This window comes from Anoplopoma fimbria, chromosome 9, assembly GCF_027596085.1.
Source record: "Anoplopoma fimbria isolate UVic2021 breed Golden Eagle Sablefish chromosome 9, Afim_UVic_2022, whole genome shotgun sequence".
In the NCBI taxonomy this organism is placed as follows: Eukaryota; Metazoa; Chordata; class Actinopteri; order Perciformes; family Anoplopomatidae; genus Anoplopoma; species Anoplopoma fimbria.
Genome location: NC_072457.1, coordinates 13523615 through 13667793, shown reverse-complemented (window position 1 = coordinate 13667793; position 144179 = coordinate 13523615). Strand labels below are relative to the sequence as shown.

Below are 144179 nucleotides of genomic sequence, written 5' to 3'. Positions count from 1 at the left end.
TACGTGAAAAATAAACATAATGAAGGGGGGACCTTAAAGGTAGAGTTTTTGACCATTAGTGGAAAAATGTTTTGATGAGCGGATGTTTTGTTTCTATCTTCTGCTAACTAACAAAAGCAAACACTCAAACAAAAACATGTGCATGCACAAACATGCATTTGGCACAATATACATATTCCTGCCATGATTTAATATTTTCCTTTAAAAAATGTAGCAATGTACCAGCTACACAAACAGTGTCTTTATTCAGTACCACAAGATATGACTGACTGAGAGCTGACTCAGAGAGCTAGTACTGTAAGTGGACCTTAGATTGTTTTGGTCACATTTGGGAAATTGGCTTTCTTAATGTTTTTTCTGAGTGAGGAAATAAATTCCACATGTTTCTTAGGCCTCAATGACAGACACAGTGTATATTGGTAAGAGACACTTATTGTAAACATAACTGTATTTGTTCACAAGTTACTCTACAGGGAACCTTTAAGTACGTTCTAGGAAGGTGCATCAGATTTTGAGAACAAACACACTTGACAGGCTTCCTTTCATAATCATCTCCCCTGTCTGCCTGGATAGTGTGTTGACTCAGAGATTAAAAGGCTAATGAAGTGAATTCGCAGCAGGGTTTTAATCCACGGGATACATCTGTCTCCACAATACCTGTCAACAGGATTTAAGGGTCAAAACCCTGATGGAGCAGTTACCACGCGTGATGCATGTCTAAATAAGTTGCACAGCGATCAGCCTGCAGTGGGATCACCGCACACGGCTTCCAACTGATCATTACATATTTGCAGATTGAGTGGAAGTGCTTCACCTACCGCTCAACACACTCTTTGACCACAGCAAAGTTGCCATCGCCGATGACTTTGCCAATCTTGTATTTTTCCAAGATGGTGGAGGCAGGCAGGTAGCGGTTTCCATTAACTGCTGAGGAGAGACAGCAGTTACAACAAGCAACAGACAAGCCTTGCTATTCAATAACACCAAGGGAGCTCTGAGTAGTAACTCAACCAGTTCTCAGACTGAATTAATGAACCACACGCTGTGCAACAAAATAACACACAGGCACAGCAATCTACTTTAGTCTTCCAGTTGTGATTATTGCACTGAGCAGCAATATTATGTCCACACACACTCAGCCCCAAAGTCATTTAGACAAGTATCTGCTCACACAGCACTGGGATGTTCCACTCTCATCCACACAAGGCCTACTCCCTGCCAATTTTGTTGGGTAAGCACATTGTTAAATGTGCCCTGATGGGACAAGTTGAGGTGATTCAATGTCATTTCTACATGCTAGAGGGTGAGGGAGTCCATGTTACAGAGTCTTAGTTAGATCAGGTGAATTGAGAGCAAAGGAGAGGACGTACCCTCTGGACTCAGTCGATCACTTTGCTCCTGTTGGTTGTTCAACGACCCATTTACATTTGAGGATGAGATGCAATTTGACGGAGGGACCTGCAGGATGCAGAAAGAAACAAAAATAGACATGAGCGCCTGGCCTAAAACTAAACCCACAGACAAATCACCATGGTAACCTTAGGCTTCCAAAGCACCCACAGAACTCTCTGTACATGGATAAAACCGTGGTTTATCTTTGGTAGGTCACTTTTTTAGTGGCTTTGACTGATAGCTTTGACTGATAGCATTGTGGCATTAAATGAGAGTAATTATCAAACATTTTTTATGCTCAATTATGGTCTATTCATATAAATAAAAAGCCAATCTTCAACATACTTTGTATTCTTGAACTAGAAAAACTTCATGTGGTTATACAGTATGGCAATATATTCTACAAAGCATTCTGCAACTAAATGTAGACTTTTTTTTACACAGTACAACATGTATATTAATAATATTACTTAAATAGTGAACAAGGTCTAAATTAAGCCTGCCCTTCAAAATGTACAAGGTGCTAGAGCTTCTGGAATATATATCCTCCTCCATTATCCACTTCTCATCACTGCACATAAAACCATTATGGCTCCAAATGAATGATTCATTTCTTAAGAGCGACCTCTCTGCAGAGCACAGCAGTGGCAATTTCAAAATCTTATGGCTATATTTTCGAAATGTCAGCCATAAATGCAGCAATAAAATAAGACCAGTGATCTTTTCCATTATGTACAGTAGTGCTCTGCACCATAATGCACTATACCTTACAGTAAGGATCTATAATTCAGTCTAAAAGGATAGCCCTCTGGACCAAAGTAGAAATGGAACATTGTCAAGGTCGTTTTTAGAACTTGGACAGTAAGCAGCTGTGTCATTGACATCCTTGTGCTTCCTCATTTAAATGATTCTATAAGTGTTACTCTGCTCTACCTCTAGCCAGTAATTTTGAAAGCTGTCAGTAGATCATAAAAATCTAGAGTCCTGGCAAATGAATGTGGATGGATAAGTCTATGTCTAGGCTTAGAGAGGAATGGTGGCACTCTGGAGGAGGTTTGCCAGCTGGCTGCAGCAGTTAGAAACTCTGTAGTTTGGGACTAAACACGCAGTTTATAGAAGAATCCATCAATAAACCAGATTAGTTCTCTAACTCGACCAGAAATACATCACAGAGCTGCAGCATGACATGACTTGACTTTACCAAAACTTATGTCATTACTTTGTGGATACATCCTGCCTCATCGCCCATTAAAGGTTCCCAATTTTGTTCATATCCTGCACCTGCACACAAGTGACACAATACACATTCCTGCCCAGAATTTTCCACTTTTCCACTGGTCGAGAGGTGGCGGTAATGCACCAAAAAGATTAGCAATGAAAGATGACTTCAAGCTAGAAAACATGGAGATAACAGGCAGGGTTAGGCCTTTTGCCAGTCTTAATGTGGGCTTTATGTGGACCCAGGTCAAATAAATAACGGTAAACAATGAAAACATACAACTGGCACCCAAAAAGTTTTTCAGCAGTCCTAAGCAATTTCAAAGTCTCTGTCAGTGTTTGTTAACTATTTCTGTTGCTTTGTTTCCCTTATGCGTGGGAGACTGATTATTAATGTAAATGCACACCAACAATATGCTTTGAAAAACCATTTAGTGTACAGTATAGATAATGTTTTTAAGTGCAGCTGCAAGTTATAGGCGGACACAAATGGCTGTGATATACCGTCTTACCTTAAAACTGGGGATTGTTCTGGGACTGGTGGGAGACGGAGTGGAGGACTTGGTGGATTTAGGAGTTGAGATCTGGCTGCTTGAGACACCGTTTACTATGTAGAGAAAAGCATTTAAGTAATTCACAAGATATTGCGTTGGTGCAGAGGTACCAACAAACAACCCGAAAACATAATGCCCGTGGCCATTGCTGTCCTTGGTGCGGAGGCATGAAAATGTTTAGGACACATAAGATGTGACATTACTGGCTCTAACTTACTCATATTCACATTTAGCAGGTTGCAGCTAGTGCCACCTGCAGGCAACTGGTGTCACAGTTTTTTTTTTTTTAAGTTGCTGGTTTCCTTTTTGTGTTCTTGAGGTTTCACATTTAACATTTATGCCATCTGTTTAACTGCAAAACTACAATGATAACCTCCACAACAAGAAACAACAGACACCTCCACAGAAAAACAAACAGCAGCTACAGACAAGGATAACCCACAGTTCTAACACAACATTACTTACAGTGTCACAACTGCTGAAATTGGCCCACATGGGCAGGCTATTGGTCTACTTTAGTGTGTAACACAAGGAGCAAAGACAAGGATGAGAGCTTTTTATTGTTTGAGTGATTCATCCTCTCAAGAACAGATTATTTCTGCCAACTTCTCTCTTGGTTTCTGGCAAAAATACAGAGACATAATGCGTCAAACTTTAACTCAAAGTCTCTTCATCTGCATAAACCTAGCTGAGCTGAGGATAATCATGTCACACTGCCTACGGGCTGCGTCTTTACACTACCGTTTCAGATTTTGTTTAATTGTATAATCACTTAGGTTTTTTTTTTCACATAACTGTCCTCTAGGTATTTATCCTGTTTTTATAAAGGAACAAAGCATTAGCTTTTCATGTGTCAAAAGTAAAGTTTAACTTTTGAGCACCTCAGCTGCTACAGATTAATAGGCACGTGATCTAACTGTTCAGTCAGAGCAGGATTTAATTAACACAACTGAAGAGAGAGTCTTATCAGTGCATGGCTTTGAATCAGTGGATCTGCAGCAGCTGGCTTTCAAATTAAATAGATCGAAAAGGTAAAACATTATATAACTAGAACCACCCAGAGAATGCAGACCTCCGCCTAGGCAAAATGCAACTATTTTGCAATGTTAATGAAAGTGAAAAATAATTTGTGTATCCGCCCCGTTATTTGGATCAGCACTAACTTTGATGGGTTCTTCCGTGGCTCATGAGACACCCTTTCACCAAGTTTGATGAAAATCGGCTCAATAGTTTTGTGTAATCCTACTGACAAACAGACAAACAAACCGAACCAAAAACATAACCTCCTTGGATGAGGTAATGAAGAAATTTAGATTTTTTTGAGAGATTGTGGTTCCCATGTCACTGAAGGCATTTCACCTACAGCCGGAAGGACAGTCAAGACAGTACTGGTAATAGTACCAAAAAAATTATTAAATCGATGGATTGATTTTGTTATTCTTAGGCTAAACTCCGTTTTGTGAGCCAACTGGGTTAAGAATCTGAGTGTGGCTCCTGAGGAAATGCCGTGTTGTATTCTGAATCAAAGCCTTGATGACATCTCATCAGTTTTTCAGGCTGCTGTTTCATTTTTTCCCCACTGCTAACTATTTAGTTCCAACGTTTAAATAGACTTAATTAGATACTTTTTAGTGTAACAGATTTTTATTACTTTAGCTTATTAATAATTACATAATATTCATATTTTATTTTATTTAAATGTATTGCCAGTAATGGAATATTTGTTTGTGGGCAATTCTGTTTTTCTTCAAAGCAGGTGGCAGATATTTCTGCAGAAGTGACAACTAGAGGGCTGAGGTGAAGGGTTTTTCCTATTTGGCTTCTCATAATTACAGTCTAAGTGATATGTGAACAACTTTGTGCTGTTAACATGCCTTTCATGGATGTAAGCATGTTATCATGCTAATGTTTAGAGTGGAATGATGCACGTTTGTATGTAACTTTCAGTATATGTAATATTCAGAATATCAAATCCATTTGGGGCAGTCCCTCGATCATAGATTTGCTTTGAATTTGGAATTCAACATTTTTAAACCACCAGAGGCAGATATTATTCACATGAGAAGAAGAGAAGACTTAAACTTTGAAGAGCTTGTTTTCTCAGTATCTCAATAACTTTGATTACTAGAGTAAATTACATGGCAGGTGTTTGATAAGGCAAACTGTGCGTCGATATCAAAAGCCTCACCTGGGGATTTGATTGGAGACTGACTGGTGGAGTAGTGGACAGGTTGTCTTGCTGCAGTGTCAAAGGCAGAAATAAAGAATATTCACGGAGATATCATCAGGTATAATCACATTACAACATACATTTAAAGTTTTTGTAAGTTCCAAGGCTCAACTTAGACAGCAGGCTCTCCAAACTGGCAACCGCTCAAATACCTCTTCTTTAAAACTGACGTAATGGCTTTTAGAACAGTCATTACTCAGCAGAATGTCACCATCTCTCAATGCACAACACAAATTGCTGAGTCATTCTGTCACAACTGAAGGTGCTAAATAAAAAGGCTATTACTCAGCATGTCAAACAGAGATGACCTGACAGTGTCGTCAGGGATCAGCTAAAGGGGATTTTTAAAAAGACTTGTTTAACAAATTTTTAAACATATAATGTAAAAAGACTTGAACTTTCAGATTGTCCATTTACAAGTTACTATGTTAAATATGAATGAATATTTCTTAATTTAACAGAGTTAATGCAGACAGCTTTTATGTGTGTACAGTCGTGTGTCTTACCTGCACCAGGGGACTTGCTGCGCCGCGAAGGTCTGGGGCTCTTAGCTGTCCGGTTTGGAGTAGCAGAGCGGCTGTGCGATGTCTTTAGCACTCTGCATTCTGGGGGGACAACATGCTCAGTCGGTCACCATCGTATATATTAACCTTCCCCTCTAAACAAACCTGTTCTTTCCTCTCAGTCAGAGGTAATGTGGCTCAATTATGCCCAGCAAGCTGCTGTCCCAGGGATATGACCCTGGAAGTGTTATTTATGTTGCATGATTTAATGAAAGCTGGTCTCAGTTGATTATGGGGACAAAACAACCCAAAAGGAAACAGTTGCAAATAGTGTTTAGTATAAACAGGTTAAAAAGCACAGAAGAACAAATGAATGAACTGATGGTAGGTATCGTTTTTTATTTTTTTATTTATCGGTACATACTGTATCCTGCTGATACCTGACTTATTTGTACTGATACGAAAACAATAATTGGATAATGTAACCTTCTATGAACTGTTCAAACTTCTCCAATGTGAAATGTTGTCTTAACCACCAGCCGTACAATAAGTAATTCAAATGAATAACAATCTGATTAAAGGATAAGTAAACAAGACTACATATATGACAAGAAAACTTTCAAAATTAAACACTACATGCACATTTCACTGCATGCCGGTACCAAAAACAGAGTTTCGATACAGAGACTCTCACACAAAGATCTGGTACACAAATTAATAACAACAGCTTTTGTTTTCCTTTGGAATACAGCAATTTGGCTTAAACGGTCACTGGATACCATGAACACATAAAAAAAGAAAATACACAAGCTTTAGTTTTTATGATGTTTACTGCATGCCGCTGCTGATTTTGCTTTGTAGCTGTGTGCAGTGAGAGCAGATGTTGTGAAGCTTGTGGTAAACTTGTCAGGTTTGTTTTAATGAGGGTGGGGGCGGTGAGAGGTGTAATGTAATGACAGACACATGAAATAAATAACACGCCGACAGAAGCACACCCACAGTTAATTTATAATGTGCTCCAAGGCTATTTATCACCACATATATATTTCACTGACTGATTAAAAGGGGATCTCAATATAATACGCTTCTTTTTATGTTGTACATACAAATCCCCAACGAACCAAATGTTTTTCTAGGACAACCCCTCTAATCTAAAAGCTCTTTAGCTCAGAAAAAAAGATATATGAATTTTAAGGTAAGTTTTTACGTTGTGAATATTTTCTTATTACACCATCACAACATACATTTTTGGGCCTTAATGCATGATCTATTGCACAGGCTATTTACTGTTTAAACAGTAGAGTGTGTACTGGACCCATTTTGCAAAATGAAGAGCAGCTTCTGTACTTTCAGCAGAGTTACAGTGTCCCTTTTTTGTTCTTTCGAAGACCTAATTCTTAAAAGTGGAGCACAGGAGTGTAAGTGGGACGGAAGCTCAAAACTATCTCTGAACAGGACCAATGCACCATCAATCATGCACTCATCCTAAGAAAACAGTTAAAGGTGCAACGTGTAAGATAGGGCAATAATTTTGGTTAAAAACATCCAAAACATAAACTAACATTATCAACGGAAGCTGAAGAGGTTACAGTGTTGAGGTTATGTGAAAGATGTCTATGTATTGTGTTACAGAGATATTTACTGAAATGAGCATGCTATCCAGCTAGCCCCGGCACATCCTGTCTTGTAATACCACTTGGTCCTTGAGAGGCGATAGAGAGTCACTGTAGCATCCTGTCTGCCCCTGTCCACAGAACAAATAGCTACATGTTGTAGATACGGGGTCTATGTGCTTTTGATTGTTTGTTTATTGGTTTTCGTTTTGTCTCCACCATGAGACCACTTTGCTGGGAGGAGAGCAGGCGGCAGCACGGAGATAAAAAACGCTAGTCGGATAGTAGTTGGCTTTTCTTTTTTTTTTAAGGGATGTAACAGTACATTTAGTTTCTATGGACTCAGTGGTGGAGGAAATGCTGGGGAAATGCTGCCCCCTATTTATTTGGAGCTTGATGCTATATCTTACACACTGCAACTGTAACACGGTTTTTGTTAGGATATTTCTCCCTGTTGTTAGCTAATCTGACACAACAAAATAATGAAACAGGATGTCAATACTATGGACTGTTACTGTAATAAACTTAAAAAAAAAAAAAAAACCTTCTACATAGCTCTGACAGTGAGTCGGTCTGCTGGTTTAAAGAGGTCATATCCTGCCTGTGCTTTAAACAAGATAAAGAGTTGATACCTATCATACGATTTGCAAAATAAAAGATCATTGTCCACACACACACAAACCTATCCTGCTGTCATCTTCCTTCCAAGCACGTTGCAAGCACTAGTGAGGGAAGAATGGTGAGGAGGGACACTGAGGTGATCACACACACACACCAAGTGTTGAGTTAGTGTTAGTCAGGCCTACCAGTCATAAAGGCTGTGGAAGCCTTACCACTGTGATCCAACACAAAGTCGTCCTGAGAATAGCGGTACTTCTCCAGGCCGCACGCTATAAACACATCGTCGTCCCCGAAGAAGTCCTGCAGGCAGATAATCTGGAGGAGGAAGGGTAGGGGGAAATCAAAAAGATAGAGGATATTCAGAAGGGAATAAAACATTTTTACTTGTTTTGATATTCAGAGGCAGCACTGAGTGAAGTAATCACTAACTAAAATTTAACATGTAAAAATTTGCAATACAATACAAAATACTTTGTTTTACCTGGTCCAGGTTGAGCGCATTCTAACTAATTTATACCCTCTAGTTGTTCAAACTATATCAATGGATTATCATGTAAAGTCTTAATCAGCACTATAACTTCAGCCATGGGCTGTACAACTAGACTACTGTACAACTACCTCAAAATTGTAGTACTACAAATTTCCCAAAAACACTTCATTTATTTAACAGTGCTTTATTTGTGAACAGATAGAGCAACAGTTTAATTCGATTTAGATGATGTTGTTTGGTTTAACAGTTTTACTACCATCACATGATTCTGCATTAGTTTATTAGATCATACAGGCTTTAAGTCATTCTATTGTGCTTGTATAAGCTGCATATATGTGACTGCAGTATCTTTAGATGTGAAATAATTGCTTCTTAAGATAAGATTGTGACTCTGTGACTCCGTATGTGCATATAGAGACAGAGTATAACAACAGGACAAGGTCAAAACACCCTGACATCCAGAATACTGCAGAGTTTATGCAGAGTCATAGGAAACCAGTACAGTTAGGGTTTTGGCCGCAGGGTGATTTGTCTTGCTTTTCCTATTCTGTCCCATAGTGTGATCAATTTCTCTGCAGCTCAGCGCACTTTTCCTTTTACACCCACCACCACCCACCCCTGGAGACAGAAACAGGCGTTACTTTCAAACTAAAGCAAGTTGTGCCCACACACACACACACACACAAACACACAAACAAACAAACAAACACACACACACAAATTATCCCTCTTTTGCTGTAGGTGGACAAGTAGGCAGAGACAAAGCAGCAAAAGATCCATTCATTATCCCACTCCCCACCACACACAAGTGCATCCACACATTGCCAGGCGCACACGCACACACACACACACACACACACACACACACACACACACACACACACACACACACACACACACACACACACACACACACACACACACACACACACACACACACACACACACACACACACACACACACACACACACACACACACACCAAAAGTAAGGGGGAGGAGCACAACATGGCATAAGATTGTGGGCAGATGGATCCTCTAGGGGAGATTGGGGGCTTACACAGTGGGGGTAAGTGTGTGTGTGTGTGTGTGTGTGTGTGTGTGTGTGTGTGTGTGTGTGTGTGTGTGTGTGTGTGTGTGTGTGTGTGTGTGTAAGTGTGTGTGTGCGCATGTGTGTAGGTGTGTGTGTCTGTAAGACGGGTATCAGGAGAACTGGTGGTCTGGAAAAGCACAAAAAAATTCCACAGTAAGTAGAAGAGTTTGAGGCTGAGAGAGAAGGAGACAGAAGTAGAGTAGGAGTGAGTATTTAAAACCACAAATTGATATCATTGCTGTAGGCCTTAGTTGATTAATAATAAATAGGACATTTCACATGACACTTCTGCATGTCCTACATTAAGACAGCATCAATTAAAAAATTAAACAGGATGCAGGATCACTAACATGTTTATAAATAATCAATGACAGTATTTCATGGGCTTCATATGCCCCTTTTGTCTAATCTTTGAGGCAAACTGATGTCCTCTTTGCATGGCAACAAATAAGATTCAGTCGAAGTAGAAGAGAAAGTGTGTCTATATCATATGTGTACGTACTGAGCTGTGGCTGATTATCAAAGGTTTTACATAGCTGGAGTGGATGCCATTCTTCAGATGAGCAATCACTCTGGAACTTGGCAGCTGATCGCCACACCACACTGTCCGGGCACAGGTGCAAGAATCACCATAGCAACCGCCCACAGGATAGTGCAATGTTTGTGTCAAAAATGGAGCGAGACACCATTACATGCAGATATAAGATAATATTTCTCACGACCTCTGACCTTTACTCAACTACTGCTTCCTCTGGTGTCCAAACGTTTTCAACATGACTACCTGTTATTTTCAATCCACTCAGCGGGCTGTGCTGATATGAAGGACGCTGTTCATTATTTGTCTCAGGACAATGTGAGACAGCCCCACAGGAGATGGCTGAAGTGAGCAGTGCCCCTGGCAGGGAACCCACAGACCAAGGGACATCGGCAGCCCGAGGTCTTCTTCAAGGGATGAACATGTTGAAAAATACATTTATTTACTTTCTGGCAGAGATTTAGATGTGACGATTTATACCACTCTCGTAATGGTCTGTCAAATACTGCGCTATAGCTGGCAGCCATTTAGCTTAGTTTATCACAAGGGCTGGAAACAAGGGCATACAGGTAGCTGGGCTATGTCCAACTATTACAAAACCTGCCTTGTGAACATATATACATCACTAACATGTTATTAGTTATTTCCTAAATCTAGAAAAAACATGAAGTATAAAAACGAAGATTTGCTGTTTTACGCTTTTTCATGGCACAAACACAGATTGACTAAATTACCCCTCATTCATTTGAATTCCAATTTGAATCCATGCTCTAACAGGTCACGTTATCTTGCTGTTGCCCCAAGACATGCTTGTCCCAGCCCAACCTCAGGCAACAGGCTTATTGTGAAGAAGAAGAAACTCTGGGCTGGAATATTATATCTCATTGTCGTGAAGGCTGCTGGCTGTATTCTCATTTACTTTCACCTCTACAATCACCTCTCTTGCTGCAAGGCTAGCAGTGCTGTGGCTTGTGATAAAGTAGTTTTCAGCTAGCATGTGACACCCAGGGGAATGCAGGGATGGTGCCTGTATAGACACGTTTAAAAAGGCAAGAATTAAAAGAGGTCAATGTTTGAAGTATTGTGTTAAATGACAGTATTGGGTTAAAGTTTGTTAAATGATGGTGTTTTAACAGTGCCATTTTAGATTAACTTTTGTAAAATGGCACTGTTTACAATTCCCTTGTTAAGGTGAGTGCATTTAAGGAATAAATGCTTGAACAAATTTGTTGTTTGTTCTGTAACAATTGAGTATAAAAGGTTTCCTTAAACATAACTAATCTCTGTAAAAGGGTGTATGAAAGTCAGACTGCATTGTCCATTTTTCTCTTTGCTCTTGTAAACCTCTGCCAGCATAAACAGCCATTGGCACTCCATCACCGACCCTGTCCTGCTAGGGCCTGTCTAAGCCAATCAGTGAAGTGAACTGTTCGCCGGGTTCTACATTTGCTGGGTTATGTGTCTTGAGGCTAAACTGAAGTTTGCCCTCCGAGATGCGACAACCCCCCTACTCTCGTATGTGTGACCTTCTCCTGCTCTCACCATTAGTGTATGTACTCCATCTTGCCTGCTGTAGTTCCTTGCCTGCTAAGCTTGGTTACAGAGGAAATACAGGTCAAGGGCTTCAAATGTGTATGGAAGTATCAAAAGGAATCTGTGTGTTGAAGTATAGCAAGTGGGTTTTGATTTTCGAGGCATGAAAACAAAACAAAACAAAACAAAACATCTATATCCAAATTTATTTACAATCTATACTGTATCAATAAACTGCAGTAGATTGTTTGGAGGTAGAAGTACCTTCTCTTCCTCTTAAGTAAGGGCTGCGTTCAAAAAACAAATGTCACACAACAGCAGGTGGTAGGAATTTAGGGCATTAGAAAATTCTGTAAATGGCTGAACAAGCTGCAAGTGCAGGCTCTCGTTATGATAGCGATAGGACAATGGTCACTGTAATCATTCGGTTCCATCAACCCCATTTACCTCCAAAACCATCATTTGTGCTCATCACCCTGAGCCAAATGAGCAGGAGGCAAAGAAGGTAGGTGGAGTCCTGAAGTAAAGATGAAAAAAGGAGACAAAGATTGAGATCTCTGCCTCTTGCCTTTGGGAAGGTCAACCTACACAGCACTCCTACAGTCACAAAAGAAAATAACCTTTTATCGTAAACTTCTTTACACAAGCTTTAACTCTCACTAAAACTGTTACTTACTTGAGAACATGCAGATAGCTAGATGCCAATTAAGTTTGCAAGGGCTCGATTAAGCTAAAGCCAACCAGGTTATTAACTCTGTTTGAACTCTTACTAGCAGAAAGAGGCTACTTCCTGAGACTGTTTAATTCCTTTGGATTAGAGCGGTAAATCTAAGACACGTGTAACAGCAAAGACAAGGCAGCAGCACAAAATTTAGCAATGAGCAAACTCAGCCCATCATTAACTTGCTACTCTTTATTCACTACAATGGCTGCATTAAACATAAGCTATTAATGCTTTGATTTATTGACAAATCCAATTTGCTTTCCATCTCAACAATTCAACAAGCACTTGATACTTATGATCTTCCTCTAAAATCGTCCTCTGTATACTCTCTAATAGACACATTTTGTGGAAAGTTTTTATAGTTTTACTTTTCAGACTTAGTTATAAGGCTGCAGGTCTTGCTCTATCAAATTTACTTTAAAATGAACACTTACAAATCAAAGTTTACTAGATCATGGGTCGATAAATTTGGTCAACAAATGTATCTCACTCGTTTCCTCAGTTTGGTTGTTGTCTGTTGTCACACTCCCTTTCGCACTGGAGAGCATTTATGCTTTTGATCGTTTACAGTTTCTTTGTGGACTTCACAATAGTCGTTCAGAACAAAATAAGCAATAATAAGAAAAGGAAAGACAGGATGCTCGCTAATCACTCCCATAACAGCTTGCTTCCTCTGCATGTTGGCGGTAGTACAATTATAAAATGCAGGCTTTGGTTAAGCCTGTCCACACTAGGAGGTAACAACAGAGTTTTCAAACTTTCCCGGCTTTGGTAGCGTTTCTAAACTCCTCCATTTTCGGAGCTCTAAAAGTTCAGAGCAGTGTGGATGCTCAGTGTAAACGTAGCAAAAGATATGCGCTTTAAAATGGAAATGTAGTCGTGTGGATGTAGCCTAAGTCTCAGCCACTATGGGAGGTAGCTGAGCATGCAGCCATAACTGGGAACCAAAAACCTAATGCAGAATGCTGCAGCAGACTTAACCTCGGACAGACACAGGTGCACACTCACTCACTCACTCACTCACTGAAGGACTCACTTACACATGCGACCGATCATTTAATCTTCCTGGCGGAGATAATAGCAAGCATGGTTCCTTGGGGTTTTCATAAACAGGATTTCATGAATTTATAAGGGGCAGTTTCTGGAGATTTTGAAGCCAAAAGCAATTCAAGACCAAAGAAGCACAACTTTAAATTGGCAGTTTCCCGACATTTGTAAACCAATGTCGGGAAACTCTGTGCAATGCAGTGATCTCTGCCTCACATCAGCCCCTGGCTGGTTGGCCCATCACACATTTCACAGCTGTCTGGCTCTCTCTCTCCTCCAAGTCATATTCACACACAGAAAGAGAGACATTACTGTACATAACCGCAGGCTGTCTGAATTTACATGAGCACTGAGCTCTTTATGCGCAAATAGAGCTGTTCAAGTAGGAATGAGAGTGGGAGTACAAATCAAAACATGCACACACACGATTAGCCCAAAAATGAGCCTCAGTAGATAAGCCTGCTTATTAAGAAAGTGAGGCTTGCAGAATTGCTAAGGAGCTGAGAGATCCACAAGAGATGCATAAAATGTTGTTTTTTGTTGCCAATAAACATAATACTCTCCAATTAAAAACAACAATATTAGTGGCTACTAGGCAATAAATTCTCAAAACATATTTCAGTTCCAGCAGAAGTTTAAAAAGATCCATATTAAAAACTCTTAGAACGCTAACTTCATGTTTCAATTATTTAAAAAAATAAGAAACAGTGAAATGAAAACTGTCCACTAAGATAAACATCAACACTCCTCAGTCAGCATTTACACCTCAAGACAACTGAAAGATTAGACAAGGTTTGATGTGCAAATGAAACTCCAGCATCAGCATCAGAGATGTGCTTCAGTTGTCAAGATCACTTAGACATGCAGCTCCTGATCCGCCCTGTGCAACACAATTCATCACATCAATCTTCCAAAACTTGCTGAGGCTACCTGGGCTTGCTGGAATGATTAAACTGAAGTTGACAAACAATGGGTTGTGGTTTGAATATCATGATGCCAACTCTCTTGTTGGGAGAGTGAAAGGCCTGCTGCAAAGAATGGATGAGGGCCAGGCTTGGACAAACAAAACAAAACAAGTAGTTGAGATCACACACCACACAATGGATGCCCCCCCTCTGTGGTTCCACACAATCCGCACAGCCGACCGCCCCGTGGCCCCGACACCCTGACACCCCCGTTTTCTGTCGTCTGCCGGCTTTTTGTTTTCCTGCTGTTTGTCAATGTAGGGTATCATGCCAGCACTTGTGAAACATGGGAAAGGCACTTTTGCTTTACAAATACAATGAATTGTGTTTGTATTGCACACCAAGAATGGGGGGAAAGCATTAATTGTGTGTGTGTGTGTGTGTGTGTGTGTGTGTGTGTGTGTGTGTGTGTGTGTGTGTGTGTGTGTGTGTGTGTGTGTGTGTGTGTGTGTGTGTGTGTGTGTGCGTGTGTGTGAGCGTGTGTGTGAGCGTGTGAGTGTGTGTGTCTGTTTTTTTTGTGTGTAAGCCATCTGCCAGGACAAGAGACAAGAAAGAAGGGCTTTGGACTGGTAGGATTTTATATCCAAAGGCCAGACAGCAACAATGTTATGCCAAAGCTTCATATTTTTGCACTGATTTAGTCTCCGACTGTAAAGCTTAAAAAGTGAATTAATAAGAGACTCATGTGCACTAACATGTATATGCAACCGGCCCAGCTATGTTAACTAACACAGGGAGAGTGACTTAATTCTCTGCTCAGGTAGACATTACTCAATCAATCATATCAATGCTCTGAATTCCATATAGAAAACCTTTTTATAATAATAATAATAATAATAATAATAATAATAATAATAATAATTTCAAATATTAATGGGCCAGTATTAAACTCTCGTATGAACAGCAAAAGTGAGGTTTGGCAAAGAGCTAGTGTTATTTGTGTAACTACAAACAACAACAACAACAGTACTAAAAAGCTAAAATTCCGAAAACCAGGAACTTTTATTATTTGAGATGCAAGACCAAAATTATTTAAATGAGCTTGACTAGAGATGACATTTTGTTTGCAAGTGGCTATGGAATAACTGAGATTATACTACTACCCCAAATTATTATGCAGTACTTGTAACATCACCAAACCGAACCAGGAATACATAACCTAAAAGCTTGATTCATCAATGTGTCCAGAATAAACAACAGCCTATCACAGATCCTAGCTGAGACTATTCGTGGTTGGATGGTGTCATGTCACTAGTGTCAGATGGTGCTGTATGATAATGACAGCACCGAACAATAGGTGGACATGCAAATGTCATGGCTGTTGACCTAAATGGCTGTGTTTAATCCAGACTTGGCCCTGAAAACAGCTCATGCCTGATAATCAGATGAAGCTCTTGTGTGGCCATGGCCCAAACTAGTCAAAGAGGGAGACAGTTTTACTAATCTGTCTGTAACTGCCAGCATGTTTCACCTTCCTTCAAAAGACAAGACATCATACTCATAAATATGATATAGGGTTGAGCAGAATTTAGACACCTTAATTAATGTGAACCTGTTCAACTGTTGGAATTAGTGCAGCAGCTCCCTGCTAACACATTGACTGTAAGATCAGGGCTGGTTCAGAGTATCGAGGCCAGGAGGACATCATCATTAGAAGCGTGTCATGTGAAATGATGCCACAGTGCGTCAGAGACACGCTAACCAACATCCTCGTCCCTCTCATACTGATGTGTATGCCCTCAAAACCCAGCAATCCACGCACCATGAACTATCTGGCTGTCATCTTTATGACATGTTATCAAAGATTTGAAGTGAGGAAGAAATGGGCATTGAGATCTTGGACACTTTGTGGGAGGAGAGTCTCGAGTACTTCTAGCGATTTTCTAATAATGCAAGCCACTGTTTAATCCAATTTAAAATTATACGCTGTCTCCATTATGTTAAAGAGAGGTTACACAGAATAAACCATGAGATTTCCCTACATGTGACACATGCCTCTCAGCAGATGACACACTTCTCAGAGCTCACTATACAGTATTTCCCAAAGTTGAGATCTTCTGGATGAATATTTTCAGATAACTATCTAAAATGCTTCAAATCTAGCTACAAGTTGATTTTGAGTGAAAGGTTTTTGATAAAAAATCACAATGGATAATGTATGTCGGTCTGTATTTTTACTGTACTGTTGCCTGTAGAAGACGGCATATAGTAAGAAGAAAAAGTGTGTATTGTAAATTTTTAGGTTGAGTTTTGCAACATGATAAACTGCTGAGTGCTGAGACCTGCAAGTGACCTTCAGTTCTGTTAAGCACAATGTAAGCATGCAGAAGCACTTATGCCCTTGTCTTTAAGTATTTTAGAGAAAAAGAGATTGAGAGATAAAGAAAGAAAAAAGGAAAAATCTAATTAAAGTCAGTTTGTATAAAGTAATTGAAACAGCGTGAATTTCTTTCATAAACTAAAATTGCTTATGTAGATTTTTCAAAAATCGTTACTGTCTCCAACTTCTCATGCAAGGTACAGTACACCCCCTAAACTACTGCAAATATGTAAACAGACAAAGACATTACATCCGAGCTGACTGTCCAATTATCCTTATTTATTTCCATTTCCTCTGTCATTCCTCAGCTCGCTGAACTGAAATGCCCTTCATAGATTTCAGAGAAATGACCATTTCAGCCCTTACAGCTCAGCAGCCACAACGGTCCAGGTTTGTTTCCATCCCTTGGTTAATGGGCAGACTGACTGTCATCCTCATAATATCACTGATGTGAAAAGGCTTCTGAAAAGCAGACATATCTCGGGATCTTTTGGCAGATGCTTTTGAGAGAGAAAAACTATGTTAAACTTTTAGCCTGTACACAGCAAAACTCTTGCTACCTCTCCAATGCAAATGTAAATATGAAAATCTACTGTAATGTATCCATTGCATTGATGATTCAATTCAGTGCTCGTATTCAATCACAGGATGAATGTTGGCCAAAAGCAACAGACCTTCTGACCAAGTAATAAGAAACAGACATTTTTAATTTCACCGATTTACATCACTAATGTTTTAATAACAGTACCATACGCTGACTGACCCTCGTTATGTGTCAGGGTCACAGGGGGCTGAATGCTACTTTGGGTAAAAGACAGGACGAACCCTGGAAAGGATTCCAGTTCTCTCAAATAGCACTGGTGTAAAAAGAAAGGTCACTTAATGGACAATGATGCATCCATAAATATTTATTCATAGACTTCCTCTTTATGGAGCAGACATTGGATTAGGATATAATGACTAAGACAGATAGAGGTGTGTGTGAACCTAACTCTGCCTCTCATAAACCAACCAGGAGGTTTTATACAGTATTCAATGTGGCATCTTTTCTGTCCTTGACTATAACATTTTAAAAAAGTGTGTCCAAAAAGGCATTTCCTAAACTTGCACGTGCCATGTAACTGAAGGGTGAATTTAAATTAGATTCTGTTTCATGTAATTATGGCAACAGAAGTTGTTGTCAGCTGCTCTGCACAGTGGGCCTTTGATAACTAGGGGTTGGGAAATGTGGCAACCACCCTCTTCCTCTGTCCTTCCCACCTACACATCTCTCAGTTAACTATTCTGAGCGGATAGCAGTCTTGAAGTGTTGCCAGGTCAGTTGCAGCTTATTCATGATGTTTAGTAATCAGACAGGATAATCTACTGTAGTTGATTGGTTTATGCGCCAGAATACACCGCCAGAACTGCTTGTTGGATGGTTCAATACCCTACACCTTTCTAACATCGGATAAGGGGTGGGGCTGTGTTAAAGCATTACTGTAGCTATCGAAAATCAACAATGTGACATTCAAACCCACCTCACGTTGTGATTGGCTAGCTGGGTGTGGAGGTTTGTCGAGGTTGGGGGAAAAAGAGCCGGGGTTTGAACATCTCTCTCTAGAATTAATTACATACACTCGCTCATTTTGTTTTATCACAGGGACCTTCTCCTCTTTGTCACTTTTTCTACAATCCCCTTGAATCACTTAAAAAAAAGACATTTTGCAAGTTTTGGACTGCAAACTGTTCCCCAAATTAATGACTGCATCGATTAGACAATACTGAAGAGGGAAATCCTATTTTCCGGCTGCCTGGTCAGCTTTGAGATGTAAAACAGGGGTTTCTCTCAAAAGCAGCAGCTGATTCTGCTGGCCCCGATAACCGAAATCTACAATTAACATTCAGTCTGAAGAGCATCTTTAAAACGCGGAGAAGGGTGAGTGGACAGAGAAGTATTGTGAAAGCACGCTGTCTCACACATACACATCCTTGAAACACACACACACACACACACACACACACACACACACACACACACACACACACACACACACACACACACACACACACACACACACACACACACACACACACACACACACACACACACACACACACACACACACCTGACAGCTGCACTTTAACCCTCCCTTTCAGCTTATAGGTCTAATTATCTGGTGGTGGCCAGGGCCCCAGTGGGGGCCTCTGAGTGTGTGTGCATATGTGTGTGTGTGTGTGTGTGTGTGTGTGTGTGTGTGACACTGTGCCTATGTGTGTGCGTGTTTTTGCCTGTGTGTGTGTGTGTGTGTGTGTGTGTGTGTGTGTTTGTGTGTGTGTGTGTGTGTGTGTGTGTGTGTGTGTGTGTGTGTGTGTGCATCAGCGGGTGGGGGCTGCAACGCCTGCAGACCTGGTGGCTGGGACCTGGGATTTGATTTTGGAGGAGCAGATGGCAGGCTGCTGCTGGAAGGCATTTGGAGTGTGTGCGTGGGTGTGTTTGTGTGTTTGTGTGTTTATGGGTGTATGTGTGACTAAGTGTAGAGAGAAAAGTAAAGCTTTTTATAGAATTTTAGTTGACATTAGCATGTTAAAATGTCTAAAAGACTTTCAACAATAACTGAACTTCATGAAGGTAGGGTTCATTGCAGGGCTTTTGTATTAGATTACATTCATTTTAGCTAAGTTGACCAGATAAACTGGCAACTTAATGTACAAAAATGTTGCAGAGGGATCAGAAATCAAAACTATCGATAATACAGATGTGACAATTAAAGCTATGTGTATGAGCTATATGCTAATTCTACTATTGACTTTTGAAAATTGATATCGATCTCCTGGTCTGACTTATTGGTTTGAAGACAATCAAACTTCCCAAAACGTCTGTGTTCTTTTAGTAGGACCGTTTTCTTAGTGTTAAGATCATAATGTGGGAATCAGCCTTCTAGCCACCAGTATGGGACCAGTATGGCACCACTCAGAATGTGAAAAGAGGCTTAATAATGTAGTGAGGCCCCCTGTCAGAGGGATCTAAACCAGTAAAGCTGTCAGGTTATTGATATGTTTGGTCTAGCGGAGTGTTACCTTCACTTGAAGCAGAGGGAAGCAGAAGACAGGAAGAAGTGAAAAGATTAAGCCAATGCTTTTCAATTTATTTCTCTATGTAGCCAGTATTAACAAATAAAGATTATGCTGTCATATATAACAATTTAATATTCACAGGGAATTTAAAAGCTTCAGCCCGTGTTACAGAAAGCACTTACTGACTTGGATATTTAAACTGAATTGACCTCTGTTATCATGGACAGGATATTGTCAGGTGTCCAGATCTGGTCTCAGGATCACGTTACAGGCTTAATGGGCTAAACCCTTTGACTCAGACTCTTAATTCAATTCTGAGACAGTCCTGTTGAGGCCAAAAGACTAAGATGGTTCTAAAGTCTTCGTGAATCAGACATTATGGCAAAAAAAAACCACACTTCTTCAAATGGCTGGCTAGATTCTGAATATTTTCGACATTATATCGCTTTATATTTTTCTGGGTTTACTCAGCAAACCTGATTCAGGTTGAATGACAACTGGACAACTAGAACATGATTTGATTTCTCAATTGTAGATCAAACAAAAACATACTGGCATTGTCTATAAAGACATCGATACAAGAGAAGCTTCATGCTTCAAACCTGATACATTAAAAACAGATCTTGTCTGACTTCCTAAATTTACAGAACAACCCAGACAGTTTTGTTCCGACATGATGTGAGAATGGCTTCATCTATTGTGTTCTCTATATCGATTTAATGTTATAACAGGCCACACCTTATCATCTTTGCTGACAAAGTGCCTAAAACATATGAACATGAACCTGTAGACACATTCTAATATACAACTTAAATAAGCAGCTCTTCTCCCCTTTAGCATCCATCTGGATGGTGAAGAACTTTACAGTGATGAACAGATGGATTTCTGCTCCAGCAGAGGGAAGAAATCATCTGTCAAAGATGATGTAACTCATGGCTCATGTGCTTATCATTACAAAAAATTAAGGAAGCTAGCTGACACACTTGTCTGCATGACAGATGTATTGTGTCATCTGTAATCAACATCTCTGTATGGAACATGTCCTTAATCACTCCTAAAATGACTGATTAATGATTTTTTTAAAAATGAGCTACAAAAAAAATAAATTACAGAATGCATTTTATCATAGATGTTAGTGTTAAATTGATCCAATCCAATAACAGAACTAACTGGACTGAAAATGTCCTGAAAGACACTGCATCGTATCAGATCTGGAGCTCTCAGTTTTTGGTTTAACAACTAAAAAGAAGTTAAATCTCCAGAGACTTTACAACCTTTAACAAACCGCCACCGTCTGGCAGATTTTGGCTGTTTAGCTACGAAAAAAGAACTCAAAAGGAGGTTAAAGGCAGGGTGTTCCCTCTCAATCTGTCCAATATGCCAGCTTCCTCTTCCTCCAAACTTTTTTTCAAAATGGCAAATCAACATATGTCAAAATTAGATTGCTAGTAAGGCATCACAAATAGGTCATGTGCACAAAAGTTGCTGTACTTAAATGCACTCCATAAAGTCCAATGCAACATTCCTCATGACAATACAGAGCATGAAATGTCTGGATAGAACAGCCGGTCTGCATAGCTGATCGAGTAGGAATTTACTAAGAGATGGAAATAGAGACACGTGAATGGTTTACGTGGCAAATATGGGACTGAACTAATCCCAGTGGAGAATCCAACATGATTCTTACAAGAAGAATTAATGTGTGCAGCTGTGGGTGGTGCATTTATTAGGCAATATTTTATTTTAGTACCATGTTTTGGTACACATAACTCCCTGACATTCTTCACTATCTTAGGTATAGTCCATCCAACCCTGTTTACCATAAACGAAGAAAACTTAGCCCTCCTCTACATTAATTCTGATTGGCTTTTGACTAAAAGCTTATAGAACTCATCTGATCTTTACTTGACAATCACACTCCGTGATCATACATTAAGATCTAGACCATGACCATGTAAGCAAAGATGATATACTGCAAATGATTACATAATAATCCTAACAAGTCATGAGACACTGTGTTCCTGTACAGTGCTGGCTTGACAGAAAAGGTGCTTGGCTGGCCCAGACAGAGGGGAAAGGGATCACTGCTGTCTGGACTGTTGGGTAAACATAAGCTGGCTTAGTCGTCAGACATTTGAATACAGGAGATTTTTACCAACTGTAATTTTAAGTAAGTTCAGTTTTTAGTTATTTGAACTATACTGATTTCATTCCCTAACTGTGATTATAAAAATGAAATCAGGGTAGTTTATCAATAATCGACACACAAGTAACAAAAACAGACACAAGTCCACTGACATGAACACAATCAAGAAATGTTCCAATGATGTGAAATGTTTCACAGTTTGCTGCATCTAAAGTAAAACTAATTCTTAAAGTCTTTTAACTTGAAGCCAGCTGCCTGAAACATTAGAGCAATCTTTTATTTTGACTGAGTAGCACAAAAAAAGACCCAAACAATTGTATTATTCACTAATCAAGTCATTTGATACATTTATTTATATAATCATTTATATGTTAAGAGTACCTTTTATAGCTTTTTAAATGTAATTCTGTCTGACCCAAAGATATGACGCCGACATCTTAACTGCATTTCAGTCCCGCACAAGCCTTTTTTGTAGACTTGCTTTTTCTGAGATGGTTTTATCCCCTTCTTCCTCACTCCATATCTTTACTTCTAATATATTAAGAGCCTGTACTTTTATTTTGTTACTTCCTTTGAAGTTAAATAATTTGGTGAGATGAGTGTTAAAACTATTTATTGAATCAGAATTATCTAAGACTCCTCGCACACGAGGCAACGTCATATAAATCTTTTTGATTAGGGGCACCATGTGTCCAAGCTCACCTCGTCTCATAACACCAGGGACCCTAAATGAGAATTTCAGATGAAAATATTACTATATATGCGTCCCAGGTGGATAGGATTATAGCAAAAACAGTCTCACAGGGCCTAATAGAGGGGGGTGAGGTAGGGATAAAACTACACTGATGGATATGGCAAAAGGCCTGAACTCTTAAGTGTATTCATTAATGCCTTGTTGAAATAACCATGGCGTGTAATTATGTATGGATGATTAAATGGGGTGTAATTACCTAGACTGCTGACACAGCTGAAGCCTATAAATCACAGCGTTTTTTGGGAGATAAAACCTTTGGCTAAAGCGCTCAGCCTAGTAGCTCCATCTGGTTTTCATATGCACATCGTTGAATCTCATCTCGCTGAAAACAATACAGTTCCAACTGTAATTTTAGTCAGTGAGTTCATGGATTTCGGCCTTGTTTCCCAAGTATTGCACGAGTTTGCTTGGTGATTACCAGAGCTGCAATTATCATCACTTCCTTTAAACTTCAACAAGCAATGCATTATAACAGACTCACCTGCTTGCCCTCCAAAGTGTACAGTCTCCTCACGGCTCCGGAGTCCAACTTTATTGCGTCCGTGATGTCAGTGAGCACCTGATCGAAGGAGTGTGCCGTCTTCTTATTGAGCAGAATGCGTACAGCCTTGCGGGGTTTGACGCCGCTGCGGATGACTGTGACTAGTTTGGGTTTGATGAAGTCCTTGGTCTCACGCTGCAGCTCGTTCTTCAGCGGGAAGAGAGAGGAGAGGGAGCGTGATGTGCCGGTCTTGCACCCAACTGCCCAGTTGGGGTTGACGTTCTTGGTGTAGTCTACACGTCGGAAGGGTTCATTTGAGGCACACACGTAACTCTCACCTGGAGAGAGAAATAAGTTGGGAGAACTGCCAGTCAATGCAAGTCCATGCAAACTGTTTCCACATCTAAAAACAGAAAAATATATATATGTTTAAATAAAATATTATCAAACACACACGTAATACATCAGAATTCCCCGGACATGTACGGCATGTACCATAAAATACTGAGTCCACATGGCATTAGGTGAATCAGTGGAACAACAAAGAGTTAACATTCCTCCGTTGAAACAAAAAGGCACATTGAGAGGCAAGGCCAGTGTAACGCCGTCCTCTCTCTCCCTTTCAGCTGTTGAGCTGCTGCATTGGCCTTCCTCCAAAGCAAAGCATTTTGTTTTATCTGACAGCATTCCATTCCAACAGTTAACACGCAAATGTTTCCCCTAAAGAACACAGTCATGTGACAAGTACAGGGGCTTGGCACATTAATGAAAACCACAGCAAGAATGTCTGGAGATTGTTGTTGTGAGTGTTGGTAGAGAAACTCAATGCCGTTCTGTTCCACTCAGAGAGAGAGAGAGAGAAAGTGACAGATACTTTCTGTTCATGCTACATTCTTAGTGACATTTTTGTAGCCAGGAACACATGGCTGTCTCTCAGAATCAACTTGTGCTGAACAGACACTTCACGGAACATATTGGATACTTTACTTTCTGTAAATGTTGCTCTAGCAATTCGTCTTTCTTTCAGTGAAGATATTTATAGAATTTTTCATCACAGCTGTGATGAATGGCATGCAAATATTGCCGTGTTTGTATCCCTGGGTGATTAGTAGAACTGTATAGCATTGAAGCTGGCCAGTGAGCCAAAACCCATGCTAGTTCATAAGATGCATTAAGTATAATCCTATAACTGGACATAACTCAGAAATATATGAGTTGTAAAAAAGTTTCTGTTTGTGGCACTGTGATCAGTATTTTTTTAGTAAAGTTTCAGTATATTTTGGTAAACAATCAATTTTACAGACAGAATCAAATCCAATCCCTGAAATTGTAGCTATTTGATGTGTGTCAAGAGAAATTAATTGTGCTGCAGCGAAAGAAGGCCATATGAGACGTGCGTCCCACGACACCTGGTTTTATTAAGCTTGCAATTAACCAAAGGCTAATTAAAAGGCTGGGCCACATCTGGGGGGCCGGTGCTATGGCTGAAAACTAAAACAAAATATAACTGGGGCTGTCATTCATCTGGGGGGCAATGACAGAATAGGTAAATGTCCTCAGATGGTGACTGGTGACAAGTCTATTCCCAGAGGGGCATGGATCTCAGGTGCAACATCCCTCGGTGATGTGAGGGGAGCCCCAACCAGCCACCACCGGCTGCTGTCCTCATCTGGACGAGAGATGAGGTCAGCCTTAACAGAGCTGTCTAACCAGTCTAGCAGCTTTTACTGCAGGGGTCACACATCTGTCATCAATCCAAAACACATGTGATGAATCATAAAACAGTGTTAATATTAAAGCAATACAAAACTTTTCATCGCCAAAGCAATGAGTTTATACAGAAATGTAAAATAAGTCACTGTGGTCAGTTTTATATGGGTGAATATTTGTCTGCTTTCAACCTTAATTTTACCAGTTGATGCTAATACACCCTTTATCTGGCACACTTGCTATTGTCCAACTGGAAACACTATGTCAGCATGTTATGTAATCCCAGGTATCCACATGATAAACTACAAAGCTCTTTCTCAACCCACTTCAGTATCTGCTACCCATCTGTGTGGTTTTCCACTAGTACAGCAGTTCAATTCTTCCATGGGCCCAGGTCAGTCTGCTTTCGCCCCACCAAACCGTGATGACATGCATTTCCAACACTGCCCCACACTAGGGATAGCCTCGTTTACCCGGGCTACTGTGGTCCTGATAGGAAGACCTTTAAGTGTCCCCTCAGTGGCTGAACTCAATTGTGTCCATGCTGACTAGGGAGAAAGTTGTTTTTTTTAAAGTCGCTGTGTTCAGCTCTTTGTACTTTGGAGCGTTGACCTGAATCTCTGTGGTTTGAACTTAAGTTTCACTTGTGTGTTCCCATTTTTATTTTCAGATATCAGCCTATCTTACAGTTGAAAGATTATTATTTTTGGAGGGCATTTCCCCCTTGTTGGACAGAGGACAGCTTAGAAATGGGGGAGAGAGAAAGATAGGTATGACATGCAACAAAGGTCCCACAGCTGGAATCGACCCAGTTCCATTAAGGTTGGCCAGAGCCCTGGTGTTGTGCATAATGGTTAACTGGAATGGCTGTGTCACACTAAATAGAATGGGACCATAATTAATTGTATCAATTACAGCTCTGTTTACCCTGCTATGAAATGCCAAAATGGCTACTGTGAATATGGCCTATCCTTCAATGAAAACAGGTCTAATCAACCCCATATGGACCTTTTCAACACTATTCGGTCAGCAGGTCAGTTTTAAATATTCCAGGGAGGAATAGTACAAACAGAAACAGCAACAATGAGCTGAAAGGGCTTCAGGTGACAGATTCTAACTGTAGTTTGTGACAACCAAACTTGTCTCGTACCTTGTAAGCTCGGCTGGACTGCTCGTGGCCACTCTCAGCTCGGCTTGACTACCTCCCCTACTATTGAAAAACCCTACAAGTTGACTGGTTGGCGAAGTAATCCAATCCAACCATAAGGGACACACATGTGAGGGGTGCTTATTGGGTATCCACACAAAAGACCCCCAGCAGGCCTCAATCAATGGAGACAGACTGCTGAGCTGTGCAGTAATGTTCCCCCTCTCTGTCAATTAGACGGGTGAGTAAACCAGGACAAGACACTGGTGCTCGGCCCACCTGCAGTGCATCTCACATCTGAGTTTACCCAAATCACAAAAAACACATTCCTCACTTACTCTCGTCATCATCTTATCAAGGCATGCAGATAGTTTGGATACATTGCTGAGGTTCTTAAGATATCTGCCCTTGAAAATTCTGCCACTATCACAATAAATTTGGATTGAATGGAATTTCAATTGAGGTTCTCAGAGTATTTAAAAAAATATATATATATTTCTAAATGTTATAACATAAAATATGAATGTGACCTTCCAGAAACAATTACTTGGTTACTCAGGATTATCAACACCCGGAGTTTGTAATGATAATGAATTTATAAAGGAAATATCTCCTTTAAGCATCATTTGACAATTTAAAAACAAAGACATTGCTATCAGAAGTACTCTGGACACGACTAGAAATGTATGCCCCATATCCTCATTTAGCAACAGTTCCCTGTAAATGTAAAGAGCAGAGGTTCAGTGGCAGAACACTCTGCATCACATCCAATGCACCAAAACAACTTTTGCTCAAATTGCCAAACTTGTGATGCTACAGAATTCAGATCAGGCGCTGGCCTAAATCCTCCCCGGTCACTCAGGGGACGGGACATAGGAAATGAGTGTAGCACAGATTCCAAAGTTTTAGGCGGATGTGAGATGAAAATAGACCAGTATACTAGTATAATGACTGCAGTAAGAGGTCGGGGATCCTGAGTGTGTGTGTGTGTGTGTGTGTGTGTGTGTGTGTGTGTGTGTGTGTGTGTGTGTGTGTGTGTGGCGGAGACGTAACCTGTCGTGTTAAAAGAGGATTGCAGGCAGGTCATGGAGCAGACAGACACGCACCAGGGCTGAACATGAAGATAAACCTATTACAGAGAGGTCACCGTCTAGGGTGAACAACAGTGCAGAAAGTGAAAGGGTAAGACAGGACTTTGCTACATTTGTGTCTGCAGTGTGTGACTGACTTTTAACACAATGTTTTAAAATTCAGTATAGATTTCCAGAATTAAACTTCACTATTTCACTACTACACTACAAGCAATGGGCAGATACCGGATGGGGGAGGGAAACCTCCATCTTTCGAGCCCCAAGGGTGAGATCAATTTCAAAGAGCAGCCATTGGACCCTACAACAACATACACGTTCATCGCACATTCATTCTCAGGCAGGATTGCACTTAGAGATACACGATTCTCTTCCAAGCCCGCACAAACTCAGCCCATGAATACACACTAAAGAGGAGGGAAATGAGTTCAGCTGAGATCAATGGACACTGATGTGCATTAGCAGCAGCCTGTGCAGAGCCAAAGCTGCACTGAGGAGTGGTCTGCCTGTCTGCATTCATGGCACTGGGTCAAACATGTCAGAACAGTTATGTCAATGATGCAAGGGTAGCTCTGCATTGCATCCATTGTACTGTTATGACCCGAAGAGATGATTTGATTTAAGTACAGTGGATGATCCACAAATGGAGCACTGATCTCAAACATTTTGTCTGGCAGAAAATAACTTAAACTTCAACAGTACACAGCATCAAACATAGACATTAGGCGCCAGAACTCAGAACATGTTCAACAATATGAACATGTTCTGAGTGACTTCTGGCATAACTTGCCTGAGGTTATTAATGTGTATTTGTGTGGGCCATTTAGCCAGTACTCAGGGAAAAATCTAGCTTTTATAAAAAATCAATTGCATACTGAATCAATGCACTTTATGTATAATCAATATACTAATGATTCGTGGTCACATGAGGGGAGTGTTACATCCATGATCACCCTTACCCTCCACTAACTCATCCAGACTGGTGATCCTCTTGCCTCCATCCATCGCGTATAACGTCCGGACTCCTTGGGGAAGGTTGACGTTGTCCGACAGGGACCTTGTGAGCTCCATGAGCAGAGCATCCAGAGACCTGAACCGGTCATGAGACACGGCATACACCAACCCTTTAAAATATCTGTCTCCGTTGCGATAAAAACGCACTTTTTTGGCTTTTTTCTCGGACGTGAGGGACTGCAGGGTGCGTGTGCGGTAGAAACTACAGTGCGCACTGTGCGCCGGGCTGGGGACCAGACCGTTGCCTCTGGAGCCAGACTGGGACCCGGAGCCAGAGTTGGTTTTCGGTGTCCGGTGGGGCTTCTCTCGTTCCTCAAAGTGTTCAAATTCAATACTTCTGCTTAGCGACATGTTGTTTTGCTCCTTCCCCTCCTACTTTAAACAAAAATCCCAAACAAAAACAACAACTTTTATCCAGAGTGCTGCAGGGTCGGTGCGTCTGGAGCTGGATACATGTGCGTCTCCAGTCTCCACTTTAAGTCCACACTTGCTGCGCCGGTTGCTCGTGACAAGTCCAGACGCACAGATCCCAAAACAAGAAGAAAAATAATCTTGAGGTCGACAGAAAATCAATCCAGCCTTGACTGATCGGATGAATTGATTTGTCTCCCTACAATAATGCAGCAGGAGCAATTATACGGTTGTAATGGTTTCGAATAAAGATCATCTGTGTTTGAAAGGCATCGCATTGGACCAACCGGGTGGATTTCAAACAACGAAGCAATTTTTTTTTACAAAACTTCGGCGCACCGCACCAAATACCGCAAAGCCTCCTCCTTCTCCACCTCACATCCTTCCTCTGACTGGTCGGTCCCTCAGACTGTCAAATCAGTGTACAATGAGAGAGGGGGAAGTCCTCCTCCGCCTCAGGGTCCTAATGCTCTTTATTGTTCTGCTAATATATTCAGTATGGAAACAATGAAGTTTACACTCATCCTCGGTGACCTAAATGTGTTAAAATTGTCAAAAAATTGCATAAAGTTTTTCTTTGAATTTATATATACCTCTATTGTCCATAGGCTAAATACTGAGGTTAGAATTAACACAGGTGGACTAAGTTACAACAAATAATATTGTAGGAATATCAATATTAGACCTATGGTGAATGGACATTTGGCAGATGCTTCAATCCAAAGCGATGTAAAAATGAAATGTGTCTTATTTATATTTTGTATGTATAAAAAATATTATATCAATGTGATAATGATGGCGATGAGGCACACACCTTAACAGCGTGATAAACACAGTTACACACGATCAAATAAATGTTCAAAAGAACCAGTTTCCTTGAAGGGATTTACTGGAAAACAATTGAAACAATGATTTTAGTAATTACAAATGATAAAAACACGATAGGCTAAATAACCATGAACAGTAAATTGACCAAATGTTTTGTAAAATTCTTTAGTAAATTAACAATGAAGGTTAGTTGCAGTTAGCTCCATTGTCCATCATCAAGCCAGGACGAAACAAAGTTATCATCCTTGAAAGGTCAACATACATTAGGCCCAAAGTACAAAGTGATGAATCTACAACACAGTAACTTAATTAACAAGTAAACCTGAACAGATGCCACAAGCAAAACTAAAAATACTAAAATAGATAGCAATTAGCCAAATACCAAATAAAAAATGGAGGCTAACTTTTGTATTAGTAATTAGCTTGAGACAGTTATTTGAAATGGCTAACGTTAGCTTGGTTAACAGTTGACTGATTAAGAGTTATTCAATTAACCAATCACAAATCAATTCTTTACAAAGCAGCTTTAATAACAAATACTTACAGATAATCTAAGTAAGTAAGTAAGTAAGTAAGTAAGTAAGTTAAACATTTCAAATGGCATTTAGGGAGTAGATAGAAGATGTCGGTCAATATTTGTTTAGAGAAAATGTTGGATGGAAATAACGATGTCTTTAACTGGAACAGCCTACACAACTTTGCCAGCAGGGGCTGCTATAGCAGCAGAATGTTCAACTGTTATATTCCTTATACAAACCCATTTAGATAAATATTTTAAGGAACAGTGTGTAGCATTTAGAGGGATCTATTGGCAGAAATTTAGTATGATATTAATAAGCATGTTTTCTTTAGTTCTGTTTGTGTATAATCACCTGAAAATAGAAATATATGTGTTTTCGTCACCTTAGAATGACACAATGTTATTAATTATTTATTTATTACTTTTAATTTTTTTGTTTCCTGTTTCAAGCTAAATAAAACTGTACACTAATGCTAAGTATAGGTTTTAGAGCTGATAATCTGGTAGATTTAGTGATTTATTGACCTATACATAGGCTGCAGGCAAAAAATAGTCTCACACTATATGAATACAACGTACAAAAAAAATATATATACCGTATTTTCCGCACTATAGGGCGCACTGGATTATAAGGCGCACTGTCAATGAATGGTCTATTTTCGATCTTTTTTCATATATAAGGCGCACCGGACTATAAGGCGCATTAAGCGAAACAAAACAGTCAGTCAGTCAAACTTCCTCCACTTCCGTACCATTGATTCATTAACGTTGAATTCTCCCGCAGCTGCTCTATTCCCATGTTCTACTGCGTGACTGATAGCCTTGAGTTTGAACGGGAGCTAGAGGGAGCTAGAGGAGCCGTCCCGGTAGAATCCCGGTGACCGGAGCACCCGGATGGAAATAGGTTCGTTCACCGGCGATCACCGCGCATTGCATGCCGGGTAGATTATTATTATTTTTTTTAAATTCAATAACTTTATTGAGACATTTGTTCATACATATAAAACACATTCTCTCGCAGCTGCTCTATTCCCATGTTCTACTGCGTGACTGACAGCCTTGAGTTTGAAGTCCGCGTCGTAAGCGTGTCTCTTGACAGGAGCCATGTTGGTCCTTATCCACACACACTGTAATGTGATGGTGAAGCACAGTATGTATTACTCCGCGACGCTCCTGACTACGGTGGCCGTGATGCTGCTGCGGTGCGGCTTTGTAGTTTACTAAGTCTACTAAAACATGTTGACAGAGCGCCGTGTACCACACAAAACCGCTTCGAGGTCAGTAAGCACAACCAGAATTAATCCATATATAAAGCGCTCCGGATTATAAGGCGCACTGTCGTTTTTTGAGAAAATTAAAGGCTTTTAAGTGCGCCTTATAGTGCGGAAAATACGGTACATACACAGTTATGTTTCTGAATAAGGAAATTAATACAGTTTGGTTGTGAAGCAGAGTGCAGCAAATACTTAGCCTGACTCTCTATGACTGCCAAATAGTGAGGCTGGATTAAACAGGGCAATGCCAGCTTCACTCACCACCTGGTGGGTTCCTGGTTGAGATTCACCACCATTCCCTGCCAGGCTCGTAAACAGGCTACCTGCGTCACCACCTGGTGCAGCACAGCACAGTACCGACCTGAGCCATACTGTCACTGCAGCTCGTCAAAAAGCAGGTCAAAGAGTAATAACGGGCAGACTGGGGATGAGTTAACCCACTTTTCAACGACAGTAGCCTAATTCCTGCAGCCAGTGCAACAGAAACTAATAAGTCTATCTTTGCCAAATCTTATAAGAGCTCATCGGGGAGAGCAAGACAGCTTAATAGGTGAATTAGTAACTTTCTGACCATAAAACGAATATGTAAATTCACATCGAAGAGTTTCCTAATAGATTAAGAAACCAGCGTTTTGTATAACTGAACTGAGCAAAACTTAAACAGAAGCCACTTTTACCCTGTTTTTACAAACATGTCTAACGCAAACCAACATTTAACAACATCAGAAAAATAAAACAACAGTAACTTTTCAGAAAGTGACCGCTGTTCTTTCTGGTGTCCATACAAACTAGCAATAATAAAAATAACCATGTAAAATAGCTCAGCACCAATAGAACAAGAAAAGTCAAGACAAGTCTAGCATTAAGATCAGTAAATGAGAAAAACAATTGTTTCTAAACATTAAAAAATATGAGATCAATGTAGGTGAGACACCAGAATTCATTCTTGTATTTTGTTTGTGGGTTGACCCTAGTTATCACAGTCACATTATCACATATTGTGTATTTGAGGAAGGAAATTAGGTTTCCCACTGAACAGAAAGTTCAAAACTTAAGTGACCTCATCTGTCTATTGTCCACGGTTTTATTAATGTATTCATTATTGTTTTGATTCGCCCATTACATTCATATATGTATAAATATCACCAAAGGGGACCAGCAACATCTGAGGACTTTTTCAAACTGAAAGCCAGCTGTGTTGGATGTATTGTTTGAGCAGCTTTTGAGGGAGGAAGTTGCTGAGCACAAAGCAAATAGGAAATACTCTTCCCCCGGCAGAAGGAAATCCTGTACAGAATGACAAAGCAGAAAATCCCTCAATGCTAAGAATCCCTCTCTCTAAATTAAGAATAACAATCAGCTTGGCGATAAGGCTTAAGCCTCCTCTGACTGTTTCTACTGGTAATTCGGTAAGCTACTAATAAAGTGCAGTTTATGAGGGATTTAGGGAATAAGACTCCTGAGGCATTTGTATGAAAATCACTTAGCAAAACAATCCACTCTTGAGGAAACAATGCAAAGTGTGTTCAGTTTCAAAGCCATTTTCAAAGCCCTGCTGGTTTCAGGGAGAAAAATCACATGCCTTATGAATATACTTCAGGCTACTTAGTGTTGTTTAACTCTGGTACTTAACATCTATTTAAATCAAATATTATCTGATCCTTATGTCTTATAATGTGAACATATTGCTGTGATATATGCATTTTACAATGTATGTATCAATATATATTTGCAAAGGAAACAAAACAATTGTATATTCACAATAAAACAAGTCTACTACATTTAACAGTAGTCTTTTTGAATTTAGTAAAGAGGCATTTCTGAAGAGCCACATGTATCCTCATAACTCAGAATCAAAGACCATCTTGTGACAGAAAGTAGATAAAAAGCATCTGGAGATTTGAAGAGAACAATTTGTCTCTAAACCCACCGACAGGCAGCAAGCGTGGGTGAGTGCATTACTTTCATGGCAGGCACCAGGTGCCACAACATGCACATCATTTCCGATTTATGTGTCAGTAAAGATGAGGATATGGCTTTGGGGTCAAAGGCCAAGAGAGAGAAAAGACAGCAGTTGAAGAGAGGTCAGTGTGTTGCTAACACATCCCACAGGCATCACAGCCATAGCTGTAGCCAGAGCATGTCTAAAGATACAATCTGATAAGAAAGCTATGGTAAATATGAAACCATAATCAGTGTAGTCATTCAACTAATTAATAAGTATGTTTGTACATTATTGAGCATTTCAATCCAAAAACGGTTGTTTTGTATTCATGACGCCAAGGTCAAAGTAATGTATTTACTCCTCTTTCCAGCCACGCCCTGAGGAAGACCCAGTGTGGGTCGAAATTGGTCAGCATTCTCCTGTTGTACTTTTTACATTTGTTTATGCCCCTAAAATAATAAAGGCATTTTAACTTCTTCCTTGGCATGGTACGAGTGTTTCCCTGAAGAAATCCCAGAGGCTTCCCTCCGTCTACCGTTGACTTATTTTGGCTTTAAAAGCACCTTGTACTCACTCAGGATTTACCTACTTCACAACAGAGAGCACTTTTTTCTGTGACAGTAATTTCTGTCTGAGCTGGTGAAGAGAAAAAAGATACTCCAACGCCCTCTGGTGTTCACCAACACTAAAAGAAAGGGATTCTCTATTTTTCTTTTGCTATGATGAACTCAAATTACTTCTTACTGTATATCAAATGATGGCTGTGTGAATATACTCAACTAAAAGGTGAAGTTTTAAAGATGATGTTCACTTGAACAAAACTTCAACAAATCAGGCTGTGTTTAAGAAAGACCAGATGTGGTTTGTGAGGAATGATGTACCAGTGCAGAGATTCAGAGGCAATGAAAGGCCTGATCCTGGTTACTTTACAGTAGCTGAATTTTGGTGATGGAGCATTACTGATATGGTCAATATACATTGCTTCCTCTTCATTAGGTGTCAATCTTACACTCAAGACCCTGAAAGACCTCCATCACTTGGGGCGTGAGCTCGCACCCAACACACAAAACTGCTTTGTGTATAAAGGCAATATAACTACATCATTTGCAGAAAGCAAACATGCAATCCTGAGGTCGCCCAACCAGTCACTCTCCACTCTTTGGCTGCACCCATGAAAATCACAAACAGAATCTGTGAAAAATCCCAACGATGGGCTCCATTGAGTCCAATGCCAATGACACAGGTATTACTTTAGTTATAAAAGGCTGGATGGCTTGTATCAACAACCAAGGAATCCCATATTCCAGCAGCATCCTGCATAAAACACCTTGAAGGATACAGCAAAAAGCATCTGGGGTATGACAACAGCTTCCTTTTCAGAACCCTAGTATAAAGCTGAGGCCATAGGCTTACTGACTTCAACTACCAACTAATCATAATTTTTTTGTGTTCTGGTACAATTACAATGAAACTCTTTTTTTTGTCAACAGCTCATGACTAGCACAGAAGTCCTAAAATAAAACATCAGGCTATTCCTCCCAATCATCCTAATCTAAGTTTCTTCATCAACTCGTCACCAACATGAATGCTGAAGTCCACAAGTGGTACCCTCCGACCTTTACCTGCCTTGGCCTGGCTCTGTGACGAGGGCCCGGTATGCTTAGTCAAAGCAAGGTTACTTTGATTCAAAGACACTGTTCTTGTAGTGTGGCCCTCACCTGGGACCAATTTGCCTTCAGAGATGCCACCAAGAGCTGTTGCCTCTGACAACACAGTTCCTACAATCACAGGGGCATGAAAAGCCATCACTATAATAAGGGTGGGATTCTTAGAGAGGTGCAGGAGAACAGGACACACAGGACAAAAGTAAATTGGCAGCATTTCCCTGTTTTTTTACACGACTTAGGCAATTTATACTTCTGTTTTATATCAATGTATAAGAGGAAAACTAAAAATCTTGAAATCATCAAAGCATGAAATGCAATTAAACTAGCAAAATCATGCTTTAGGTTTGACTTCAGAGTTGTCAGTCTCCCATACTACTAAAGGTCAATTTCTATCAAAGTCTCATGTTTGTCATAATTTTGAAAATGTGGATACTTTCTACACAAATCCTACTATTTCTGTGAATGTTGGGCCATTATGTCTGAGAATATTTATGATTCATCGGAGGTTAAGGTGGAAAAAATATGAACAATATCTATGTAACAATATCATGTGCCATTACATGTTACAACAACAACAAAAAACAATCAACCTCAGCCATGAGGCATGCCAACTTTTATGAGGATAATAAAAATGAGTCACACACTGCCAATGTAATTTCATCAAGTTAATCTCTCACCATAGGAAAGTAAAGTGTTACAGCACCGAAATGAGTTCAACCTTTATAATTTACCAGGTAGTTTGCCCACAGCAAAAAAAAAAAAAAAAAAAAGCACACAGAAGGGATTCATAAGCCTGACATGATCAAAGACAAGGGTATTACAGGTGCCAGACAATGTGGGCCAGCCGCAGTTAGAAACCTCATGGAACGAGCCTAGCACTCCTTTCCAGACAAATTGAATTACAGCAGGCCACTTCAGGTTTACACCATTTGGCAGCAGTGACTCTGAGGGGCCATGTTTTTCCACAATGACCCAGTTCTCTCACATTTTGTTAAAGGTAGAGTAGCTGTTATTGCTGCCAGGTCAGCTAGCATGATGCTGCAAGTGAGCAGAGGCTGCAATACCTTGTCTGGCCTGAGTAGTATCATTTAGTTATTTAGTTTTATAGTATTAATATTAATCCTTCATTCCATTTCCCATACCTTGTAGTTTTAGAGACATGCATACATTGTAATGTGACTAATGTAATGTATTGGCCATAACTGGAAATGTGTAGCATACAGTAGTGTTGGCACTATCAGGCTGCTTAATGCTAGAATGAAATTTTACGCCAGCCATGCAGACAAACCTGCAGACAAACCTGCAGATAAACGGCTTAAGGATGTGTATCAGTCTCCCCACTTTAGGTCAAAATTTAAGTATGCAAGTTAAGTCTTTATATTTTTTGTGATATTTTCATATATAAGCTTTGAATCAAAATAAACTGCATGGAGCTTATATTTTACCAGGTTCATTTATTTTCTTTCTTTATTTATTTATCTTTATAATGGCATAATTTGTATTTATACAAACCAACACCGTACAGCACTAATTCACACTCCCTTGAAATGTTAAAAGTTACTTAGTAAGTCAATGAACCAATACAAGCCCAAAAAGGTTCCAACAGTTCTTCTTAAAATCTTCAGATTGACAGTGTCTGGTATACTTGTTGTTGACAATAAAATTAATGAATGTATAAAAAAGACGCAATATAATATCATATTAAGTATTATATTTGTACAGTAGTGCTTTTAAACACCACTATGCATGTTTGACAGCTAGATGGGGCTCTTACACCTACTGTTCCCTGAAGCTGTACTGCTCACATGAAATGAAAAGGTAAAGAGACATTTGCTCATCTTGTGGTTTAATTGATTTTAAAGGGGTGCATGATTATAATGAATTCCAAACCCTAAACCACCTTCAGAGCCATACTTCCCTCACATTGACCTCACAATAATATACATGTGGGCAAGAAGCAACGGGAATAGAAAAAGATATATCAGCAATGGAGAAGAGGAAGCGATTTTGTTTTGAGAAACGGACTGGAGTTTACGGGAGGAAGACGATAAAGTGTGGAGAAATGATTCAGTGAGGCGAGGATGACATGAGGTATTTCATGAAGAGATGAGTTTTCAGACTCCAAAGGAAAGTGGGGAATAACTGGAGGGGGAAAATAATCTCACTACCATCAGGGGAAAGAACAAAATGGAGCACGGCCGAACCTGAACGGAGCAAAGAGCCGACTGCAATGAAGAGAGAGCTGAATGCATGTTCAAAAAAGAAAAACAATTAAAATTACATCAAAGCATGTATTGCATATGTTTCCAACAAATCATCACAGTGGTCGTATGTGTCAGTGCACCTTTTGGCCTTGAAACATACCTCTCTCATTGAGATGTTCAGAGAGCAGAGAGACACATCTCGGATTAATAACATAATCTGCGAGTCATGTCTAGAGGCAAACGCCCCCTTTAAAAAAAAAAAAAACATCCAGACATTAATAGCACTGTTAATCTGTCAGAGCTGGTATTGGTAGATTACAGTTGAAGAGGTCATCGCATTGAAAAGTCAAAACTAATGGAGGCTGACACGTGTCAGAGCGAGGCATCGCTCGGGTCTGATCTCATCCAAGACATCCTGCTCCTCCCCAGAGAAATCACTAACCCTGTGGCCTCATCATTTAAAGGAGCTGCATGTACCAACCCATCAAAGGCATAAGCACTGTACATGCTGTATTGCTGTAATAAGGTACTGGTTTATCAGATATGGAGCGCCCATGATGTATCTAAAGGAGAGATGAGGGGTGAAAATATTTGATGCTAAACATGTGATATCTTGTGCTTTAGATCAAAAGATGGAAGAGAAAAGATGAGAAAATAAATGTTGGTACCAGTTCATACTGGTTTTTATAAGAAGTAACGAAGGAGCTTATTGCCTTAAATTGAAGTTATAAGCCATTAATAAGAGCAAGTTTTGGTTTACCCTGTGCCTCATTTTTATCTTTTCTATTTAGCAATAATGTGGTAACAAATGTTACATTGCTTTGCTCCTGTGTTGGTACCCCTGTCTGTTTCACCAAACAGGGGGCGTGCGGTAGGTCAGGGGTTCTCAACCTTTTTGTAACTTCTGATTATTAAAAGAATTCTGAGGATGACCCTCCCAAATAAAAAGGAAAATAAGATTTGCATAACAAACAAAAGGAGAAACCATAAACTGTGCTGTGTTATCCGACTGTCAGCTGCAAAATAAATATTCTGCTTGCCCTAACCCATCACTGCATGCCATTATGAATCCAAAGTTAATGTATTCAGGGTCTTACTTCCTCACCACACACTTTTAGGCTTTTACTGGCACAGGGTTTAATCCCACATCACTTTTTTATTTAAAAAAGGATCCACTTTGTACCACTGCATCTGTGGGAACATTATCTAGCCAACAGTAGCAAAACATGTTTGTCTTCCTGATGATGTTTCATAATTGGAGCAGTGATAATCAAACTTAAGTGATTTAAATTATGCTTTGTTTGAATAACTATGGTTTTAATTTAAGTGAATTCTTGGGCAAATTTAGATAACACATACCTTAAATATGGCTTTGTAAATTACCAAAAATATTTTAATAATTTAATCTTAACATTTAGCAGTCTGTCCCAATGATACGCTGCTGTAGGTAACTTACTATTGATAGGTAGCTCATTTTACCCCACTTCAAATATTCCAAACTATCCCATGTTCCTTGAGGTGGTTGACAAGCTCCTCCTACTTCTCAAACTAAATAAACCTTTTGAGAACCTATTTCATTAAGCTGAAAATGCATTGCCATAAAGCTCAAGACATGGTTTCAAAGCATATCAATGTAAGTAAAATAAATGGTTTTCACAAGATAAGGGAGAAACGAACCAGCATTATGAACTAGTAGTCTATATTTGACTGTGGAAAGGACTGCGTTTTTACATGCTGATGACTCAAGTATTAACTGCGCTATTACCACCTTCTATACAACTATTACCCAATGTGAACTATGATGCACTGCTACACTGGTCACTGCATGTCACCACAGATCTGGCATACAAATTCACAGAGATGTGTCAGAAATTAGCATTGTGAGCAGTTGGGCATTGACGGTTGTCCTTCACTGTGAATATCAAGCACAGCGCTGGTGAATACGTCCCCTCTCATCTCATCTTGACACAAACTCCTACAGACCACTGTGATGTCAGAGCCACTCTGTAAATTCATGCTCCCGTATGAGCGTGTCTGCTATTGAATTTACAGCGACGTCGGACTTGAAAGGCTGCCTGTAAACCTTGTGATACAGTAGTGGCTGTTGATGAGTGAATCGTCACGGTGATAATTCTCAAGGACCAGTCACTGTGTGGTGTGTGTGCTTCGATGACACATTTCATGTTGTTTAAGGTTTTAAAAGGGAGAAGCTGATCTGCTGAAATGTACACATGTCCATCAACTTTTTAATTCCAATGTAAAATAGGCAAATAACAATATCAATGCTCATTTGGTCATAACAGACTTAAAATCTGATAACAAATCAGTTGTTGTCAATCAGGTTCCAGGTTTTTGGAAATGTTCCAAAAGCCAGTTCTGTTGTAGACTTGGAAAAAGAAACAGTTGACCATGAAATAAATACATAAACAAAATAGGTTACCCTTTACTTTAACCCGATTTAGCATTTATACGTCACAATTATAACACACCAATGCGGTTGTTAGCAGATGTAATAATGTTTGAATGTATTTGTTAACAACAATAACTCAAGGGGCTCAACTAAGTGGAGGCTGGTGTAAAATGAGATGATGGATGACAAAATAGTAATACATTGCTGTAATAATACAAGAATATGTCTCATATCTCTTCATAGGGGACATTTTTTATGAATACTGTGCACAGGAAACATTTCAAAATATCTTTATACTGGCACACATCTACATTATAGTATATATATATATATATATATATATATATATATATATATATATATATATATATATTACTATGGAATAAAGATAATGAAGGAAGAAAACCTGTCAAATGTGACAACAAGCTGAACATATAGTAAAAAAACATGCATGAAATAGCAATAATCTAAACTAAACTATGAATATGATAACCTTGAGCTATTCATCAATATTCACCAGTGTTCAGCAAACCTGCATTTCAGTATTTGCAGTAAGTTTCTGAATATTGAGCCAAGCGTGTGTCTGGGAGGAATAACACGCAGGGAAAAGCACATACATGTTGGCTGGGAAAAAAAGTTGGCCCTTTGCTCACTGTAGTATGTGTGTTAAATCCTACAAGCATGCAGGAAGTAGAATCAATAGATGGCACTGTTTCCCAGGCCTTGGCCCTCAACTTCAGTTAGTACCCCTTAAAATCACCCACTCTCTCCCTTTGCTTTCTCTCCTGGGAGCCTATAGTTGTTCTGTCTAAAACCCACTTCAGTAAAATGTTGAACTAACTCTTGGTCAAAGTATACCTGGAGCCATTGGAAGCAGAATCATCCAGGGAATCAAACACCGTTGCACTTATTGTATCAAAATATAGCTGAAGATGGGAGAATTGTTTGGATGGGAAAGATGGTTATGGTCACAATACAAGAACTCAATATAAGGTAAGAGGCAGAATATGTATTTTGATATTGTAGACTGTTATTTTTACAGTTATTAATTGGTGTTTCTGATAGTCAGTTTCAGAACTTGTTTGCATCATTATTCTCACTTTCATGTTTTTTAAGTGTTTAGTGGGCAGTCCTTTCATGCCATGTGACACCAGTCACATGACCCATTCAAGAATTCAAGGATAATTTATTGTCATTATGCAACACGGATGCACAAAGAAATGCAGTTGTAGCCCATTTTCAACACAATAAACAGACATACAAAACCAAATCAACCAGTAGTGCATTCATAAACGCAGCAACTAAAACAATTTTCTGGGCAGATAATATAGCTGACATCTTAACATTAAAAACCTGAAATCAGGACCCTGATGAAGACTTGTAACGTCGAAAGATGTTGGTTTTCTATAATTTAATAAAGGATTTTTAAATCACAATGCCTAAAATGTTTCTCAGACTGCCAACTTATACAAAGGACTTCTTTCAAAACGTAAGCTGGACAGTCATTGTTTTTTTTATAAAATAATTAAAAAACTGAAGACAGTGGGGGGTTGTCTGTTTGTATTGGGAGGCCGCTGTCAATCAAAGCTAATCAAACAACACCCACAACTTCCTGACGAAACAGATCTTTTCAAATAAATAACTTGCAAGGTTGTTTTTTCAAAATTGTAACTTTGATTTTAACAGAGGTTACAGAAAAATACCACATTTTCAGGGGCTTTAACTGCTTTAAAAGCCTGTGTTTGCACTAACAACAGATCTTTTACCATTCATAAACTAACAAAGGTGAATTTATTCTCAAGTGTGATTATGAATGTGAAATTGGTACAGAGGGCAATAAACATAGCCTATTCAATTGATCATTTTGAAAACCATTTTTCCTGTCTAAATGAGCAATTTGCATTTTCTTGATGTTTGTTGTTGTTAAAGTTAATGACGGTGTGCAAGACTAGGGTTGTGTGCTTGGATAAAATATTTTATGCTGGTAGGATTGTTGTCCCTGCCTTTCTACAAAGTTGATCTACCTGCATTTGATTGACTATTGCTTTTCTCCAAAGATGCCTGGCTTGAAACTTACAGTAAGCAATACGATTGATTAGGCATCTGTGTGGTTCCGTTTGATTAATTATAACACTGATCACAGAATGTGAAAGTGTGGAGAGAGAGACAAAGTGATGCTTGATTGATGAGTCATTATGATACCGGGGAAAACGGCTTGAACTTGATATTCTCTCTGAAACCTTGAAGCTCACCAGCTGCTTTTTATTTTTTTGCTTTAAGTGCACAAACACAGTTTGTTCAGCATCCTTTTGTTCCTCTCTGTTTTCTTGAAATACGAGAATAACAGGGTTTCAAATAGCGTAGCGCCTTCCTAGTTCACATGGGGCTACCTTTTTCGCTGAAGTTACACCTGGAGCATGAGACAATCACAGGAGTTGCTAGGTAACGAGTCTCCTCATAGTCTCTGCTGTGAGCTTCCAGAGAACCAAGCTTTGCTCAGTGAATCATTCCCTACACTCAATACAGGAGTGAGTATGACAATGAGATAAACACATATAGTAGGAATCGTGTGTGTGTGTGTGTGTGTGTGTGTGTGTGTGTGTGTGTGTGTGTGTGTGTGTGTGTGTGTGTGTGTGTGTGTGTGTGTGTGTGTGTGTGTGTTCTCGGGTTTTTACTATGAGAAATAAAATGAATGGCTAAATTCAATTTAGCTGCTTTCCTTTCAGGGTTCTGGTATTGTGCATGCTGGCTCACTGTCACAGCTCACTATAAGTAACATCTGTACTTTTTCCTACTTACAAGATAAAGTTATCTTCTTTGAAAAAGCCCCACTGCAAAAAATCCCCAAAACAGTTGCCTATTTAAATATCCAGCAGACACAGATAAATAGCAATCATTTGAAATGTATGTCAGGCAACCTGGTGAACTCAAGTCCAAAAGTCACATCTTTTTTATGCCTGTTTTGGTCTCCACCAACTCCCAATAGAAATACCTGGGCCAGTTGAACAGAACGACAAAACTTAAATTAACATTTTTCTTAAAGTTGGAGTTAAGGTTATCTTTCAAAAAAAAATTGGTTGCTCAAAAGACCCTTAATAAAGTTTCCTTAAAATGTTCACTGACGTATTCAAGGTTTTTTTCTTATCTTGGTCTTATACTTAAGGTATCCCTTAAAGTTAATTAAACCAAAAGACCTTAACAACCAAAATAAGAAAAAGAAAAAAACTACTGTTAATTCATCTTGGTTGGATCCCTCTCCTTTCCGCAGCTGTGCTCTTTCAGCCCCTTTGGATTTAATAATTGCTCTACAGATTTATCCTACAGGATCTTTCTAGTCAGAGATAGGCGTCGTATTTCATGTCCACAGGTCAACGGTTCACCAAGTTTCAAACGCCCTAACCCGTCTGCTAATCGTGATGAAGTTCCTGTCAAAACAAGAGGAGGAGGAGATGAGAGATGGAAGCTGGAAGAGACACCTTTCACATTAGACATAGTCATCTTACCCACTGTTCAAAATATAGGTTGATACAGCTTTCGAATTTGGTTTTATGAAAGATACAATAGAGAGCAGTTAAGGCCTGGTACTGGAAAATTGATTTAATCTTTTAGGGAATTTATTCAATCAATAGAAGTTCTCATGTCTGTGAAGTGTACATGTAAATATGTTTCTGTCAAAGGATATATATTCTGCAGTAAATCTCTCTGCGATCAGAAGGTATTGGCTCTTGTTTTTAAGAAGTGCTCTCCTCTGACTAGTGAAATGAATGGTTTATTATGATGGAGACATGAAGACTGAAATCAGCCCAAACGCCTCTTCGGCTCTGCTCAATAGTGTCGTTTCCCTCTCCTCATCAATTCCAGCCATCTGTTGCTCATTTCATATCTGTCCATCTGAGTTTGGCCCTGGAACCTTGCTGGAAGCTTCGGGGTTAGTGTTAGAAATATTAATTTATCCATTTCAAATGTGGTATTCCATAATCACAAGCAATGCCACCATTTTAGGGAACAATGCCACTGAATTTAATATTGCACAAACGACACAGGTTTTGGAACACTACAATTTCAAAGTCTAAGGTTCATTTTATCCCTTTCCTCCAGTGGTATAGACATGATATTTTCCCCAAGTTGCGAGATATCTTTCTAAGAAACTGGAAACATTGCATGCAGCAATGAATTCAACAGCAGCATCTCTTTCTATGCGGTTTAAGACTCTCTGAATTGTTCACAGTGAGATCTATGGATTATCCACAGTAATCACAACATTGTTCCTGGAAAGCCATGTATCTGTTGGAGCTTTTGGTTGCAAATGATCAAAGCAGGATGCCTTGAGGATCTCTCTCTCTCTCTTGGCCTCACCCCTGGTCTCTCTCTCTCCCTTTGCATGTATGGATTTCCTTGTCCCTTCTCCTTCTGTGTGAATGGTGTTCTTGAGTTTTGCCTCTTATGTGCATGTGTTGTTTCTCCTCCTTCCAGGTCTTCATGGTGGAGTGGATGTTGTGTGGTTTAGGTCCTATGTGCTGCACATACTCCTGGATCAATATTCTTAATATACATGGGTAGTATTTCCTGATCCAATTGAGAGTCTAAGGATAGAGAGTGTCACTTGCTGAACAGAGTGTAGGTTTGTGATTGGGGCTTTAACTAACATTGACCTGAATGAGGAAATCTTATTTTGTAATTCAGGTGAAGCGAACATTTAATTATTTACCCATAGGGTCCTATGCTGTAACTGCTTCCTTGCAAAACATCCCTTGCCAGTTGCACAGTGGTTGGGGTTTAAATGAGGCACATAAGGTGATCTGGAGGACTACTGCTGATTTATCCTGGACTGGGACACTGTTGTGGTGCTACAGTTTGGCACAGCTGCTCTCATAAAAAATTTTGATACCCCCAATAAGAGTTCAGTGTTTTACTGTGATTAAATCCCCTAGGCCTGTTTGCAGTAAAAAAAAAAATCTCTCTCTCTCTGTCTGTGTCTGGTCTCTTTCTCTCTCCCCTCCCACACCATCACTGTTTGCCTCTCTGCCTCCATAGTAATTCTCATTCTCTCCCACTCCCCACCTCTAGTGACCTACACACAGGGAAACATGGGTCACTGAGTTCGAGTCTGTGTAGTCAGTCTGGTTAAAACCCTCGTAACTGTCTTGAACTGAAGTCACACTAAAATAATTGTTAACAGTTTTTTTTAATGTCAAATGGCATTTCTGCATTATTGGATTTATTCATCACTTCTGCCAGGGAGCAGCGGCGATGATATCGCCTCTGTCCGTCTGTGTTTTATTTGACTGTGACGAGGATATTTCCACCACTTACTGCCGGATTGGTCTAAAATTTGCCATGTACATTCAATCCAACAAAAGAAACATGATGATTTTCGGTGACCTTTCCACCAGTCCAACATTTCAATTTTCAAATTAGTGCATCTCCTGAACCCTCAGTCATAAGCACATGCTTTTTTGTTGTAGACCTTTGTGTTCCCAGCAGGAAGAAACTGGATGATTTTGGTGGCCTCACGACCTTTCCCCTAACACAACCATCAGGGTACATTTTAGCTACTTTTTGGTATGGTACAATGTTGACTCTGAAAGTATTTGCTAACTTGGAAGATTGGCATTGATGGATATCTGCTCTCTGAGTGCTTTCTTGCCCATTTCAAATATATTTAAAATGTGGTTTAAAAATGTTTATATAGGAGATGTACAAACCCGAGCAGAAATCTGCCGTCCCTCATTTCCTTATTCATGGTTTCAGATTGCCGATGGTGGGCAAATAGTTTACTACAGACGTGACAATGCTTGTATACTGATCAATATCTCAGCCATTAGGGGTTTTCTCTGCAGAACCATCACTGTCAACGAATATTCTCAAAAACACATACATATAAATTGAAAAGTAGAAAAAACAGATAATTCAATAACAACCTTAATAATGGCAGAGAAGTTGGCCGCAAAGAAAGTGACACCATCTCCTAACAGGAAGTGTCACGTTATGTCATGTTCACAAATCAGCATCCATCAGCCATGTGCTCAAGATCAGACTGGAGACGTAGACCTTTTGGCCAATTTGACAGCCCTACTGTCAGATAGTCAGATTGTAAAAAAAAAAAAAAGAAAAGAAACACATTTCTCTTGGATTCATATCATCTGAGCCCATTTTCTTTTCACTCTCTGCAGCATCATATGAATGACTCCGTTTAGCCCACATTTGTCCTTTGACGGTGACTGATTGTTAACCAAATGCCCTAATTGTTTAATTAGGTTGGGGCCAGGGAGCTGTGACAGCTGCAGCGTGATTCATGTATGCTGCATTTCCAGCAGCCGTAATGGGTGGTTGGCGGAGGGGGGGAGAAGGGGGGGTGCAAGGAGTGATGCGGCCTTTGGCAGGAGAGCTGGCATCTGTCACCCATGTCAGCATAATGGGAGTGAGAAAGGCAGTCCAAAAATGCTGCCAGGTGACCCATAGCCTCCGTTTTCATAGTGGCTGAGTTACTAGAGCTCAAAACTTAATTCTTACGATGTTCAAGTCAATACTGTATTTGTAACTTTCCCAAAGTCGGAATCCATTCGGTCTCTGGCTTCCAAAATGTCTGTTCTTATTGAGACACCATGCTGTTCATCAATGCAGATTAAGGTGGAATATCCCTTTAATCTTTCAAGTTCTACTTCTATTTCTCTTGCATTACTGATCACATAACGTAAGATGCAATTATGCAAAGACTGTAGTGAAGATCATTTAACATCTACTCTATCTCATTTTACAGTATGGACTACAAATATTGTACTTTTTATTTTTGTGGCCATCTTGAGTCTAAATGAGCCAACAGCAGTAAAAGTCACATGCATCCCCAGAGCACCATGAGCTTTGGTTGAAGTATATATTAATAGACAGGCAAGAGCAGTGGCTTGAATATTTCAAATCAACGTGACTGTACAGTGTGATTGAGTCCAAGCCTGTGTGTGCTGCGATCCGTTAATGGTGTGTCCTCCACTACAACCATCCCCAGGGCTGCAGCACTAAGCGGAGTACAGTTCTTTCTTGGCAATCTGCCGACAGTGTTTCCTAGCTGACAGCTGACTTTCCAAGGGTCATATAACTGTTGGCAGAATTAAACCAAATTTTAAAAAGCTTGGTATCAATAGTTTCTGTGTTATTCTTTGACTGATGTAAATCCCCCCACTCCGCTCTATCGTAGGCAGGAAGACAGACACACATTGTCTTCAAGGAATGTCCACATTGGGATAGGTGGTTTTTAAACGAAAGGAAACATTGTGGCGTGAGTTCTCCAGGAAAAGTTGGCTTCTAGATCAGAGTCACTGTAGTTTCTGAAAGTGGTTTCTTTGTCTGACATCTTGTTATCTAATGAAGTCAGCATTAGCTGTTGGAATAGTCAGAGTGAATCAGCCATTTAGTGAAAGCAATACATCCATATATTACAAAGTCACACATGAAATTCAGAAGAAATGACAGCATTTATAGTTTGCCGAAACAGCTTAGAATTACCCATGATGACGATGGTTTAGGCTCTGGCTTCAACCAGAATGTTTAAAGTCCAACTGAAATTAGATTTGTTTTTGCCTGCTACAGCAAACCTCTCTGCTTTGAAATCTCTTGTCCTGTGTTTTCCTTTGAGAAATAAATCCCAAACCAAATGGGAGAAATTTAGATTGTATATTTTTTGGTTTCATGATGGCGCCGCCTAGTTTTGCCTTAATTTGACGACAACCTATCAAATCTTGCTTGAAGCAGCAAGGTCAGCATCCTTTCATTAGCAGAGCAGGCAGTCGCACTGAGCCAGACGGCAGCCTGCTACACAACACTAGAGCCACAGACTTTGAACAACAACAAACAGCTTCCCTGCTAAAGTCTCTTTATTTATCTAACTCACAAACATGAACCCACATCTTGTCGTACATTTTACTGTAACTAGTTGAATGAGTCACCAAATAAACATTCACCGGTGAAAAATGCACTAACGTCAGTTGGCAGGCTAGCTTGCTAATTAGCTGCTCAGTTGCAGCCTATTAAACAGAATGTAAACGCACCAGGAAATGTCACTTTGGTCCGGTTACATGTGTTCTTAACTCTTCAGTACCACTATCACATTATTACATTTCATGTCATTTTTCATACTCTGTTCTATTCTATTCCATTATTTTAACTTTTGCACTATTTTGTGGTTTTTCTGTTGGATTCTTTTTTTTACTTTTCCTTGCATATTTTTCTTTTGTAGTGGCATTGCTTGAAGGAGCCTTCGAGAATGTTATTGCAACTGCTCCACTGCAATGGTTGTGCATATGACAAATAAAGACTTCAAATGTTAAACTGAACGCTCCTCTTTGGTCTGTCTTGGTTTTTACCATCTCATTACAATAGACTCCATCTTTCACTTTCTAATTGCTTCCCTTTGTTCACCAGCAGGTCACTGACTGTCAGTTGATAACTCGTATTCAGTGCTTTTCCCCAAAACGTATCCGTAAGAGCTAACATGCTGTACATACTGAATGCATCTCCAACACCATAACATATCTGGAAAGCCTTCTGTGATTGTTTAAAACAGGAAATGTTTAGATCATCTGCCATTCTTTTTAATCTTTAATTAGTAATACTACCTTTTATGGTATATAAATGTCAATCACTGTTGATTTCAAGTGCTACAGTGGGCAGAAATATGTATGATTGCCATCCCTATACATATAGCATGTTTATGCATCTTTATGTGTGTGCAGGTAGTCTAAAACATAAGTTACAACCAATACACAGATAACTCAGCATTGGCAGTCCAAATGCCACAGAGAAATACTTATCTAGGATTTGTTATTCTAAGATTTCAAGCTATATTTTAATGTAGTTGTAAATACAATTTGTTTGTTTTATAATTTTGTGTCTGATTCCACAGTTTAACACTAAGTTATTGAATTTGTGCTAGAGAGTTATTGTCTTAGCATCTGATGTCAGAATTATTTGTGAGATGCAAGGTAGATTGAGTTAAAGAGTTTTTATTGGGAGATGGGGTGTTGCTGAATAAAGCTTTGTGTTTGACAGACTTATGGTCGGCTTTGTAAAGGTGCTACCAGTGTTTATGGCTCTTGTTTTAGAGTGTAAGGGAAAGATTTCCATGTCTTGCTTGGAGCATTTACACCGAGGACTAATTTGCAGCAACCTTGCAAAGCCAGCCTACAACTCATCACTGAAGCTGAGCTCTGAAGATTTAGGTTTGCCTCAGTGAGGCTGGATTTGTAGACCTTCATCTTAAACTAAATGTTTGTCCCATTTATCAATGAATGTTTGCATGAATGATAGCCACCCATACTTCACTGTCATACAGCTGTATGGACAGCAGGATGAATCTAGTTAGCTAGTAGTAGAAAAAACAGTGTTTTAGCCAATAAATGCTTAAAATATCTGTAGGTTCTTTTACAAAAATTTTGGTAGTTATTTTACTCAGACAAAAATTAGCTCATAGTAAAATAAAGCCAAAAGTTGAGTCAAATGCAGAACATCAATGTTCGGGTATTGGACTGCACCGACTAATGCATGTGAGTATGTACACATCATTGTTAAATTTTGTGGATTTACTTCAATCCTCAGAGTACTTGCTCTTCCATAGAGTTTGGAGCCTTAATTCAAATATTTAAAAAATTTGATGCAGCAGAAGCTGTGACATCCTGACTCGCGTCACGTTCCTCAAACTGGATACTACACTTCCCAAAATGCAACCTTTCATACAATCTTCCTTGACTCAGAAACTATGTCTTTTAAACTCCATGGCTTCAGTGATATCACCCTGGTGACACCAGGGTATAAAAGATGGAGTTTTTGTGTTTTTTACTTTGACGAATAATATCAGTGAGCCAAAATCGAATAGCTTTAAATTTGAATATTGATGTGAACATTTCAACTGCACACCAACCAATTTCAACCAGAACTTTCACCATCAATGTGTCTGAATGTCTTGCCGTGCAGTTGGCCGAGGAGGTGACAGATTGAGTCAACACTAAGCTGAGGATTGATTGTATAGTCAGAGTGCTCTATGATTTATAGGGCCAACTGCATATTAGCACTGTAACTCCCTCGGGGCAGTAAAGCTCTTATTCTTGTACCTGGATATACATGTTCTGTAAATTTACAGCCATGCTCTGAGACAACTCGGATATTAGAGAGAAACTGTAGTTGTACTGTTCGTGTGTGCTTTTAGCTCAGATAGGAAGAACAAATGAATACAGCAGTATTAGTGTCATTGTGAGTTTCTGCAAGCGTGATATGAGGCTAATATGAAACGTATTTATGAAACCTTTTTTTGGTTTCAGAAACATCAACATTCAACGTATCCTGTTGTCTGCAAAAAACATACAACGCCAAAGTTGTTTCTGGTGACTGGGTTGCTCATTTAGAAAGTGTCAGGCAATGTCAAGTAAAAATGTCTTCTGAAAAAAAGATCAAGAAATGAGGGGAAAGTACAGGTAAGCATTTTTCTCTCTATGATATGGTTCATTACCTATGATGTGGTTTCTTTATCAGAGTAGACAGATGCAGACAGTGGCATAATCAAAATACACAGGGCAGAGATTCCTAATGGTAACAGCATCATTAATAGGGGACTTAAATTAGGGTTTTCAAGAAGCACAGTGTGTTTAATAGTATTTCTAACATTATATGACAGGAATATACATCACAAATATTGCTATTCGATGTCTGCATGTTGTGCAGAAGCACATTTGCTCTTACAGTTTTACTTATTTTTCCACTTTTCCACCATTTTCCATCGAGCATATGCTGTATTTGAAGGCGTATAGCACCTAGGAATACAACATAATGCATGTTGAACGCACATTGACATCAAAATGACTGATTACTTCTGCTTAAACTGTGCTGTGCTTATAATAGACCATCTATTCCCCTCAGAGCCGATGCTTCCAAACACAGGAGATGAGGCAGTAGTCAGCCACGACCACGTCTCTCCAGAAATGAAAAGTTTTGCTCCAACAGACGGGTCGTTGAATGTGGGAGACGGAAAAGGCTCCTGTGGTATCCAAAGTATGACTTGGGTTCACGGGAAGCTCATTAACACTGCAAATCCCCTTGATCTTTTCCAATTAACTGTCCCAGCCAGGACGATGTGAGACATGCAATTAACAAAGGCCAGTGGCTGACTCACCCCTCATCCCCCTGTTTCATTACCGGGGAGCCTTGGATTTGGGTCAAATTCAACAGCTGACATACAGTATGTGCTTTAACAATCTGAGGGCTGTGAGTTTGATGCATGGCACATTGTCTCCCTCTGTATTGTAATTATGGAGATGGCCTCCTGTTATTGGGAGAGAAGGTTCAAGGTCTCACTCAGACAGCAAGGGGTAACATTTGAGAGTCGGTAATGAGCCGAGGTGGGTGATTAGAGATGCGTGTGACAGTTACAACCTAGACTTTGGATCTACATGTTAATCTACACTGCTTGTTAGAGTTTGATCTAACTGAGTAATGGAATAAATCATTATTTATTTCATCACTCTTTGATGATAGGCTACTGTATGTGTGTCCATCAAATAGACAGTGTGGTTTCTTAATGATTTCATATATTTTTATTCTGTAAAGCAAAACACAATAATTTAATTACAAACTTTTATTTAGGAACAGTAGGTGAACCACTGTATCCATCGATGTCACCAGTTTACAGATGTTACTCATACAACCCCAAGTAGCTGCTTGTCAGATAAATGACAACATAGATCATAGTAAAGTTTACCAACTGTGGACCGTATCAATAATTTAATTGTTACTAATTACTTTAACTAACCTGTAGAAATGACTGTTTGCTAAGCCCTGTTTTGCTAAATTCATGGGGATTGAATCGCTGTTGGAGCCAGCCTCAGGTTGCCATTTGAGGGACTGCATTTTTGGCACTTCAACATTGACTTAATTTCTCACCATTGGAGGTTGTTGCTTGCATCTGACCCATCCTAAGCATTTAGGAGCAATGGACTGCTGTGAAGCGCTCAGGGCACAACTTGGGGTTCAGTGTCCCGCTCAAGGACACTTCGACATGTGGATTGAACTGCCAACCTTGTGATTAAAGGATGACCCTATCTATCCCCTGAGCCACAGCTGCCCCACGGCTATTAGGGAAAGGTCGGTTGGAAAATATGTAATTTCCTCCTCAAGAGGAGCTGTTACTGATCCCACTATATCCATGAATTCACCTATGCTAGGCTAAACTCACTGCTTAACACACCTACAAGAAGAGAGCATAAGACATCATACTTACATTTGCCTTAATTGGGAAGCCTTTTACTAAAGAAGGAAAAAAATGAAGGAAGAGATGAAGGAACATCGGAAGTATGTAGATAAATATGTAAGTGTAATTAACTATATTACCATATGTAAATAACATTATAAATCCACACATAGTCTACTATTTTGATGAAAAGTTTGTGGTGTTGCAAAAACCTTTTTCTCAGTCCAATCTTTAAGGAGTCAGATTTAACATGTGATTTCACCATATTGGCGCTGATGACATAATTAGTGGGGAAAAACGCGACTTCATGGAGATTCGGAGGATCTTAAAACCTCTTTGAAGATAGAATTGCATGTCCTGTCAAGTGATCATGTTAGTGGGCGCACAGACTCTCTGGCTTCGAATGCAGAATTTGCCACCCACCAGCATGGACGCGTACAGTACACACACCAGCCAGCATATAAAGCACAGTATTCACATCCACACACACAAAAAAACCCACAAAACCTGTACTTTAGTATACTTGTGAGGACATCTTATTACACCCAATCCGTCCAGGGTCATTTTATTTGACCCTAGACGTAAACTGTAACCTTAACCTTTAGAAAAAGTCTTTGGGGACGTGATTTTTGATTCCATATTAGAAAAACAATATCTCTAAAAGGAAAAAAAAAAAAAAAAACGTATTTTAAATTTGTTGGAAGTTTTTGTTACAAAATAAGATTTACACCACGTCTGCTTTCTTTCACATAGTGCCCATGTCTGTCTGTCTGTGTGTCCATCTATTGTCTCTAATAGGTAGGTATTTTGCTATCTGTATCTGTGTGTGGTTGTGCAAGTGTGTGTTTGTGTGCTATGTGCATGTCTATGCACGTGTGGGCTGCTGGGCTGTTTTCTGACATTACTAACATCTTTGCATTTTCATTTGGATTAAGACGAAAAATACAATGTTCATTATTGCTTTACATTTGCATTAATGTTAATTCTCTTAAGGGTATAGCAGCATCACAATGTGTGTCTCTTGAAAAGAAAATCTGACTATTTTGGTGATCCAGATAATGTAAGTAGTACAATAACTATGCAGAATATGCACTCCCTTGTCACTCCTCCACCCATTACAGTGACATACTAATGAAGAATCTGTGCAGCCCACAACAAAAATAAGCTGTATTTGTGAAAATATCATAATTTTAAATTCAAAGCATTTTTTTTTCGAAAACATGTATGGAGTCAAACTAAAACTGTGTTAGAGCATGAAGCATTTTACGTTAAAGTTCATAATATTCTTACTTTTGTCATTAAAAATATATATATACAGTGACACATTCAAATATTCACCTGCTGATTACACAAAAGTTCTTAGCCTTGTTTGTTCACAGGATTTCTGGGATAATGTTCTTGACATATTCTTTTAAACAGCTTCTGTAAGGTGTAACCATTCACACTGGTTACAGAAAAAGCCAAGAACATATGCAGCTGTAAGCAGTACCTCAGGACTCAGCAAAGTGCAGAATATCAAACTGAAATGATCTAAGCCTCTTCAGTCAGTCTAAATAACATCATGACATAGATTAGTCTCCTTTAAGTGAATATGAAAATCTTGTTTGGCATAAATTACATCTTATTTATTTACTGTGCATCTTAATTTCAGGGCTTATCATGAAATATTCTTGATGGATCAATTTAATGTAGTGGACAAAATATTTAAAGCAGCAAATATAAAAGGACGCAATTAAATTCTCATCATTAAGTCAGCTATACCGTTCAGTCATTGAACCATGAAAGTCAATTAGCACTATTCGTATAAGAGGCCGGACAATTGCCACTTTGACTTTGCAAAGTAAGTTCTGAGGTGGTCAAAGAGTTGTCATGTCCATGTGCCTTAATTACAGGCACATGATTTACAGGAACTGCAAGGGTACAGTATTTAAATTAGAAAAGATTCTCAAAGAAACGACAAACAGTAACGTCAAAGTGAATACATGTAACGGTTCACAGCCAAGAGTTCAGTCATAATATTTTAATTGTGCAGAGCCCAATTTGTAGTTGGGTCATTTCTTAACTGCTTGTAAATATGTTAAAACACATTTCCCAGAACTTTGTTCAAGCAGCAAGATATTGAGTCTTTCTGTTCTAAACTTAAGTATTAGACAAGTTAAATTCTTGGGGTTGGCTGTAAAGTTAAGGAAATCTATTTTCATCTTGTTGGGAACATGCATAGCTCTACCAAATATCACAGCAATACATACAATATATTATTTCACTCAAAACCACAAATGTCAACCTCGTGGTGGAGGAAAAATAAGATCATCAAAGACAATGGAATTAATCCTCTTGGAAACATCTTAACAAGTTGTGCCATTCAATATAATAAATGTAGAGATACTCTACTGGATAGGTGAAAAGTCAGGGAATCACTAGGTCAGTAGGATTCATCCTCTGGGTATCATGAATGTCCGTACACATTTCAAAGATCACCCATCCAGTTGTTATTTTAATGTGATCCAAGGTGTTGGATGAAAAGACAGACCAGCGATCTCTAGCCACTATAGCATGGCTAAGAAAAGAGTGCTAACTAAGAAGAGGATGTTTGGAATTACAGCAAATCAGAAATGGGCTCAAACCAAGGATCTCATATTGATATGTAACACAACTGCTAATTAAATGAATTAACTGTATAATCATCATAGATGTCCATAAATAACCATTTTATGTTGCAACAAGACAAACTTTCTATAATTAAAAAAATCAGTTTGATGAAGGGAATGAATATTAACAGCTAGTCTCAGTCGCCTTTAAGTTTTACACTACTGTGGGCTTGGCAGCCTGAAAAGTCTTATTAACCTAGGTGCCATTCATTAACATCACATTATTCATATGCATTTACATATTGGACTCCCTGCATTTCCAATCCTGCAACAATTACACAGCTACCAAGGATTAAGGGATGCTATATTTAGGAGCGGTAAAAGAGATAAGGATTGAACAAATTCAAATTAGAGTTACTCAAGTTTCTCTCCTAATGACCATTTAATTCTACTGTATCAGACAGGCAGCACTTGCATAAGCGTACCTTGTGATGAATAAAAATGACGGCGAACCAGAGCTTGATAATGTTGATATTACAAAATCTGTTTTTTATATTATATTTCATATATTAGCTATAAGTTATGCATGTTTTAGGGTTCTTTGTCATTAGAGTACAGCCTTGAGCTCAGTTCAAGGCAACAGTGGGTCACCTATGTTATGTTTAAAGGGTAACTTCTGTATTTTTCATCCTGGACCCCTAAGTGACTAATGGGGACAACATGTTTTTTATTTATTTTATTTTTTTATTTTTAAATTGGTCCAGTATTGAGTGAGAACGCTGCAGACAGCAGCCGCTAAACGGGCTGTAATGTAATTCCTCGGGGCCATTCCTCACGGTCAATGTACGTTTACTGAAAATGTTTGTTATTGCCACTGACAGGCTCAGATTGTTATCATAAGTGTCTGACAACCTTGCCAAAAGGACCCTACAGAGAAATACAACATGTTTCGTTACCTGTTGCTAGATACCGTCCTTTTGATGTTGTGTTTAACCAAGTCCCGCTCTAAGTAAAGTGGCATCCACATTGTCTAAATCAGCTAAATATTCAGCCATGACATTGACATTTTTTCTCGGTAACACGTAGCTATGCCTTCTGTACTCCAACACATCAAACTCACAACACCAGCACTCCTCTTTACAACTATCCCTCACATTTACTCTGTTGTCTTGCGGCAACAAGTCACATGACACAATAATAAACTCTTATAATAACAATCAGAGCCTGTCAGTGGCAAAAACAAGCAGCTTTTAGTGGCTGATGTGTTTATGCTCAATACTGGACGGATGTTGTCCCCATTAGTCACTTAGACACACAAACATGGGGAAATAGGCTCCAGGTTGGAAAATACCAAAGTTACCCTTCAAACTGAACTGGACTGTTGCCATAACAGCGCTGAGAGGCATGGCTAGTGAGTTCCCTCCTCTTGAAATAGCCTGTAAAATGGTTTAAACAGATAACAGGGAATCTGGCTTCTGGCCAGGAGCATGCCCCAGTGCCTCATGGGATATTAATGGCAGCCCAAGCTGAGGCAGGTCTATAGTGAGGGAATAGATCCCAGAACGAGCACGGCACATCTCCCTTAATCAGTGCTTTAAAATCAGCTGTGCCTTCGCTAATCTGCTTCATTTCAATCTCATGATGTCTCCATTTGCTATTGAATTAGAGCAGCGAGGGGCTTCTGGGAGGCATGCTGTACGAAATACATGTTTCTGAGCTGAAATTGCACTTAAAATTAGATCTCCTTTCCACGTTGCATTTGCCAGTATTCCCAAATGTGTACAATGCAGGCAGGAGTTGTTCAATTATAGCTTTTAATACTAATACAGAAGTGACCACTCTTCTGTGGCTTTCCTCGCTGAACCCTCCATCTTTGCCTCGCTCTTCCTGCGTCGTGGCTAGAGGGGCTGCTGGTAGATAAATATCAGCTCCTTTGGCAGCGGCCTCCATGTACATTTCCCCAGTGAGCCCAGGGGCCCCTTGATGAAAGCCATCCGTCACCACTGTGGGATGACCTGTCTGCGCTGACCACCACACACCTCCACCCTGACCACTAGACTGTGAAGGGGATGTCTCCATGAGCGCCCTCATGCACCACCAAATCAAGATTTAATGCCTTTAATTTACACTGTCTCCAGGGCTTATCAAAAGGTTAGCGCAGGAGCATTGAGACAAGTCTATAAAGGCCTAGCTGGGACACTGCAATATTGAGTTTGGTGTATACTGTGAAGCTCCTAAATTTGGAACACTGATACCATTTGTGAGTGATTCCAAATTTTGATTGCTGCTATAAGTTCCCATTTTGCGTTTAGCGCCACAGCCACAGCGCATTTTGGCAAGCAGAGCAAGTTTTTGTGTCGTTGTTTCCCAACGGACAAGTGAAAAGAGAATGATGTGAAGCTGAGTGAGATTAATGCGTGGTAAATGGAACATGTGCCATGATGACAGTGTAGATGAGGACTGATGCCTCTACAGGAGATGGAGAGTGACAGGCCGAAAACAACTTAGTAGAGTGGGGGATATTCCCATGAATACTCCTCCCAAAAGACAACATTCAACGTTGACAGTGGATGAAGGCATTTGACGCAATTTGCTGTAATACTTTATCACAGAAGTCACATTGCAATGGTCTAATTGAAAGTGATGAAATGGTTTATCAAGCAACCCTTGGTGGGCCAGCAGTGTGCAAAACAAATCCAATGCAGGTTTTATCTTTTTGCGGGCCATCAGGACCAATTTATGAGTGTCATCATCATCACTTCAAGTAATGTCATTGGAGGGCATAAGGAACAGTAAATCCTGTTCCCAGGTTCCTCGTTACTGTAAATGTCCCTCCTACACAGGCAATCAGAGATAATTCATGTAGCAATATGCTCCTGTAGGTCAGAATGGGACTGAGGATGCACAAAACATGGCAGAAGAGCGGGTGTTAATGAAGAAGAAGGTATTGGTTATTAAAATGCAGATAGTTTACTGCACCTTCGAAATCTCTGAACATCATGGATTATAAAAAGATAAAAGCTCAGCATCCACATATATTTGGATTTATAAAGCTGAAAAGTTGAATGAAATTTGTTTGCGGTGCTCGTGACATTGAAGAACTACATTATAAAAAGTCAAGAGCTTCATCGTTTCCAGGAAAGGAACTATTTCTGTGGTAGAAAATAGTTAGAACGAAAACTGTTGACATTGAGGTCTGTGGATTATCAAAAATAATTGGGACACTTCTATAACTACTAATACACCTGCTACCGACCAGCAAATTCACAATGAAAGGATTCTGTTCGCTGATAGCAGCATGACTTGTGTGTCACTTGCAACCGCTATCTGCCTCATCTCAAGGCCTGATTCACAAAAGATATTGAACTACTGAAATTACAGCGCAAACAGGCCCATGATGTTGTGCAGCTGACTGCAATTTGCCCTTTTTTCGCATCTGATTGCAATGATCCATGTGGAAAAGTATAAATGTTGGCTTTGCACCAAGAACTCAACTGAGAACGTGACAGTGAGAAACCGTGTTTGGGATTTAATATCCCAGTCTGTCAGTGCTGTTGGTGTTTTTAAATGCACGCCTTCTGACTGTAAATGAAGATGGCATGGCATGGAGGACAAAAGATATATGATTCAATGCTGCCATGATCACTGGAAAGTCTGGGTGTGACTGTCCCTTATGAAAGAGTTTAATTTACCACCAACTGCTAATAATTTGGCTATTTGCACTGAGGCTCTTTTAATCCATTGTTAACCATATACTGTATCTGCATGTTGAAAAATTAGGAGAAGCACTGAAAAAGTGCTTGACAGATAATGTAGATCTTGGAGCTGCGTGGATATAATACTGTCACTGCCAGTTATGGCTATATGAACTTTTAATGGTTAAATAATATATCTACTCCCCCTGCTTCTGCTCTTCTGCTGCATATTTTAAACCAAATTTAAAGTAGGTTTTTAATGTCCAATAAACAATGCATAAGCAAAATAAAACTCCTCATTCATCCAATGGAAAAAATATAAAATTCCCAAACAGAGTTATGTCTCTCAACAATAATAAATAAACACAAACAATAAGATGCAACTGTACAAAAACTACCCTCTCACTTTTAGTTGGGATATAATTGTATAAATCCCAATGATGTCGGTAACTTTTAGATTTTTTTCTTGGCATTCTGAATCAGAAGAGTGATGTTATTGTATATAGATGATTGGGTGACCCACATAGACCTATTCTGTTTTGAAAGTATCACACACATCACGGGAACAAAAACAACAAAAAAATAAGTTTTCTTTTTCTTTTTCGGGATGAACTGAACCTTTAACAAGCCAATTACAATACAACTCATACTCTTGAATTAGACGGAGACCAGTATTTCTGTTATGCTCTCACTCCACAAATCACAACAAGTGTTCCCTGCTGGGAGGACTTTGGGCCCGGCCCTGTGAATTATGTTTGTTAACAGACACCAAAGGTGCAGTTTTCCTTTTTCCTCTCAGAGTTCCATCCTTCTTTAATCCGAAGTGCCTTCCAGCATGATAACTGAGCTACGGCTGCTACCAAAGGAGAAAGTCTAGTTTACTTTTAAAACTTTTTCACACAAGTATTCCTCAATGTATGAAAAACTTGTTCACTGCACACAACAGCATCGACACCCATACCAAGTCCTCTGCGGATTTCACCCACCAAACAATCCACATGAAAGTATTCATCCTCTCCCGTCTGTAAACTCCACCAGTGCAGAGTTGGTACAGTAGAGAGAATGAAAGGGTAAATGCTTTTCAAAGGGACCTTCTTGCTTTGTTCTTTATGGCAAACAACCCCAGCAGATTGTTCCGGGGGCTTTAAGAAAATACTAAATAATAAAAGTAGAGATGCCAGGGTTTTCTAATCCTCAGATAACATGATTTTAAAGCATGTTGCTCTCTCAATATGCACAGTAGCCACTTGGAAGAAATAAAGTCTATGTTTAAAGGAAGAAAGAGGATTTGTTAAGTCAACATTAAGTCTCATATGGTAATGAAAAATCTATTCAATGAAGAAAACAGAAATATTAGTAACTTTCTATAGTTAGCTTAACTCACAACAATACAACAGCCAATAGTTCTTATTTAGGGAAATATGCCTATATTCTCAATATGAAACTACAGCCGTCAGCCAGTTAGCTTAGTATAAATACTTAAAACAGGGAGAAACGACAATCCTCAGGCGCTGTTCAAAAGTAACAATATCAATTTTATACCTAGAAACTTTGTGGTGATCAAAAGACTCTGAGAAGTCAATGCTCACATCCAAGACATAGTTCTGCACATACCCTCAACCCACACAAAATAATAAACAAACAAGATATTATGTGTTAGTTTGTGAATTTTAGACGTAAACACATTTTTTTGTTACCTAAAGACGGAGTCATGCTAGCTACGTCCCCCTGCTTCCAGTCTTTATGCTAAGCTAGGCTAACATCTGAAGGCCGTTGCGTCATATTTACTGTACAGACATGAGAGTGGTTGATCTTTCCATCCAACCCCTTGGCAAGAAAAAAATCCCAAAATGCATCATCAAGATAACATTGGAGCGCAACTCAAGGTCCACCGACTTACAATGTAAAGTTGTAAATCTGTGAGACATGCAAAGTTGTTCTTTAACATACAGCGCAAACGGGGACAATCATGCAATGTGTATAATATATATATATATATAATATAAATACAGTACGCAAAAATAACTTCGACGGAAAGTCCTCCTTAAGATAATGTTTAAGCTTCAGATGCCACAAGAGGGTCTCTGGTCGTAATCAGTCGCAAGTCCGTCCCTGACCAATCAGCATTCATTAGCAGAATGCTGGCGTACTGGCCAACAAACGGCTCAAACTGTAAGAAATCGAAAGGACATAAGTACTCACTCATTTGACTTTTGAACCATAATCTATATTGAACTTGTGGAATCTACAATAATGCGATATTTCAACGACAAGCGAAGATCACCCCCAGTGGATGTCTCATGAACTACAACCAAAATCGGTACAATGGGGGCGTATAGGAGTGCCCAGGCTCTTCGTAGACGGGCTCTGGCGCAACTCAAGGGACTTACAATGTAAAGTTGTAAATCTGTGAGACATGCAAAGTTGTTCTTTAACATACAGCGCAAACGGGGACAATCATGCAATGTGGTCAGCTAATTAACTGTTTTATAATGAACAGTTTTATATCCTTCATTTTACAGGAAACACCAAAACAACCGGCTACAGCTTTGCTAAGTATAGTGTTCAGGGGAAATGTGTTTACTCATTACAGATAACCCAATTCAATCGTGTTTGATTTTCACAGTGTCAGAACACAACATATGTTCCTAATTTATCCTCTACATCACCGTTTCATTTGCCTCAAAAACAAAAAGACATTCTTCATAAGAGCCTGGTTTTGTTCCTTTGTACTGGAGAACTTTCCTTTTTACTTTGTCTTAATTTTAATCTTAAAAATAAGCAAAATTCCTCTGAGACGCTGGAAGCACATCTGCAGCCCTCAACACACAGAGATAATTAGGTTGCTAAAGAATAGAAAAATAAAAATAAAAGTTAGTTTGTAAGAGGAGATTCCTCTCAGGCAGTAGAGGCTGCTGTGTATATTTAGCAGAGCAGCCTTGCTTGTGTAAGAGGGTGTGCATGCTGATGGCCATCGATCGAAACAGAAGGTGTTGTCTGGCACTTCAGGCCATTCACACAGACTCCTGGCTTTGAGTGCAGAGTTATATTAACAACTTTGCCAGTTTGTAATTAATGTGAATCTGCTGTTAAGCTTGATGTGCCCTGTTCTTTGGTTATTGAGCCATTTTGACATGTTTTAGAAATATTCTCTATGGAAAACAAAAGGACCTAATGGAGGACAGGATTTTAATATACTGTAGGATTAAGATTTCTACCCCTAAAAAGGCCTTAAACGTAGTCATTCCTTAGATTTATCAATATAATCCTATAGGAGCAGTTTCCATATATTGTCACTATATGGATTAATTGTGCCCACTACTTGTTTTCATGTCTTTTTTCTGTTTACTTCATGCCAAAATGTTTTAATTTCATTCTTAAGTCACCTGTGTTTTTACCAGTGTATGCTTTAAGAATATATAAGAGCATAAAAGTGCAGCTTTTCTCTGCTTTATATCAGTGTTAACTATATATATTTTGATTTGAGTCTGTTGTCTCGACAAAATAAAGCAAATTGATGGATTTTGGAAATGGAAATTGATCATTATGGACTCTAGGAATTAGGGATCTGCATTTTATTCTGACATCATAATGGATTAATGAAGAAAATAATCAGCACTATTATTAATAACGAGAAGATTTGTTATTCCTGTCCTCTCCTGTTAAACAAAAAACTATACTAGTTTGACTTTCTGCTGTCAAACATCCAGGAAAGATGTTGAGGAAATTGAAATCCACTCATGGCTGCTTTTGGTGAAATCATTTAATCTGATATCAGAAGATGAGTGATGCTCAAACAGTCCAAATCAGTACATTTGTCCAGTGCAGTCTGCAGTTTGCACGGCAAGTATGATATTACTTCTCCTAATCTTACCTTCCTCTCTGTGCTCACTCTTTTTTACAATCACTTGCTGAAGACTCGTGTTCACAACCTGAAAAGTTTTCTAAGTCTTGTGACAACTTTAACCCTTTCCCGTTGGCAATAGCGAGGCTGTGAAGAAAATGATCATCAAAGCCAGACAAATTTACACCTTAGCAAAAGTATCAGGAGTCCTGCAATTTCACACAGACCCAGTTTTCCTCCACAGCAACACCAGGAAAACAGCCAAGTTTGCCACTTTCCAGATGGAGCCTCGGCTTTTGAATAATGACTAGCTCTAAAAGTTGCATTTGAATATCTGCGCTACAGTGTGTAGGAAAGTGCTGATCTCTACACCGGTGCTGTACATTGATGCATACAGTATACTGTCTCACACATCAACTTCATGCGTGTATATTTTGGTCTATATATCAGGATTCTATCTGCTATTTTTGCATAATTTGGTGTTACACTTCACAAAAGTATTTCTATTATTTATCCCCCTCAGTTATATGAATAATGTTGACTTCTCCAAGCATCACTCTTCCAGAATCTACAATGATGTGTGCACATACTGTAGGTGGACAGGAGAAAAATTCAGAATGGAATTTATTTTTTCCACAAGCTTGTTTACAGAGCTCTAAGATGAGTCTCCTTCTCCTTTATTTCTATCAAGGCATTCCTCCTCTTACAGTCACTGCACACACACGCGCACACACACAGCCTGCACATCTCTCTATGTAGCGGCTTCTTCCTCAAATAGAAAATGTGCACTAAAACATGACAGCACTGGCGGCTAGTCTCCGAGAGAGCAGCCCCACTCTCTCTGGCCTAGATTCTTTCAAATCCGCTCTGGAAGTGCCTTCGTCCTCAGCTGCACTGCCAGCCCGCCAGAGAGTGAGTGAGCAAGCCATCTGGCTACACGGCACATCAAATCCCAATCTGTGTTAATTTGAGTGTTAAGGGCCATTGTTTACTTTTGGAAAAAAAAAAGAGGAAGGGGGAAAAAAAGCCTCACTCACAGGATTAATAAACCCTTTTGTAGTTAATTCTGAGCAAAGTTTGCACTAAAGTTTTTGCAGACATGCAGCATGCCAGGCACACTGCAGGTCACTGCTGAAAATTACATGTGTGTAACCTGGAAAAAAATAAAGATTTAATATAGCTACGAGACACTAATGCTCCATGGATTCAGTCAGAATGAGGTAGATGCATATTAAAACATTTTAATAAATAAAACAGAATAGTATGTAGGTCAGTGATCATGCTGTGCAGATAAAAGTAACTGTGCAACGTTTGATTTTCCCACCTGTTGAAAAACATTTGGACCACCATATAGGATTCCATTGATGTGTGTTTTTTTATTCAGACCTCCATTAACTGTATTCACAGCTACTCTTGCACAGGTTTAATAAAAATGCCGTAAAAAATATAAATATCCAGCCAGATAGGTACTAACCTACATAGATAGACAAACATACAAGTACTACATTTTATATATATATATAATCTACACTTTATTTATTCATTATATTTTAATATAACAACAGCACAAGTATCAGCTATATTGAAAACTTCCTATTGGTTTATTGGAGCTACGGAAATTGAATTCGTATTTCTTTGTCCCTCTACCCCTCCCTCTCTTTCTCTCCCTCTCTCACACACGTCACACACACACACACACACACACACACACACACACACACACACACACACACACACACACACACACACACACACACACACACACACACACACACACACACACACACACACACACACACACACACACACACACACACACACACACACACACACACACACACACCACCCACCCTGACACATGGTGTGTTATGCAATGGGTGATGCCTAATTACCACTGACATCGCGGAGACTGTTCACTGTGAAATTAATCATGACACAGGCGTCAGCTTTTGATATTTTTCACCAAGTGCTCCGAGTTCGTACCAGCTGATGTAATTAATAAACCGAATGCACACAAATACTGATTAGAAACTGACACTGATGTCTCAATAATAACCAGCTAACCTAAAGCCAACACCAGGTGCCACACAGTCGAGAAAAGAGGAGGAAAGTAAGTGGCAAAAGAAGAAGTAGTAAGGCAGCAGAAGGAAAACGGAAATTGGAACAGATTATTTTTTAACGATTAGAATGAGGTTGTTCATGGCTCTGACTTTGAGGAGCCGTTTGCTAGCAAGGATAGAAATAATGAAATGAGTTCATCTGTAACAAGGATGTATGGCTGCATAATTCTAAACAGCTGTGGGTCCACAGTAGCTCCCAGAAGGCTACAGTGCTATTTATAAATCATAGCATTGTACTGGAAAGCGCTTACAGTATATCCAGTCATGCATAACATAAACATTTGCTTTTCAGTTAGCAGAAAAACCTCACTGTTACTTTCTTATTACAAATACATGAACTGAGACTCCAGAAACACAGCCCGCCCATATCTGGCATAAATAATGTGACATGCAGCTCATCAGTGCACAAACCTCGATGAGAGCTGGTTGCTCATTTCTTGAGGTTTTTACTGCCTCGGTTGCAAATGATCACAAGCCAAGCAGTTCGTGACAAGACGCAGGGAAACCGATTTGACGTCTCATTTTTTTTGTTGTTAAAATCAGCTTGCGATATTGTTCACCTCTCATAAAGCCATTTTTTCCACAACACAGTCGTGATTAGCTTTGATCTTCCACATGCTTCAAAGAAATGTATCAGAATTGTTCATTTGGAAAACACAGGGAAAACTTGTTTCCCATTAGAGAAGAACTATAAATAGTGTGCAGGGTTCCTGTATTTTTAATTGGCATTGACGTGTTATGCTTTTGCTTGTGTACTATCATGCTATTTTAGGGTACTATGAGCTCACTGAACAGTATGTATATCCTTTCAGACCACTTCAACTTTTGCACCCTGGCTTCAGCTGTTCTCCAAAGCAAGTCCTCCCAACTACTGTCAGGCTGTGGTGGGTCACTGAGTTCACCTGGAGAGGGAGACTGCAGAGGGCTTACTATGGCCGAGACTGAGAATAATGAGTCGAGGTTGTTTTCTTTTTTTCTATTTTAACATTTCCACTTACTCAATGTATTTATTCAGGCATGTTGCCTTTATTATGATATCAGAGAGCAGCAAGATAACAGGAAATGAGGCTAGAGAGGAGGGATGACATGCAGCAAAAAAGGCCACAGTCTAACTCGAACTGGCAACGTTGTGATCACATGGTCAGCATCTTAACCGCCTCTTTTCTTTCCTTTGATTGATTTATTTGTATTTTCTTTTTGATAAACATCATATCATTATACATGCTTCTGACCTTGTCATTTCAAGCCATGATAATACATTTTGATTACAATTATTAGTGATTATTGTTATTTTCTTGATACATTTTCTGTATTGGTTGTGAGTTAATTATTGTAACTACACTGACAATACTGTACCTGTATCCTAAAGGAAAACGAGCACAGACATAAGAAGAGTCTTTTGAAAGATCCAGATAATCATATATGTACTGTAAACACTTTTATCAGTCTGTCCGACCAAAGGTCACATGGAAAAAAAGTAGTGCAAAAAAGGGTCAGAGTATGGCCAGAGTACGTTTTACCCATTATCAGCACAGACCCATATGTTCAAACACTGTACACACACAGCGCTATAAGTCACCAGAGACACACTGTTATACACCACAGTTGTTCTCATATGTAGAGCCCAGACTAGTTTAAACTCTCTACTGTATTTGTAAAACAGAAATCCATTTTATCCACAAAGACGTAGATGTGTGAATTGTATGTGAGAAACAGAGGAGCAGAAGGTAACCTTTATAAATGACACACAAACAGTCAGACAGAGAGAGTATCAGTGTAAAGGTGGCTTTCCTAATCCCCTCCCCTCCTGTTGTCTAGCCTCTCTTTTCTACTGTATTGCTACATGACAGCCCAGGCAGAGTGACGCATTGAGCTTGGCTGTTTCTCTGGCTACTGTTCTGTCGTTCTGTTTCTCTCCGGGCTTAACCTTCCTCCATCCCTCAGCTCAAGGCAGAAGAACTGAAGGGTACTTCAAGAAAAAGGGCCACTACTGTAATTTGGTGAATCAGTAGTGTTTAAACCTTTATCTGCTCCAGTCAATATCTTTACATAAATAATGGATAACACCACTATGTGTAGCGTCAAAGCGGTCGCTTATACTGACAAATCCCTAAACAATTATCACTCGACTCTGCAGTTCCTCTTAACTCTATCAAATGTTTGTGTCTTTCAACTCAACTTTGGGGATTTTCGGCCTGCAACTTATCGGTTTTGGTTCCCGCTTACCGCTCTCATGAACATAGTTTCCAGCAGTAGCTATTATCTGCTCAGCATCAAACTGCACACAGACAAAGTCAGCAATGAGCTAGTGAACAAAGTAAAGCATTTAGCAGATAAAAGCCCAGATATTACTGTTGCTTTAGAGTTGGTGGAGACCAGAGTTAAAAGGAGAGTGAATATCCCTTTAACACTACTAATGAGACATTTGTAAACGACCCAAATCTTTTTGTTCTTAGGTACGAATTAAGGGAACTGAGTCGTACTTGAGAGCATTTATTTTTATCCTAGCGCCCAGATTTCACTCCCTTCACTAGATACACAGTAACGGAAGACAGGGGGAAGTGCCACGAAGCACCCCAAAGTGCCGCCAGACACATACGCAGACAGACAGACAAAGAGAGAGAGAGACAGAGGGGGGGGAGCAGAGTTTGTTGTTGACCTGCATGGAGAAATGAGCTTGAGCTAGAGTACACAGCCAGGCGACTGCTGTCGCAAAAAAAATGACAAACAACGCAACCTACGCATAATTAACATCCAGCTCCCTTCAAAGAGCCAGAATTCCCATCACTACTTTAAACTTGTCAAGTGGCCAGAAACACGACTTTATTGAATACTAATGATCCTCTGTGTCACGATCTGTAAATAGGGAACTGTTTGGACACGTGATAAATATTGGTGTCAAAAGCTTATTCACTGCACTAAAGCGTAAATCAATTAATGCAGGTTTGAGTATCAATATCATTATTGGTTAATTTCTACTGATGCATTGGATGATGTAGTTTTATCTCTAAGAATACATCACATTTTCTAAAGGGATCAACTGTTTTGAAAATCTATTGTTACCTGAAACGTGGCAGTGGAGAAAATGCAAAATATTTCCCAGCAGGTGCAAACAGACAAAATTATGGAAGACGCTAAAAGAAGTTGTGTGCATTCAAATCAATTCCTCAGTGGGACGACGACTCTTCTCAAACATCTGCAATGGTTTTACAGTTTTAATCAATCTAACTAAGCTTAGCCAAACAAACTCAAGCCCAGTGAAGACTAACACACTTTCGTTGCTATATTTTTCATACTATCTCTTAATCATAGGATGCAAGCTGCCAATAACGCCACCGTAAGCAGGTTGGAATGACAAAAGTTATTTTATACATTTATATTTAAATGAATAACCTGAAATTCATAAACAAAATCTAAGGCAGTCATATTTCAACACCAAAACATACTATACATTAATGCATTCTGAATGCTTTTTAGCTCACACTACCTTTTGGTGCTGCAGGTTGAGGAAAATATTTGCAAGTAGACACCAGGAATATCAATTCATAATGTACTTGACACAGTTTTGTTGAACAACACATTATTTAGTGATAATTCTCTGCATGTTAATAATCTGATCTGAGGCCAGGCTGTAGCCTATACGCAGTGTTCCCACTGAATATGCATTTCTGACTACACGGAGGATAAACATGTTATTTAATCATCAATGTGTTTTCAATCGTCATTGCTTAAGTAGGATGAACAAACCCCAGGTGGTGTACACATAGTACGAGAGGCTTTCTGCAGGGAGGCAGGCTGAATGCATATCATTCAGCGTTTAAACAATACGTGCCAATCGTGTAGTAAGGCTACTTAAGGTGAAATGCAATCTGTGTCAAAAGTGGGACTGGAAGATGGTCTATTCATGTTGTCGGAGTCTCACGAGAGACACATGAAGACTTTTGCATAACATGCTGTTTATTTTCAATCACACTTTCACGTTTCAATGAAACACAAATGATACATGAATATCTAAAAGATCTATTTACCAATGATGATAGAGTGCTTCCCTAAAATATTTTCTTCCTGATCTGGAATCAGTCAAATATGCCTATATTTGAAATGTTGTAAAGTGTGCATTTTCATACCGACACAGTCACACAGAATGATTCTGTTGGAAATTATACCCCCGAGTGAATTCATTAAAATATTACAAATTGGTTGTGTAACTCTGCAACTTTGCATATATTTTACCAGTTATACATCTATTGTATTCAGCGTTGCATTAACTGCTTAAATTGGATGAACAGGTGTAATCTGATGTGTTGTGTCTGTAAATATTTAATCAAGCATGGAAATCAGAGGCTTAAATGTTAGTGTTTGAAAATGATATCACGATTTCAAAAGTGATTTTGTTCCTTTTTGAATTTTCTTCATACTAGATTGTGCCAATGAATTATAAATGTAGGGGAGTTGATCACTCATTAACCGTTTTCTTAACACTTGCTAAACCAGTTCAGATGTCAAAGCATGCAAGTTCCCATAGCAACGCTAGTTGAAATTCAATATATTTCGATGTCTGACTTTCATAGGCAAGTCTGCGTGCAAGATACATAAACATATACCGGCCATACTAAGTTCCTCGGACAAACAGAATGAGACCAGGTTTCTTATCATATAACACTGATGATCACACAGATGGGCCCAAAGTTGTCACGTTTAGGCATGAAATGTACCACAAGCAGCATGAGTGATCAACAACAAAAAGTATTGGCCAGAGTGTTGTGGGGGGACGGTGATGACGTGTGTGTCTTGATCTCACTCCAGCAATCTATGTCTTACATGTTACTAGACAGTTGAACAAGCAGTTATTCAATTTTATTGTTACGTAACTGATGTACTTCACTAACCCCACGTATGTCAGTTTTGCAATGTTGGTAGTTTATTTAGAAAAGACAAGGTACGCGTGGAACAAGTGGGGAAAAAATAAGATTCCTCTGAGATCAAAAGTTTAAAAAGGCACAGGAGTTAGGAGTACAGCGTTCTTTAGGTGGCCACAATCCAGCCTTCCCATAACTGCTAATGTTGCTGAGAATCTGCTGGATTGTGTAAGGTTTACTAAAAAAAAAAAAATCACAATATCAACTTAGAAGTTGATAAATGTCGTGTTTACAGCTTCCTCATGCTCCCTTAGCAGATTAAAAATCTGATATCGCAGGTTTAATGTTTTAGCAGCATATGTTGCTAATAATTACTTTTGGATGTAAAGTCAATGCTAAACCATTTGAGTCAATTCAAAGCTGTGAGAAAGAAGAGGGAAGTGTAACCAAGTGGCTGCCTTCTGGGACGGCTACATGATCACTTCAGATGTGAGTGAACCTCATGAATAACAGCTAAACTGGAACAATAAGCAGCTGAGGGAGGATGATGGTGACGGACTTCTTCCCTGATTAAAACTACCTCTGTAATTACCACACACGATGGGGACAGGGTCTTCTGCTGAGTTGACGAGTGTTTTGTTTCAGAGTTAACATGCTCCAATTCACCGGTCCCCACGAGGCGCAGCATGCACCTCTCTGTTTTTTTTTTGCCTTTGGCCTTCCCAGCTACTGGAGTTGTCTGCTGTGTCTCTAAACTGGAGTGGAAGCCTGCTCCTAATCATTGCAATCACTCATCCAAAAGGACCCCCCCCAAAAAAAAAAAAACAAAGCTATTTATAGCGCCTATGCTTATACAATGTTTTCAGGCTAGTGTGATTATCATTGATTTGACTAAAACGATGGCGCTTGAAAGCTCAGTGCGACTCAGTGGAGCTCAATTTTTTTACCAAGGAGGGAGGCAATTATTACTGATTTCATATCAGCCGTGTTCTGCTGTCAGTCTGCAATTTCTTGTGACTCTGTCACTGTGGAAAAATCTGTGATGCAAGGGCTAAATTAGATTTGCTCATGATGTGTTTGACTGGCACCCATTATGTGCAATGGACGAATGGGAGCGGCATGAATGGGGGTGGGAAACATTGGTTATACCTCAATTCTCCTGCTTTTTCTGAAAGCAGGTCCCCATTCATGGGTGATTAACAGGCAGATCAGGGAGGTGGGCAGTGCTGCTTGGATGGCTTTGACTAATCTAACTACTGCTGCTGCCTCGCTTGGTTAATGGCTGCTACAGGCTGGCTTGGAGAACCCAGACATGCAGTAAAGAGAAACATTCAAACTACTATAAGGAGCTCTACTGTCAAAAGCCTTAATCCTACATGCACACCTTTATGCCACCACAAGAAACACTACAGAAATGTTTGGACTGACTGACAACTCCAGAGATTAAACTGGTTATTGGATGTTGCTGGAGTGAAACCAGTGTCCCCCCTCAAATAAATGCCATAACGTTTTGGTAAAGTAAAATGTAAATAATAGCTCAGTCCATATGATAGTGTTGTTGTTGGTGTCACAGATAAACAAGGGCACACTGTACTTTCTAAAGAAAGGCATCAAAGCCATACTAATCTCTACTTTATCATTTTCATTTAAGTGGTTTCTGACTTTTACATTTTAAATATTCCATTGGATGCATGCTTGAATATTTAAATAACACACTATATTATATGTCTTTTGCTTCAGTTTTAAAAACTGAATATAAAAAACCTGTACTACAAATAGTGTAACCACATCATCCTAATGTTGTTGTTTCTTTTACACATTTGTCTACATGCCAATTTGTTCATGATGGTGGTTGATCGTTCATGAGCCATGACAACTGCAGTTTTAAGTTCGGCAGACCAAAAGCAAAACAAAAAAAGGAGAAAAAACATTTAACTAAATGTCAAATCCGTTTTAAGCACATGCAATCTGTTTCATTAGAGGTGTGAAATAAAGAATTGCATCATAGTTTGACAAACAGAGTGAATTAAGTGACATCTTGACCACTCATAGACTTGTTCTTCCAACAGCAATAGAAATATTGCTCCACCTAGTGGAGGCAGCCGTTGTGTTGTTAAAGGGAAACATCCTGAACGCTCTGACTTGATTTTTTAAGAATGACACCTCACTCAATGTTCACAGGGTTTAAAAAAGAAATCCATGTCAACTTTAAAAGCGAGAGTGAGAGGGGCTGCTGCTCTGTCTCCACTCTCCATTGTCAGTGTGCGTGCACGTGCATGATTGTGCACGAGCTATATGTGGTAAACCATTTCTGAGGTGGCACTAAAAAAAAAAAAAAAAAAAAAAAAAAAGGATGAAACAAGGAAAAGAACAGCATAAAGCGCGGTGAGAGGAAGAGGATGGACTATTTCATATTATCGACACAAATATGGAATTAACTTGCAGAAGAAAAAAATATATAATTAAACAGAATAAGAGTGCTTCTCGCTGTGATCCTGAGACTTTATTTCAGGCAACACTGCGCTGAGCACGGTGCCCTATTTCCAGGCGGCTCTGTCTACCTGCGCGGTGCCCCTCCCCTCTCTCCTCTGCCTCCCCTTCGCCTCCCCTCCTCCGAGTTTGTGTTACACTCGTTGCAGTAGGAGGGTCCATGTGCACAGAATGACGTCGCTCTGACTTGAAGTCCAACCGACTCCTCCGTTTGTTTTTATTACTATTTTTTTTTTTTTGCGTGTGTATGTGCGTGCGCGCGCGTGTGTGTGTGTGTGTGCGTGCGTGTGTGTGTGTGTGTGAAATCTCGGACCCAGCATCGCTAATCTGCAAATGTGCGGCCATAATGTGAGCTCATCCGCTGCTGTCGTCCGACCCCGTCGCTGCCGTTCGTCCTGTCAGGAGCAGCGGTCTCTCGCTGTGGAGGATTACTGGTGATAATACGCAGTAGACTTCTCCAGTGCGTCTAGCTGTCAAACTGAGCATTATGTATTGGAAAGAGTAGTCAGAACACATTTGTTTTATATTTATTGACTTTGCTGTTGCGTTTCTTTTTTTTTTTCTTTTTTATTCTGGTCCTCTGGATTATAGCTGCCCAGCAACACGGCCACCTGACAACTCTGGATGTCGTAATTAAGGTAAGGAAAGGACGGAGCGCAGGGTTTTGACTTGTTCCCATTTAATTCGGCGCTGGGTCCGATGAGATAGTGAAAGCAAACTCCTCACTGCACACCTCGGATGTCTGAATACTTGCATCCCCATGTCCATTTGCTGTGGTGGGAGAGACACCTTAAGAACTTTACACCGGGACCGTTAGCGCTGTGTCTAGTCCATCATTAAAGTCGCCAAGAAGTTTACGCAATGTGTGCGCAAATACAAAATACCCGCAATCATTTGAATAGTAGATTTTTATGTGTTTGAAAGCATCTGTCAAAAAGGTGCTGAGAAATATCTTGTGCCGCCAAATCATTTACAAAAATATAACTTTAATAATTATTATTTCATTCTTTCTGCTCTCAGTCCCTCTTTTCATTCAAAAAGCTGTCAACGAGAGGACTTTAACAATAACTTTCACAGCTCCAATACGGCAAAAACCGTCTCCAAATAAAAGTATTTATTCTGCGCAAACGCAAAATGGAGAGATATGCAGAGAGTTCCATGTCCTACAGAGGCAGGGCAATCACGGCAGAGGCAAGTGGGAGGAAATATCACTCGGACATCTTTTTTCTTTTTTTTTTGTATTCAAGTATCTGCTCACAATGTGCATGGGGCATTTTGCAGGCAAGGTGGACAACTTTAACTCAGATGTCTGGGCTGCTCAGTACGCAGAGAGCCCGTCAAAAGAGTGCACCGTAGCGTTAAAATAAAGAAATATTCAAACATCACCTAAAGCAAGGTCTCATTATTGCAACCTGCTCTGTCAAGTGTCTGATTGTTGACAGTGTCATTGTTACTTTTTGCACATGACGGAGCCTCTCCAGCCGCCGAAGAAACATTTTAAGTTATGTCGCAGCTATGTTGTGGCTGCAGGAGCAGTAACTATTGAGTGACAGCTCTCCGACCAACCCGTGAATGGGCCCGAGAAAGCTGGCGGATTTCTGGCTGAGCTGTCCAATAGAGGCGCAGCAGGGGGGGGGGGGGGACATTTAAACGAAAAGCCCAGACGACGTCACGTAGATACATTAACCCTTACAATGCAGTTCTCTTCAAGTTACCAGACTGTACATCCCCTGTAGTGCAGTGATGAGGAGCTGTATCTATGGGAGGGGAAATATTGTACTGACTTGCTTTGGACTTTTTCAGATTTAACCTATTGGTTACACAGCATCGTTTATGTTTTTAATCTCAGTATTATATTCATATTTAAAAGTCAACTTATCCAAAAAAGTTATATAAAGTGTGCGTAATATGTAGATATTATATTTCCGCATTCTCACACAGACCGTATTCCTTCCCTCTACCCTTTTTTTTTTTTTTTTGCCTCATAAAGGTTTTTTATCCTCTAAAGCAGAACTTACTACTATCCAAAACCAACAAGACTGTTCTATTTGCACTCTCGATAGAAGATTCATTAGCATATTCCTTAATATAAAATTTAGTCTCACATGAGACCTGTAATCTCTGCCTGAAGGTACTTACCCTAAATACAACCTGTTACTGAACAACTATTATTAAACCAATGTGTGCAGCTTTTCTCATTCATTTTTTTTCTGCTCTTCATTCACCAGGTGAATCAATGAGCCAGCAATGGAGACCAAAAGATACCAAAGTTTCTTTGATGGAAGCGATACAGAGAACAGATGGTCTCAGGTCCCCATCGCCATGGAGCACTGCTGCAGCACAGAGGACTCGAGTCTGACTAGCAGCGATATCCTGATGGACATAGTGAACGTCAGCTGCCCTGCTGGAAGCCAAGGCACCGACTGCAAAGACAACAATACAAAGAAGCAGGAGCAGCCCATGCTTCGGCTCGGCCAGAACCAGCCATTTGTTCTCCCGCATTTCAACAACTCCCTCCATGGTCATAAGCAGGACATGGACTCTAAAGAGCTTTCCAAGACCGTGGCTGAGTCTATGGGCCTGTATATGAACGCTGCCAGGGAGGCAGACTTTGCCTTCAGCCAGCATGGGGGCAGTAGCAGCCCTGGGAAGATGTTTCCAGTGTGTGGACGGGCTCTAGAGGAGACCCAGTGCGGATCCAGGAAGAGCCCCAAGTTAAAGCCATTTGGGTTCCAGCAGCCCAGCTCCACTCCCAGAGAATGCACCACTGGGACTCCAGTTAGCTCGGCCTCAATGCTGGCCTCATCTCTGTCCTGCAGCCCACAGACCTCCAGCTCCATCTCCAGCCCGGGGGGCAGCAACAACATGGTGTCGTCAACCACAAGCCCCCCTACGTGTTTTGGACCGTCGTGCTCGTCCGTCAATAGTCCTGTCGGCCAGACGTCTTGTGCTGCAGCTCTGGCCAACATCAAGCGCAGGAATTCAGCCACATGTAGCCCTGTGGAGTCCAGCACGGTGGGCTCACCACCTCTCACCAGCCCGCTCAACGTCATGAGGTCCCCCATGTCCAGCCCCCAGAGTATGAGCAGTGTGAGATCGCCTCCGTCCTGCAGCACTACCTGTAACATTAGGTCATCGGTCTCGAGCCCCACAGGTGGCTGCTGCACCAGCACTGCCAACAACGGCAACGCAGCAAGGCCCTCCATCTCCAGTCCGGCCACAGGGGGCAACATGGCTGTCAGCAGCCCACAGAATCCCTCCTCGGGTGGGTTTCCTGTGTCCAGTCCTGCTGGCGGACTGGGTTTGGTGCAGAATGACACCAACAGCCCAGAATCAGCAGGTCTGACTAGAGACGCAGACTTCAAGAACTTTGAATTCCCTAAAGTAGAGATGGTAGACGGGGAGGTGTTCAACGTGGGCTTAGACCAGATGGGCATGGTTAAGTACATTAAGAACGAGCCGGGAACTGACTTCAGGAGCATGTGTTTAGGCAGCTCCAAATGTAATGTGAGTAGCACACCTTTTATCACGCAGATTAAGAGTGAGCCAAACAAAGATGAAGGATGTATGAACCAACAGCCCTACAGTGAGCAGTCACCATCCCATAGTCTCTATCATGCGTCTGAGACCACCTACTTGTCCCTGAGGAATAACATTGATGAATACAGTCTTTCTGGTATCTTAGGACCCCCTGTACCCTCTATGAATGGGACCTATGAGCCGGATGCGTTCTCCAACAATGTCCTGTCTAAAGGGGTTAAGCAGGAGACCACTGATGGCAGCTATTACCAAGAGAATAACAGCATGCCCACATCGGCCATTGTTGGAGTTAATTCCGGCGGACACTCATTCCATTACCAGATTGGAGCGCAAGGAACAATGTCTTTCACGCGGCACGATGTGAGGGACCAGTCCAACCCTTTGTTGAATCTAATTTCACCCGTAACGGCGTTAATGGAGTCGTGGAAATCTCGGCCGGGCATGTCACAGGGGTCACTGTCAGCCAGAGGTGAGGGATTCCTGGGTCAGAACTGCATCACGGACAGCATGTCGAGGTAAGGAGAATGAAGACCTCTCTGTGTCGTCTGAATGAGTGCATGTCAGTGTAACGCCGCCACGTCTTTGGCTTGAAAGCTGTGATGTTTTCAGAGTTGTGATAAGTATTTAAAAGTTTAGCTTTACAGGGAGAAGCAATATAGTATGCAAGTTTGTTACTGTCAGACTCATATTACACAAGGGATTTAGGGCGTTTGCTTTGAACAGTGCAAAAATAATAACAGCAGGGCTTGGGAAAGGCAGCGGGATGCTGGCTGGGGGAACAGGAATTAAAGGACGGGGTCCAGGTCATTGTTATAGTAGCATGTGATCACAACATCATCCCTGCTAGCACTGCCCTGTGTTCTACTGTAAAACAGAGGCAAAGTTTACCTCTTATCAGGGGCCTGTGTGTATGTACAACAAAAATATTTATTGGTGTGCTATCGGGAGGTCCAGCTAAGACCTTGTGTAATGCAAATATCTGTTTTTATGGGCCCTAAGCCATTGGCTGCATCATAAATTATGAATGATTGATCACATGCTTGTGTTGCCAAACTGATAAAAAAAACAGTTGCTGTTGTGAGGGTGGGGGCTGAACCAAAACAAACAGGCCAAAGGGGGGAAAAAAAATCTATAATAGGCGCCAATCTGGCAAAGTGCAACTTTGACACAGTTGTTGTGCTTCCAGTGTATTGTGGTGGCCTAGTTGCATGTGAAGCCGAAGGAAGTAAATTGTCATCAAGATGATTAATAACAGTTAATATCAAAGCTGTTGTCTTGACGATGAACACATGTTAAGATTGTTGAAAATACAGAAGTATAATCACATTGAGAGGTGCTGGGGTCAATTTGCAGTAAATCAGAAGAAAGGTTTGGGTTCCAGGGAATTTGGTGCTATATACTTTTTGTGTATTTTATCTGGCTATCTAACATGTAGTTATGCATTTGATGTTATAAATTCACACTTTTTTATGAGCTAGTGCAAAGGAGCACTAAACAAAGTTACAAATGACTTCCTGCTAAGTTGCAAAGCTTTGATAAGAGTCAGACACTTGCTGTAAGAGAAGTACAGTATTGGAGCTGCTGCCTGTATTGTGATGTAATTTGCTCCGCTATGTTTGACTGCGACTTGACCATGACAATTCCAGACCAACTTTGGGCAGTGATGTTGCACAGAATCTCCAGATTGAGATTTATTAGATCAAACGCTTTCCTGATTGAATTTGTGGGAACCAACTTTTCAGATCTCACTGATTGCTCTGCTACGTTCAGTTGTCTAGTTTTCATTTTCTTTAGCTTCTGCCGTTCAGATTGCAGTTTCAGTTTGTAGAAGACTGGGAAAAAGTCAGTTTATAGTGTTACATCACTGTCTATTCTCGTAGGTCACCAACTGCACACTGATTTACTGTAGCAAAATGCTAAACACTTCTGATGGTTGTTTTTCGCTTTGCATGTTTCATGCATTATCACATCTGTGGACTGATTCGGTCACACTGAACTATATGTCAAACAAGCGATATTGATCAAGACTAACTGACGACCAGATTCATTTTTACCCAATTCATAGCTCATAAAAACTACATTAGATTGATTGTACTCATTATGTTGTTGTATTTCCTGTAGCAAACATATATTTAGCATGTTGTGTGTCTGTATTTATTCACACTGCCCCTCACCCATAGATCTGACCTGAATAACTTTTTCTGAGGGCTATTTATGTCTTCCCTGTATGACATGTGTATTCAGCTTTATACGTAGAGTACACGCTCGTCTAGAGAGGAGATACTCCGTCTGTGGGTTTGTGTGTGTGTGTGTGTGTGTGTGTGTGTTTGTGTGTGCTATGAGAAGGCTCGCAGCTCTGAGGAGACTGATACAGCCCTGTTACCTTGGAGGCGACCCATATGGCAGGAGCCAAAGCGATGTTGACGGGATCACTGCCACCTTGGTCCTAATGAGATCCAGCTTAGCCCTAATGTCAGACAGGATGACAGTAAGAGTTGGGCCACATGGCAGCCAGCCAGGCAGGCAAGGAAGTAGATAGACACAAACACACATATGCATACATATATACATACAATTAATGCCCAAACAGACATTATATAGATATATAAATGTCTAAGGTAGAATTCAGGAATTTATCTTTTTTTCAGAAGTCTCTGCCTACTTTCAGTGTCCTGTTACACCACTAGTATTGTATTGATTGACAGCTATACTTGGACATAAACATGGGCTTATTGTATCCTGCCTCTGAAAATGCACTGCAGGAAATGTGTGGCACTGCTGAGAGTTTGGCTGACTACATAATACCCAGGCCCAATATTTCATAGGCAAAAATGTTACGTAACCATTAAAAAGCACAACTAAAACTCTTTGATCTGCTGAAGCCTTGGATGACAGAGTGTAAAATCCCTTGGCTCGTTTTTTTTCCCTCACTTTGGTTTCCTCTGTAAATGGTTTTAATTAAAAATGGCTGCTCATCTGAGCGGTCTGGATTACTTTGTGCAAAAAAACCTTTTAACTAAGATTCACAAGAGAGGACAAAGGGGGAAAGAAATAAGTCGCCCTAAGCAGAATTCCTGTATTTATGAAATACTTGATCAAAACTTAATATTAAATAATACTAGGTGTCCAGGAAGGTGCATTATGTGTGATTAGAGGTTTGGATGCAGAGATTTTTCTAATACAAAAAGTTAAATTCCTATATTTATTATCTTAAAGACTATTTAAAAAGCTGTGCACTGTAGTTTGAAGTCCATTATGAAGCAAGTCAGATTTGTGAAAATATGGAAATTGTCATTAGATGACCTACATTTGTGTGCTGGATTATGTTTGTTCGCTGTTTAAATCTCCAAATCTCTTTTCACCCCTATTTAGGGCATTTGTGCTGGTTTTCACAGTAATGTCTCTCCAAATAGAATAACTCTAAAACTTGTCAGCCCCCTGACCTAATAATTTCATAATCCGACAAATGGTTAAGACTCAAAATAGAAGCCAACAATGAATTCTTTTTTTTTCATTTAGATGAGCTCTTATTATTGCCACCAGTAAAAAGCAGCACTCTACTATAGGCCGACATTTCCCCTCGTTTTAAGCTTGCAGCCAGATCAACAGAGTGTCCATCATGAGGAAGCACCAGCTTTGCACTGGACTCTGGCCAACCCTCAATGTTCTGCAGAGGGATGAAAAGGCATACTCCTGAGAGCACACTAATAAGGCTTTAATTGTATGTTCCTCCACTAAATTAATGGATGGAAATGATTTGATTAATTCAGACACTGCTGGATACTAATATCCAATTAAATCCCAACACCAGGCATGCACAGGGGCTCCCAGTGCATTATGGGTTCCTGACTATTAAGCGGGCAGCTGCTTGTATGGGGTGTGAAAAAGATGTTACAGGTGTAAGGTGTTTGGGAATAGCTGTGTGGGTCTCGTCTGTCTACCATACTATGGCAAAGATGTTGTTTTATAGTGCGTGTTGGTGTGTGTATTTATTATGTGAGTACTTTCAAAACTTTGTGTTCATTTAATTATTACTGTATATCATTCATCATATTATCATTTAATTTTGAGTAATATATACTGACAAACTTCAAGTAACAGGCTCATGTTTTTTCTCTGTCAGTCAATCTTTTTCAATTTGCAACTCTCTTGATTCAATGAGATTGAATGAATGCCAGGTAGCTTTAGAAAAATGCACAAGAACCTTCTTTGGCTTACTCTTTTGAATGAGTAGAAACTCTTGGTGATATCTCAAATGCCGGCCTACAAGTCATTAGGTGCCAGTCATTTCAAGAGTGCACTCTTGAATCAATTCCTTTTGTTACTGATGTATGCGACTACCAGCCCCGTATATTGCTAAAAAACTATGCAGGGTGGACAGCAGGAACTCTTCACATTTAATGAATAACTTGGGGTCAACCAGCTATGGAGTAAGGTCGACATGCACTCAGTGTATAGTGTACAGTACATTACTGAAATTCTCACTGCAGAAGTGTAACTTCATATAAAAGAAGACAGAAGTTTTATTTTTTCTCATTTATCAATGCGTCTTAAAAGGCATTTTATGATTTTTCCAGACTCTGTGGTGGTTTGAGAGAACTTCGGGTGAAAGGGTCATGTTTTTAAATGTGAAGATAATTGATTGCCCACTGAAGGATGTTGGGACTTGTTGACCTCAGCCAACAGTTATTTTCACTGGAATGTAGTAAAGCACTCAAACATAATGCAAAAGTATTCTGCACATTAAGCTAAGCCCCGCCCCCTGCCACTACTCAGTCAAGCTGTCAGAGCTTTGAAAAACAAATAGCATTCTCAAAGAGAGGCAGAAAGAAATGTCACATTATTACATTATTCTGAACTGTTGTCATAACACTTTGGGAGTGCATGTATTAAGTCTCAAGTTCATACTTTCATTGCGACAGTCCAACAGTGAGTGATGAAATCAACACGTTCCCCAAAGCAGATAATAGCCATGTTTCGCCATCGAGCACAATAAAGAGTGGAAGACTTTCTTTAGGAATTCAACCTGGGAATCAGTTTACAGAGCGTGAGGAGGGAATAAAACTACTTCTATACTGATTGACCATTGAAAATATATGTATATATAGTATAAGGACAGCCTTGAAGCACCTGAACCACCCTATTGCCTTAAACCATTTCTCTTTAATTCAAATAGACAATAAGTTGAATGAAATTGTTGTATATTTTTAAATGTTTCCCCTCTCTTGTGAATTGGCATCTTTGCATGGCAGGAAAAAAAAAAGATGCACGTCTAATAGAAAAAATCTAAATGAATAAAATACCTTAACGGAAGAATTATTATAATAGATAGAACCCACAAGATCCAGTTCTTTGCCTTTTTCTGGGCAGCCTTTCACTCGTCGGTGTGGGTGGATTGAAGGCTGTGTAGAGTAGAGAGGTGAGGCTGTATTCAAGGTATGAATAGTAAGACCTGGTCCGACTGTCTGCTGTTCTTGAAATATAAGATTTATTCTTGAGAAATGAATGCCCGGTGAAAATAAAAGCTCATTGAGAGGCATTTTGGACCCTGGATGCAAGGTGATTCTAGCAGTGAGGAGGAGTTTTTTTAGGTAAATGGCTGCAGGGAGTTAGTAAACTACTCTAGATTGTATAGAGATTATATTTGTGCTTGATCTTGAGAGATATTTTCACATTTTTCTAACAGAGGAGAAGTTTAGTGCCATCCTGTTGTTAATGCTGTTTCATAGCCTCATATAAGGATGCAGCTTATTGTTAGGCTTTGCTGCCCCAAAAAAACACAATTAATTGATGCTATGGACTTCCTCAATTGAGCCTCCGTCAAGCTGTCAGAGCTACCATGGAGCCCACACTGTCACTAACTGCACTCCCTGAATATATATTATCTAAGTTTTGGAATGAAGCAAAAGGGATTTAAGAGAAGAGCTGAAATGTCTGCAATATGCGTTTGAAGAATATATGCAGGATGTTGGACTGATTCAGTAGCAAAAATATGTTAAAAAGATAAAGATAGAAGCTAAAGCCCACAGATCACATTGTAAAAGTGAATTAACACATAACATGGTGGCCGAGACAGATGAATATGATATAAGGAGCAACACTGTTAATGCAATCACCATCTTTATATTCTGTTAAAATCAATGAAAAGCCAAAGCAGCATGTGCATACATTCAGTATACCTTTTGTAGCTAGCGTAGCACAGAAGTGCTAATTGTCTCTACTAATGTTGGTAGAAATGTAAAATTTAGTTGGATCTGCTTCCACCCTCTGCAGGACAAGAGTTTCACTATTACAAAACGTTTAACTATGACTAGTTAAAATCAATAAAACCAGCATGAAAATAAAGATAATATGAAACAATTGGATTAAAACATGTTTTTTTAATTAATATTATAATAAATGTATTCTCCCTAGGACTTAGTTGGAACTAAAACAGAGCGCTTTGTGTGCTGGATATGTAAATAAGCTTTTGCTGCTATAAAAAAGTTCACCACAAGAACTTTATAAGGTGATAATATGTCAACTTGTTCTCCCAAAAAATCTATTTATGCTGTTTTACAGAAACGGAAAAAGTCACAATCAGCATTTTGGCTCTTTGTTTTGCCAGCAGCTCTGTTAAAATACTGCAATACTAGTGCTTTCTCAGTCAAACGCTCACCAAATAGTCATAGTTGATTCATTATTTAATACAGTAGCTCAAAGTTTTGGCGGATTTTGATGACATGGTTGTGAGATTTTATTTCTTACCCTTTACCAAAAGAGAGAGAATAAAATAAGCTTTTATAAAAAACTTAAACAAGTTTCAGAACAGATCAAAATATCCAACAATGTAATCTCAACAGGTTTAGCCATGAGGGCACCATGAAAGCCAGCTTTATGAATGGATTTTTTTTCTTTTTTACCTTGTGCTATTAAAGTGTAGGAGTAACTGCCTACAGTGAATGTAATCTTTTAAAAAGAACATTGTGTGGCACAATAATCGGATCCTTTTGTTGCACAGAGAAGAAACCATGTTAAAAGTCTCCACTCTGCCACACACACACACACACGCATGCGCACACGCACACGCACGCACGCCGGCGCCAACAACAACAACAACAGCAGCACACATTTAAGGCCGGACTTGACACCCTAATAAAAGCGTGGTTACTGCTGGCCAGGGCTCCTGTGATGTGAATGCTTGTCTTGTCCTCATTTGAACTTCTTCCTGAAACACAGTCTGATGACAGAGGGCCAGATTTCCGCTAGGCCGGTCCTGCAGTTGGAGATCTACTCTCTATTACCTACCGCTGACATTCCCTTCTGTTGTTGAGGTCATTAACTAACTGCATAAAGGAGGCGGAAACTAAATACCGGAGCTGCAACAAAGCATAGTGCATGCCTCTGTTTTTGTGATGAATGCTTTAATTTTTATAGTGCGCTGCTGTGTAAAATAATGTAGCTGAATGGCAGTACTTTGGTTTACTTAGCACCCAAGTAGTCTTCAAGATATCTCACAAATAGTCTTTAAGATCCCTTGAGTCATGAGCTTTGTGTGGAGGAGAAGGCTGAATGTAATGCACAATCATCTGAGATGATATAGCAACATGCTGGTATCAGTAATATAGAGTGACTACAGGGAAATATGTACACATTAAATCAGAAATTACAAAGATTAACTGGTCATAAGAGCCCATCACTACTGTCATAAATAAAAAAATAATTGTTTGTAGAGCTAAATGCAGGCAGATGTCTAATTCATTGGTTGGACATTACTCATTTAGAGCTATAAAAAGCAATGAGATCTATATTTCACTTTTGGTGGAGAGGAAGCAGAGAACCCATCTCGGCTCACTCTTCAAGCGTATTATTGTCTTCCTCTTGTTTCCTGATATACTTGACTGAGCAAACAAGGCAGGCCTTTATCATTCATGTTTAATTAGAGTTTGCCCAAGTATTCATGCCAAAGTGCTTACTTTTAAACCCAGTGTTTGTCTTGTCAGTTCCTCCATGGAAAGGATGCCATAAAGGAAGACGTTTCAAAAAATGTTAATTGTTCAGCTTGAAAAGGTTCCCAAAGTAGGTCATGCATAGTTGGCTCAAATAGAGAGAGTGTGTGTTTGTGCGTGTGTGTGTGTTGTTGGTAGTGGTGGGGGTTATTCCGGGTCTTTTACATAACACTTCTCGCAAGTACACACAACATACGACCACAAACACTTTAACGTCAGCAGATCCCATGATTCAGAAAAGTGGTGCTGTGACTGTGACTTAGAACATGAATAACTTTGTTCGTAACTTAATTCATGACACAGATGCCCACAAGGCAGATTAAACAGTAAGAAACGATCTGAATAAAATAGAAAAAGGAAATTTAACCTCTTTTTAGGTTCCCCAAATGGACTCTGGAGGCTTTTAATGCAGTGACCTTCAGATATTATTTTAACAATTTCTTTCCGCAGGTTTTTTTTTTTTTTTTTAAGTCAATGCATCTATTTGCTCTGCTGCAAAGATATTAATTTAGTGTCGACAATTTTTTTATTATTAACTATAATTAATTATTTGATAGCTTTATCTAAATTGTGTTTGCTTTTAAATGACCACTTGATTTAATAGCTCATGTGGCACTAAAACCAATCATCTTTTAAATATGTCTCACAGATTCTACACCACAATACTAGAAGTAATAAAGTGCATACTAACATGCGCACTGTACTGTATATACTACACTTCTGGAAATTAAAAAACCCAAATTATTCTATATCTGCCAAAATCCCAGAAACGTTCACACGTTTGAGCCTTGAAAACATATCGTGGACTAAAAACTGCACATTCACTGGGCGTCTCTGCTGTGGGGGAAAAACTAAATGATTTGTGTCCTTTGTCAAGCATTTATTTAAGACCATAACAGACCATCCCATGGAATTCCTGTTATTCAGGGTCAGGTCCTCCAGCTGCACAAATCATATATATAGCGAGATTGTTGCCTCTTTGGCACACTGACTCAGCAGGTAAAAGGAAACTTCCAAGAAACAAGCAACAGCTCAAAGAAAAAGATATTATGCCTAACTGAACCTGTTTGGAGAGATCATTTACTTGCCTGACGCATATAAAGGGTAAACATGTTTGGCAGGAATGTTTAATCTGTTTTCAGTAGAAGTGAGAAGAAAAGTCATAATTGAAGGGATATTAAAAGGGTCAGCTTTCTCAAATTACACACACACACACACACACACACACACACACACACACACACACACACACACACACACACACACACACACACACACACACACACACACACACACACACACACACACACACACACACACACACACACACACACACACACACACACACCTTTTTCCATTACCTCAGGTTGTGTAGTTTTGGTTTTCACTTGTCTAGGTATTGAGATGTCATCAGACTACTACCTCCAATACAATGGAGATAAATCACATTTAGCTTGTAGAACTGTTTTCCATTAAGTCCTTTACACACCAGGGGCATGACACAAAAACATAGCCAAAAATGCAAAATGCTCAACTGCAAATATTTCACATCAAAACTATAAATAACTAGCCAGCTGTCTGTTAGTTAGCTAGCAAACTTGCAAATTCCACCATGCTTTATTGATACAGTGGTTACTGAAAATGAGCCAAACAAAGTTGCAATTTATCTGCCAACAGCAATGTGCTTTTCTACGCTGTGACAAAGGTGTGTGTGGATGAAGCTTTACGTTGTTGTATCATACTAATTTACTCTGGCTCTCTATGCATCATAATGTTACTACTCCACCACCCTTTTTTGTTGTTGCAACAAAAACTCACTCAGTGAGTCTGCAAATTGCCGTGAGTTGGTTTAGTTTATACTGAAGTTAGCCCGCTACAAAGGATCGCTATAGAAATGGTACATTTAACTACGTCTGCCGCTCTGACTATCCTGCTTATATGATTTTAATGGGAATGTTTGTGCTACTACTATTTAACTTCTCTGATCAATACTTTTGAAACGATACACAGCTGGAGAGAGATCTGAAAATGGAAATTGAACTAAAGTTATCTTCATAGATAGGTATTACTAGAGATTAGTAAGATTGTCACAGAAATGTGAATTGACCCGTCTATAAAGTAAAAAATAACAGTTTCGTCAGGAAGACACGAGTCAGATTGTTGAATGGACACTACGAGGATATCAACTCAATACTGTCCACGGTTCTGGAAAACACTCAGATCCTTCCTTCTCCCTGTAGAGTTTACTGTACTCTACCTGCCAAAAGCAAACATTCCCCTGTTCAATGTCTTCTTTTTGTTTCAACTGCCTTCCTCTGACTGGTCTACAGCTGCCTGTGTCACTCTGCTCCGAAAGGGAGACGGTATTTTATTAAATTTTCTTTTTTTTTACTGTTAAGCAGGATCTTCTGCTTTTATTCACAATCTCGCTCAGCTGCCGGGACTTGGAGATGGGGAAAGAAGCACGTCCACACCTTGATTGATTTGTTGTTTGTGTAACAACACAGGCGTGCTCACAGGTGCATGCTTTCTTGTTTGTGGTTAAGAATCATTTGAGTGGCTCTAAGTTCATAAAAGAGGAACGTTGAGAAAATGTAATGTAGGTCAAGAATCAGGTATTTAGTCTGGTGACCTTAACACTTAAGTTATTTTTATTTTATAACCTTTATTTATGTAACACAGTCATGTACAGTAGTCATGTTTCTTTACTTTACTCATTCAATACTAGTAGTTTTTCATTTTTAACTTGGAAAATGTCTTTTAAATACACAAGTTACTTTAAGAAAATTAGGGACAGAATCTACCGTCCTTTTTACCTTTGAATTAAATCTCAGCCAAGTGTAGATTTATCATTTTGCCACTCCAACAAACCTACGTACAACTATTAGGATGTATCCCTCTGCCTCGGCTTGGCAAGGAAACACAGTTCATGGGGAGACTTTTAATGTGGAAGGTACCAACTTGATTTGGCTAACTCAAACCGCTAAATCCTCACATTATTTTAATGAACTTTGCTATTTGAAACAGCAATGGCTGACATTTGGAACGGACACACAATGCTGTTGCATTCATGTAGCATGTTGCTTTAACCCACTCTCTCAAGGCCTGTGCTTCTACTGTTGGAATGGTTGCTCTCATTGACCTTGTTTCATACATTAACATCCATGTGGTTGATGGACTCTTGATGTTTTGCATGTGGATCATTTATTATTATTGGCCAAACCAAAATCAATAATCAGTCTTTGTCCGGTAAAAGTTTGTTTCCTTTTGTTGATATTTTTAAAACATAGTTTTGAAAGTTCCTTCTGTGAAACCTGAGAAAAAGCAGCCTTCTGTACCAAGTTTCTATTGGGTTGCTGCTGGAGGAGGATATCCTGCATGTTGTGAATGCAGCTGACGTGCCTTAAGTTCTTCCTTCATTCCAGCATGATTACACCCACTCACTCCAGTGCCAGTGACACATGCGCCTTGTGGCATATCTGGCTCACCAGGAGGGAGCATCTTATTCAGGTGTGATACCACTCCAGCTGCCTCTGCCTGTTTGACAGATTAAGTGGATGGGGTTGATTGCCTCATTGGAATGTGTTTGTTTGACGGCTCCACAGTGACTCAACCGTAGGAGAAGAAAGACAAGAAAATTGAGGATGGTTGCCCTACTTTTACATATGACCTCAAGCATACAGATATTTATCAGATTTACTAGGTCAGTAAGTTAATTTTGCACACAGAGCTCTTTGTCATCACCAATATGTTTCTATAACATGAGACACATGGCTACACATCAATGCATGTATTGAAACATTAAACATTTGAATGGGTTAGTGTTTAAAATGTATATGGAAAACAACTATCAAAGCCATGAGATCAAGATTAAGTGTTGACATCAGTGTGAACGTGAGCTTTTTGTCAGTCAGCTGACACCCTCAATAGAAATAGAAGTCTTCACCAGGAAATAATTCCTGAAATATGTCACACGTTTACTGTTACACCCAGTTATGAATCACAAGTACCCGCAGCAGTCATTTTAAAGCAATGTGATAGATTTACCTAAAAAAACCAACTTTTAAAAGGGTTGTTTCAATACCAGTATAGGTTTCGTTACAGCCCAAAATGCTGGATGGGTATCGGCGAGTATGTGAGTTTATGCACCGATCCATTATCACGTTATCATGTCATTTATCAGACCATTTTCACGACATAAAAACAACAACAACACTTTTCACTCGCTATCCGTACATTCTGCTCGGTCCCACTGCACACGTGCACACTAGTACAACACGCTCTGTGGTTAAACACTTTCGTGCACCCTATTTTTTTCCTGATAATGCTACATTGTGAAGAACAAATCCGTGTTGAAATCCGCAGGGGTAGAGCTAGTTAACTTTAGTGGTTAGCAGCACAGTCCTGCTGAGTTAACAGCTAACTTTAACAGGTTGCATCGAGTTAAATTATAATGCCTACAAGCTCTATTCAGTAAAGAATAAATTGGCCAATAATGCTATTATGTGTTCAAATGTAATATTGCAAATAAATTGGTTTAATGCGAGAAACTTGTTTGAAAGAGATGTTTTAACAATGATATAAACTAGATATTACATGGGGAACTATGACCTGTTTACCTTTCTTTATAGCCAATAACTTGCTCTATAGTACATAATTATAAGTACTCCTGCCAAGATGGTTTTCAAATAATCAAATATAAATATATTCATTTATTTTCTAATCATTTGAATTTAGTTTTTTTGCATATATATATATATATTTTTATATATATATATATATATATATATATATATAAATATATATATATTCTCTTACTTTAAAGCTGAACTAATCAATAAATGACAATGTGTAATGTGAAAGGGATGCGCTTACAGAGAGAATTATCACCAGACTGCAGTTCCTCACAGTCATACAGAGCGTTTATCTAAACCCACTGCACGCTACTCGCTCAGCACCAAACAGCACAGAGACAAAGTTAGCGACAAGCTGGTGAAGAAAGTGGAGCATTTAGAAGATAGAAGAAGAGGCAGATATTTTCTTAGGAGCTGGTGGACATGGGGAATACTGAAAAGGAGAGCAAATATTGGGCTTTGTTCGTCAACTCAAAATGAATGCCAGTGTCGATTTTACATTACATTACAGTCATTTAGCAGACGCTTTTATCCAAAGCGACTTACAATCAGTAGTATATTACATATCATTCACCCATTCACACACTGATGACAGGCTACCATGCAAGGTGCCACCATCAGACTCTAACTAACATTCATGCAACATCCAGTCCACACCGATGGCAAGCCTTCGGGAGCAACTTGGGGTTAAGTGTCTTGCCCAAGGACACATCGACTGCCGAAGCCAGGTATCGAACCACCGACCCTCTGATTGGAGAACTACCTTGCTCTCCACTACGCCGACAGCCGTCGATGATAAAATAGGTGAGGATTATCAGCCGGTGTTGCAGGAAGGCCGTGCTGTTACTGCCTTCTATAATATTACATGTCAGTAGATCACTTGGTGTCTTAATATGATAATAAATATCAGCTCAGGTACATTTTATTGCTGTGGTATTCTCTTGGCTCTGGAATTAGTTATTAGAGCTCCCATCTGTGTGTTGTATTAGACAAGCTCAACTGAAGGCATGGCATTTATTTCCTCTGCGAACAGAGCTGAATGCTCATTTCATGCAGTATGAATTAAGGGCCAAACACAAAGGGTTTCAAGGGTGATTTCCCCTCAGTGATCACCCCTGGAGAGTTGCCAGAAACTGAGCAGGAGAAAATTACCATTCTGTAGACAAACAGAGAGAATATCTGTTAAAAAAGTATGGCGCTCTGTGTTCGTCCGGTAAAATATGTGTGTATTTCTTTACAGAGAGACTGAAGGAGAGAGAGGGAAAGTACAGTAGAAAGTTGCATATTTCACTTCACTTTATCTATTAAAGAGGGTCTTCAGTTCAGTGATGAAAATGTCACATTCTAGAAAACGCCTGTCAGTTAATTTTGTTTTTTGTGTAAATACAACTTGGGATGTTGTGAACGCAGTTATCAGTACTGTTTTCCTTTTGTAGGATTAATGAATATACAAAAAAAATGGATTACATTTTTAAAAAGACGAGCAATATTTAAAAATAGCCAACAGCAATAGATTTATACTTTTAATAGGACTCCAGGATGCACTTTTAGTCACATTTTTAAATACCTGTTACCTGTTGCCAACTTCTTTCTGCCTCATGGCGCACAAGGCTTAATTTTTAGTAACTGGAAAGATGAAAGACTTTTTGTTTGTGTGACTTCGATTGCCAGAAACTAATCCATGTTTTATTTCTCGCCAATCAGGAACCAGTTACCATTGAAAACTGGTCCTTGGTTCATATCCTAAACTAGGAGGTTTTGACACTACAGTTGTGCGTGTTTGGGAACAACCAGTGGCTGATGTTAGCGTACGGAAAATTACTAGAGACTAGAATATTTAGGCCGAAGTTTTAGATTTCACAACAGTAAATAATTGTCAGTAGATGACACATTTGTTGTTTACTTTGGGCCCTACCCAGCTTCTCTAAGATCAGGTCACCTGATTGTGATCGATTATAATGGCTTTATAAAAATTGTAGGGGATTTCCACTCCCATTATGCTTTATTCCACTTTTGGCCACAGAGGACGTTGTTCAGCAAAACTTAGATAGGCCAGCTTGAACAGCAGTACAATTATAAAATTATAAATATTTTCTGTTATGGATGCAATTTTAAAAAATCTAAATAAAAGTGTCCGTGTATGCTCGGCTTCATTGATGGTTTGATGGTGGGGATGAACTGCAACGTCCTGTAACTCTGGCTCCACATTTCTTCACCTGCACATCCAGTTAGGCGATGGCACACACCATTTACACAGCCCCCTAGATGAATGGCAAGATGAAATGCTGAGTCAAATGCTCAGTCTACTGCATCACGTTTCGCCCCCCTCCCGAGATTAATGGTGTCGAAAACGAGGGCACGTCACATGTGTTGACGCGATGGGAGAGGCACTAGCCTCAGCGGTTCTAGCCCGGAGGCTCAGCCACTGTACAAGCTGCTGTACATCTACTCTCTTTATGACGCACCTTCCTGCAGTTAAAACATTTGAATAATTGCGAGTTTACTGGAAGAAACTCACGATGAAAGAGTTTTTTTATGAGGACTGACAGACAGTAGCAGACTTTATCAACAGCATAAGGATTTCTGCAATTGAACGATTTGTTCAATAGCAGAAAATTGTGGGTTTTTTTTAAATGTCACACAGTTTTTCACACATAAAAGCTTCTTAAGTTGAATAAAACTTTAAAAAGAAACTAATTAAAATGTATTTATTTCAGCTTGTAACCCATTATCTCCCAATAAGCTGCTTCTCAATAAACTTTTCTCCACAACTTTGAAGAGAGCAACAGCATGCCAATTGTTTCCTTGTGGTGTTTGTGCAGGACTTACGGTCCTCCTGTTGTCTAGTTTACATTCAGCAGCGCTACAGACATGCTGACAAGGATTGAAAGATTTAGATCGACATTTGTCTCATGCATGCTCACCACTGGTCAGACAGAATACCACAACCACACAACAATCTGACAGTTTTGGGCCCATCTTTTCCGTCCCATTGTGGTATTAAACAAACATCTGTGGGCTGCGTGATTTAGTTATTCCCCCTCAGCGGCTCCTTTTGGTTTTGGTCCCCTTGTGACTCCCTTTGGGGTTTACACACACATACAAACAGACACACAAACATGCACCCTTGTAAACAACCACAGCTGTTTAGTCGAAATGTTGATATTTCAATGTGGTGTCTCATTTTATTTTATTTCTCCATAATACATAAGTCTGAATGATTATTGCACCGATTTTTGTTTTTGGGAGAACTGATGTTTTATTAAGTATTTTTGTAAGTGTATTCATCATGTTATATAATGAATATGGCTGAGAAAATGAAATATGTGCATTAATCACATAGATCTACGTTGTTTGTACTTAGAACAAACACAAGTCTCTGATAACATGTGTTTCAAAATGCAGACTAATTACTATTCAGAAAAGAATTTGTGGTTGTACCTAAATGTAGTAGCCTCTTCACAAACGTGAGAGCAAAACACACAACTTACAGTACTGTTGGACGAGTGCTCAAGGGCTGGAAGCTTCGCCATGCACACTGTGAATGCATGACAACGGATGTCTTTTTTTAGATAGCTTCGATCTATTTTGAGAGATGGGTAATGATACAGGACAGACACTGAAGGACATTCAAACCTGTCAACTCCTCTCTCTTCACACCTCATTGGTCAGAGGGAAGATGGCAGTGATGAAAGGTCGTGGTGACTGATTAAAAGGGAATATATTCATCTAATCCACGGGCAGCGCTGGGTAGTTTCTGCTAACTGCCTATAGATGGATTGGGTAATTGATCCGATCTGTCCTAACTCTGCCTCCAGCAGCTGTTAACCCTGCATTGTATTAGAATCAGATTAGGTTCTCCTACATAAAGGAGCGTGCAATGGGGAGGGTTACATGCTCACATGTGGCAACACACCTCTACACTCCAGTACAACCAGAGTAAAGACAGAGAATCAGGAGAAACTCTTCTTTTGCTTCGGTGTCCATGAAGTAGGACCTTTGAAAATATAGTGTGTACAATAACATACACATCCTGCTTTGATTACCAACGATTTGCTATCATATCACATGGATCAGTAATGCAGCTTAATTGATACTGGAACAAAATGTGATTGAAAACATTATGTTTTTGTCTGTTTCTGATTGCCATAGTAAGTTAAAAAGTTATTTAGTAGCTAAATTAGTTTGTAGATGATCTTGCACTCCTAAACTGTGACTAAACAGTGTGTAATACTGGGGATAGGGAGGTGTAAAGCTAGTAAAAAGTTTTCCATTACATTATAACTACACTTGCAAGCCCATGATGCAATTTATGATCCTGAAATCCCCAATTTTTGTCCACAAAAATACACAAGCATGGTTTATATTTCAACATGTAAGCAATGACGGTTTATATTAACTTTGTATTAAGATGTTTTTTTTAGGTATTGTAATATTTCAAACAAAGGATTTTCCTGTGAGTCAAACGTTCAGACATGATGAAAGACGTTCTTTGTAATTGTTGTGGTCCTGTACTCATTTACATAAAATCACATTCTTCTGTAAAATGTCTTAATGTGTATCTGCTGCTGTGCCAGAATGTATCCCTCCTTTTGTCAGAGCACACCATGTGACAACTTTCAACATACATCAGGGCTATACAATTTCCAGCCTTAAACGATCCAAATACATATTTCGTGGGAATTTCTCAGTTCAACCTGATCGTATTTCATACAGGTGATACGTGAATGAAGATTGTCAACATTAAAATTCGGACGAGAACATGGAATATTTTAAATTAGCCCGATGAAGCCATTTAGTCTTTCAGTAGAAATGGACTTCTTAGTTAAAAGAGCAAGATTAAAGATCTCATAAATAATATATTACTTTCAACATTTCTAACTCATTGTGTGTACAGTAGGCTACACATGCATATATACACAAGCATTACAAACAATTAAACTCACTAAAATGTTAAGTAAGCCTTCATTTGTCACTGAAGCCACTTAAAACTGAAGCAGTGATATAACTGCAACAAAGAGTGTCTCTGTGGGTTTGTGTCAGTTTCCTTCTGAGAATCTGAGATTTACAGTAAAAAGAAAACCAAGAGGAATAGAAACAGAGAAGAGGCTGCATAGGGGGATGGACAGAGAGGGAAAGACGATGATCAGAGATAAGCAGAATGAGGAACAAAAGGGCAGGGAGGGAAAGGGCATGTCTAAGTCCCCTTTCAATTTATTCTATATTGTTCATTGCAGATGACAGATTTGGGAGCGGAAAGTCTCAATAAAGTACCACATGACCATAATTAATCCCAACACATCAACCCACACCTCATTGAATTCATCCTCTTCTTTTTAATTATGGAAAAATGGGGTTTATCCAGCAAATGAATCATGCTCTATTATAATCAAAGCATTGTGTTGGAAAAGATGGAACAAGGACGTTTCTTCGTGCCATCTGTGAGTACAAATGATTGCAGTTGCTTTAATGAAATAAGGGTCAATTCAAGTAGTTTGACTGAATTGTTGGTTTGTTATTTGGGTGCGTTTGTAGCACCAATTAAAAAGCATTAAGTATTTTGCAGTATACTGTTTATTTTAAACAGCAAAGGGGAAATACCCTTTACAGTGGATGCCTGAAGGAGGAATGCAATGCAAACAAAGTCTCTCTTCCTTCCTGTCATCTTCTCCTATTGACTGGTAGCCAGTGACTTTGGAGACATCGATACTAACTGTCTGCATAGGACTGGGATTTTTAAACATGTTTCTGACACTTCAGCTCAAGCACTGCAGGCCAAGATTCAGGTTCCCTTTGCTGAATGTCAAGAGCACGTCAAAACAAATACAAGCAATTGTTAAAATGCTAGATATTTTATCACCAGGAGCTGAGCTCTCCTTATGTCATCAGAGAGAAAGACGAGAAAGAAAGCGCATACACAGAGCGATCGCTGCTCTGTCTGCACGTTGAACACAGCTAAGAGAGGCGACTCTACTGCTTGGAAAGGAAGAGTGAGCAGACAGACCAGACAAACTTGGCAGGAGGACTGAGCTAACACAAGAACGTAGAGGTTTATCCAAAATCAATGCAAGCCTACTAATATTTGATTCTCCCAAAAAAATGTAGGCCTCCATCAGCAGACAAGTTGCACACACACACACACACACACACACACACACACACACACACACACACACACACACACACACACACACACACACACACACACACACACACACACACACACACACACACACACACACACACACACACACACACACACACACACACACACACACACACACACACACACACCACTGGTGTATGCATGAAAGTGCCCTCCATGAATGAATGATGAAATCAGTAACAGGACAAACCACAAGAACTGTAGCAGCTGTTTAGACCGAGGATGTGTAATGCAAAGAGAGACTTTCTTTAGGCATAATGCCACCAAGTCCAAACGAAGCACAAAATCAGCTTTTCCTGGATATTTGGACCGAAACATCATCTAATGGCAGAATGTTGTACAGTATATGATGATGTGTGACTGGTTTGTTACCATTTAATGTGTTAGTAGAGTACTTTGCGTAGACATCTAAGGGTTAGTTTGCTGCAACAATAATACATTGTTGTGAGGGAGTAAGGTCGTTGCTTATTGTATGCAGGAAAGACTGAAGCGGTCCGTCCTTATTCACCAGCATTTTGTATTGTTTTACCATAATAAACATAATACATGCATTGTTTCCTCATCCCAAGTGAAAAGAAAGGACTTAAAGGGATACCTGATAGCTAACAAACATTTTAAATATCCTATAACCACAAAATAATTATTTTTTAAATACAGTCCCCTCATTTATTTGAGTGACACCACCTGGACCAACTTTTACTGCAGTTTATTACAACTTTATTTAGCAATGCACTAAACTGGCCAATCAAATCTGTGCAGGTGCAGGTTCCTGGTAGATAACACTGTAACATGAACAGGAAAATTCCAGTTTACCTTCCTATTGTCAAGAAGAATGATACAACTAGAGACCATCTTACGATAGGATCACTGGGCCGTCCCTACTGTCTGCCAATTTACTTCTGGCTCTCTTGCTCGGACCACCGCCATCTTTCAACATTTTGATCTCAACTACAAATCTGTAAAGTTTTGTGAACGCATTGTGCATGGTTTCAATGACATAGTGGTGGCAAAACCAGTCCACAGACAGAAAGACAGAAAATAATATGAACACCTGGGAAAATGTGTCTCCACATGCACATTTTGCCACGATGACACACCTACCGACTCACAAGATTAAAACAATACCAGTGTTGTTGTCACGGCTGGTAATTACGATGTTTCTGAGATACATTTTTAAAATCCTTCCTCATAACATAATCACCTGTCACGCAACGGTTTGACATCTGATAAGCCAGAACCTGAATCCAAACACGCCAACTATTGCAGTGATTTTCAGTCTGAATTCCTGGGAATGCTCAAGACCTCACATTATAAAGAGCTACATTTACGCCGTAACATGTACTCAAGTAACTTTTTTGGAAGTGGTAACCAATTAACCTGGTAACCAATTAACAACAGTATTAGATGGCTTAAGCTCTGGAATTTATTCTAGTCATATACTATAAACAGAAAAGAGTCTTAAATCTCTATGTGAAGGTAGAATATATTCAGCTGTCTGTGGAGTGTAATATTCAATAAGCCACAGAAAATGATTGGAAGTGATTGCTTTTGAGATTTCTTGAGACTGTATTCATTACGGCTAATTGGATTGAATGGTGCCCACTCATTGGCCTACATTTATACATTTACATCGTATTTAAAGCGCTTAATCTGAATGGCGCGCATATCATAAGACTGACATTTAAGCTCTTAAATCCAGAGGATGTCATAAGGGTTTTAGGGAGGAGGGGGGAGATTGAGGAGGAGGGAGACGGAGAGAGAGAGTGGGGAAGACATAGAGAGGGGGAGGGGGGGAGGAAGCAGAAGAAAGTAAACAGGGAGAGGGTTTCTGTGACTGTGTGCTCAGAGAGACAGTGAAGCAGAATGACAGTGCAGGGCTTTTGTTGGAAAGACTGCCAGCATGTCAATTCCAATGTAACATTTTTATCGACATCCTCCTCGCCACAACCTGACAGGCGCGCAGGAGCTCAACTTTTTACGTTCCACACCAGAAGTTCAGGGTTAGTGAAACAGGTTCCCTTGGCAAACTTTGGAGGAAGTCTTCCCCCCGCAGTCTCCTGCTTAAAGGAAGTATGCAAGACTGGCAATGTTTATTCACTTGACCTAGAAAAAGCTCTTGGTAAAACTTTGCACATATTCTGAATTCAAAAGTAATTTTAGATTTTATAGTGGAGCGGTTTGTGGATGCACAATGTAGTGTGTGAGCTATTTACTGGATGATTTACTGTTGTTTTAGAGGATCTCAGCGGGAAAATAGTTTGTTTTTGGGCTTTAACATCAGGAAATGTACGGAAATGGTTTGAATCAGTGAATTAATCAAAATGCTCACTTTAAGCTCCCATTAATAGCTTCTTCTGACTGGTGAAACTTAATTTTGATCGTCAGAAAATTACCATCAACAATCTTAATAACCATTTATTTATCGTTTTAGTAATGTTTCAAGCAAAGGTGCCAAACATTTTCTCCTTCCATCTTCTCAAATGTGAAGTTATTAGACTTAACACTATTATATCTGTATGTATTATATATGTAAACTGAATAAATTATAACAGAATATTCAGTGTACGATTAATATGAATTGGTTTCACCACAAAACTGACTGGACTTTAAGTGTTCTTGCAGAAAAAAAAAAAATATATATATATATCTTTGGGTTGGAAAAAACAAGACAAGACCTTTAGTGAAAAAGTCACTTTGGGGTCTGGAAAAAACCCCAAGAAAAAAACCTAGTTAAAACCCTACGATAAATGAGAGGAAATGTATTTTTAAATGTAATCATTAAAGCTGTTATATTTAGCCAGCCAATACCTGGCTGTAAACAGGAAGTGCTGCAGATTACAACGCAACTGTCCATCTGGACATTAATACACAAAAGAAACCCAAAGCTATTTCACTGGCCGCAGACAGACTGTGTTGTTCCCTGCACGGTTCAGTTTAAGCCTCATGACATACATTCAGCCAGATTCTCCAGACTGAGCAGGACGGACGAGTGTCTTCACGGAGGACAGATTCCTTTGATGTCTAATAAACAATTATTGATGGCTCACCACAATTTCTTCTTAAACTCACTCTCAAATCCAGACAGCAAACTGTTTGACGGTTTTATTCACTGCTAGTACTTTGATTGCTTTTGACCACCTCAAATGGTCCAAGCGTTCCACATTGATCTTGTGCATGGTGTCTTATGTTTGTTTGCTGATTGCTCGATAATCCAATTATTGCACAGCTCTCTCACCCGAGCACCTGTGATGTGTAAAGAGACACTACCTTAGCGTGCAGAAAAGAGATAAATGAGAGAAGAAAAGGGAATGGGAGTAAAAGTGGGAGCAGTAGAGAAGTGTGTGAGATAACCGGTGAGAGAGGGAGAAGGGGAGAGAGAATGAGTGAAGGAGAAAGAAACCACTGAGGGACTCTGAGGCTGTGTGTGTGTGTGTGTGTGTGTGTTCATGTGAGAGAAAGAAAAAGACAGAAGGGGGGGGAAAAAACAAGAAAAAACTTGAAGTTACCTTTTAAAATGCACTGACCTTGTGCATTTCACATTAACCTCCCTCTCCAAAAGAATTAGTCGCTATCATTCACACTCTGCTGTTCCTAACTGCACCAATTGATTTCAGTGGACCAGAAACGGGGAAATTGAATCTCCCGTTATCCTGGCCAAAGACCAAGGGGAATACATGCTAATGCTGCACAGACAGACCTGAAACAACCAATGCTGACTGTTAGTCCACTGTTGTCTCTCTGGATAGATTTGGTGTGACTAGAATGGCTCCCTAGGGCGCGAGACTGTTGGAACAGCTTCATAAGCGGTGGCTGCAAGGGATGGCTAAACTCTTTCACTGCTTTCTCACTCCTCTTCCATGTTCGTCAGGTTTCAAATGCAGGTGAGGAAAGAGGACAAAAGAATGCAAGAATGGGCCCTGTTAACAAATCGTTTTTAAGTGAATGACATGTGGCATCATAGCATCCTAGGGGAGGTAGAGGAAAAACATAACACATTTTGGTTTTGGCCAATACTTGGTAAACTGACTGGAAACACACCCGGCTCGTCCCTGTGCAACTACGTAAAAGGTCTGTCTCATGTTAAGGAGTTTCCATGCCCACCCTATGGCTACATTCTAGCCCTATTAAATCAGGAGTGAGCATTATACCTCTGATTGATGGCCGAGGGCGAGGAGCTCAGACAGGTTCATTTACGCAGAATTTGCTCCACGTTAATAACATCTGATGCCATCACTACAAAAAGTTTTGAAATTGTCCTCTGTACATTCACTCAGGCACAAAAGGGCTTTGGGCTGCGATGAGTTTAAAGAGACAGTTCAACTAAACATGTATTGATTTTTTTTTTTAAATGCCTCCGTTATACAGTAGAATATGAAGACTTCAGCATGAGGCTAATGTTGATGTTTGGCTCCGCGACGGCACATTTCGCCTTCTGCAACAAATGGGCTTTAATCCTTATAAATTAGGAAAAGTTTCTCAGCAGGAGGCAAAGATTACAGGGATAATGCACGTGAAGGAGCGGAGGAGCTCTGACGAAGCGGCTGACTAAGCAGGCGTGTTGACAGAGACAAGGTGTAAGTGCAGCAGCCGGGGTGAGGACCTTTCAGCGGCGTGCCAAAGTTAGCCCTCAACAAACAAAAGGTGGCACGAGAGGAAGGTTGAATCAAATCAGTGTAGAGTAGAAGGAGGAGCTTAAACACTCTGACAAAGTGGTTACAGAAAACAGCTGGTTTAAATATTGTTGAAAAGAACACAATTTGGTAGATTTTCTGAACAGGACTGCAATTTGCTTTTGCTGAAGAGGATCCTAAATTAGATATTGCAGTGACACAGGGACACAAATAAGATCCAGGCAGGAAGGAAAAAAAAGAAGGCACACAAATCCCTGTTTTTGTTCATCCGACGGAGATAGCCAGTTGCTGATTTATTTAGACGGTAGATAATCCTTGATCTACAGCACAGTAGCAGGGCTTCAGTTTTGGGCCTTTTTGGCTTTTATATTGGGCTGTAAAACATAGAAAAGTATGCTTCTTCTTGACATACTTTACACATGCAAGGCTGTAAACCTTAACTTGTATATCTAGGAGCAGTGGGTGTTAAATGGAAATTATGACCTGTGTGTCCCCCATGGCGTTTTGGTGGTGACAGATCTGTTCAGAGTAGTCTGGCACTTCCTCTGAATTTACAGTAACCAGAGTTTGTGTGCTTTGGCCAGCGATCCAATTGAAATGGGCATGCCTCACACTGCAACATGGCTGTTATGACAGGCCTTCTCATATAAAGCGTCTGTGGACGGACAGCCCCCGGGGGGCGAGTACATAAAGAGGAGTCAGTGCCACATTGAGAGGCTGTCAATGTTCTCCACAGTATACGGTGTCAAGAAATCTGGATGTGCCAGTCAGGTTTTGTAGAAGGTATATATATATGCTTGATATGAGGTGTACGGACATCTTTCCACCATGGCTTTCTTTTGCTCAGAAGAACCAATTACGCTCTATTTCCTCTTATAAAGCTACTCATTAGCGCTGATGGGTTTCGCAACGTGAAGCAGAACAGTGACTAGATAGAAAATGTCGAGCTACAAGCTGCTTCTCTGCGGCACAAAGCCCGTGTTTCAATAGGGAATCCTTTGTTCACTGTGTAAATCCCCATGGCCTCCCATTTAAGAGCTCAGTATGTCACTTGAGACCAAACTCCAGCTCACAAAAAAAGTAATTAAAATATTTTTCTAAAAATCCACTCAGGTTGGACCTCGAGTGCTCTCTTTAAAGAAAGATATAAATCTCTGGAAAAGTTGGAATAAAAATATTTTTTCTTTATTTTTCTTCTCCCTGTTCTCCTCGTTCACCGTTCAAAGAAGATTCTCTTCCTACATGAGATATTTCTCCTCCCCTCTCCACCTGAGACCTGTCTCCCATTCTTAAATATTTATGCCATAAGCTCAAGATGTCATGTATTTACCCTAATCTTCAGAGTTTCATACACCTCAAACAATGAGATGGAGTGTATACACAAGACAGCGAGGGGGAAGAGCAGCAGAGAATGAGAGGAAGGAGAGAAACCTCTGAATCGACAGTATTTCACTCGGATGGAAAATGTGGGAGATATTCTGAGCCCCAGGAGTATTTGGTTGGGCGAATGTTTTATTTGAACGGGGCGTCTTAGTGGCAAAGCCTGATGTTATGATTTATTAAAAGTGCAGCGTGAAGGGAATTATAACGTGGTGGGAAACTGTACGTGCGTGTGTGTGTGTACGTATGTGTGTGTGTGTACGTGTGTGTGTGTTTGGTGCCTGAAACTGTATGTTGATGAATATATTTGTGCGCATGTGACTGCTCCCCGGAGGAAAGAGGGCAAGGACAGTTCAGTCAGATGATAAGCCGAACATAACATTTCATTTCCATGATGCATACCACTGTTCTTCTTCTCTGACATAATGTGAATATGGTAAAGTTAGGCGACGTCTATGGCGACAAATGTAGGGGGATAATTCAATGTAAAGGTTGCAGCTAACAATTATTTTTATGATCTATTAATCTGCTGACCGATCTTTTGTTGAAAACAGAGAAAAATCCCAGAACATGATGTTTTCAAAAGGTCTTGTTTTATCCGACCAACAATCTTAAACCCAGATATTCAATTTAGTTGCACAAACGTTAAAGACAAGCAGCAAATTATCACACTTGAGGGGCAGTGAAAATCACTAAATATGACTTAAATGATTAATTGATGATAAAGAACAATTTATTTTCTGTTGATCAACCAACCCATAAATCGACGAATGGTTTCAGTACTATTCAATATTACCATTTATCTGTTTTCTGTAGAATCATATTGTAACATTTGATCATCAAGGGCTGTAACTGAAATTATTAAAACATTTCAAGATTGACAGTTTAATCTATAAAATACCAAAAAAGGACAGATGCCCATTACATGAGACAAAAGGTGTCATCTTCTTTTTCCTGTTAAAAATTGAAAACACAAATTAACATTAGATTAAAATAGTATAATATAAAGAAAAGTTGCAGATCTCTAAAATGGTTTAAACTGGAGCCTTTTAATATTTGGCTATTTTATTCAAAATATTATTAATAATCTATGAAAAGACCAACAATATAAGCACTGATATGAACACATTGTGCTATTGTGTTACCATGCAGTACACTGTGTTCCCTAATTGAGCATCAGTTGATCATTTCAAATGCATTTGCCATATTGTTCTACTTAAGGAGAATGATTAAAATCACTATATTGGTTTCAACCCTATTTAACCTACATGCAAAAAGAGATAACAAATCATCTGTATCTGACTATTTCACACTGACTCACTTCCACAATACTAGTCAGAATATTTTATTTTAATAAATCTTTTTTTAAATATATACATATTTTGAAGCCTGTCAGATTCAGCCAGGGAATAAGTCAGTATGTGGATGTCAGAATTAAATTTAAATATTCTCCCTTGCTTCCTCTTTAGTCCTGTCTCACTCTGCCCTCTTTCCTCCATCTAACTGTATTCCTCCAGTCTGCCTCACCATTGCTGACATCTCTGGAATTGGCCGCCCTAAAAAATGTGACATGGGCGCCGGCTCTGAAAGGGCAGCCACATGCACCACTGCAAATCTTCTCACCTTATTAAATATACATCAATAGTCAGCCATACCTATGAAGAAGCTCTTACCTGAGCCAAAGTTACAAGGCCTGATGTTTTTTTAGTAACCTCTTGTTTTGAACAGGAAATTATGTGTCAGGCTACAATATGCAATACATAAAAGAACAATGATGGTGAGAGGTGACAACAGTTGGTAAACACAGCCTCTCTCTATTGGTTTTTATGTTCCTGTATTTATCACTCTCCTTCTCTCTGCACATAATACGTGACTCTTTGTTGGACAAAAATAAAAAAAAGTCTGGGCATTGTGTGGTGACGGCCAAACACTGGTGCATGCCTTATGACAGAGATGCAGGAGGCTGATACAGACATGCCTTCCGAGCTGTAGCATTTAAGAGCATTCGTAGAAATATTCAGCTCTCTGAATCCCTTTTCCATGAAAACTGTATTATCTGACATCAGCCCATCATTATGTTTCCTCTTTACTAAAGCCAATCTGGTCATACTTTAAGGCGTGCATGACTTTGTCTTAAATGAGAAAATTGAGACATGTCGATCAGGTCTGTCGAGCTGCACCTGTCGCGATGACGGTGCTGATTTGCGCCGACTTCGTCACTTCAGTAAATGATATACAGTTTTTAATTTCAATTAAAACATCTTAACTGCTTAACAGCAACAACGCAGCTACACGAACACCACAACAGATATTTCATTGATGACGTGAGTGCATGTTGCATGTGCAGAGAGTTACGGGTTACACCTTCTAAGAGTTAGGTTTCTATTCTGAGGACAGACAGTGACTGAAGATATATGGATTAAGTTGTGGTTGTGTTCAGAGTGAATTAGATTCATAAGTACGTACGTATGTGTTCCTTTGATATTTTATTGTGTAGAGGGAGATTTGTCTTTTTGCCGTAGTTTTTTGCAAGAACCTAATTGCCCTATGTCCCTCAGCAGGTGTTGCATTGTTCAGCCAGTGGCCATCTGGGCCTGTAATCCTTTGGAGGTGAACACACTGAATTTGAAAAAGGTCATAGCACAGACACATTAAGTTTGGCCCGATATTGTGTGTGTGTGTGTGTGTGTGTGTGTGTGTGTGTGTGTGTGTGTGTGTGTGTGTGTGTGTGTGTGTGTGTGTGCCCTCTAACCTTCTTTTTCTTTTGCATTTTGTACCGCTTGTTTGGGACCTTTGATAATTTTGAGGTCAGAGTTAAAGTTGACCTTTTATGAAAATAATGTGGGGCTTTACAATGAGAAGACCTGATGGCGGTGGAAAAACTGTAGACATAATCCTGTTGGACCATTTATTGCGTTTGCTCTAGGTTGATAGGTGTTAACCTCCTATTCAGCAGCACTGGCTAACCACAATGGAAGAATATATTATGGAGTTTAATTAAATCAATTTTTAAAATTGTAATCGTGAAACAATACGGAATTTGAGCTTTAACCAATCTCCTCCTTTCTCCCCCTGTGACTACGCCGTATGTTCAGATTTTAACAATAACATTAGCAAAAATACTATGCACAAAGCCTCTAAAAATCCATATTTTTGTAGTTATATAGTTTATGTTTCATCTCTTTCATCCATTTTTGTTGATCACTTTTTAGGCCCCAGCTGTCAGCAGCAGTTCAGACTAAGTGGCCGAACTCAGTGAAGACTTCTAGCTGGCTATATGACGGCTCTTCTGCTGTCAAATCATAGAAAGGCTGACTGGAGAGCAGTTCTCAGCAGTTCTTGAGCTTACATGCAGAATGTGCTGCCGTGGTGCTAACCACCTGGATCCGAGCCAACCATAAACTTGGCTTTGAGTCTCCTGCTAGCCCACTTCTTGAGGTTGTGGTTTCATACCCTGTGAATTTAGGGAGCCACAAGACTTTAAACTATAGATACAATAAACACTACTGGCAGATCCACTTGGCAACCTCATGGCTAACTTTATCTCCTCAGTATGAATGTTAATGTATTATGGTGTGTGCAGCATTTCCTCCGCCGGACTCTCTGCCTTCTCTTCTATGTTTGTCCCGGCAGAATTGTAAATGACTGGTGGGTGTTGAGGATGATCGCATGTGACAGCTAATGCGTAGGGTTGCTGGCAACATGTGTCAGCGCCAGCGTACATTAACCTACATTCAGAGTGAGGCCTTTTTGAATCACAGAGGAAAGGAAAAGGTCACCTTTTGAATAAGATTTTTTTTGTCATGTTTAATTTCTCTGGACCCACAAGCTTAGTTGATTTTTTTAAATATTTTTTGTAGAATTTAAATGCAAGCTCATAGTATACAGTAATCTTATTGAGTTGAACCATATTGTTCTTAACTGGGTGAGGGCAAACAGAACTCGAATGTGTTCTTACTGTTGCTAGAAAGTGGAGAACGGAGGTAAGGAGTGTGTTGCGTGGAGGTGGCTCTGGTCAGCGCTGATCCCTTAAAGATAATCTCCCTCTCTAGGGATTTGTTTTTCTCATTTGTCCCAGGGCCTCTAAGCTGAGTTTGGAGGTCACCTGCTGTACAGGCAACCTGACCCAAACCTGGCTAGAGACACATTTGTAAAGAGCCTGGTATTGCATGGAGTCAGTGGAAGAAAGCAAAGTAAGCAGTAAAAAGAGTTTGAAACATGAACACCTGGGGAGGCCAGGTCTAGAGTTCATCCATGCCACTGAAATCAAAGGATTTGGGTCAATAACAGAACCAGTTTTAGCAGCGGAGCTTTGAAGTGGTCCATTTGTGTTTATGTTCGTGGCAAAGAGATAGATTAGAGTACATTTTGAGCCACGTTTCACAAAGATGGTGAAAACAGGCTTCTTTTTGTGTATTTAGTTAGATTTAAGCCAACTACCATGCTTATTTTTGCTGTTATCATGTAGGTTTATGTTCAGGAGGGAAACTCGGTTTAAGTCACTGAGCTGGTATTTCATGTTTATTCATGTGTCGAACATTTTGTTTATCACTGGCCTCTTGTTTGCATTATTTCTCTATTTCCCATGCCTGTAAATCAACCTGATGCCCAACAATGTATTTCTCAACATGTCAGCTCAATTATGTTCCCAGCTGTTTTGTGGCTGGTTCTGTTTTCAGCAAAGGATCTTGGAAACTTTGTGCTAAAAACAGAAAAAAAATGATCAGGGTGAGGAACCCATGTGAACCTAACTGCTTTAAGGCAGTAAAGACACTTTGTCCCAATTGATCAAAATGTTTTCTATTTCTAGCTCAGAAAATGTCTCTCTCTATGGAGAAAGCTTTTGAAGGTAACCAAGTTAAAGCCTTTACAAGGAACTCTAATTTTGTGTTGCTTTTGGTGGTCCCTTTGGACAAAAGTGATAGTGTTTCCAAGCACCAGAGTCCCTTTAGAAAACCTCTCATTTTACTGCAGTGGGTTTGGAGAGTCCTGGTTCTGGCTCTCCCGTGCCTCTCTTCCATCCAGCAGGCCCAGAAATACGGCCTGGGAGGTGCTGGAGGTCTGACTGTAGGTCAACGACTGAAGCTAAACCCCGCTGGGGTCTGAGCTGAAGAAGTTTCTGATTAACCTGCATGATTTTTGTCTGATTTTGTGAGGAATCTGACCCGGTGGCAAAGATGACGAGCATTAATAATATTTATGTGGAAATAGCCAATCTTCTCGCTGATGGTCTCGTTTACTTATACAAGTCATATAGAGGCATCGGCATTACATTGAGACTGTTTCATAACTAATTAAAAGTTGCTCAAAGTAACTTTAATGTGTGGGATTTACACCCACCTACACCCATCCTCAACCCTTTACATTTCCAAAGCTCAGATGCGAGGTCCGTTTAAATTGAGTTCCTTGCAGTATTGGAGATCTTTGGCCTGGTTCATGCTCTGAGTATAAATGAACCCATATGGTCAGAAATGAACGAGTGGGTGTGTTGACCCCTTACACTGTATAGGAACTGTTTATCTTGTTGTGGCATTATGCATAAAGCTGCATTTTTAATATGGCTGCACTGAAGTTTTAGAGTTTTTGTGTGCCGTTTAAAAAGTATTAAAAAAACGTGCACAAACGGCATTTATTAACAGCACGTTCACACAGAGTTTAAGTATGACACGCTACACAGAAACTATGATCAAATCTTCGGGCGGGCATGCAGTGGCATTCCATGCCTAATTTTATACTGCGTAAATGTGATCGGTCTCCAGCTGCCCTTGACAGGCATGAATTACGGGAGTTTCCATCCACCATACTCCTCCCCAACAGATAATAACACCCTGCCACATCGCCCTGAGATTCATGCCTGCATGCTTTGCGACTTAGCCAAAATATCTCAGGTGATTCATTTAATTCACTATGTGTGACAGTAAGGGATTAAAGTGAAGTAAAGATGGTCAGACAGCTCTGGTTAGTTAAAAGCAGCCGAGTTTCACTACTGCTGCCCTAAAGGGATCCACTGTCTCCATAAGACCCCTAGGCCATTCAGCTGCATCTTCATACTGAAGGAAAGGTGAAAGATCAGGAAGGAGTGGCTGTGAGTTGGTTTATGGAATTTAAAGTCAAAGACAGATACAGCTTCAGACATGTAGAGTACAAACTGGATACTGTGTATAGATCAGAATGATACTGTACTGTTTCTGCCCATTGACCGAGCTTCTATCAACTCCCTAAAGAGTTGTGTGTGTGTGTGTGTGTGTGTGTGTGTGTGTGTGTGTGTGTGTGTGTGTGTGTGTGTGTATTTCTGCGCATTGCCTCATTTCTTTGTTTACACTCAAAACAGTGGATTTATCAGAGATAGATAATCATGATTTGCTGTTGAGGGAAAGGTCACTTAAAGTTTATAGGCACAAGCGTTGGAGAGGAGGCAACACGACAGCTTGGTTTTTAAAATAAGGAATACAATCACAGCCGGGAAAACCAGATTCAATCAAAAAAGCACATTCACAATATCTGTTATTTGATTTGAAATCACCTTATTTGCCAGTCAGAGTAAATTATACTGTGGCCTTAACACAAATGTAACACAAGCCTGACAAAGAGGAAATCTCATATTTCTGTATGCTCAGGTACTCTGCCCAATGCCAGGGTCACCTTCACCAGGAAAAAATAAATCCCTGGTGGCTCTCCAACACTACCCATAAGACCTTTCTCCCTTTGAGAGGCGGTGAGTGGGTGTCAACCTAATGTTTATACTGTCTGCTCACGGTTATGTAAGCCATTTTGTCCTCTTCTTTCGCTCCCTCTCCATCTCCCTCAGCTTGTTTAAACCAATCTACCTTTACCTTTCCAACATGACGAGTTGTGTGTTACATAAATAGTCCTTGAACTGGTCTAGCTTAAGGTTTTCCAGAATGCCAAGGTGTGTATTACATAAATATTGTAGGCCAGACTGTAGAGAAGCACTGTACCATGGAAGTTGTGTGTGTGTGTTTTTTTTCTCGCAGAGTCAAGGATGCTTCTCTTTCATGAGGGGCAGGTTCAGGGAGGCTGTGGTACTTGTCTGATCCCTGTGATAACAGCCTCTAGAATGAGTCCGTGTGTCTGCTCAAACACACACACACACAAACACACACAAATTTAGCTTTACAGTGGGCGGCTGGCTCTACAGCAGTGTAAATACAGTACGGAACAAAAGTGTGTGTGTGTGTGTGTGTGTGTGTGTGTTTGTGATAGACAGCAGTCGTGTTTCCATACAACTGTAAAGCAAATTTCAGACAAGCTTTTGTAATTTCGGAAAAAATAAAAGTATATTAATGTCAGCTAATATTGGCCATGACGAAACCAGCGTAAAAACCTTTTGGGACATACGTCTAGTCTTATGATAGTTACATGCATGAGGTGGACATTTGTTTTTCTATACAACAGACCTCTCTCTGTGGTTGAGCTGCTTGTTTACTGACTGTCATGCTAATGCACTTATGTGGATCACAGGGTTCATTCTCACCACGTGGGTCGTCCATCATACGGCCATCTCACGGCCCATTATTCACCCATAATGATGTTATCTTGATAACCTCAGAACAACTAGAGCCTCCCCTTGACCTCCCTTGTATCTGTAATTTGTCATTTATTTGGCATAGTTAGTTTCTATGGCAACTAATTGTTCTAGTTACGCCACGCTAGGATGTCTGACCTTTTTTATGATCAATATTGACTTGTATACGAGTAATGCATATTCTGAACTGACTGACTGCTGTAATTGTTAAGCGCAATACTGGCTTCTGATAAATCTTTGGCCGTCCTTTCTGGTCTTAGCTCTCTCTGATTTAGCATTCCTTCCGCAGCTGAGAGAGGGTGGAGATATTTGAACCATTTGGAGAATGCTCCCAGTGTGACATCCAAATTACTTGTAAAAAAAAAAACTTGAGGCCAATTTTGAGCCCAAACATCTGTCCTGTGGTTTGGTCCTCACACATTTCAGCGGGCACAGTGGGCTTCTTCTGGTTTCAAAAACTCTCAAATTGAATTTCATTTGTCATTTCATTAAGATCTTTCCTAAGCAGCATGTCGGTAAAGAGAGCAGCAAAGAGGGCAGCAAGCGTTAGTAAGAGATACAAACTTTCTGCTTGTACATTTTGGTGGGAAGAAACAGGCATTGTGTACTCACACTCATTTGTATGCACATGGGAAATAAACAGCAACTAAATCAGTTGTTAGTTTTTGTGTGTTATCTTTTAAGATGAAAGGACACTGAAAACAATGAAACCGCTGCCCTGGGGTTTCTGTAGGAAGAGAAAAAAGCAACAACTGGAGCGAAGAATGAGACCTTTGATCTGTGCAGTCAGTCCCATTGAGTTAGTCTGAGATTGTACCCAGAAATAGAGAAGACAGGGGTTGAGAAATAAAGTCCCAGTTCACTGAAGAAGTCTTCACACATCTGCAGAACTTGTCATCAACATTATTTCAGAGATTTAGTGATAAACTAATTTATTTATTTTTATCAAAAAATTAGAAATGTCTTGTCTTCAAGGTAAAGTTATACTTTTTTTGTGTCTTATACTGTTCAATAACCTAAAATGAACATCTCTACCAAGTTAACATTTTCAATGCAAATGTATTTCTTCTTCAGTGTGGCTTTGTGTTTTTCATTATGTGATGAACAGTGACATAACGTTGTTAACAACATTGTTACTTCCAGTGGTACATCATTATTTAAACCTTAATTGAAACAGACAGAAATTACAACCTCAGAATATTCTAAACTTTCAAAATGACAAGCCAAAAAAAAAGAAAAGGAAATTATTTATTGTGTGCTTGTGCAAAGATGCACACCACTTACCCACAACGTACCAATTTTTGGATTCTGACTGGAGACTTTAGTGGCATGTCATTCCCTTATTCTCTGAAGCGCATTAAAATCGTATTACATTATAATTCGTGCACAAACTGCACGCTGACAAACTGCAGGCCATCATCTCTGCTGAAACAGCCTGATTTGGGAATGTCTGGTAGCTGGTGTTTAGTTTTGGGCCACTGGCAGCCGTTGGTGCACAGTCACTGCAGCCTGCCCTGTCTGCTCTGGTTTCATAAGCAGAGAGAGTGAATGACCTATATACTTCTCTGAGGGAGGGGAAGTCACCTTGTTGGTCCACCAGCAGGCAGGCAGGCTGGCATGCAGTGACAAGGTTTTAATGTGTGGCACTATTAAAAGGGTGGACCACTGACTGCATTTTAGAAGCAGATACTTTAGACCTCTCATTTGCTGCTTGTGTTATTCTTGGCTGTGAACTTTCTTTGCTTTCTTGTTAACACTGCTTTGTAATGGTGTGAAAACTCAGCAGAATATTCAGCAGTTTAACATGCTGAAAAACACACCTTAACATGAATCGGTTTACACACACACACACACACACACACACACACACACACACACACACACGCACACACACACGCACACACGCACACGCTGAAACCATGGGGCCCGGTGCCAGAAAGATCTAGTCAGACAAACACCTCACCAGAGACTCCTCTAAGCGTCCTAACAAATTGAATGTGTGTGTAGATGGACGAGAGGGAATTAGATCAGTGGTCCTGATTGTATCTGAGTGTGCTGTTGCTGTACCCCTTTCCAGCTAGTCCCCTGGAGGAAATGTGTGTGCATGAGAGAGCGTGCGAGGTGGAGAGACAGTGACGGGAGGAGAGAGAGCGAGAGAGAGAGTGCTTGGCAGCTGGTTTGATGAAGGATGTAAGGAGAATGTTAACCAGACAATCACCTTGCATGTTATTGATTGAGATGGGAGCGAGGTAATTAGAACAGAAAAGAAGGGGAAGCTGAGGCCACTTTTAATGTTTTGATACAAGGTGTTCTCTCTTTGTGCCAATCTACGTGTTGTGTTCTTTGTGTGTGTGTGTGTGGTGTGTGCGTGAGTATATGCACATTAAGGGAAATGTCTTATCAAATATTTTGATATTTTGAAGACATATCCTTAAATGCAGGATGCTTTGAATCTACTCAGAATGTAAATGTATGTTGAATTTTTTACAACATGTGAGAGCCAATTGATTCAGTGTTATTCCATTAATAAGCAGACCCAACAAGTAGCATGCCCTAATATTATATAATCATTCAGCCTCATCCATAGGGCATGCTTGCTCTGTAAAACGAGGAAACATATTTAAAAACAGATTGTAGTGGATGGCCTCAAAATGTACCTGCCCCCCTCCCTTTATCTTTTGCCTTACATCTCCATTCAGCAGAGTTTATTTTAAGGAATAGATTAAGTCTTAATGTCCTTGCAAATGCGTTGGATAAAAATGCTTAAAGAGCTTAATATATGGCTAAGCATTGAATCCACATATAGTATACTGAAGGGATACTCAACTTGCTTTACCAGCTCAAGCCACTTTTGCAAAATGACAGGAGACCATGGGTCAGTTAATAAACAAATAATAATAATAATAATAATAATAATAATAATAATAATATGTATAAGACAAAACGAACAAACATTGAAAAGACCCATAACTTGTCTTAATTTGTAATTCTTTAGCTTTAAATGAACTGACATATTATTCGGGGCTTCTCACATTATATATTTTCTAAAAATATAAATGAACAATCTCTATCAGTGTATTTTGAAGTGTATTATATGCACTCTGGTACCTTATTTACATTAAAACTACAAAAAAAAAAAAATCCCATTGTGGATAGATTTATTTTCATTGCGATTAGAAAATGGTTGGCTGGACACCAGGCACCCGATCCAATTCATACTGTATTTTTGAAACCAATACTTATATTTAACATTTTTGATAAGTAACCCTTGAACTCGGTTATCAAAACATTGATATCTTATAGTTAAAAAATAAACGTATTGGTGCTCTCATACAAACAATGTACTACTGACAATGTTTCTGAATCACGTCAAAAGTATATGGCATTTCTGTACTGTTATTTCATGTAATTTATGCGGTATCTTTTGGAAGCAAAATCATCAGACGATATTGGCCCATTGATTTATCGGGTTTAATACCAACACTGTACATTTGCCCTCTCAATCTGTATTGACAATAAACAGAATTCATCAGTGACATTATGAATGTCTTACCAGCTTAAATTTGCTCATATTGCAGTTTTGAGTAAAAGTCTAACTGACAAAGCTACTACAACGAATGACATCTAAGCAGAAGTGTAACTGGCTTATCAGCCAACGGCCCATTTCCTTTAACTGGTCATACACTTATTTATCAGGACAAACCGGTCAAAAGTAAGCCCTAATGAGACCGGATATACATGCACTGATTTTAAAAACAGTAATAACGTTGCATTTATGATCGTCAAGGTGAATCTGATAATTTACTTTGATATAGATTACAGATAAAACTGTCAAGCCCTAATTTTTGTGTCCTCTGCAAGTCCTTTTCAGTTCATTAAACCCGGTAGTAAACTGCTTGGAGCATGCCTCTTTTGTTAATAGATTAACTAGACTGACGTATCACCATTTAGTTTTGACCTTTGACACCCATTACCTTGATCCATATGTTAACATTTGCAGATATAGGTAAACTGTAACCAACTGTAACTAATTCTCCCATTCAGCACTGCATGAGTAGGAACATACTGTAAATCCTGAGCTTTATGGTCGTGTAATTGTAGAAAATCAGTAAGTAGTGAAAGCAGTAAACGATGCCAAAGTAAACAACGCCGTCTGTCGGTTGTTGCTCAGAGTAAATGACGACAACATGACATGCTAGGTACAGCACACATCAGTACTGATTCCTAGCTTTGATCTTTGACCCTGAACTCGTTTACACAATTACACAGTCAAATCTTTGCTCGATTACAGTTTGTATTATTTTTGGCCCCCACTCAATACTTTTTCCAGTGCCTTTCACTTTTTCTGCCACAGAAGGGGACAAGTGTTTTGGATCCTACTTAGATTTGACATCCTGCTCTGTGTCTCTCTGCTTATTGAATTTAAATAATCTCTTCCATAATTCTGTCATTGGCGTCTCTGTAAGCCTGGTGAAGCTATAAATCAGTTGAGTGCGAAGCCCTCCTCTCTCGGTTGGCAGACATCTTTATGGTTAGCCACACAGTGCTGCTACTGTACAGTGGGTCGTAAAAACACAAGAATGTCTCACAATGTGAATCAGGCAATGACACTGTAAGAAAGGGGACAGTCTGCCCTGGCTTTGTTGTCGACTTTTGAAAAATCTGTTGATTAATGTCTAGTCTTAAAACTGTTGTTTGTGTGTGTGTTTGTCCTTTCAGCTCGCCAATGAGACAACCGTCCTCAACGGCCAAAGTGTGCCTGGTTTGTGGAGACGAGGCATCAGGATGCCACTACGGAGTCGTGACATGTGGAAGCTGCAAAGTGTTCTTCAAAAGAGCCGTGGAAGGTATGGCATTAACTTGTATAGAAACAAGATATGTCTTTTCTAGGGTGACTGAGAGAACTCAACACATTGTAACTTGAGAAATCACAAGTAAATAAAAAAAACAAAAACATCAATGCTGACGTAGAACACAAGCAAATTAGGAGCCTCATTTGCCAGTTTGACAACATAAAGGCAGCACAAAGAAACGAACCCCGAATACAGAAAACACAAGCAAATGAAACGCTGCAAGTTGCACACAACAACAAAGTTAAGTAAAAACACAATAGAAGTGCGTTAAAAATGATGAACACGCTCATAATTAGTCAAGAAGAGTGTTAGGATTAAAATAAAATGTGTTTTCTTCTGTAGCAGTGCGTTGAGCACTCTCTTGGCCACCATACTTTTCTCATACTGTAAAAGCATTCCTTATTCCTTATTTTATTGTTTACAAAAGAGTGACGTATGTTGTTTAAATTTTAATCCTAAAACTAGTACATGTATATCTGTAAGAGGAAGAAACTACTACTTATGTTATTCAGCAAGTTTCAGTCATCTTGCAATATAACACATTTGTATTTTTTTCTATTTTTTTAGATAATCACTGTTTTCATGAGCAGACATGAAACAGCCTGTTCTTTCCGTTTAAGCAGCATACAGTGTTGATCATTTTTCAAGAGTTATTAACAATGGTGCTGCTGGATTTATTTGCTCTACACTGTTTTATGCAACTAACAACTGTTAAATCAAAGAAGACCTATTTATTTTTTCTAAAAGATTAGTTAAATGACCAAAAAAAAAAACATTTGGCACGCTATATTTTTAGACTGTGACCAAGTTAAGAAGCACATCAGAAAAAAAGAAAAATCATTCAGTAGGTAATTCTCCTGCAGCAGCCCTTTATGTTATATTTAGCTGAGGGAAAATCACAAGCAGCCATAATGTGTTTTTCATTTTGTGCCTGAGGCGTTGGCCTCACTCATATAAATGAGTGTTTGAATGCAAAACGCACTCTTACAGACCTGCAAGAAAAAACAAGCAAACAAGCCTGTCAGCCAGCCGTCAGGCCCTCTAGCTGTTTTCCTGACCATTGGAAGAATTGCACTTATTCCCAATCAAATCAAGACTTAATTTGATGATATTTACAAACTGTCATTACGTAGACTTGAAAACCAGATTATGTGTCAGGGGGTTATCGAATCAGACATGCCATTGTTCTTGCTTCTAGCTTGGCCAGCAGAGAGCCGGCGGCAGATGCTAAAGATGTGACTTTGTGTGAGCGTGTTAGTCAGGTGAGGCTCTGAAGAGCTCAAACCTCTGCAGGCTTCACGATTGTACTTCTGCAGCCCTATTGTCTCGCATATGAAGTATAATTATAGCGAAATCGACTCATTGATTATGTGATGCCCTTTAAATCTGACGCTGTGCTCTTTACTTTATGAGCGTCACCCTGTTTTTTTTTTTTTTTAAAATGGGAGTTTCCTCCTGATTCTGCACTGGCAAACAACCGCAACTGTGCAAACCATCAAAGCGTAATGAGGGCAACCCAAACCGCGGCGTGATGTCATCAAGGTTGCGTGCGAGTTGCGCGACCTTCCGATGTGCAAAGCGAGCCGTTACCTTACGTGACCCCTCCACAGCTGCTGCTGCTGAGGTGTAAAGAGAGCTGCAAGGTGGAGGGAGGCAAAGGGTGAAAATAGTGAGAGAAGGATTTTGCAAAGTGAAGAGCGATAGAGGACAGTGAAACAGATACAGTGAGGGAGGGGGGGAGGAAGGACAAAGAAAAAGTCAGACGCAGACAGAGAGATAACGAGAGGAGGAGCCGGGAGAGGGGGTAAGACACAGGGAGAGGGATGGAAAACGATGTGTCAGCAGCGAGCGCCGACGAGGTGTAAGTTAGGACGTGAGAAGACGTTTTACTCCACCCCCTCTCCAAGTATTTCTTCCTCCTTCTCCTCCTCCTCCTCCTCCTCCTCTTTTCTCTCAAAGTTAAAAACTTGGCATGTGAGATGTAAAAGACGACTGCAGAGAGCAGGCATCTGTAGAAGGGGAATAATCCAGCCCATGCTTCATTTCCTTTGGCACCGCCTGCCTCGGGGGGACAAAACTTTTCAGTCGGCTGTAGCTCATTAGATGACTAACTGGCTCACAGCCTTTTACTACAGAGCTAGTTAGCATTCCAGAGTCATCAACCAATCAGATGAAATCCTTCCGACTGTGGAGGGTCTGGTTTCCCCTTCATCCAAGTCAGGCCATCCATTGTTAGGTTTTTTTACTTAGCACAGTTATTCTTTGTGTACTATATTTTAGGTTTACATTTAGACCATCTGTACGGAATATCAATTGGCCACATGGGCCTTTCATTGTGCAAATCTGTACCGTCCTCCTCAAGAGAACACATATTCATTCCACTTGTCAGATCTACCAGAAGACAAAGCCGACTGTGCACTATAAGGTTTATAACTGTGGTCCCTGGAAACATGTAGAAATGTTAAATTATGTGCAGAGTACTGACTGTGAGCTTTTCAAATAAAGCCCTCAATTCATTCTTTAAGCTTTCACATCCACATCCACTTATTTCATAAAAGAAACATTCATCCACCTGCTCTCCTATTCACTGCGAGTCATCCTGTTTATCTGATACAGTAGGGCAGCTACTACACTCACACACTTAGTAAACAAATAGAAGAAGTGTAATAACTTTTATGAAGCTTACAAGTTTTGCAGTTGTATTGCTACTGTTGGCTCAACTGTCATATGCAAACGCGCAGCCAATTTATAGGCGCCATTGAAATGAATGGACTCTTCAGTACAAACATTTATCCTGCGCTGCGGGAAAATGCTTTCTGACACAAAACAGTTCTTAAAATGTGTGTCATCACTAATGAAATGTGGAAATAGCTGAATGCATTTATACGTGCTTCTCTCCTCCACCCGCTCCCCTAAAGACTGGTTTGTTGATACAAGACAGCTGCACTCAATAAATGGCTCCATGTGGAGCGCTTTTGAAGAGGTGATCGCTAGCTTATTATTCACATGTCATCAGTGGCTTGGCATGTTTGCTCTTTGCAATAATACTAGGCCCTGCTTTTAGCTCACTAGCTGTTTTTTGTTGTTGTTGTTGTTCTCCTATTGAATTGAGAGGTTCACAAAGACATTCGTCAACCTTGTTATGGCCTCACTGTGTTCTGCAATGTGACTGGTTCCTGGTTTCAAAGGCGCTGGTGTCAATCTAAAAAGCTTATTCCCGACTCCGCCTCTGTGGGAGAGGTCACCCGAGGACACGTCTCGCACCGTTTCTGCTCTGACTGGCAGCTCTGCCGTCCAATCGCATCTTTTTCATCACAGGCCGGGGGAATGAAGGCCTCCCCTCCCGTGCCGGAGTGAATGCTTCAGGTTGTGTGTGAGAGGCTCGTGTAACAACGGCTGGATTGAAGCCATTTAGCAGCTCCGATCCCAGCACCACAACACATGTCTCACACAACAGCTTCTGTGATCAGAAACTGCGTACAACAGACTTAAAAACACAGTTGCAGGCGGGAACAAACCATCCACACATGCATGAACACGCACTGCTTCATAAGAAATATAGGAATTCAGTTGTACAGCATTAAGCAGAAATGAAATCTTCAAAGCTTACTGTAAATATGTGTGTGACCCACATTGCTAATAGGCATTCAGGTTGGAGAATGCAGCCTGGGGAAGGGTCTCTCTAAAGCAACCTAGATACATTTACTGTCACAGTGTGCATTTCTCTCCGCCTTAAAATAGACACACATGTTCATACAAAATATTAAAGCGACAAACAAATGTGTCAGTTGTTTTTTCAAATTCATTGATAAATTGTTCAGTCTGTGAAATATTTTAATGAAAAATAGACAACAAATGCCCCTCACATGTTTTCTTAAGCTGAGTTGGCATCTCCAAATTGCTTGTTTTGTCTGACAAAGAATCCAAAACACAAATTCATTATTTACAATGAAAAAAAACTGAGAAACAGCAAATTCTTACATTGCTTGCAGCTAATTTTGCAAGCAAACTTCTGGATAAAAAACGTAATTATTTAACTTGCTGTTGTTTCTTTTCTTTCTTCTTCAAATGACAAATCAATTAATTGACAAATTATTTCCGCTCTACAATAAACACCATTCACAGTATGTTGCCCAAATATGAAACCTCAGTAACAGGTATGCCGCAGATTTGGTGCACACATGATGACATAACTCGCTCATATATGCACACACACACACACACACTACCTCTAATGTGCCCTGACCTGAAGTGGATATAATCCGACTGCCATCTCTTCCTGCTCCCTCGTTATACCTTTGTTCTTTGACATCAATGCAAAAATAATGCAGTCAGTTGGTTACACCTTTTGTGTTCAACCAAATAAGCAGTGCCAATCTGATGGGCTTTATCAGCGTCTTCACTGATGATTTGTTATTTAAAAGAGACATTACCACAAGTCTCATGTACCACAACCTAGGGTGTAAATGCATGTCCAATGCTCTTGCTCTATACATAAAAAATGAAGTAGAAGCAGAAACAAAATGCTAACTGTAGTTACAAAGTAAAGTGCAGTGAGACAGGAGGTATGTTTCTGTTGTATCCCCATAGTTTGAAAACAGTCAGCAGCAAGCCCTTGATATATATGATACGGATGATAGTCAAATGTGTTTTTAACCTGTAGTTGGAAAGGGATATCATTTTATTTGTACCAATTTATACCTGAGTATCTTGACAAAAGTTATTGCCCTGTGGGTGAGAGTGCTGTAACTGGCCCTGACTGGCTGTTCTTTTACATTAGAAACCTCCAAATACCATATTGAGGCGCATTATGTAAAAAAGGCAGCAGATGGTGAAAATCTTTGTGAAATGGAAATGCACAGGGCAACGCTTACAAGATATATAGCAGATTTGTATGAAAGTAAAGAGATTAGTAAACAAAATAACAGCTTCTATTACATTCTATTTTAACTTCTGCACCCTATATTCTATAACGATCCAGACAAGGATATTTAATTGTGTAGAGCCACATCCAACACAGCTGTTTGTGTGTTGTCCAAAGATCTGCAGTAGCAGTGCTATTGCTGGGCAGTGATTGGCTTACTGCTGGCCCGGTGGTAACGACAATTACATCTCTGAGAGGCCCGTTTTGTTTTTTCTGGGTTGTTTGGCATTTTTTTGGCTATGTAATTTAGGTTGCAATAAATAACCATGAATGACGATCAAAGAATTTGACAAATGCTTTGTGAATGGATGATTAAACTGCAATAATCTATGGTAATTACATAGTTTTGAGCACATCTTATAGTTATATGCATTCTTGTGTCTACAGGACCGGCTTGCAACTAAGAAATCTGCAGCCACTATAAATACTAAATATTAATGTGGGCAGGCTACTGTATTTGAGAGGCTATTTACACAACCGGGGGCCGGACCACTTGTGTCTAGTGGCTATTCAAAAATGTCAGGTTAAAGGCTATATTTTAGCAAAGCCTTTCTGACTTTTGTTTGTAAAGCAGATGCACTGTAGCTGAGCCGGGGGCAGGAGGACTTTGTTTTTAATTTTAGGATTACACTTGTTCAAGTGGGGTCCCAAGAGGAAAGAGTATTTCCCTTTCAGAAGGATGTCCTCATAATTGAGGATGCCGGAGCTGACAGACAACAGACTACTCAGCGGGTTGTTGCCAGATTGTGAGATCATTAGCTAAAAGTAGACGTGAGTGGACTCCATTAAAAAACTCTTAGGGTTGCCATGTAATGGAGAATGCTGACAGAGTGTGCATTGTAGTAGCACACAGGAGTTTTTGAAATGATGTCAAATTGAATACAGTATCTGAGGAATCTTTTATGTTTTTCCTGGAGTATTATAGGAACATATCTTGATAGGATTTTTAGTTATAGATTTTGGGCTATAATGCATATTAAAATACGAGTCAAAAATACATAAATTCACCATTTTAATATATGAGAAATAATTTCATTCAACGATTGTCAAGGTAAGACTGTATAAGTAGCATTCATCAGTAACCCACCATGTGCCAGGTTGATAAGCAAATGCACATATTCAGAGGTAAACATGCTGTGCGAGTGCATGCACACACAGTGCATGAATAAACAACTTCGCTCCCTTTTTAGATACACATACAATCGCGCATACACACACACCATCGGACTACGACTTTGCCTGTCTCATAAAGTGTATTTCACTCTAACAATTATTAACAAGATTCACGGGAATGAGCAAAACAGTTGACAGGGAGGCTTGGGAGTTTTCAGAATTGCCAATTGGTCCGTCCCATCCAACCGAGTGTGTGTGTGTGTGTGTGTGTGTGTGTGTGTGTGTGTGTGTGTGTGTGTGTGTGTGTGTGTGTGTGTGTGTGTGTGTGTGTGTGTGTGTGTGCATGTGTGTGCACGAGGGGGTGGGAAAGGGGGATGGCTGCGTTGTGTTTCCTGTGTCGCAGTTTACTGTTTTTTAGAGCAAGAAAAATGGGCTTATGTAACGGTCATGTGATTTAGCCAGAAATAGTGGTGGGGCTACAGCTGCTGCCTCTCCTCCTGCAGCTCGGTTCCTTGGCTTTTGGCAGCAGCCAGACAGACACACTGTGCACTACTCCTGCTAGCTCAGAAAACAACTTCTGCTCAGTCCTACACACAAATACAAATACCGTACTGTAGATGCAACAAACGCGATGCACAGAATGTACATGTTTGAGCAAACTGCATGTAAACACCGCACGAGCTTTCATGCCAGAAGTCTTTTGTACTTCTGAAGAAATAGCCGATGCGAGACGAACATGCAGGGAAACAGATATATACGTTGACCTGCCAGTATGTGCAGGTACACAACCATATACACCATCTGAGATGAACACACCATTTAGACATCAACACTAATAAGATAGATAAGCCATGTTGTGGAGGTCATTGGGGGTCACTACACCACACTATACCACTCCATCTGGGTTGTGTTGTGAACTCCATGTGTGTGTATTTGTTTGTGAAAGCAGCTACAACATTCGCAGTTCTTTTTTTTTCTAAATTGCCAAGTGGAGCAGCTTTGGCGATGTGTGTGTATGGGCTTGCATGGTGTGTGTCTCTGTGTGTGTGTGTGTGTGTGTGTGTGTGTGTGTGTGTGTGTGTGTGTGTGTGTGTGTGTGTGTGGAAGTGAGCGAGTGAATGACTGTATGTGTGCACGAGCGTGAGCCTGCCTGTGTGTGGGCGTATGGCGCTCTGAGGCTGGCGGACGTGTGGAAAAAGGGAAAAAAAAAAGAAAAAGTGGGATGGAGTCGCAGGCGTAGAGAAGGAGAAGAGTGGAGGAGGAGAGGAGCTGTACAGTGGAGAACTAGTGGAGCGGAAGGAAGCCCTCTGAAATGGGAGATCATTGGGTTTAGCTAAGGGCTAGGCAGGAGGCAGGAGGGATTCTCGCCATGTTAGCATCACTGTCAGGAATAGTCTAGCTGCAGCCAGTGTCCTGGGTCCGGCGAATATTAATACCCTCATGCCATATACTGTAAAATACACCATTAGTCATGCGCTGTAGAATGTGGGAGCGGAATAATCACAATTTCAATCATTTTCACAGTAAAAGTCGTGAAATGTAGATCTCTGATATTGCCAGACATTTCACGGGTTTCTGTGTTGACCTACATTACTAAACAGTCACCGACAGTCTCTACAGTACAAAACAGACAATTACTTCTGTTCATTTAATCACATTCATACAAATATTATTCCATATTCGTAACTTAGCTTTCTTTATCTTCCTCTTTATTGCTCTATTTTTTCATTTTCTTTTCTGCTCATCACTTTAAAATATCACAGCTGCTGTTCTATGTCTGTTAACCATCGTACTGATGCTGTGTCTTGTCTCTCTATAGGTCAGCACAACTACCTGTGTGCCGGGAGAAATGACTGCATCATTGACAAGATCCGAAGGAAAAACTGTCCGGCATGTCGCGTACGGAAGTGTCTCCAGGCCGGGATGAACCTAGGAGGTGAGGAGTTACACCCTCATTGCAGATTTGCCCTGTCACGTGTCTCAGATGTGAGATTTGAGTCAGCCTTGCTCTGCTTATGAGAAATGATAGATATGGAAAAGTAGGTCTGGCTGTAGTCACAGGAGGCCCGAGGATGCTGAGTCACAGGATGTTTGTGTACAGTGTGTGTGCAAATAGTAGCCTATATCTGAGCACAATATGCATAATGCATCTACAGAAGTTGTAGATCTACAGTACTCTATACGATGCCAGCTGACAAAGTTACAGTATTGTATTATGAGGTAAGATGACACTGTAGTTGAGAGGGATGTGGAATGAAACGCATTCATTTATTGCTACAGGCTTATTCCACTTCAGGGTCACAGTGGCATATACAAGGCTAAAAGCATACTTGATAGGTTTTCAGTCCATTAGAGTTATTGAAATTACAAATGTTATGCTCCCCCAGGATGCTAAATTCAAACGAGAATGTAAATGTATAGAAATATGTGGTAGGGCTGTCAAATTACTAACTAAAATAAAGGTGGCCAAAGGGGGAACATGCACACTACAGCTGCTGTTACAGAGCGTAGCCGGAGTTGACTGATTCATGCTCGTTAGTGAATTATTTTTCTTCTAAATTAATCCAAAGAGAGATATTTGCATAATAGAATGACGTGGATCTATAGCAGTGGGGAGAGGAGTAAATGGATGCCTATGGAAAGGTCCTCAGACCGTAGACTCAGACTAGCGGAACTGCTGTGCACTGTAATTTTTAAGCAAGATTCCTTCACTTGCTGTCAAAACCATTTACAGAAATGACTGTTAAGTGGTTTTTCATTATGATCATCATCTAATTATCCTCCCCGCTAAATATCATGTTACCCTGAGGCACATGATACTACAACAAAGTTGCACCATTTTTGTGTCATTAAATGTTTAGGGATTTTATCTATTCGGCTATGCAATGAGATAAAAGTGTGAAAGCAGTGAATATTGAATATCTAATTCCTTGGGGATATTTCAGCACTTTTGACAGATTCTGTGACTTATTCAAAGTACTGTACAGTATGAGGCTACTGGTTTATGAAAAGTCTGTCCTGTCGAAATGCACTAGAAAATTCCTGCTGTCATGTCAAATCAAGTTTAATTAGCCCAATGTCACATAAAAGATGTAAAGGGCTTTTACAGGCCCACAACAGCAACGGCTCCAAACCTCTCAGGCTCTCTGCGGCTCCAGTCCTTTATGAACTAAGCAATGATTTAGTAAATGGCTGCAGGACTAAGGTTCTCATTTCTTATTTCCACTCATATGAGATTTTTTCTGATGAAGTGATGAAGTTAATGAGCTTTATTTAACAGAATAGTCATTTACACACTTGTTGTTGTTCAAGGTTAAATGCGCAAGGAAAACCAAGGTGTTCACAGAAAATAAACACATTCAATTAATGATGCAATGTAACAAACGAGATGAGTACTATTGTCAGTGCAGTAGGAAATGTGTCTCATCTGGGCGGATTTCTAAATCAGCAGTTAGATTGCTGGATTTTTGCTTGGTTAAAGTGCTCATACCGGGGTTAAAAATGCTCATAATGAGGGCAAAAATGGCTAAAAACGTCAGTGATCAGGTTACTCTTATTCTCATTTATCCTCAAGCCAATTCAAACCTCTGATAGTACATCATAAAATAAACAAATGGGCAATGATTGGGGAAATAAATTCCAGAAAAGCACTTTGTGATACATTCCAATGCACTGTGAATGTGTGAACATTTATTGTTTTATGGCTAATTTGACTTTCTTGTATTCATTTCAATCAACAAAACTAACGTGGAATGGATGTTTTATTGACTGAATAATACAGAGTTTCAACAGAGTCGATTACTCTTTTTCTTTGACATCACTCTCATGTCCAGTGTTCATGCACAGAGACGACTGGAGAGTGACAGTTTTAACTCCCTCACAGGGGAATACGAGGCACTGGCCGATGCCAGGATGAAGGGTGGCCTTGTGAAATGCTATATGAGCAGCAGTGTTGAAGTGGTGTTTGGAGCAGTATATATGCAGCAAAAGCATAGCAGAGCAAAGCAAGAGAGTAGTCGCAACCTTAAAAAAGCCGACGCTGTCACTCAATCAGTCATGTATGTATAACTCATGTAATATATAAATCACTCCTCTAAAACATACATATACAAAGCCCAGCACAGAGGCAACGGGGGGAATATGAAAACCACATTAGATACTAAGTCTGACATTAGCTATACAGCTGTAGCCTTCTAGAGAAGGTTACACTCTGACAATGAACCTCCCACAACTTGGTTAAAATGGATTCATTTAAACCCAGCATGTGTCAATCAGATACAGACACATCAACTTAGCATCAGATAATTAACTTAAGCATATTACAGGCACAAAAACATGACCTGGAGTAAACATCTCTTTAGTGAAATGTTATGTAGTGTTGAAAAGCAGCAGATGACCATGAGTCATGAATAAAAGCTTAAGGTTGTCAATGAGTGTTTGTCTGAGAAGCAGCAGTGTAACCCATTAAATGTAAGCTCAGCTGTGGAGACCTGATTTTGATATTAGGATAAATAAAGAAAGCTGTCAGATTCACAAATGGTAAAGAATAAAAATATTTCTGTAGCGCTGGCTAAATATCAAGTTGGTGGAAAGAAGTTGGCCTTGATGCAGATAGTACGGGAAATTATTTCATGAAATGTTTATGTTACTGCCAATATACACTAGTAGTATCAATTGCTTCAGACTTGGGCAGTAGTATTATGGTAGTATGAAAAATCTAAGTATCAATATATAGATAGAGAATATGTGAAACTGTTGTAATACTAATTTCCATAGTATCGATACAAGGAAAATACAAGGAACCCAGCTGTGTTTTTGCTCTTTCTTCTCTCAGACAGCGAGTTTACACACATCCCACTATTTACCTTTAAATGTTATGCCCTCAATGTCGTGTCAATTTATCCTTATAGTATCAAACATGATAACAAATATCTATATTTTTCAAGTTATTGTATCAAAGTTAGGATCTCTGGTATTGTGACACTAGTGGTGGAAAATTACTAAGTACATTTACTTTTGTACAATTTGAGGTACTTGAACCTCAAATTGAGTATTTTCATAGTAAGCCATTTAAAATTAAACTTTTCAGACCACTACATTTACTTGACAGCTTTAATTACTTTCAAAAATGACATTGTTGATTCAAAATATGAATAAACTAATACTTTATGATACACAACCAAGGTTAATCTATTCAAGAATAGATGATTAGTTCAAATTTCCTTCACATTTACTAGATGCAAAATCAAAGTGATGAACACATTCATGAAACAACAATCCCATAACATAATATGATGATATAATGTGTCATTCTGCATTATACATTGGCCTTACTTTTATGCAGAACCAGTAGTAAAACCAGCTAATTCAGTCACTAGTTATCTAAAACCAATTAATCAATATCATCCTGATAGGAGCAGACATTTAGCCGAATTACCAAATTAATTTATAAACAACAAACACTAGCGCATAACTTACAAACATTTGTCATGAGCACGTGAGCTCAGAAGCAGTTCTTACTTTGGTCACGTGATTCCGCATCTCAGCACGGAAATGGATCCGTAGGTAGAGAGACGACGCGTCCCGAAACTCAGACAAACGGGACTGGAAACCTCCAGCTGCCATGCTGAGGTCGATAGCTTGTGGACAACATTGAATAAAAACTTCCAACAAACGGGGGGATTTGGGGAAATAGCGTTAGCAGCAGCAGCTAACATTAGCACTCATAATAGAAGGACGTGAGTGCAGCAGCACACCTGGAGTTGATTACCTGATCAAGCTGAGAGGCTTCATTTTATGAATGAATGTTTTTATGTGTCCTTTGATTGTTCACCATCCCTCAAAGATCCCCATCTACTTGCATATGAATACACAGAAAATGAAATATTATTATTGTTTTTTCAGTAGTATGTGCTTTTGGTTTTACTGGACTTTATTCTATTATAACATTTAGAGTTACAGCTTCCCAGAAGTTAACTTCCTTTCTGCACACCTTTAACATTGAAGTGAGAAATAAAAAATCACATTGATTTAAAATCAAACATTTAATAACAAGCAGACCACAATACAACATATTATATCTATATATTGTTTTTTAATTACACCTGTACAGTATCTGTCACATTGTAATTATAACTTCAGATTATGAATGTACAGAAATGCATCAACCATCAATGTGTTAATGAGGGCTGTTGTGTTGTTCCCCACAGCACGAAAGTCCAAGAAGTTAGGGAAGCTGAAAGGTGTCAGCGAGGACCTGCAGGGCTCTAAGGACGGCCAAACTGCCACAGGTGGTGTTGGAGGCGGCTACCTGTCGTCAGAGAAGGAGCTCAGCGCCAGCGCTGCCAATGCCCTGGTGCCCCTCGGGCCCGGGGTGGTCACACCTTTTCTGCCGCCCTCCATCTGCAGTGTGTTGGAGCTGATTGAGCCCGAAGAGGTGTACTCTGGCTATGACAACACGCAGCCGGACACCACTGACCACCTGCTGTCAAGTCTCAACCGCCTGGCCGGAAAGCAGATGGTACGCATGGTGAAGTGGGCCAAAGTACTTCCAGGTTAGTGACCACTATAGCGTTGGGCCGAGGCCTAAATGCACTATCTTTAGGGTTTTTCACGGCATAATTGGAAAGGAGTTGAAAAAGCGCCTGCTCAGATATGTGTAAAGGAAAAATGGTGTGTGACTTACATTTTAAAAGTTAGGTTTTGTTCATTAGATTTAAATTCAGTAGATTAAAATAGCTTGTATATACAATAAATTGTATATTTTCAGCACAATACAATGTCTTTTACCAGGTACACTTCAGTTTTATTCTCTTCAATTTTTTTTGTTATATTAAATAAATGATTACTATATTTCTAACAAACAATTTACATTTTGTCAGTTTTATGTATGGAGAAGTCAAAAAAATGATAATCTAATAAATCAGGGGGAGCCTATACTGTTATTGTGGACCGGGGTTTTATAAAGATAACACGCTGATATCTTCACTTTGATCTCTACATTTTCAGAATGCAACACTGTTAGTTTTGCCATGACACAGAATATTAATTTTGAATATTAGGTCAGGAAATGATCGTGTAAAGCTTCAACAAGATTAGGAAGGGAATCCAATTTAACCATTAAAACAAATCAAGATTAAGATTTCCAAACAGAACTCATTTACATTATCGTGATCAGATGTTGTGTTGATCAGAAGATCTGATGTCTCTTTCTCTCTCATTAATTTGTACCTATAAAATACAGCACTAGAAGAAAAAAAATAAACATAACAAGTTCCCCTAAAATGCTAGTCAGTTGGAGACATTGAGAGATGCCTCACAGGTAGCTCTTTGAGGCTGTTTAATTTGCTGTATTGCAAATATTTGATACCTCCACGGTGTCTGCTTGCCATATCCGGACGTATAAATAGAAGGGGAGCCAGACACAAGGGTCAAAATGAGTGCCTTCGACTTTCAGATATGCCCCTGCCTGCATTCAGCTAACATTTGGATGAGGCAGGTCCAACACACAGTGCAACATGGAACAATATTGTTAGTTCAAGCAGTATATTTGCAGAGAAGTCAGACTTGTTTGTCAATGGGAGCTACATTATTAACACATCCTTTTTTGCTAGGAACATTTTAAAGTTGCCTGAAAAATGAAAACTTACAGACATCAAACTCTACTATTTTGATTTTCTACCAACCTTGACATGAAAACACAATGTCAAGCTAGACATTTGACATAACTCTTCTACAAATATATATTTTATTAATCATTGTATGTTGCAGATTGACATGCATATTGCTTAAAATAGTCCCTAAGTCTTGAAGTCACTCGTGTGTCCTCAGTCGGCCTACGTTTTACATGAGGAGGAGTTTCTTGCCAGAGTTTGATTGAGAGTTTGGCAAGTTTCCTATCTGACTCTATTTTTGGAGCTCCATAGACAACACGCCAATAACTGGAGGCCTTGTGGGATTCGCATAAAACAAGAATGGTTGAATACTTCTCTGTGCTTATCGTGTCTAAACAAATATTGCCACAAAAAAAAAAAGCACACTGTGGCAAAGATACAGGCTACGTAATGCACGTGAGCCGACACGCAGGTACACACATGCAGCTAAATAAATGCCTCTTAAGGCGGTGCTTCAGTCCGAGTGCTTTAAATCATTGTGTGAGTTCTGTCAGCTTACTTTCTTCTCACCAGCTTCGTCTGTGTCTGTTTGTGTCTGCTTTTCTGTGTGTGTTAGGTTTCCGGGGTCTGCCCATTGAGGACCAAATCACCCTGATCCAGTACTCTTGGATGTGTCTGTCCTCCTTTTGCCTCAGCTGGCGCTCCTACAAACACACCAATGGACAGATGCTCTACTTTGCCCCTGACCTCGTCTTTAACGAGTAGGTCCACACCTCCATATCTGCAGCGTCCCACACACATCGTCCTGATGTTATTAAAGTGCACCAGTCCTGACATTAAGCAGTGGCACAGATGTTAAATATTTTATGTCACACACATTTTATTTTATTGTCAGAATATAACAAAGCACTAAGGAACAAAATTTAGTAGACACATTTCTGTGAATAGAATATACATAATATAAAATACATTTGATGTTGTCTTGTGTCCTGCGGGATCCCCAACACACAAACATACAGATGTGAGAAAGAAACATTTGTTTTTCAGAGTGTATAATTAGTAGATACGGTAATGGGTTGAACAGTCTGGCTTTGTCTAATCTTTAGTAGTCTCTGCCTTTTTTTTAGCTGCTCATCAGATGCAAATTTATGCATAAATATACATTTTGCAAGTTAAATTTGGAGAGTAAGGAGTGGATTTTACTGCTGTGCTATTTTGAGATTTCCCTTTTACATACCTAAAAAATATTTAAAGGCAATGTGGTAATGACGTTGTTGTGAGGAAGACCTGGTGTACTTAAAAACAAGGTCATAATGTTGCACCTGATTTCTGGCACTTCACAAAGAAGGTACTATTTGATGGTTCCTTAATTGCAGTATAGGCACAGGCAGTCAAAGCCTAGCAAGTGCAGTCAATGGCCCACTTGATCTGTGTTAATATGTTGGAACAGGAGAGCAAGTGGAAAGGAAGTGTGTGTGGGCCTTCTTTCGTTGGAGCTGTGGTGAATCGCCGCTGATGAATTGAACGTTGTAGAATTAATGAAAATGAGAATAGAAGCCTCTGTAGACAGCCTGCTGTAGAGGAGCGGGTTCAGTAAGGGGCAGATTTAAAAGCTCCAACTAATAGCTTGTGTAAGTCAATGGCAGTGGGTCAGTTTGTCCCAAATAAACAAATAAATAAACAGCAGCACAAATGCCATTGTGCAACAGGGCTACAGACTCTCTCTGTGAGGCTGTGTCGTATCACTGTGAGCTTAGTACAGTTTGTAAAGCCTGAGATTGCCACTCCAGAGATCATCTGATCCTTTAATCAATTTATTGCCAAGTGGATCACAGTTTTTTTAAGAATGATGTGTTTGCTGCGGTGAGATGACAAAGGCTTTTGGAGGAAATCCAATTTCGTGATAGAGACTTTATGGTTTGTGTAATTTGGCAAGTTCAGTTTTGGAATAAGTTCTAACTATATTGGAAATACACATGCATTTATATGACAGATTAATATGTATGCTTCGCAGAGAAATTAAGATGTATTTTTTTTACTGTGTATGCTGCCGTTGCTGCATGTGATGCATATACAGCAGGCCTGTCCTTACTGACAGACGGGTCTGGTACTCAGGAGATGAGATGTAGAGTGGTCGTATCTTTTTGGGCCTGTTATCAGGCCGAGGTGTGTTCCTTGCTTGTTGTTAACATTAAGAAGTCTATCTGTTGATGATAGTTCTGTCAAAAATACACACAAAATCGGTCCATAACTTTGCAGAGATCTCTCAGCCTTTAGGGGGTTGGTGAGTGTACACTTGTTTCCATAGTAACTTAGTGCTTATTGACCTAGGGCATAAAGGCATTTATTGAATAGACTGTCCGCTCACTCAGCTATTAGAGTGGAATCTGTCACTGATTGAGCGTAAATATTGGAAATTGGACAGGACACATTCATCTATTATGTGTAAATGTAGAAATTAAATGCAACATATAGAAGTAACGCTCTTTAAGCAATGGCAGTAAGTTCTTCACAGTACAGAAAATATTTTTTGCCTTTTCTAGTCAGAACACTGCGTCATTATTTTAATCTATATTTTAAACACCTACAGTCACAGACATCAGTTTACTTATCTATCATTGGCTGCCAACACAGACCACAACCACCAGTGTAAAATGCCCTTGTTATGTCTGTTAGCAGATAATTAGCTAGTCAGCTGTGGCACGTTGAACAGCTAACATTTTACCTGCAAGTGTAAATGTCAATCAGCTCACATGCCTTTCAGTCTAGTCCTTATTTGGCATTACCACTAATAACAAAACAATGTCCTTGGCTTGCAAACTGCAGTTACCTGAGCAAGGTGATTTACTTTGCGTCACTGTTCCCCTACCAGCTAAGCTGTCAATCAAACACACACACATGGGCCCACCTACTCAGAGAGCTGGAGGCTAAACAAGCATTTCTGATGTGCCTCACCTTTCTCTTTTAAGAACAAATGTTAACAATACAATTATTTTGCCACATTATTCGACTGCAAAGGGGAATGACTGGTTGTGATTTCAGTTGCAGACTTTTACGTTTGTACATACTTTCCTGAACAAACAAAATGTTGCTGGCTTTTTTTCAGCCCAAAGGTGAAACTTTCCTTCCTCCTCGGTGCTGTGCTCCTTTCTGAATCTTTTACCATAGAAACAGAGAAAGAGAGTGAGTTGGAGACGGAGAGAAACGGAGTGAGAGCCAGACAGAGAGATACAGAGAGGAAGAAGGTGGGAAGAGAGATTTCTGCCAGGTTTTTTTTTTTCTTTCCTCCCCAAAACCAGCAGCTCATTTTGGGCAGTGATTCAGCAAAATTGATTTCAGGAAGAGAGAGAGAGAGAGAGAGAGAGAGAGAGAGAGAGAGAGAGAGAGAGAGAGAGAGAGAGAGAAAACGTGTGGGGACTTTAGAAACTCCAGCCCAAAGTTGTATTAAATGATGTTATGCTACACTTTGCGAAGCTGCTCACATACACAGTGCTGCTCAGCAGGGAAACAAGTCTGCTCCTCTTCCAGACGTTGTCACAGTTTATCAGTTATTTAGTCGAGCCGACAGTAAATACAGTAATATCTGTCTTATGCTTTACTGTGAATATTAAGCACACCTTTCCAATCGGCTGCTTCTTGTCCCCTCCAAAAACTGTTTAGTCTAGTTGTTATCAGAGTGAAGTCTCCACCCTCACTGCCTATGTAATGATGCGGTTTCGGTGTATTGTGCGTGATACTCCGACCTCTTTCAAGTCAAGCTGCACCACTTGCATTTAATTAGCGCTGTCACAATGTGTTTATAGCAAAGACAAGTAGCATCTAAAGCCAAGGATTCCCCTGAATCTGTGGCATCTGCAGAGCACATTTCTGATTGGCTCATGCTTTATCCCCACTAATGTTTATTTCCTGTTTTTGTGAACTCTGTGACGTAAGCCAGATTACTTTGCTGATAAAATGTGTGCCAGAGATAGGGGTAGTGAGAAAACGTCATGCAAGACAAGCATGCGCATTTGCAGAGCACATTTAATGAAGTCTTTTCAACACATCGATGCACATAAACCTGTTTAGTAAACACGTACATCTCTGCGTAGTTAACATATGTTCATGTGTGTGTCATTTCTGTCAACATGCAGAATAATACACATCCATCTTCAGTATGTTTCTTTGGTGGATAGGGTTAGATATAGGGTCTTTCATAGGCTGTCTCAGCTTTAGAAAAGTGGTGCATCTGTGCTGTGATACTGTATGCAGCGCTCTGCAATCTGGGGGGATTTGGTATTCTGCTCTTAGCCCAGACTAGCAGTATCCTCCTCTGCACTGTGTGGAAATATTGTTTCACAGGACTCAAGTAAGTTACGTAAAATAATGACATAAAATCCGACTGAGGGTGGATTGTAACTAATACTAAATCAGGACTTCTGAGATACTTTTTGTGAGGCTTAAAATTCACATTCCCCTCCCTCCTCCCTCTCTTTCTCCAGGGACCGCATGCAGCAGTCGGCTATGTACGACCTGTGTCTGGGCATGAGGCAGGTGAGCCAGGAGTTTCTACGACTGCAGCTAAGCTACGATGAGTTCCTCTCCATGAAAGTCCTTCTGCTTCTCAGCACAGGTAGGCAGTTAGCTACAGGCCGTGCAACAGCACTTATTTATTCATTATATACCCACATGCTCACAATGCTTCTTTTTTTTTTGCTCCCCGCAAGCACAAATTACTAACTGTATTATGAAATGTCATTTGGAAATAATTTATTTTAGTAGTCAACATCAATTCCAAGCAAGAATTAATTGAAATCCATAACTCAAACTGACTAAAAAAACAATAACATTAATGCTGTAAATGTAATAAACTTGAATTTCCTGGCAATAAGGTGTTCAGACTGGACACTACTAGTAGAGACTGCTGTTAAATACCACTTTAGACCTTTGTGCCTGATAACAGCTGCCACATTTCATGGCAATGACTGAACAGTAGTGTCCCAATTAAAGCAGACCATGCAGACATTGTTTTTTTTAAGTAGCTTCCCAACGTTGAGAGGAGGATGCTCCTTTCTTCCAGTGCTGCATTCGAGGTCATCCAAAAGACATTGTCATTCTCTTTGAAGGTATGAACTCCTCGTGTGAATAGGTGAAACTAATCATTTTAGTGGAATTCAAACCTGTTCGATGTGACTTACGCTGCACCTTGACTCAACCACAATAGAGGTTAAGTTTGTGGCAGGATTCACCAGAAGTCCACTGATAATCTTTAGTTTATTGTGAGCAAGAATTGTTTTTCTCTGCCTTTACACCACGTACAGGCAAAGGTGCCATGCCTTTAAAGGCCTGAGCCGCTCAACGTCTCCCACATTCCTCAACCGTAGGAAATGTATTGATAAGGCTTCTTGTGTTCTGCTTCATCCACCACACACCTTGAGACTGCTTTGGCAATGTTCATATACGTTCCTGGCACAATTTTGCCTTTTTAAAGTCTGCTAGATTATCATTCCTGTAATCCGTTAACATGCATAGCAAGCATGGAAATAGACTTGATGCTGCATGCACCTGTTTGTGTAGCAAAACACAGTATATGTAAATAGAGGAAAGGGAGCAGCGTCGTCTTTTTTTTTCAAGCGAAGGATACTCCATCCATCCATCCATTTTCCGTAACCTGCTCATCCAGTTAAGGGGCGCAGGGGAGCTGGAGCCGATCTCAGCTGTCAATGTGCGAAGGCAGGGTACACCCTGGACAGGTCGCCAGTCTGTCGCAGGGCTGACATATAGAGACAAACAACCATTCACACTCACATCCACACCTACGGGCCTTCAATGCACCTAAGCTGCATGTCTTTGGACTGTGGGAGGAAGCCGGAGAACCCGGAGAGAACCCACGCTGACACGGGGAGAACATGCAAACTCCACACAGAAGGTTGTCCAGCCCGGGAATTGAACCCGGGCTGGACTTCTATTTTTTCCATTTTTTAAATTGCAAATAGATATACAGAAATGTCTATCACTCACGAAAGAGGGTCTGGCCGTGTTGCCAAACTGCGCCCACAGGCACTGCAGCTTCACAGGGAGGATGTGTTGAACCAAGCAGCTAGCTCAGTTGGAAACTGAAAGCACTGGTTTTTCCACCAGCTCAACACCCTCTGAGCTGCTGCTTTCAGTTCAATAGTAACAGTTAAAGATTCCGTGACGGCAGCTGTGTCATAACTTTACCGTCCACACCCACTCACGGCTATTAAAAAATATATATATAAGCATATGTTTTAATGCAAGGCCTTTATCTCTGTGTGTCTTTGTTTCAATAGATGTTCTATATTTTAGACTGAATTAATCATGTATAATTGATGACACAAATTTAATTTATCCATCAAATTTGAAACCCAAACATTTTTGTAACAATTCCCACTTGCTGCTAGATGCTACCTTGTCCCTAAGTCAGATACATTTTTGTGATACAGTTAGAAAAAAAAATCAGACTTCAAAAATAAGGTGTTGCCGTTTCTAAGACCTAATATGTGCTGGAAGCTAGAAACTAATAAAGGGTATTGTTTGGATCATTGGTGAGTAGTGAACATTAAACAAAAAACTTTTTGTTAAGTACATACAGTTGTACATTCTGTCAGTAAATAATTAAACATACAATCTACCCCTGACTGCTGGTATAAGGTTGGTCTGGCTTCACAGTACAGTGGTGGAGTGAACGCAGACATAAACCCAGTGTTGTTGAGTCATGTGGAAGCAGGGGAGCTCCAGCTGGACTTCAGCTATTGGATGTTGGGAGAGATGAGTAAGAGAGAGACTGTACAGAGAGATTGGGAAACCAAGAGGGAAAAGGGAGATTTAAAGAGTAAAATCAGACAAATGTTGACAGGGAGAGCTTGTGTTGGTGAGAAAGAGACAGGTGCATAGCTATAGGGAGAAAGAAACAGAATACAAAGGGGTAGGGGAGCTGGCAGAGCCGGTCCTTCTGTTGCCATGGCCTCCCTCTCCTCTTCTCACTGGTCCTCTGGAGGTTTTCCAGAGAGTCCTGCTGTACTTAATAAAGGCCAGTCAAGCACCAGGCAGTTCTCCAAGACCTGCTATTTGTTTTACTTCCCTCAAACCCAGGGCTGGAATTTTGAAGGGAGAGAGTGCGGATAAAAGAAACCGGGATACAGCATTGACACAGAGAATTTCAAACATACTCTGGTTATTATCAGGTTATTAGCAGTAAAATACCAGGGATGGGAAGAAAATAATCATTCAGTTCTTTTAATGTGCTGCAGAGAAAATCCTGTTCCTGTGAGCAACTGTAATATTTCAGCAAAATCACTTAAAGCAGTTCGTGTCTGTGTTTTTTCTGAGGCACTGTAGGAAGCTTCATCTTCGTTACACTCATTCCGAGGTAATGCTAGGACCTCGTGGAAGGAGTAGCGGCGGAAATGTTTACAGAAGAGTTGTCAGAACTTGTCAGCTGAGCAAGTACTACAGAGTCACTGAGTGTGTGTGTGCCTTTAGGCTGGTTTGAAAAATGTTGTGTTACAAAGAGAAAGAGAGAGAGTGAACGAGAGAAGGCGACAGAGGGATAGAGAGAAAAGAGAGAAGGGCTGTTATTCCTCTCTGACCTTGGCTAAGGTTTCATTGAGCCCGTGGTGTCTCATGACCCCGTTTGGATTTGGTACAGGAGCAGTGGCCTGATCAAGCCAGTTACACTCCTCACCTCTACACAGACAAAGATAGTACTGCTAGATTATCTCGACCATTCTCTTACCAAACAGCCTCACTCCAGGTGGGGCAAGTGTACAGTATGTTAAACGAGCTGATGGGTTCAACTCGTTTAACATACAGGGTGTGGTTTAACAAACGTGTCATGTGGTGTGACACGTTTTACAATTAGTCACGCAACATTTGTTGTAGTGATTGTAGTGAAATACTGTAATCATTCTCAGATGAAACCAGTCATTACCGTGCTCAGGGATAATTGTTGAATTCCTAGTAAACAATCTAAACCCAGAGCCACCCTGTCAGTTCGGTATGCAGCAGCAAACCTGAGCAGGGAGCTGCATGACCTTGAACTGACTTTGTTAATGGCATCTCCAAACTGCACGAGTTACGTTTGCCTCTTTATGTTACGTGCATTAGTAAAAGAGCTATCCTGGGCTTTTGGATAATTTTTTTTTACAGATGCATAAGTTTAAAGAAGCTCTCTACCTGCAGCGAACATCCATTTGACACCAATAACGTTGGTATCAATGCCCCAATTTGTGGGCAGTCATGGCAACGCCCCCAAATGGCAGGTCAATTTCTAATCAGGGCGAATGTGGGTGAGTGGGAGGTAAACAAAAGTTGAAATGCGGCCCTGGGTTTTAGCACATTCTCATTATATCAGTTATATATCAAGCACAGAAATCACAGCGTTTGCACCGGGGTCCAATCTTTTTTCATATCTGCTTTCCTCCACCTCATGTCATGCTTAAAGGCGCATCAAAGTAGTGCAGGGCGTATGGCTAAAATGTTGTATCCTTAAAAGGTGAATTTTCTATCTTGAAACCGTTATGTATCACGCTATAGCATGTTTTCTGGTTATCCAATTAATAAATAGTCTATATGAGATAAATGTACATTTTAAAGCCTACTTTTGTATACTGTGTGAATGAAATACTTGAAAAATTAAAAAGTGCTTTAGTGCAAAATTATCGGATTTCAAAATATATTATTATAAATTTAGACAATGTTGTTGTGTATCAGGATATCTTGATATATAATGTCATCACAATATGATTCCATTGAGAGACAATAAATTATCATATTGAATTATCTCCCAGCTCGAAGTATGGTGAAGAGAATCACATAAAAAGAGAGGAGTTGACAAAGCCAGACAAACACGCCTTCTTAGATGATCCCTTCTCAAAAAGCTGACATGAATTTGGCTTCTGCTTATGTCTATTCATTCTGCAGAACTCAAAACAGGTCCTGTCAGTTTCTGCTTTGTGCCAGTGTTGCTAATGGCTATACTTAAAAAAACAATTAAAATGTAAGAGAAACAATATTTTATAGAGGAAACGATTAGTCGAGAAAATAATCAACAGATCAACTGATAATGAAAATAATCAGAAGTAACTGCCCTATTCTACAAAATTAAAGTTAAATCTTTTTGTAATTATTAAATCTGCATGCATTTTCTATCACTGGAGTGGGAGTGGGCGTTGTAGATAAAATCTTCTGTCATGGTACATGTGATGTTTCTGGAGAGTAAATAAATAAACTGTTTATGGATAAATAACCAGAAATTGATGTCTGTTTTTGGCTATTACAGCCAATTAAATACCTTACAAATGAGGGTGCACTACTTCAGCAAATTGATGTAAAAATCCTTTTATCATAAATCATTCCCTCACTGATTTCCAGCATTGCCAAAGAGAACCCAACACACCCATAAATATGGCTGCCTTTGTATGAGCGGTTTTGAAAAATCTCTGACAGATGACATGTTGTAGGTCATCTTAATCTAAGTCTTATCATCATATCTCAGTCTTGGCTGAAGGACAACTGAGGGCGTTCCCCTAGACTGATTTGAGGTGTGCTCTTCGAGAGGTGAGGTGTCTTTTAATCTGGTAGCCAGCAGCTGAATGTCATTGAGGAGCTTTGGCAGACGTCCATATCTGTGACTTTGTTCTCCTGCACAGGGAGAGAGAGAGACAGATATTGCAGACATTTGGATGCATCCTCATGGTGCAGTTACCGTATCTCATTCTTCACAGTTTGTCTAAATCTCTCCCATTACACTGCCTTTTTACTTTAAATGCACTGACGCCACCGTCCAAATCATTACGATGTGAATGAAAGTTGGAGTAATTTAAGAGCTCTGGTCATTGATCAAACCTCTTGATGAATGAGGTTTGGTTGACAAAATGATTAAGCTCTTTAACACACATAAGGCACCGTTGTTCCCCCTTTTTTTTTTGCAGTCACTGTCACTGAGATAACTTTTAATCAATGCCTTCCAGTATATCAGTCGTCTTTTTAATGAGTCAGTAGCTACACATGAACTAATTAGCTCTTGAAATGGTGAAAGTTGTTGTAATGAGTCGCTAAATAGGCTTAGATTGTCAACACAAGAAAAATGTCCCAAAAAAAAAAGGCGTGCGTGGGAGTTCAACCGTAATTTACTGAGCTCCTCTAATTACCCTTTACACGGTTACACATTTCCACATTAAAGGACCATAACGGTGGTGGTGCATGGCTTGGCCCATTAACTGCAGATGGTGCTGAAGGTAATGGGCATTTTCTAAAGAGCACCATACATTTTTGGGACTAATGCCCTACATTGCAGGCAGCTGTAGGTTTTCACTCTTTTCTGTATGATGGGAAAATTGTTTATATTCTTCTCTTATATATGTTTTTTGCTTTTTTCACATTCAAAGAAACTTTGACGGCTGAGAATGGCTTCATGGCTGCAGAACATTAACTCTTTTATTAAATATATTATTTCATAAATCAGGTTGCCTAATTATAATCATAAACTCTTTCAAGATTTTTTCCTTACACCCACAGCATGTTTATCAATATTTTCCCTCCTGGTTTGATAGCCAGACAACAGAGCTAATAAATCAAAATAGTCAATAGTCCCGTCTTTTAACTGCTTTAACTCAAAACAATATTCAAAATGAATCTTAAAACTACAGCCAACTAGAAGCAGGCAATATGGAAGAAATGCTACAGTATATTTTTTTATTTAAAAAATGTGAATTGATGTCTGCACCTTCCATTGAAAAAATAACATAAAAATCCAATATTGCCAAGAATAATCCTGCTTGTTAATTTACAACAATGCCCACAATATCCTTGTTAAAAAGCAGAGATATTTAAGTGATAACTACCTCCGTATGAACAGTTAAATCTCAGTGATCCTACAACCCAACACTACAGCCAACTAAATGTTCATTGTGATGGATTTTAGTCTACTAGATTATTCAGTAAAGGTTTGGAAAATGTAACGTAATGTGCAAAGCTACAAGTATAGTCCTTTAATACAGCAAAACACAGCACTACTATACAACAGAGCTTTTACTTTAATGATTGATGATTATGTAAGAAATATTGAAATCAATCATGACAAATGACTAACAAGTTTTAGTCATTTCTAAAACATATGCCTAGTATCCATACAAGTCTCCTTTCAGTTAATGACAGAAGGATTCGTTTTGTCTTCCAGTTCCCAAAGAGGGTCTGAAGAACCAGGCGGCGTTCGAGGAGATGAGGGTTAATTACATAAAGGAGCTCCGGCGTTCAGTGGGAAAAGCAACCAACAACTCTGGCCAAACCTGGCAGCGCTTCTTCCAGCTCACCAAGCTACTGGACGCCATGCATGATGTAAGTACCCTTGCCCTGTCTGCCAATGGCCTACAGTACGGCACAGGCTTCCCTTGGCAGCCTCTCGGTATGCCGTGCCTTCACACACACAGAGCGAGGTGTCCAGTGGCACTGTTTTGAATTACATGACAGCATAGTGGGTTAGGAGAATTTAGCGGTTCAATGGTGCCGTGGCTTGGAATAAAGATTATTGCATCCCAAATCGCGTCCTGAGGGGGAGGTTATTTTGGAAGAGGTGGTGACCAGCCCGTACTGGTGAATGGATCAATGAATGGATCAATGCAAGCTCGCAGTTTACTGGAGCAGAGCACACAGTGGTCACTGTAGCAAATGTGCTAAATCACTGTTCTTTTTTTAATGCTCGGGTCAACCGCTATGTGGCATAACGACAGTGCAGGCAAAGCCCCAAGAACTGAGAGTCAGCAAGTGGAAGGTCACAGAGATAAATGACAGGGATTCAGTGACCCAAATGACTGAGTGAATGGGGTTAGTGCTGGAAGGATGACCGATGAAAGAGGGTCATCCAGAAAAAAAATCAGTGGTGCCCCCATGTGGTGAACTCGGAAGGATTGTAAAGGGGTCAGTGCCCCGACAGAATGTAAACACACTCATATGAATATACAACAGTGTGCTTAAATTATCACATTATAAGAAAATGTTTACATATGAATAATTATATTCTATAACAATAGGAAAATATTTTTGTCAGCCAGAAAAAAGCCATGAAAAGCTACATCTAAATCAAATGTCTCATTTGTCTGTCTTTGTTGTTCAGCTGGTGGGGAACCTGTTGGACTTCTGTTTCTACACCTTTCGTGAGTCCCAGGCCCTGAAGGTGGAATTCCCCGAAATGTTGGTGGAGATCATCAGTGACCAGATACCAAAGGTGGAGTCGGGCCTCACTCACACAATCTACTTCCACAAGAAGTGACTCCCTCAACGGTTGGGAGAGAAGCAGCATTAAGAACTGGAAGAGATTGGGGAAGAAGTTCAAAAAGAGAAAAATGTGCGAGAAAAAGGCCAGAACCAGTTGGCCCGCACCCGGTGGCCCAGTATGCCAGCGTCCTCGTCTTGGATGGGAAAGTTAAGCGACGTGGTGACAGAAGTTAAAAAACAGGGAGAACTATTTGACCCTGCGGTCACCACGAGCAGGTCAGAGCTGTGAATAGTTCGTGGAGCCGAGCGCGACTCGCCCAGAAGGACTTGAGACAAATGTGACAAAGCAGCCCGAAGTACCCAACCCCGTGTCCCTTTGTCCCCCCACCCCCCGCCCCAAAGACAGTATTTTCTATGGAGATAAAGCCATACATTTCTTAGGACGCGCTATATACATTCACTGCGTGCACACAACACACACAGACACAGACACACACACAGACACACACACACACACACACACACACACACACACACACACACACACACACACACACACACAGACACACACACACACACACACACACACACACACACACACACACACACACACACACACACACACACACACACGTAGAGGGAAGTTGATACACATGCTGTCAACATGCCTTCACACAAAACGCACAGATGCACTCCACATGCACTAAAATCTGATTCCCATACAAATCTAGAGAGAAAGTTTTTTGCAAATATTACATGTGGCTTATGCAGTCTTTCACAAATAATAGCACTACAAAAAAAAAAAAAGATATGCCAATACTTAGATTTCGCTTTGCAGTGTAGCAGAGTACTGCAAGACAACAGGGCACAGAGACAGAAATTCTAGACCGTAAGGCGAAAGGTCTTTTTGAATATTAATCCAAGGGCTATACATCATAAGCTGAATAATTATATTAAATCTAACAAGTCCAAGTTTCAATCTCAATCGGTCTCATAGCAGCCGTCATTAACATTCACATACTTTTTATTTTAATTAAAATATGTAGTAAAACAATCAAAACTAATATGCAAAAGTCCAAAGCTAAAGCTGTTTTTAAATTTAAAAAAATGTCTCTCTTGTGTAAAAGAAAGCTTGCAACTGAAGCTCCCATGTCATAAAGTCACTATTTTTAGGCATTGCGGTGTAGAATTAAGACAATATTGATGAACGATTTTACCTTTGTGCAAAAGTGGTCAGGAATGGAAAACAGCATGCATTTACAGAAACGATTGCAGTGGAGTCCGCTGGTAATGGATTTGACTGAGGTGCATCCATAGTAATTGTGTTTTGTGTGTTATCTCCAGAGCAGCTGTCCAAATGTCTGTTTTTACTCACAATGAAGCAAAACCAGCCGCTTTGTGAACCAACACTTATCTACTCTTCCCAGAAATAATAAGAAGCGTTTTATAAAAGTGCGTTGCAAAGGTTTCGTTTTTGACAAGCCAGTCGTTTAACATTAAGGTGCTTCATTTCTACAAAGCTGGGCAAAGCATAACATGTACAGTAACGCGTTGGCAGTCCATACAAATACCACTGTGCGGACACGCGGTTTAAAAACACACACATACTCTGTAAAGTTGATATAATCCAAAATGGAGCATAACTCTGCAGTGCTTACAGCAAACAGCTAATGTATCAAAAAAACAGGCAAATGTGTACAGGTATTAACAACTTCTTAAACACATTCTATTCAGCGGTTGTATAGGAAATGTTTTGAGGTACGTCGTGATGAATGCTTGATTCAGAACTGTTGGTATGATCACCTTTCCTATTTTTAGTTTAATTCCTTACTCTTTTCTTTGGGCCCAGTACTACTATTTTAAGTATGGCAGGCCCAGTCATCTGGACCATTAACTTGTCTCACACCCCACTGGTTTCTGGGTGGTTGTGGAAGGAACACTACTATGATGCTACTGAAAAGTGATAGAGCCGCTGGGGAGGAAAAACAGTGGGGGCGTGTGATTATTTGTCTTTTTTTTTTTCGGTGCCCTGTGAGTGTGTATTTACATTTGCGTATGGAGCGAGAATGGCTTAAGTTTGTGTGTGTGTGTGTGTGTGTGTGTTTTGTCCTTCTTTTTCTGGCAAGCATGTGTGCATAGTTGATCTGCTCTTTCAGTGTGGGTTTTATGCATTTATGTTATAGGATTAGCCATATCCTATTTCCACATTTCCATTTGCACAGAGGAGATACAATGTGAAATGAGGCATTAGTGCAGCTAGCAGGAATTGTCTGTTTTGATAAGCAACTGTGATGATGCGGGAAAAGACTTTCTGCATGGTCACCCAGCCTAAAGTTAGACAACATGACATCATTAGCACAGCCGGCTGCTCGTGTAATGTATTTGTGGCCTCGGCTCTCGTGATGATGACGCCGTGCTACACAATGAGGTCTCTTCTGCGGCGGTAATTGTGTGAAGACTGGTGTACAAAAAACATGGAGGTGGAATGATTACAACTGTCATAAGGGACTGTACGAAAATTATTCAGGGGGGATCAGAAAAGGAGGAGGGTTATGTATTTTTATTTTTGCTTCAAGGGAGGGTAGTTTATATTTGTTGGGAGAACAGGGGGAGGATGTTTCAATCATCCCAGAATTATATGAGTTTCATTCATTCTGAGTAGAAAATATTGTGGTTCTCATGGTGATTTTTCTTATGAGATGACTAATTTACTGGCTTTTATAAACCCCAACTATTTAGCAGGTCTTTATTTAAAAATAGAGACTGGCTGTATTTTTACTATTTTGTTATGTTTGCCAAATATGATTTTTAAATTACATAAGATATAAATATTAAGATTCAATCCCACTCTCCTACCCAATAAGTTTTGTACAGTCCCTTCCCAGAAAGGCCTCATTTTACAACGTGTACTTGTTGTGCATTATAGGTTCAAGTTGTGAAGGACCCCTAAGCTATTCTCTCACCATTTCTTTATTTTGCCCCCTTTTTTTTGTCCTTTTTGAAGAATAAAAAAAAAAAAAAGGTTCATAGGATGAATGGGAAAGTATTTTTGAGAGAATTATATTTTGCTGGAAAACAATATTTAAGTACTTTGTCTAAAAATGATATCCTTTTTGTAAAATGAAATGTTAATGCATGCTTTTTGATGAGATGTTTACATTGTATTTAAAAAAGGGAAACTTGTGCCTTTTTATCTCACCTGATTTACAATTTTACAGTATATATTGTAAATAATACAGCAAGTCCTTATGTTGAGTATAGTATAAAACATTTCTACTTTAACCATCTTGTTGGAATATTGGAAAAATGTGTGTTTCCCACTCGCCATGTTCTGTGTGTTGGATCACAGAGAAGAAGTTACATTTGAGTTGGCGCCAGAAAAATTGGAAAATGAATGTATCATACATTGTGAGAGACTTATGGAACTTACTACCTGAATGTTAGAGAGAGTACATGTATTATCTTCTTATTAAGTCAAGTTATTTGATTTTGCATCTTTACTTTTATTTGATTTTACTTTTTGCATCTTTGTTTAAGTGGCTCAAACAAAAGATAATAATAATCAAAAAGTATTTCTCATTTTGTAACAAGATGTATCAAGTGATGGATCCTTGAGTTGTTGCTGTTGAAATTATTTCCTAACCTGTGGCGGTATTGTTGATGAGCACCACAATAAAATCAAGAAATCACCGACTATTGAAACTGCGATACGTGGAAGAAAGTTCTTTTTTTAAGTAAAAACTTAATGCACACAGAAAATAAAGTGAAATGATGGATGTAGAGGCTGTAGACCTGAAGTTTTGCCAATTCAAATTTGACCAGTTATTTACTGCAACTATATTGCACTTTCTGCCAAAACACGTTTCAATCATAACATGAACTAATTTGTCCCAAAGAATGGTAATGTTTAAATGTATACACATCATTTTCTCAAGCCCCTGAATGACCCTTATGCACTCAATAAATATCTGGCTTTAACTGTTGGCTTCTTTAAAGGAATAGTTCAACAAATTACAGAAATACACTTATTCACTTTCTTGCTGAGTTAGATGACAAGATTGAAGCTACAGACAAGAGACTGTTAGCTTAGCGTAGCTTAGCATAAAGACCGGAAGCATGGGGAAACAGCTAACTTGGCTTTACCCAAGGATAAAAAAAACAAACACCTACCAGCACCTCTAAACTCAATGATTAACATTATCTTGTTTGTCTAACTTAAGGAAAAAGTGTGAAAAATGACAAGCTGTAGTTTTGTGGCGGTTTATTTGCTAGACTGTCACATTAGGATGTCATTGGGTTTGACCAAATGTGTCCAGCACAAAATCCTCCAACAAACCACAACTTGTAGTTTTTACGTGTTACTTATTGCGCTTTAGATGTGCTGTTGTGCAACTTTTGTTACCTTTGTACAGATCCAGAGTTGCTGTATCGCTGTTTTCAGTTTAAGCTAAGCTAAGCTAACTGTCACCTGGCTGTAGCTTCATATTTACTGTACAGGTCTGAGAGCGGTATCAATGTTAATTGAATGACTTAATGATGCATTATTGAACTGTTATTGGTCATTAATCATGGGCCATTGCAAAATAAAAAATCGTACTCTTTTTTAAGATAGCAAAGATGATTTTCAAAGCCGTCTCCTTCAAAAAAAGGAGCATGAATGACTCAGAATGTGTTTGACTGCTGTCACACAGAATTCTATCGCGTCACTGTATGTGAAGTCACGTCATGGCCATTTTCTGTTCACGGTGATGAATCGGGTGTAGAGAGACTAAGCCATATCTCCACAGCCATTGCAGTGCATTTCTTATTAATATATAAATATATATATACAAATGTTTTGTTTTTTTTCAATTCCGAAACATGACTTTTTACTCCGATGCTTTGTACAATATTTCACAGCAACTATCCAGCAACCATACAGTAGACATCCTTCACCATAAACCAATAAAACCAGTTACTACTGTTTATCTTGATGCAGATATTGCCATACTTGTGTTTGCAAAACTATTGCAAGATTCTAATAAAACTGTTAAATTGATCATTTGATGTGGTGTAATTTGTCTGCGTTTGTATAAGTGTATATGTGTGGGTGAGGAACACAGAAGCTAGGGAGATGTGCCCTAAAAAAATGAGCTGTTTGATCTGGGTGAATTCAAAACAGCTGCATTTTAGCGGTCGGGGAGGATAATGAGCCAAAAAAAACATAAGAGTAAGCATGGGAAAAAACAGAAATGATGTGAAGCAGCAGCAGGTACAGCAGTCACAGGGAGAGGAGATGAAGAGAACACAGAGGAACGGAGTAAAAATGACAGAGATAAAGCAAGCGAGGACGAGGCTTTTACAGTAAAACGGTGCCCGTGGAGAAAAATCACCATTAACCTTGTTAAAGACTGATCTGAAAACACGCCTGCTTTTCCAGACTGTAGAGCAGACAGTATTACTTTTTTGCTCATTTTTTTTTCTCTCTCTCTGAATCCACAGCCTTCTCCAAATCTCCCCCAGATTTCCAATTGCTTTCACTTGTAGTCGTGCCAGATAAACAGAATCTATTGGATCAGGCTGATTTCACGGCTGCGCCCGCGCACATGGCGGCTTCTGTGGCTCACTCTCTGAGCTGAGTTTTTTTTTTTTTTTTTTTTTTTTTACGCCCCCCCTCCCCACTCTTTTCTCCAAATTCCCACTCAGTTTTCACCCCCAATAACACATCAAGTCTTATTCTGATTAGATTTGAGCGGCTTTGCACGCTGAGGAAACCGGATGAAGACACAGGAAAGGATTAAGTTAGTGTTACTTCCACACGGAAATTCAAACACATTTCAGTCACTAAATTGTGTCATTCGCTCGTCGTTTAACGGTAAAGTGCTGTAGGCTTTGATCTAAGCTGAGCCATGGCGTTGGGACTGTGTTTTAGGGGCTGAAGGACACTGCGTCATGGGAGCCAAGAGAACAGCTGGCACACAGCCAGAACTCTGGGAAATGGGAAATGAAAACGTCCATCTGGATTTTTACTCAGACTCAAACTACATCGAGACTGATTCGACACGCTGACACCGATGTACACATAGAATCCCAGACTGATAGACCCTGGTGGATAAAGCATGCAGAGATGCAGACATCACCACAGATAACACAACCTCAGTGTCAGGTGACAGTCTGACCCATCCAGATTAACACTGTTTTAAATGCTTTATACACCCAAATTTAGGATGAAAGCACCTAGATTAACATAAATTCATAAACAATTTACAATAAAAGTG

At 39.8% G+C, this 144179-nt stretch overlaps 2 protein-coding genes across 4 annotated transcripts in view; one reads left to right on the top strand and one right to left on the bottom strand.

Annotated features, from left to right (window-relative positions):
- dclk2a (doublecortin-like kinase 2a) overlaps positions 1-28950 on the bottom strand; it is a 39625-nt gene extending 10675 nt beyond the window's left edge. For 2 of the 3 annotated variants that reach the window (XM_054604832.1, XM_054604834.1), the window contains exons 1-8: positions 28180-28950; positions 23276-23613; positions 8317-8446; positions 5901-5999; positions 5353-5403; positions 3123-3217; positions 1371-1458; positions 819-924 (exon numbers count right to left, since the gene is read on the bottom strand). In XM_054604832.1, the coding sequence (XP_054460807.1) occupies positions 819-924; positions 1371-1458; positions 3123-3217; positions 5353-5403; positions 5901-5999; positions 8317-8446; positions 23276-23613; positions 28180-28585 (1313 nt within the window). In that variant the 5' untranslated portion in view covers positions 28586-28950. The remainder of the gene's footprint in view (positions 1-818; positions 925-1370; positions 1459-3122; positions 3218-5352; positions 5404-5900; positions 6000-8316; positions 8447-23275; positions 23614-28179) is intronic. The other variant, XM_054604833.1, reaches the window with a different exon arrangement.
- Positions 28951-71644: 42694 nt separating this feature from the next.
- On the top strand, positions 71645-138308 carry nr3c2 (nuclear receptor subfamily 3, group C, member 2). Its single transcript, XM_054604835.1, has 9 exons — positions 71645-71956; positions 73547-75373; positions 111923-112050; positions 119913-120029; positions 124303-124647; positions 126323-126467; positions 130188-130318; positions 136889-137046; positions 137822-138308. The coding sequence occupies exons 2-9, from the start codon at positions 73566-73568 to the stop codon at positions 137975-137977; spliced, it is 2988 nt and encodes a 995-aa protein (XP_054460810.1). The 5' UTR covers positions 71645-71956; positions 73547-73565; the 3' UTR covers positions 137978-138308.
- Positions 138309-144179: the final 5871 nt, after the last annotated feature.

Excerpts from the sequence above, each read along its gene's own strand:
- nr3c2 (XM_054604835.1), top strand. The coding sequence starts at position 73,566 with ATGGAGACCAAAAGATACCAAAGTTTCTTTGATGGAAGCGATACAGAG. Across the intron at positions 112,051-119,912 it reads CTTCAAAAGAGCCGTGGAAG|GTCAGCACAACTACCTGTGT; the intron begins GTATGGCATTAA and ends GTCTCTCTATAG. Across the intron at positions 120,030-124,302 it reads GGCCGGGATGAACCTAGGAG|CACGAAAGTCCAAGAAGTTA; the intron begins GTGAGGAGTTAC and ends TGTTCCCCACAG.